Raw genomic sequence first — 144,179 nt, forward strand, 5'->3', positions numbered from 1 at the left:
CTGAAGGAAACACTGTGCAGTTATACTGGATGCAGCCACATTTCATGCTCTGAGCAATACATCATTAAGTGAATAACTAATATTTGTTGTGACACACCTGAACAATAATGAAACATTACCTGAATTACTCTCATCATACCATGTACAGTTTGAAGTAGCCTGTAGACATGTCTAAATACTAATATAGGAATAAATGTCTTTTTCCAGTCGAGTGTGTGCTTTATAATATACTCCAAAAGTGGTAAAAGTGGTTCCTCTAATTATTTTGAGCAGTTTGTATAGATAGATATATCTATCTGCAGGTGCTGGTCATATAATTAGATTATCATGAAAAAGTTGATTTATTCCAGTAGTTCCATTCAGAAAGTGAAATTTGTATATTATATTCATTCATTACACACAGACTGATATATTTCAAATGTTTATTTTTTTTAATTTTGATGATTATAACTGACAACTAATGAAAACCCCAAATTCAGTATCTCAGAAAATTACAATATTGTGAAAAGGTTGAATATTGAAGACACCTGGTGTCACACTCTAATCAGCTAATTGACTCAAAACACCTGCAAAGGCCTTTAACTGGTCTCTCAGTCTAGTTGTGTCAGCTACACAATCATGGGGACGACTGCTGACTTGACATCTTGCCTGGGCTAAAGACAAAAAGGACTGGACTGCTGCTGAGTGGTCCAAAGTTATGTTCTCTGATGAAAGTAAATTTTGCATTTCCTTTGGAAATCAAGGTCCCAGAGTCTGGAGGAAGAGAGGAGAGGCACAGAATCCACGTTGTTTGAGGTCCAGTGTAAAGTTTCCACAGTCAGTGATGGTTTGGGGTGCCATGTCATCTGCTGGTGTTGGTCCACTGTGTTTTCTGAGGTCCAAGGTCAACGCAGCCATCTACCAAGAAGTTGAAGAGCACTTCATGCTTCCTGCTGCTGACCAACTTTATGGAGATGCAGATTTCATTTTCCAACAGGATTTGGCACCTGCACACAGTGCCAAAGCTGCCAGTACCTGGTTTAAGGACCATGGAATCCCTGTTCTTAATTGGCCAGCGAACTCGCCAGACCTTTACCCTATAGAAAATGGGGTATTGTGAAGAGGAAGATGCAACACGCCAGACCCAACAATGCAGAAGAGCTGAAGGCCAGAGCAACCTGGGCTCTCATACCACCTGAGCAGTGCTACAGACTGATCGACTCCATGCCACACCACATTGCTGCAGTAATTCAGGCAAAAGGAGCCCCAACTACGTATTGAGTGCTGTACATGCTCATACTTTTCATGTTCATACTTTTCAGTTGGCCAACTTTTCTAAAAATCCTTTTTTTTCTATCGGTCTTAAGTAATATTCTAATTTTCTGAGACACTGAATTTGGGATTTTCATTAGTTGTCACTTATAACCATCAACATTAAAAGAAATAAACATTTGAAATATATCAGTCTGTGTGTAATGAATGAATATAATATACAAGTTTCACTTTTTGGATGGAATTACTGAAATAAATCAACTTTTTCATGATATTTTAATTATATGCCCAGCACCTGTATGTGTCTATATATACATATTATTTATTAAATATATCAGTGAGATCCTCTGGACCACTGGGATGGGCTCCAGCATCTTATGTCCTTGAACTGGAACAAGTGGTTTTAGAAAATAGATGGATGGACAGCTTCCCCTGTTCTCCATTCTTCAGTTTACATACAGAATTTTTTGCAGAATCACCTTCTGTAGAAATACAGTTTTTCTCAAAGTCAAAGTGAACTTTATTGTCAATCTAGCCATGTAACAGTACATTACACAGAAGACTGAAATTGCGTTTCCCCAGACTCCAAATGTGCAGTAACAGAGGCTAAATTAGACATACAACTAAATATAGACTGGACATGAGACATCACTAGGACATAAAATGCAAATAATATCAGTAACAGAACAACAATCAGCACAACATATAGACAACGGTGAGCATACATTTCCAGGGCTGTCATAGTGTTTCAGAATGTAGTCAGTTGAGGTATGTTACTGGAGTGCAATAATACTGAGTACAACAATATAGGTGCAATGTGGCAAAAGTGCAGAGTAGCAGCATGGAGGTGAATAAGTTTGTAAAGTTTTTGTTTTTTGTGCAAGGAATGTGCATAAAAGTAGTTTGGTCTGTAGTGTGTGTGTGTATGTGTGTGTGTTGGGGGGGCGGGACGGTTATGCTCTTGCTTTTGGGAGTGAGTTTAGCAGTCTGATGGCCTGTGGGAAAAAGCTGTTGCCGAGTCTGGTGGTCCTGCAGCGCATACTGCTGTAGCGCTTGCCAGATGGTAGGAGGGTAAACAGTTTGTTTGAGGGGTGGGTAGGGTCTTTGATGATGTTGATGGCTCTTCTGTGGCAGTGGGATGGGTACAGGTCCTGTATGGATGGTTGGGCTGACCTTGTGATCTTCTCCGCTGTTCTCATCACTCTCTGTAGCGCTTTCTGGTCAACAACATGGCAGCTGCCATACCAGACTGAGAGACTGCTGGTGAGGATGCTCTCATGGTGCCCCTGTAGAAGGTGGTGAGTGCTGAAGGGGGGAGACTGGCTCTCCTCATCCTGTGTAGGAAGTGGAGGTGTTGCTGAGCTTTCTTGACAAGGGAGGTGGTGTTGGTTGTCCATGTCAGGTCATCAGTGATGTGCACCCCCAGGAACTTGGTGCGTTTCATTGATTCCACAGCACTGCCATTGATGGTGGGAGGTGTGTGAGGCTTGTGATTCTTCCTGAAGTCCACCGTTATTTCCTTTGTTTTGATGACATTGAGGTGCAGGTTGTTGATGTCACACCAGTTGATGAGATGGTGTACCTCCTCTCTGTAGGCTGAGTCATCATCATTGCTGATGAGGCCCACTACCCCACTTTTCAATCGCTTTGGTGCATTTCTCACAAAAGTATTAAACTTTGCACAACATTTATTGCAACCTCCACAACATTTAATCATTTGAGCAGAACCTAGTGGCAGTTTCATGTTCATTTCATTAAAGTGCACATGCTTTTGGACATGTAGCAATTGAGTACATACAGCTCTCTGCAGTTTGATCACTTTAACTTGTTTTTGTCATGTCCGTCAAAATAAACTGTACTTGTAAAGGCTGAATAGTCATTCTCTTTACAACTAATGGTCCTCGTCTCATTGCTTGAATTATTCCATTGAAAAATGTTGAACACGTTGTCAAAATGTGTCAAGCACTTTATATTATATGTATAATATTTTATTTTGTTCCTCTGAAAATGTCTCCTCAATTGATTAACTTCTCTCAGGTGAACCTTAGCTTATGAGAGGGGTGTGTGAAGCATTAGTTGCAACCAATGATGAGACACTTTTTCACAGTCACTCCCAGTTGAATCCCATGAACCCCCACTTTACAATTATGTATAAACCAAGAGGCGTGATAGGCACAAAGTGTGTACTGTATCTACAATACGGCAACACATGGAAGGTCAGCCTCGTGGAAGAGGGGTGAGGACGTGTGGAGGAAGGGGACAGAACCAGGGAAGAAGAGGAAGAAGAGGTCAACCACATAGGCAGATTCCTGATGAAATCAGGGCAACACTTGTGGATCATGTTGTCAATCACGGCCTCACAATGGCTGAGGCTGGTCGAAGGGTGCAACCAAATGTTGAGAGAACCACCATCAATTCAATCATACAAACATTTCGTCGGGAGAACAGGTGAGAATATTGTAACAGAGTAATTCAGCACTAACCAATTTGCTCTGCACTACTGTCATCATGAGGCTTGCATTGGGACATAACCATGTAACATTTTACATGCAGACTTACAACTTTATTGTAGCATAGATTTGGTGTGGTATAGTGTGTAGTAGTGTCATAGTCCAAAACAGTATTGACATACGATAGTACTGTAAAGATTTGGCATACAGTATTTACTAGACTTTTATTATGCACCACATAGGATGACAAGACAACCTCGCAGAGGTGGAAGGGGTCCCCTTTTAACTCTGTAACAAGAAGAAGACATTTGTGCAATGGTGGTTGCAAACAGTGTCATAAGACTGAGAGAAATACAAAGTGCTGTGGTAGAAAATGACAACATTTTTGGAAATATTTTGGAAATCCATTGCAACCATAGACTGAGTCCTCAGAAGGAATGAAATGTACATGAAACAACTGTACAATGTGCAATTTGAATGGAACAGTGACAGAGTGAAGGAGCTCCGTCACCAGTTTGTACAGGTACAGTAAAACACATATGTATTCTATACTCTATGTTCAATGCTGAAAACCTTTTATGTACTTTACATATTGCCATGCACTGCACTTGCATGGCATGTTTACTGTTGTTACAGTGTATAGTGTACAATATTTTGTCCAAAATTCACTGTTATACTGAATGTGTTTTTTTTTTTTCTCCTTCTCTTTTCTGTGATGAAGTGTGTCCTGGAGCTGGAGGCCAGGGAACCCCTCCACACATTCATATATCTTGATGAGGCAGGATTCAATCTGGCTAAAGGCAGAAGGTGTGGAAGGAATCACATTGGAGAGAGAGTCACCAATGATGTCCCAGGCCAACGATGAGAGAATATTACAATGTGTGCAGCGATCTCAGGAAACGGCGTCCACACCCATATTGCTTGTCTTGGTCCTTACAACACCCAACATCTGCTGACATTTTTAGACATACTTTACAGGGACATACTCCCTGAGAATGAGACAGATCAAACTGGTGACAGTCTGACAAACTATGTGGTAGTTTGGGAATATGGGAGCTTTCACCACTCTGCTCTGGTCATACAGTGGTTTGCAGCACATGACAGGGTGCTCGTGGAATATCGCCCTCCCTACTCTCCATTCCTAAATCCAATAGAGGAGTTGTTCTCTTCCTGGAGGTGGAAGGTATATGACCAGAGTCCACATATCGCAATCACCCTGCTAGCAGCCAAGGATGCAGCATGTGATGACATCACAGCAGAGGCCTGCAGACGGTGGATTTGACACTCAAGAAGATACTTTCCTCGCTGCACTGACAGAGCTGATATTCACTGTGATGTAGATGAAATATGTTGCCAGAAAGACAGGAACGTCTGGATGTGCAGGATTAATTTTCAGCACTGTGTCTGTATTTTCAGTTTCAAAAGTACTGCAGTACTGTTTACTGACCCAAAGGGAATTTATGTTTGTTGTAAATGTTTTATTATTTTATTTTTTCTTTTGCACAATGCTGTGAACACATTACAGTAGAATTGCAAAGGGCATATACTGTAAATTAAAAATGTGAAAAATGCATATCAGGGTGTTGTATAATTTTACTTTAGTTTTCAAAATGCTATAAATGGTATACGTATGGTATATATATGGTATTCGTATAAAGCAGCCTTGAACATTTTCAAGTAATAACACCAAAATGTGACTTTTTATTTTGCATTAGGAAACACTTCCAGAGTGAACTGTCACAATGAAAACATGTTTAAGCCATTTGACTTGATTGTTCAAAGATGCTTGCGTCTAGACGTGACATTTTGATGTCACTGACCCTTTCATTGAAATAAATACTTTTGAGCCCATTTTGAGCAAGCGACTTGCTTTTGAGGGATGGACTACCCAAGTGACTTACTTTTGTGGCATGGACAACCTATTTTGAACAAGTGACTCACTTTTGCAGGTTATCTACTATGTTTTGCAACTTGCACTAATTGTTTTGAGAAATGCCTTAGCAGTGGTGCAAATGTAAATTGTGTGGTGAGAAATGCACCAAAGCGACTGAGAAAACTAAATAAATTTTATACATGTATAAATACACACACACACACACACACATACATACATACACTCAACAAAAATATAAACACAACACTTTTGGTTTTGCTCCCATTTTGTATGAGATGAACTCAAAGATCTAAAACTTTTTCCACATACACAATATCACCATTTCCCTCAAATATTGTTCACAAACCAGTCTAAATCTGTGATAGTGAGCACTTCTCCTTTGCTGAGATAATCCATCCCACCTCACAGGTGTGCCATACCAAGATGCTGATTAGACACCATGATTAGTGCACAGGTGTGCCTTAGACTGCCCACAATAAAAGGCCACTCTGAAAGGTGCAGTTTTATCACACAGCACAATGCCACAGATGTTGCAAGATTTGAGGGAGCGTGCAATTGGCATGCTGACAGCAGGAATGTCAACCAGAGCTGCTGCTCGTGTATTAAATGTTCATTTTTCTACCATAAGCCGTCTCCAAAGGCATTTCAGAGAATTTGGCAGTACATCCAACCAGCCTCACAACCGCAGACCACGTGTAACCACACCAGCCCAGGACCTCCACATCCAGCATGTTCACCTCCAACATCGTCTGAGACCAGCCACTCGGACAGCTGCTGAAACAATCGGTTTGCATAACCAAAGAATTTCTGCACAAACTGTCAGAAACTGTCTCAGGGAAGCTCATCTGCATGCTCGTCGTCCTCATCGGGGTGGGCAGGCGTCTGTTATGGACGAAGAACACAGGTGCATTTTATTGATGGCATTTTGAATGCACAGAGATACCGTGACGAGATCCTGAGGTCCATTGTTGTGCCATACATCCAAGAACATCACCTCATGTTGCAACAGGATAATGCACGGCCCCATGTTACAAGGATCTGTACACAATTCTTGGAAGCTGAAAATGTCCCAGTTCTTGCATGGCCAGCATACTCACCAGACATGTCACCCATTGAGCATGTTTGGGATGCTCTGGACTGGCGTATACGACAGCGTGTACCAGTTCCTGCCAATATCCAGCAACTTCACACAGCCATTGAAGAGGAGTGGACCAACATTCCACAGGCCACAATTGACAACCTGATCAACTCTATGCGAAGGAGATGTGTTGCACTGCATGAGGCAAATGGTGGTCACACCAGATACTGACTGGTATCCCCCCCCAATAAAACAAAACTGCACCTTTCAGAGTGGCCTTTTATTGTGGGCAGTCTAAGGCACACCTGTGCACTAATCATGGTGTCTAATCAGCATCTTGATATGGCACACCTGTGAGGTGGGATGGATTATCTCAGCAAAGGAGAAGTGCTCACTATCACAGATTTAGACTGGTTTGTGAACAATATTTGAGGGAAATGGTGATATTGTGTATGTGGAAAAAGTTTTAGATCTGTGAGTTCATCTCATACAAAATGGGAGCAAAACCAAAAGTGTTGCGTTTATATTTTTGTTGAGTGTATATGCCATAATAGATAGATAGATAGATAGATAGATAGATAGATAGATAGATAGATAGATAGATAGATAGATAGATAGATAGATAGATAGATAGATAGATAGATAGATAGATAGATAGATAGATAGATAGATAGATAGATAGATAGATAGATAGATAGATAGATAGATAGATAGATAGATAGATAGATAGATAGATAGATAGATAGATAGATAGATAGATAGATAGATAGATAGATAGATAGATAGATAGATAGATAGATAGATAGATAGATAGATAGATAGATAGATAGATAGATAGATAGATGTCCCTTCAGGTGCTGCCTTTTTTGCACTTGGGGTCGCCACAACAAAACAAGGTGGATCTGCATGTTGAATTGGTGCAAGTTTTACGCCAGATGCCTTCCCGATGCAACTCCACATTACATGGAGAAATGAGGCAGGGGTGGGATTTGAACCAAGAACCTTCCACACTGACAGAGTCCAAAAACTAGAGTTTACTTGGTGTGACTCTGACACACACAGATGGAATCTGACTGACACATTTATAATGTAGCCACATTTTTGCTGGTTTAAAAGTGGGTGAAAAGACGTTCAGACCAGATATCACCAAGGTTTTCAACTAAAAATCAAAGTTGAAATAACAGTTAGTGCTCACTGGGAGCAGTCACATGATGATGTCACCATCACTGAAAAAAGGAGAATTTTCTAAGCATCTTTTGTCCATTTTTAAAATGTTGTCATTTTGCATCTTAATATTGTGTCGAATCTACATTATATATGTAAAGAGAAAACATGAACTTGTTCTGGTCTTGTTGGGCACAAGTCAATCAATCATGTGTCACTGTCAGTACAAACTGATACAGATTACAGGTGAGAGCTTGTTTGGGGTTTAAGAAATGAAAAAAGTAAATATTTTCTGCATTCACTGGAGTTGACTTCATTTAGAAGTGTTGTGTGTTTTTTTCTCTGACACTGGACTTTATTCATGTTTTATAGATGTTTACAGATTGTTTTACCTGTGTGGGCTGTTTGTGCCCACACAGCTGCTGACCACACTGGGTTTCCTGGCAACAGGGGCATTCCAGCGGGAGCTCACTGACCGGTCAGGAGTGTGCCAGTCAACCTTGAGTCGAGCCATGCCAACTGTGTGGAACGCAATCATCCGATTGTCATCACAGTACATCACATTTCCATACGACGATGTTGAACAGGCCAACATCAAAATGCAATTTGCAGCAAGAGCCGGTTTCCCGAATGTAATCAGAGCTATTGACTGCACACATGTTGCCATAAAGGCACCATCACATGATGAATTTGTTTTTGTTAATAGGAATCAATTCCATTCTATCAATGTGCAAATCATATGTGATGTGAAAATGCACCTGACTAACATGGTGCTCGGTGGCCTGGCTCAACACATGATTCATTCATACTGACCAATAGCGTGGTCAGGGAGAGGCTACAGGCTGGCATTGTGCACGACGGGTGGCTGCTTGGTGAGTCTCCAGTGGAAACCAGTGCAGCCACATTTGCCCATGCGCGCAGCCTAACATGGTGTGTGTTATCATATCTTGTGTCTATGTTGTTTGTTTGTGACGTGATGGTGATGCTTCAGCTGTGGGGATCCTTCACACACCCACAACTCGCTGTGTTCAGTATATGCCAATGAACGTGTGCGTAAAGTTGTGAGTGTCACCGGCCTCCAGGCGCAGCGCACCTCTGCATTCATTAACAGTGTGGTCAGTGTTGTATTCTGCCTTTATCTGACCCCAGGGGACCGTGGCTGATGACCCCGTTAAAGAACCCCACCACTGAGCAAGAGAGGTGATACAATGATCTCCACTCCCACACCCGCAGAGTTGTGGAGAGGGCAGTCGGTCTGCTGAAGGGCTGCTGGTGCTGCCTGGACAGGTCAGGGGGGTGCTGCAATACTGACCACAGACAATGTGCCATATTGTGATGGCCTGTGGCATGTTCCATAACGTTGCACTGTGCCACAGCATACCACTGCCTGAGCAGTACATCCTCCACCAGAGGAACCAGATGCCAGATCCCTCTACTTCAATGCGCCCCATCATGTGATCCAAACGCTCAGTGATGCCACCTATAGCTCTGATGATGTCCTCATGTGACTCCAACGCAGCTCAGGTGAGGACACGCCCAGTCGGCCGGACATCAGCAGCTGCTGTGGAGATGCTGGGGCCAGCAGAGCTGGAGGAGACACCGGGGTCACTAAAAATGCAGACAGGTCAACCACATGAAAGAAAAAATACTTTATTTTACCAGAGATGATGTTGTCCAGGGATGAAGTCTAAAACAGTCAGATGATGGGAGGCAGTTTTTTCTGTGGCAGGAGTGACTGGAGGGAACACAGCGAGAGCGAGGAGATATACGTATCCCAGCAATCCCTAAACAGTGGTGAACATCTTAAATAGAGACACAGATGAGGAGATGAGCAACAGGTGCTGTGATTGGAATGTGGAACAAACAGCTGTGAGGGAGCGCTGGTGAGAAGGACACACCTACCACAACATCACTTTGAGCAGATGGAATCAGTTAATCAGTGAAATCACCTGGTGGAGTGGGTGGTTGCAAAGAAACCTGCACCTTCTTACCCTGTTCTGGAATCAGTTTGAGACCTCTGCCATAACTAATTACCAAACTAAAAAGGAACTACAAAGTAACAAAGTACAAAACCAAGGAACAAAGGCTAAAAACTAAAGTGGAACTCAAGAATGGCTAAAGTGCGCAAAACAGGAAGATACCACAGCTAACAGACAAAACACGGACAGACCACAACAAGATTCAACAAGCAGGATGCCAGACAGGGACAACGGGTGGAACACAACAGCAAGCGTGGCCAGGCTAGCAGCAGCTCGCCCACTTCCAGAAGTGGGTGATCTTCTCTGATCATCTCCACTATTGTGGTGTGCTCCCCGGCAGCTCATGCGTGTGGCCCAGCCCCCTCCCACAGTTCTATCATGAATCATGTTAGGAGTCACAGCGAGTACATTCAGAGGGTCCCATAACACCAGCGATGGCTCTAGGATCAGACTGGGAGGAGCCTTGTTGCCTCGCCAACTTGGAAAAATTCAAAATTCAGGTGCAACGCCTAACCCTAACACCCTGTGAGGGAAGAGCGCCACCCAGCGAATGTCATGCAAAATCAAGCAATTTCACCAACCCAGTCTCACGCTTTTTTTATTGTCCTCCTGTCAGGAAATGATTCAAATTTTTGTGATGGCGTTTTTTGAAAATCACTATTACTATCCCTACTCCTTCCCTTAACCCTAACCTTAACCCCCCCCCCCCCCCCATGCACTTTTAATTACGTGCAGCCATCACAGAATGAATTAGAATGAATTTGTGCTGCAATGAGGAAAATTTTGCACTTTTCGTGACAATATGACGAACCAATAGATTAATGTATATTTCGTGCTGCTGAATCAGGACAATCTGTGAGACTGGGTTGATTTCTCTCACAACTGCTGTTCAAAGGCTGTCGCAGCCCAGTGAGATATGAGCCTTACATTAACCTTTTCATGTTATGTGAGCTCAGTTAAAATACACAAAATAAATAAATAATACACTTCATGCATTCATTGCTCGTATTTGCTTAAATATTCTACAGTAAAATGAAAAAAATGTCAGTTTTGAAAGCACCTTCTAAATAGTTTGCCATCAAACCCTTGTGGCACCAAACTCTCAGCATCCTGAGTTTCTCATTTCTGTTAAAAGTAACAGACTCACACAGGGGAAGGAAAAAACCCATGAAAGGTTGAAATCCTTGACTCATCTTGTAAAAATCTTAAAGTGAATGTGGTTTATTTTCAGGATGTATGTACCTCTGAGTAAGAGAGTGAGATCTGTAGTTATCTGAAATATTAATATATAACAAAAAGCAGCAGGGGTCCTGAAGGAGGAGCTGTGTGTTGTCACAAAAATCTATTTAAAAAAGTAATTTAACAGTCAGTAAAGTGACTTTGAAAGTGTAACATGCTGTGTAAAAGGATGGACGGTGACTTATTATTTGCCAGAAGAGGGCGCCATTTGACAGCGTGCATCAAAAGTAAATTATGGGCTGAAAACTACCACTGATTAAGCAGGTATAGAAAATGAATGAATGAAATAAAGATACATCAAGATAGTATTATAGGAAATTTGATCTCCATCCATCATAGCAACAACTGAAAACACAACACCATTTTAGAGCCAATTGTGCTGAACGACTGAATGAACCTTTTATGTTTTCAACGTTTTTTTATGAATCAAACAGCAACACATCCAGGTACAGGTACTATCAAAATAAATATAAAAATAGTTAAGCTATAGAATTCACAATTTATGATAATTTATTTAATTAATTTAAAGCCTGATTTATGCTTCTGCAACTCTGTAACTCCGTGTCATGATGTTGACGTTCGTGACAGTTTTAAAGTTGTCAATCACTGGATTATGATTTATTCTGGATTAATTTGACCCTCAACAAGCTTTTCTTTCTGCAGTCATCACCTTCAATTCAAAGGTAAGGTGTATGATTAACTCTTTTTCCAACTCCGTGTTGTAAATTTGAGGAGTTTTATGTAATCAGCGTGCGCACTGCAAAAGCTATTAAAATATGAGAGGAAAGAGTGAAAGCAGAAAAGTGTCAAATCACAGAGTTTTGCGGTGTCTGAGTTAGGAGGTGCACAACAGGATCCGGGTCCGAGTTTGACCATGATTTGACAAAAAATAAATGGTTGGGCTTTTAATCACGGAAATTACTCTGGTCCCACATATGAGGGGTTTTTTAATAAAAATACATTGCGTTCAGACGGAACATTTTATCCGATGTGAGTGAAAAATCCGTTATACCAAATCCCTTATATACAGTGTTTATTACACGGAAAACAATACAAAAACACTGGGACATTTTTTTTTGTCCGGTGACTGCGACTATCCGGTCTGATTTTGCCATATTTATATTGCTATTTATTATTTTTAATGTTTTACATTTTGACTATCTTGTAAATAAAAGGATTAATAAATGAAATAGTTTTGACTGTGTTGAATGTTTGGTCTCCAAAGTAAAGGTCAAACAAGGTTGACGTCCATTGGATTCTATGACGTGTGACATATGTTACCCTGTAACATGATAACTAGCATGACAGATGGTGTAAACTATTCCTTATTAGAACCCTATTAACCCAAACATTAATTTGCTTCATTTTTTTACTGAAATTTGAGCAACTTTAACTTTTAACCCATGAAGCTATAACTGACTGTTGTCAGCATTTGTGTTGTTTTGACCCCAGAACATTCAGTCATAGATCATCCAAACTATACCTTTTTGGAATCATTATGATCAGTCAAATAATGTAGTATAGTTTTTAACGTGATTGGAGCATTTTTACATTTTGACCTCTGTGAAATTATTAATTGACCCCTAGCTGGCTACAGCTAGCAGGATGGTTATCATACATTTTTGTGTAGGCCATGGTACACTGAGGCTGGAAGCGTCATTTCATCACCTTAAATGGTACAGAAAACCTGCTTGATCCATGGACTATTCGAATCCATGATGTTACCTTGTTGGGGTTGATTTTCCTCCTGTACATCAGGTCTAAAGGTGTGACTCCAGCTCTGTTGGGAAGATACTGAGACTGTGGGCAGGAATTCTGGAGTGGCACAAAGAAGCGCTCATACACTGGAAACACAAAAAAAGAGAGAAACTGTTGGAAAGCTGGAAAAAGCACCTCAGCAGATTTACTCTCCAAAAAAGGCTAATATGAGTAAATACTGGAAATTATGCCAAAAAAGACTGTCAGAATGCATAAACAATTTTTTTTTTTTTTTTTTTTTTTTAAAGAGGTCAAAATGGCAGAAAATCCAACCTGGCAACACAAATTTAATGTTCTTTATTCTGCAATGGTACCAGTTGACCAGTTGAGTTATGAAAATCTATATTCAAATAAAAGTACATTTATTTTATGTTATGGTCAGTAATAGTTGTTATGGTCATTAATTCAGACTTTCAAAACGGAGCATTTTAACATTGAATAGATGTTTTAAAACGTTTATGGTGAAAAGCAGTCTGAATGCCAACGTTTATTTAGTATTTAAACTTGTTTTCACCTTATGAGTTAAGATTAAAAATTATGATTTGGAAAAAGGCCACAGTCCCAATTAAAAACGGTCCCAATCCTAACATTTATTACAAATAAACGGTGAAAAAACTTCAGTACAGGATCCGCTCTGGTGACCTTAAACAACCGGGAGCCCCGTGTGGTTCCTGTCAGTGGTTCTCGTTCCTTCTTACCTGCTCCTCCGTGTCTCCGCACCTTCTTGGCCACGTGGTGAAGGGGCGTGTCTCCTCCAGCTCACAGGCCAGATGCAGCAGGGTTCTGCGCCGCTTTCCCCGCTGGAAGTTCACCTCCAGGCCCGGGTTCTTCCTCAAGTGCCACTTAAGTTTGATCAGGTCGCCCTCCTCCACCAGCGTCCACAGCTTCTCCTGACTGTCACTCAACATGATGCTGCCAGAGACTAATCCGAAATCAGGACCAAATGTTTCTGTACTTGGAAATGTTGCAGCGAACCTCCGAGGATCAGAAAGTGTGAAGACTGAGGTCAAAGACTGTTTGCTCAAACGTCATAACGTTCTCGTAACGTTCAGAATTCTATTAAGGGAGGGGAGGTGGAATTCAAGCATTAAAAATACGTCATAAAGTCAGATGCTAAATGTTCCATTTCAACGTTTTTTTTTTTCACCATAGCTGTTTTTAAACATCTATTCAAGGGTAAAATGTTCCATTTTGGAGATCATGACTTTTTTTTCAACCTGCAACACACCAAACTAACTTTGTGTAAGAAGGTGAAGTCAAACACTGTTCTGGCCGTTGAGAGACAATTACAACACCATCAAATATAACCTACTCAGTCGTCGTATTAGTTTCTAATGGACAATAAATAAATAAATAAATAAACACCTTATAGGCTGTAATGAATCTAATTAGCCAACAATTTAAATACAACATGAACAATGTTTTTGAAATCCCACTTTGAGATAAATAGTTTTCCTGGATATTAAATCTTTCCATAAAATTACCAAGAAATTCTATTCTTAATATGAAAAGAATCAGCTATTACATTTTATATATATATATATATATATATATATATATATATATATATATATATATATATATATATATATATATATATATATATATATATATATATATATATATATATATATATATATATATATATACGAGGGCTGTCAATAAAGTTACGGTCCTTTTTATTTTTTTCAAAAACTATATGGATTTCATTCATATGTTTTTACGTCAGACATGCTTGAACCCTCGTGCGCATGCGTGAGTTTTTCCACGCCTGTCGGTGACGTCATTCGCCTGTGAGCACTCCTTGTGGGAGGAGTCGTCCAGCCCCTTGTCGGAATTCCTTTGTCTGAGAAGTTGCTGAGAGACTGGCGCGTTGTTTGATCAAAATTTTTTCTAAACCTGTGAGACACATCGAAGTGGACACGGTTCGAAAAATTAAGCTGGTTTTCAGTGAAAATTTTAACGGCTGATGAGAGATTTTGAGGTGATTCTGTCGCTTTAAGGACTTTTCACGGTGCGAGACGTCGCGCAGCGCTCTCAGGCAGCGTCATCAGCCTGTTCAAGCTGAAAACCTCCACATTTCAAGCTCTATTGATCCAGGACGTCGTGAGAGAACAGAGAAGTTTCAGAAGAAGTCGGTTTCAGCATTTTATCCGGATATTCCACTGTTAAAGGAGATTTTTTTAATGAAAGACGTGCGGACGGGTCCGCGCGTCGGGACGCAGCCGCCGCGACGCTCCGCCACAGGAAAAACACCTCTGTTGAAAGCCTTAAGGACAAGTTGGAACATGTCCTGCCTGTTAAACAATTTCTCATATACTCACTCCACTGAAAGCCATCAAAAGCCGCCTGGATTTTACAAATGGTTATCAACACGGAGGTGTTTTTCCTGTGCCGCCGCACCGCGTCGGCTGCGTCCCGACGCGCGGATCCGTCCGCACGTCTTTCATTAAAAAAATCTCCTTTAACAGTGGAATATCCGGATAAAATGCTGAAACCGACTTCTTCTGAAACTTCTCTGTTCTCTCACGACGTCCTGGATCAATAGAGCCTGAAATGTGGAGGTTTTCAGCTTGAACAGGCTGATGACGCCGCCTGAGAGCGCAGCGCGACGTCTCGCACCGTGAAAAGTCCTTAAAGCGACAGAATCACCTCAAAATCTCTCATCAGCTGTTAAAATTTTCACTGAAAACCAGCTGAATTTTTCGAACCATGTCCACTTCGATGTGTCTCACAGGTTTAGAAAAAATTTTGATCAAACAACGCGCCAGTCTCTCAGCAACTTCTCAGACAAAGGAATTCCGACGAGGGTCTGGACGACTCCTCCCACAAGGAGTGCTCACAGGCGAATGACGTCACCGACAGGCGTGGAAAAACTCACGCATGCGCACGAGGGTTCAAGCATGTCTGACGTAAAAACATATGAATGAAATCCATATAGTTTTTGAAAAAAATAAAAAGGACTGTTACTTTATTGACAGCCCTCGTATATATATATATATATATATATATATATATATAAAATTAAACAGTGCTACTTGCTTTTGTCAAAGCCACACACCTGTTTCACCTGTGTGATACAAAAGTCGAAGCTTATAATCAAATTGTTGACAAAGATGGCCAAAATTATTGTTAATTGACATACAGTTTATATATTTGCATTTCAAACGTGTGTACATACACACAAATTGTCACATTATAATTTGTAAAAAAAAATAATAATAATAATGCAAATGTCGTAGTGTAATTTAATTTTTAGCGCAAGTTTTGATTGTCATGGCAACCAGGGAAACATTACTCAATAGACTTTTGAATATATATATATATATATATATATATATATATATATATATATATATATATATATATACAAACACACACACACACTGCTCAAAATAATTAGGAGAACACGATGTTCCTCTAATTAAATTGAGCAGTTTCTATACATAGATAGACAGATAGATATAGATAGATGGCCTCCAGTATCTCATGACCTTGAACTGGAACAAGTGGTTTTAGAAAATGGGTGGATGGAAAACATCATCTGTTCTCCATTCTTCAGTTCATCAGTGGTCTTTAATTTTCTCTTTGAAACATCCTCTGTCCCCATTATTATTACATACTTTTTTCATACATTTTTTTTACATACAGCATTTTTTGCAGAATCACCTTCAGTAGAAATAAATAAATTTTATGTGTATAAATACACACACACACACACACACATATATATATTTATTTCATAATTCCCTTCAGGTGCTCCCTTGTTTGCACTCAGGGTCGCCACAACAAAACAAGGTGGATCTGCATGTTGAATTGGCACCAATTTTATGCCGGATGCCTTTCAAGACGCAACTCCACATTACATGGAGAAATGTGGCAGTGGTGGGATTCGAACCTGGAACCTTCCACACTGACACAGAGTCCAAAAACCAGAGTTTGCTTGGTGTGACTCTGACACACACAGATGGAATCTGACTGACACATTTATAATGTAGCCACATTTTTGCTGGTTTAAAAGTGGGTGAAAAGACGTTCAGACCAGATATCACCAAGGTTTTCAACTAAAAATCAAAGTTGAAATAACAGTTAGTGCTCACTGGGAGCAGTCACATGATGATGTCACCATCACTGAAAAAAGGAGAATTTTCTAAGCATCTTTTGTCCGTTTTTAAAATGTTGTCATTTTGCATCTTAATATTGTGTCGAATCTACATTATATATGTAAAGAGAAAACATGAACTTGTTCTGGTCTTGTTGGGCACAAGTCAATCAATCATGTGTCACTGTCAGTACAAACTGATACAGATTACAGGTGAGAGCTTGTTTGGGGTTTAAGAAATGAAAAAAGTAAATATTTTCTGCATTCAGTGGTGTTGACTTCATTTATAATTGTTGTGTGTTTTTTCTCTGACACTGGACTTTATTCGGGCTTTATTTTCAGATTAACTGATCCCAGTCTGCAACCCCCCTCCCAAAAGAAACAGTGATCCTTGCTTTTACTGTGTTTCATTGCAGACAGAATGAACTCAGGATATTTCATGATTTTTTTTATGGCCAACTTCCTTTCATTTACTAAACAGCCATTCCTGCATTTAAGGCCTGCACCTCCACCCCCATAAATAAATAAATTGGGACACTAAAGCATTAACCTCTTTGTAATGTAGCCATTCTTTCTCACACTTTAAAAAAATACATTTTGGTCTTTGGTCTTTGTCTCGAAGCGACAAAGCTTTTCAGGCATTTTTCACATTCTTCCTGCAAACACATCTTAAGGTGTGCAATATTATGGGCTTGTGGTTGTATTTTTTTCACTTCAAAATTCTCCATGCATTCCCTGTTGGGGACCTGTCAAAACTGCAGGCAGGCCTGTCCAGTATCCGTATCTTCTTCTTCAACAGCCATGCCTTTGTAATGTGTGCAGAATGTGGTTTTGCATGGTCTTGTTTAATAATACTTGAATGTCCCTTTAAAAATGTTGTCTTGAAGGCAGCATGTGTTGCTCTAAAATTGCAATGTACTTTTCTGCATTAATGCTGCCATCACAGAAATGTAAATAACCTTTACCAAGGGCTCTGATACAACACCGTACCATCACAGACCCTGGCTTTTGGACATTGCTGATAACAGTCTGGGTGGTCTTTTTTTTTTGTCTTCAGTCCATTTCTTCCAAAAAAGATCTGGAATTCTGATTCCTGTGACCACAATACACATTTCCACTGTGTGATGGTCCAACCCAGATGCCTTCGAGACCAAAGAAGTCACTTCTCAAGAAGGTTAACATAAATCTTCTTCTTCTTCTTTTTTTTTTTTTTTTTTGCAAAGTTTTAATTGGCATTTGTGAATGTAAGTCAGTGTAAACAATTTTGTAGTTTTCTGCATGTAATGGCTCAGTCACACGGCATACAACAATTCCTGAACAAAGGAAAAAAGTAAAAAGTCACAAATTGTTGAGAAAAAGTGGATGAACAAGCTTTCTACTTTTCCCATCACCGAATAGCCTGCGAATCAAGAGCCCAAAAGGAACAAAAGACAAACAAAATGAAACCGAAGCTAACGTTGAGCTTGACGCTTTAAATGCACCTGGAGCCACTGCTGGAGCTGTGTGTGTCTGCATCCTGCTCTGCATTCCAGGACTCGGTGCTGGGACAGAGCTCTGTAGCACCTGAGTCCTGGAGAAGCTGGAAGGAGAAGTTTGCAATCTGACCCACTGTGGAGATCTGTGCGCACATCAGTGGATCCACCTGCTGTGGTTGCTAGTCCAGAACGAAAGAGGGATCATCTCCTTCATCATCAGAAACCTCACTGTCTGGTTCAGACTCTGATGATGCACTGCATGCTCTGTCTTGCTCCAATTTAAAAAAAAACTGAAGCACTTGCTAAACATTCATAAAAAAAACACCACCACACCTAACCACACACGCTAAATACTCCACCATAATAATACACACTCTAAACATGCCAAATATATATATTTTTTTGCATTGTAGAATTGTGCTCTGTTCTGAAGATGGTAAAGCAAACCGCACTCACATTTCCGGATGTACAGCGGGACACACTGCTTCCTTGTCAGAGCTGGGAACATCAGATCGCAAAGTTCAGAGTCCTTATGTGTCCCCCCCCCCCCAAAAAAAGTAGAAAATATTGCCATTTAAACTCACAAGCAAGCGGCTATGTGGATCAAACAGGTAGTCACATGTACACGTGCGCACAAAAGGCCTATCTTGTACATAATTCAGCGACAGAAACTTTGTTCAGAAAAGAATGTAGCCATTTGTGATCACACTGGGTTTTCTGTTATCATATGTCACACCTCTGTGGACCAAAGCTGTTCACATGTGAATGTCCGCTGTAGCTGGAACTTTTTCCACACTTGATGCTCAAAGTCACGCTTCTGTTAACTACCACCTGGTTTGCACAAACTGAGGTGCAGTTTGCTCTGAGAAATCACCGCAGACAACACAAAATATTATTACGTCATGTCGGCCCTCAACAGCTCCAAGGCAACGATGCTGACTGTGCTCCTGAAAAGCCTCCCTGCTGCGAACAAATACACAGCCATCAAGGTCACCTCCTCAAAACTTTTGAAAGGGCCAGCAGGCTCTTCTCTCTGCACGGGCTGGAGGACAGCAAGTCTGTCAGAGTTCATGGGCAGAATGCTGCAGCTCCTGAGAGGACACCGGCCAGACTTTTTGTGCAGCAACTCTCTCCTCAGCGCTGGCCAACACCACAATCACGGACTGCCGTGCACTGGTGGAGGAGCCCGACAAATTCTTCATGGCATGACAGCAGCCGCACTCACCCCATCACACACAGCGGCAAACACCAGCACCGCCCACGGAGGAAGCAGCATCTCTCCTCCACATTAGCGCTCACAAACCGGCTTTTGTACTGTATGAAAACATTCAACTAAACGCTAACGTTACAAAAACTAAGCAAATGCTAAGAAACCATCAAGAATGACAGCAAAATGAAATACGGAAGAATTGAGGTTTTCGATGGCATTAAAAATCCTGACGAAGCGCCATCTGCAGGAACGAAGCTGCGCGAAGGTAAAACGATGCCAATGAAAGTCAACGAAAGTCCAGATTTCTTGTTTCGTTTGGGCTTCATTGCCCTTCATTAAGTGCCGTGTGACCGGGCCTTAAGGCATCGTGATTAGGGGTCAGGGGTTACACAATATAAACAGATCAACATGGCCATCAGTTTTGACCATATATACAGTACAGTCTATGGTTTTGACATATATTGATTGCGCTGTTCTTTGATCTTGCTTCAGTTATTGTTGATTTTTATAAATTATGGCAGACAATATTTTGCAGAAAATACTGGCTTTGGTGAAATTTCAGTGTTACTATATTGAAAAACTTTTTAAAAGCAAGGGGTCTGAAATGCTGCAGAATGAGGAAGGAAGAATCGGTGTCCTGAGAATATGCTGCTTATTAGTGATGTGTGGTCACATTCTTTTTTTATCATCTGCATCCACCCCAACGCAGTCTTACACCCAGTTATCAACCCGAACTGTCATTAGACCCAATCACATAATATGCAGTGATTAACAGCCCAAACAGGCAAAAAATAAATAAACAAATAAAGGCCTATGTTGCGAGGGAATCCATACCATTCAGGTAGAATATGTCTTCTTACTTAAACCACATTTAAAAAGGATATATATAATTTTCATTTTTATATAGCGCCAAATCACAACAGCGTTGCCTCAAGGCGCTTCACAAAAGTAAGGTCTAACCTTACCAACCCCCAGAGCTGCAGTGGTAAAGAAAAACTCCCTCTGAGGAAGAAACCTCAAGCAGACCAGACTCAAAGAGGTGACCCTCTGATTGGGCCATGCTATAGACATAAATTACAGAATAATTCACAAAACAAATATACAGGAAAAGCTGTTGCTGCACAGGACAGGAGGGTCTCCAGCACAAATACCACACACATCTCTGGATGAAGCTGCACCTTAAACAGAGAGGGAAAAAAAAACAGAATCAAGCACCAGAAAGAGAAGAAATACAGTATAATTTGTCAGCATTAAACAACAAGAAAAACAGGAAATACTAAGGTGATCGCCGGCCACTAGCCCTGAGCTTCACTAAAAGACACAGAATTTAGGTAAAGTTGAGGCCGCGGCCCGCTCAGTTTCCAGTGAGAAGTGTAGAACTATACTATGCCAGTATGCTAGCCATACGAAAGGATAGACACTTATGTTGGCTGGAAGTAGCAGAGGGTAAACCAGGTATTTTATCTTGAACAAGGATGAAAGATGGACAATGTAAACAAGCGCTTGTGGGTGGTGGAGTGGACAAGCAACAAGCAACTTGTTTGCAACTTTGCGTCGTTGTCGAGGTGAGTTCAACCAAAATATGTATTTAGGTATTTAACTAAGATAATCATGAGTCTTTAATGTGAGTTTTATAAAAACAAAAAACAAAAAAAGTGTGTTGCTGTTAAGGTTGCGTGTCGGGAACCGGTTCTTTTCGGGTATCGTTAAGAAATGATTCGATCCATCGACATCAATACCCTTTTTGCTTAACAATTCCCTTATTGGTCCTTCAGAGTAGCTGTTGTTTTGGGGATGTTTGTCAGAAAAATGATCATTTCTCTACACTGATTACAGACCCTGGAGCGGATCAGTATAATCAACCGTTTCTTTGAACCTTGAACCAATGAAGCAGTGCTTCGATCTGCTGCTTTGTTGGTTCTTTGTTTCATTTCGCTTTATCTTAATTTTTCCCTGCTAAAACCCTAAAGAGCATATGTCTGTGAGTAATATTGACCTTTTTTATGTTAAACCGACCTGTTATGGTTTTCTGAAACAGTTGATTGATGTATTTTCTAACTTAAAAACGGGGCCGATGCTAACGCGTGAGCATGTCTATGGCATTTTCAATGTTAAATTTAGCATTAAGCTGAGCCATTATCAAGCCTCCCTCCCCAGCATGCAAAGGATTCTGGGATACTCTAAAATGTTTTTTTGTTTAAAACATTATTAAACACACTTCATGTTACTTGCCTGTGATGAAATGGTCGCTACAGACTTTATAATGACGTTTTTGGGGATCAGGATTGAAGCCCTCTCGGTTGATCCTGGCCAGCCATTCATTCCACCTCTCGGTCGACAAGTTTCAGCTCCTTGGTTCTTAATTACCTTTGGAATGTCAAAAAACTGTCACTTATTATCTCCAGGACAATTATCAACAGCACAATTCGTACAGCCCCACACAACGCATGTGTGCACCATTGCTCACGGTGAAAAAAAAAACGGCAAAAAATAAAACGTCTGTTGTTGACGAACTACTGAATCAGTGTCTGGTAATGTTCGAAAGCCACACATCATGGCGCAAGCGCAAAGGATCATGGGAAATACACCAGAGCGGAAAGTCATCTATAGGGCAAATCGTACATTTAGATCACTTCAGGGGTCCGTGTGTCAATAGTTGCATCTTTTTCTTTAAAATAAATTTTTGATTCACATTAATTGTTCCACCCCCCACTTCGGAAAGTTCTGGATACCCCCCTGTGGACTTGACTTCCTTCATCCTATTTCATGGTGCGGAAAATGATTCATGGAGCGGCCAACACGTATACTCCATTAATTATGTTAGAAGTTGGTGTTTTCTCTGTTCATAAATCATGTCGTCACTCATATGATTCGAATATGAGGCTGAAAACAGGAGGTGAACGCCCGTCTGAGGAGGAGCAGGAGGAGCTGGAGGAGGAGGAGCAGGAGCCAGAGGAGTGTTTGAGGCAGCGGCACACAGAGCGGGCAGGCTGCTGGTAAGTTTTCACTTCTAATTTTGTTCAGAATAAATCACTTTACGGCTCTTTAGTTTCTGTAATGTTCTTCTTCTACTTCTTCCTTCTCTGCTGCCGTGACGTCACTTTAAAAAAAATTGTTTGCTTTTTTGACGTGGTAGTTATTGTAGTTTTCTCTAAACACTTGTTCATTGTTAAAAGTGTGGCATACACTTTATTCAGATTAAGTATCTCTGTAAATGTATTCAGTGCTGGCAGACTGTGAAAGAGGAGTTTTGAATTAAAGGTTAAAAGATAAAAAGCCGTAGAGCAGCACTCATCAGAGCGCTTATCATCCTGCCACCGCTGAAAAAAAGGAATTAATGGACACACATACTGAAGTATTTAAATTTTTAACACCAAATGGATTACGTTTATCTGAATTAAGGTAAAAAGTGATATTTATGCCACTTTGGGAACTAAATTTGGTCACCTAATTCATTGATGTGTTGCTCATAGAAGCAGTTTGGCACTTTTGGACCTCAGTTTTGATCTGGACCACATTTCAATTTGAGGACACGCGTCAGCAATATATTCTAAAAAGTTCATTGACATATGCATTCTCTCTCTCTCTCTCTCTCTCTCTCTCTCTCTCTCTCTCTCTCTCTCTCTCTCTCTCTCTCTCTGATGGAAACAAGTGATAAAATATGGGTGATCTGAATCTGAATTCAGGATGTTTGTTTTTTCCCTCTACATTTTATAGTAAGTAGGCAGTCATATTTGTTAGCAATATGCAGTTTACCCACATGATCTTGTAAAACGGGTGAGGTCATTGGATGTTTTCACTTTTCTGTGAGGTTATAATCATACAGAAACATCTAATATCAAACCTGCAGGGATAAATTATTTGCAATTATATAACGGCTGAGTGGATCTTTGTCATTTGATTGGTGCTGTGTATGTCACATGACATTGATTATTCGTCTCATTTGTGTTGCATTGCATTTAGAGTGCGATTTGGTTCCATTTAGAGTGCAAATTTGGTTCCATACATTTGGTACCATTGCACTATGTATGCCCACACACACACACACACACACACACATTGAATGTTACATAGTCAAAACAAATTGAGCTGGTACATCAAATTTCCCTAGATTTTAACAAGTTTATCCTTATTATATGCCCTTTTAATTATAATTCAAACTTGTTCAGAAGTATTACTGCCAATGTAGGCAGTAATAACTCCTGGATTTTGGTCATTACCAAATGTTTCTGAATGCTCCCTGTTAATATGAGCCAATAAATAAAGATATAATGTGTAGCATTTAGGGGTGTTTATTAGCAAAACTGGAATATAGCATTCATGACCATCTGTTCATTAGAATCTAATTAGTTGTAACACCAAACTGATGTATTTTAAGTCTTTTATATTATATTTTAAAAGCACATATGAGTAATCCTCCTCATGGAGGTCGACATATTCCACTGGAATCCGTGGTTTCTCATCTGTATATTATCAGACTGTTGATAGCGCAGCCTAGCAAGTTTGATTACCCTCATTTTTGTGAAATGGAAAGATCATAGATTGTAGTGATGCTGGTGAAGTGGTTAGTGTACTTGGTTTCAGGGTGGAAGGTTCCTGGTTCAAACCCCACCCCTGGCCCATTGTCCACGTAATGTGGAGTTGCGTCAGGAAGGGCATCCGATGTAAAACTTGTGATCTGTGGCAACCCCGAGTGCAAAACAAGGGCGCAGCAAAGGGAGGATCATACAGATTCCTTATCACAAGAGAAAGCAAAGGAGCATGAATTCCAGTCACCAAAAAAGCAAGGGCAACAAAATCATGACCGTTGTCGCCAATCTGAATGACCCCCCCCCCCCCCCCCCCCAAAAAATCCCCCCGCCTTCACTGCGCAGTGCGTCATTTCGGAGCGTCAGCAGCAACTCACCGATCATCACTTTGTTTCTGCTTAAAACTGACTGCAGAAGGATTTAAGAGGTTTTACTTCATCATTTTCGTCATCTGATGGTTAATAATCACGTTATTCCCTTTGATCGCTTTGGGTGTAGAGAGTCAGACTCAGAGAGTCAGTCTCAGACATGCTGCTGTCGCAGTCTGATCGCTCCCCCGTCTTTTATTATGAAATAATGGTGAATTCTTGTGTAAATGTTTGTTGTACAAAAGCTTCAGATACCTGTTGCTGAGATAGATGATGACTGGAGTGAAGTTTTAAGTAGAAACAAGGTGATAATCGGTGAATCACTGCTGACGCTCTTAAATGACGTATTCGCAGTGAAGGCGAGTGGGGGGGGGCGAATTTTAGGGAGGGACCGTTTGGTCAGTGACACCAGCAATGGCATAATGCACAATGCCATCTGCAACCTCACCTTTAGATGACACTATATTATACACACTGTAGTTTTAAAGCAAAAACAGTGAGACGAGAAATGCAATGGATAGGAATTAATTTAATTGATTTTTTTTTTGTCAGTGTTGCTAATGATTGTTGCATTAAAGTGTCCCTCTGAAGAACATATACAGCATTATCTACTGTCAACACACTTTGTGTTCCACTGTTCACACTCACAATAATACGTTTGTTATTGGACGCTTTCCTCAAGTGTTATTTTATGAAGTGGGTGACGACAGCACGGCGACCTTGGCCGGGCGAAGTCGTCATGCTTTTGGCTCATCTTAGGCTCCACAATAGTATACTGTCATTAGCACACAGAGGGAGCTGTTTTCATTGCGCAGCAATATCAGGCTCTTGTCATTGTGTCTTTATCTTTGCTGACGGGCTGAATGCAGCTGTGTGAGGAGATCCTGGGACATCACTCTCACTGTGTAGCTCCAGTGTTGTGTACACAGCTCAGCTTGACTAACCTGATGCATCGGTTTGCAGCTCACCTTTCCATGTGGGATCAGTCAGGCTTTACATTTTCCCTGTCATGATTTGCGTTTGCCTGCTTGTCTTTTTCACAGCTTTGTAACACACGAGGTCAACTTTTTACGCTGCAGAGCTTCAATGAAGTCCCACAGACTTGGTGGAACCCCAGACAGCAGTCTACAGAGGGGTTACCTGTCGCAGTGTAGCCCCGGGGGACGCCATGAGGATTTGTTTGGAGTGAGGGTGCAAGTCCAGGGGATTAAAGGTCAGCCGTATGTGATTTTGAACAGTTCTGGCCAGGAGAGCCACAGGGATGTGTCTGTCATCACACACCAGGCGGGATACAACCCAGGTGTGGCGATGAGGCCTGTGGCTGACGGATCACTTGATAGACCAACTGGGAAGTACAAACAGTCTCCGTCTAATTCAGCAGGTTCCAACCAGTTTCACTATCAAACACACCCAGAGATTCTAAGTCCTTATGACCCTCAGACTAATAACCTCACCCAACTCAGTTCTTCAAAACTGGCTTCAGCTGCCTATTTGGGACAACTACATTCTGGCCTTTATCATGACACCAACCAGGCTCCTAATGGGACCAAACCCAGGATCCCTCTGCCCGCTGAGTCTCCAGGAGGAGACCAGGAGGAGGCAGCACCTGCCTCAGCAGGTCAAACCCACGCAAGGTCCCCAAACTCAGTGGACACAGACCCGTTCTTATCTGTGGGGAAGCTAATAAGCCAGTTCAATAGCTCCCAGCAGAGAGGGAGGGGAGGGCCGAGAAAAAGGCTGGATCCAGATGAGCGCCGAAGGTCACGCAGTGTGGACAGTGCTCAAATCTCCGACTCCACTTCCTCCTCGTCTTCCAGCAGAGCTTCATCTCTGAAAGGCATCAGGAGCACCACCCCAAGCAGCACACCTGCACCTGGGTCAGCCAGGGCTCGACTCTTCGGCAGAGGAGTTACTTTTGCAAATGACAGTGAGGAGAACAAGCCCAACGTGCTGCTCAAAGAGACAGTGTTGAAACTACTGCACAGAGGGCAGAAATCCATGACTTCCTGCAGCGACCAAGTGCACGAATCAGATGACAGAGATACACAGGTAATGAGCTTAGTACAGGGCAAACCATTTATTTAAAAGACTGCATTTATGTTAAATATATCCCTTAACCAGGTCACTCCTGATCTTCTGAAAGGGCAGCAAGAACTGTCAGTAGATCCACCTGAGGAAGCAGCAAAACAAATGCTGTTCATGTACCTGAAGGATGGGTATGTACTCTTTGCATTTACACACTTCAGTTTCATTTCTAGTAACTGGAGAATCCTTGTTTTATGTAAATACAAACAAACTTAGATTTTACAACAATATTCCTTAAACTCTGATGCCTTAGTCACCTTGTGACGATTAGCTTGTGGGCATGATCACACGGTGTAGTCAGATAAGGATGCTGTTACAGCTGTGTACACTCAAACACACAGGAGACAGGAATGCAGAGCATGAACATGTGTCCACTGCACTGATAAAAAAAAACAACAACTGCACAAGGAAAAATCTGAGTATTACTCATGCTCTATTTGGGAAAAAAAATAGTACCACAGCCTGTCTGTAGACAATGTTCAGAGCACTGTTACTGTAAAATGGATTGAACCCAACCTGGAATTTCATTTCCAGACCATTGCATCCAGATACCTCCAACCCCCCTTGTATGGGGGCATCGAAGCCTATCCCAGCAGTCATAGAGCGAGAGGCAGGGTACACCCTGGACACGCCTTGTCTGTAGGATTGTGCATGTTATAGGTTGTGATGATACTTATTGCTGATTTTGCTGTATTACTATATTCATGGGCAAAACTAGACCAAGATAAGACCCAAGTCTATCACTTGGAGGAATGTATTTCCAAGATGTCTGTCTGTTCATGAGTGTTTTAAGTGCAACTCCTCCTAAACTGACTTACGGATTTCATTGAAGCTTCAAACTCTGGGAGCAGACCATATGAAGATGTACATGAAGGAAAACATTTCTGGTCTGACACTGGGCTTTTATTGTTTTTAATACATCAGATCAGGGAGTATGTGTTGGTGTTGTGCATCGCTGCATCCAACACACTATGGAACCATCTTGGTTCTGGAAGGCACCAGCACAGGCAGACAGCCAGTGTATCCCCACCTCTCAAAAGTATCCATATGTGCCGCAGTCAGGTGAAACAGGGGCGTGTCCTTGGCCTTTTCCAGCCGCTGGGGTCCTTCACACTAAGGGATGTATGTTCTGGATCATGCCCAGAGAAATATAGCGCATCTCCCTAACTAACTGTTTGTTTGACTCAAAGTCATTTCACCGGTGTCCAAGGGCTCTCCAAGGAGACCTGGTTCCAAAGACATCCAGGCATCATCTTAGACCACTGGTTAGCGTTTAAGTCTCACAACCATACAGTAAGACAGGAAGCACCAGGACCCTAAAGACTACAGTTAATACATCATATTTGTCAGTTACATTTACAGAGTTTGATCAGTTTGTTAATTCTGGTGTTTCATTGCAAAGGATTTAATACATATGTCTGTTATAATGCAAATAACTGGCGTGGCAGCCCAGAGGGATCATTTAGTGAGTTTATATATATATATATATATATATATATATATATATATATATATATATATATATATATATATATATATATATATATATATATGAGGTCTGTTAGAAAGGTATCTGACCTTTTTATTTTTTTCAAAAACCATATGGATTTGAATCACGTGTGATTGCATCAGCTAAGCTTGAACCTTCGTGCGCATGCGTGAGTTTTTTCACGTCTGTCGGTTGCGTCATTTGCCTGTGAGCAGGCTTTGAGTGAGGTGTGGTCCACCCTCTCGGCGGATTTTTATTGTGAATAAAATGTCTTTGGAGCTTTGCTGCATCAATTTTTTTCCAGAAACTGTGAGAGACCTCCAGGTGGACACCGTTTGGAAAATTAATATGGCTTTCAGGGACAATTTTATGGGGATTACACAGATTAAGGAGTGATCCAGACGGTTTAAAGACCGCCCACAACTGCTGAGAGCGCGGCGCGCTCCCAGCCCCCATCAGTACTTTTTCGGTACATTCCACCGTTACAGGAGTTTTTTTCATGGAAAGAAAAGCGGAGGGACGCGCCACGGAGCCGTTCATTACGCGGGACAAAACCACCTCGTTGTTGGTCTCACAGGACGGCTTAAAGGTGGATTTCAGATGGATTCCGGTTGCTTTTCAGTCGTGTGATTATCCGACTGTGATTGTGCATGAGCTGGACCTGCCCCAACATGTCCTGGAAGGCTTCATCACGGAGTTGCTTTGCGCCATGCAGCTCCACCGCGACGCGCGGAATTCTTCCACACGTCTGTCTCAATGTGCCGAAAAAATGCTGATGTCCACTCTTTTCACAATTCCTGTGCTAGTCAGACGACATACCGGATCAAGACAGCGTCCAGTTTAGAAATGAACGGCACATTCCACTGTTACAGGAGTTTTTGTCATGGAAAGAGGAGCAGAGGGACGCGCCACGGAACCGTTCATTACGCGGGACAAAACCACCTCGGTGTTGGTCTCACAGGACGGCTTAAAGGTGGATTTCAGACGGCTGTCGGTTGCTTTTCAGTCGTGTGATTATTCGATTGTGATTGTGCATGAGCTGGACATGCCCCAACATGTCCTGGAAGGCTTCATTATGGCGTTGCTTTGCGCCATGCAGCTCCACCATGATGTGCGGTGGAGCCGCTCCTCTTTCCATGACAAAAACTCCTGTAACAGTGGAATGTGCCGTTCATTTCTAAACTGGACGCTGTCTTGATCCGGTATGTCATCTGACTAGCACAGGAATTGTGAAAAGAGTGGACATCAGCATTTTTTTGGCACATTGAGACAGACGTGCGGAGGAATTCCGCGCGTCGCGGTGGAGCTGCATGGCGCAAAGCAACGCCGTGATGAAGCCTTCCAGGACATGTTGGGGCAGGTCCAGCTCATGCACAGTCCCAATCGGATAATCACATGACTGAAAAGCAACCGAAATCCATCTGAAATCCACCTTTAAGCTGTCCTGTGAGACCAACACCGAGGTGGTTTTGTCCCGCGTAATGAACGGCTCCGTGGCGCGTCCCTCCGCTTTTCTTTCCATGAAAAAAACTCCTGTAACGGTGGAATGTACCGAAAAAGTGCTGATGTCCACATCTTCAGCCTTTTTGTGAAAGTCAGACGAGGTCCCGGATCAACAAAGCCTTCATGTTGGAAATGATCTGGTTGTTCCAGCGGGGTGTCAGCCTGTTGATGGGGGCTGGGAGCGCGCCGCGCTCTCAGCAGTTGTGGGCAGTCTTTAAACCATCTGGATCACTCCTTAATCTGTGTAATCCCCATAAAATCGTCCCTGAAAGCCATATTAATTTTACGAATGGTGTCCACCTGGAGGCCTCTCACGGTTTCTGGAAAAAAATTGATGCAGCAAAGCTCCAACTCATTCAGACATTTTATTCGCAATAAAAATCCGCCGAGAGGGTGGACAACACCTCACTCAAAGCCTGCTCACAGGCGAATGACGCAACCGACAGGCGTGAAAAACTCACGCATGCGCACAAAGGTTCGAGCTTGGCTGATGCAATCACACGTGATTCAAATCCATATGGTTTTTGAAAAAAATAAAAAGGTCGGATACTTTTCTAACAGACCTCGTATATATATATATATATATATACACACAGTGAGGAAAATAAGTATTTGAACACCCTGCGATTTTGCAAGTTCTCCCACTTAGAAATCATGGAGGAGTCTGAAATTTTCATCTTAGGTGCATGTCCACTGTGAGAGACATAATTTAAAAAAAAAAAATCCGGAAATCACAATGTATGATTTTTTTAATAATGTATTTGTATGTTACTGCTGCAAATAAGTATTTGAACACCTGTGAAAATAATCAATGTTAATATTTGGTACAGTAGCCTTTGTTTGCAATTACAGAGGTCAAACGTTTCCTGTAGTTTTTCACCAGGTGTGCACACACTGCAGCAGGGATTTTGGTCCACTCCTCCATACAGATCTTCTCCAAATCTTTCAGGTTTGGAGTTTCAGCTCCCTCCAAAGATTTTCTATTGAGTTCAGGTCTGGAGACTGGCCAGGCCACTCCAGGACCTTGAAATGCTTCTTACGGAGCCCCTCCTTAGTTGCCCTGGCTGTGTGTTTGGGGTCTTTGTCATGCTGGAAGACCCAGCCATGACCCATCTTCAATGCTCTTACTGAGGGAAGGAGGTTGTTTGCCAAAATCTTGCAATACATGACCCCATCCATCCTCCATTCAATACGGTGCAGTCGTCCTGTCCCCTTTGCAGAAGAGCACCCCCAGAGTATGTTTCCACCCCCATGCTTCACGGTTGGGATGGTTTTCTTGGGGTTGTTCTCATCCTCTAAACACGGTAAGTGGAGTTGATTCCAAAAAGCTCTATTCTGGTCTCATCTGACCACATGACCTTCTCCTGTGCCTCCTCTGGATCATCCAGATGGTCACTGGTGAACTTCAAATGGGCCTGGACATGTGCTGGCTTGAGCAGGGGGACCTTGCTGCCCTGCGGGATTTTAAACCATGACAGCATCATGTGTTACTAATGTAATCTTTGTAACTGTGGTCCCAGCTCTCTTCAGGTCATTGACCAGGTCCTCCTGTGTAGTTCTGAGCTTTCTCAGAATCATCCTTACCCCACAAAGTGAGATCTTACATGGAATCCCAGACCGAGGGAGATTGACAGTCATCTTGTGTTTCTTCCACTTTCTAATAAATAATCATAACAGTTGTTGTCTTCTACCAAGCTGCTTACCTGTTGTCCTGTAGTCCATCCCAGCTTTGTGCAGGTCTACAGTTTTGTCGCTGGTGTCCTTAGACAGCTCTTTGGTCTTGGCTATGGTGGACAGGTTGGAGTGTGATTGATTGAGTGTGTGAACAGGTGTCTTTTATACAGGTAACAAGTTCAAACAGGTGCAATTAATAAAGGTAAAGAGTGCAGAATAAGAGGGCTTCTTAAAGAAAAATTAACAGGTCTGTGTGTTTATTTCATTCATTTAAAAGAAAAACAGAAAAGCAAAATTAACAAAACATTACAAACCAAGGAGCAGTTTGGAAGAACAAGTCTTATATATTCTGCCCCTTTTTACAATACAATCTTGCAAAGCATCATCAATCGACATCATTGCATTTCTATGACTTTGTCACATGCCACCGACGTCTTTCCTAATTTTAACCATTATTTAAAAGACTACATCCCTAATAGATTACATTTTAAACTTCAAACATTCTAAACATTATTAACAGATTACATTTTTGGCTTTGTCACAGCCCACTGACTTATTTCATAGTTTCATACTTACGAAATACATCGTTTAATACGTTTTTTAAAATAATTTAAGCGACCTTGATTCTTTGATTTCTTTGTTGAGGTTGTTCCATAATTTTACACCATTCACTGCAGTACTCTGTTCCTTTATCTTGGTTCTGAATCTTGGCTTTTTAAAGACTTCTATGCCCTTCAAATTATAACTACTTACTCTTTTTTCAAACATATTTTGAATGTTTATTGGTAAAGTATTGTTATTCGCTTGGTACATTATTTGTAGTAATTTCAAATCAACTAAATCATGAAATTTAAGTATCCTATACTTAATGAACAATGGATTAGATGGATCTCTAAATTGAGTGTTGCCAATCACTTTTAAAGCTCTTTTCTGCAAAATAAATAAAGGTTGTGTATAAGTTGTACATGTTGATCCCCAGATTTCTACACAATAAGTCAAATATGGAACAATCAATGAATTGTACAATGTTAATAATCCATAAATATTTAATGAATATTTAACTTTATGCAAAACAGCAATGGCTTTCGCTCTCTTTCCTTTTATGTAATTTATGTGTGACTTCCATGTAAAATCTTCATTAATCATAACTCCTAAAAATTTCGTCTCTTTTATCCTTTGAATGTCCATTCCTGTTGGGAAAGTGTAGGAACACGGACCCACAACAGGGGGCGCAAATGAACGGACAATGGAATAGGTCAAATAACAACACTTTACTGTTGCGAACGTGCACAACAAAAACAACAAATTACAACAATGGACAAAGTTCAATTCACAAAGGTGTCGTGTGGGCAGGCTCGAAGATAGGAGACGCCTCTCCAAAGTAGAACCGGAACCACACGGTTTCCTCCGCCACAGGACCCCGGGAATACTGGAGCCGCCAAGTTCCGAACTCCCAGGTGGCCACTGCCTCCGCGTGTCGGACCTGGTACTGCTGGCGAGGAACAAGAACACAATTAAACGTGGGCGCGTTTGCACCCAGCAACCTGCACGGCAGGGAAGCTACCTCCACCTCTCGTTGGAGAAAAAAAGTCTGCAATCACTCACAAAAATCACAAAGGTTACTGTCAAGCAGTCAGCTGAGATTATTACCTTCCAGGTAGAACGATATCTCGGCGATGAGGTGGAGATGCCGTCCTGCTGATATACCCCAGTGATAATTGCCGGCAGCTGTCTCAGGTGATGGGTGACAGCTGTTACCGAGGCAGCTCCTGTGGGGCGGCGGCGCCCTCTGGTGCCTGGAGCCCGCACTCCAGGCAGGGCGCCCTCTGGTGGTGGTGGGCCAGCAGTACCTCCTCTTCAGCGGCCCACACAACAGGACCCCCCCCCTCAACGGGCGCCTCCTGGCGCCCGACCGGGCTTGTCCGGGTGGCGACGGTAGAAGTCGGCCAGGAGGGCCGGGTCCAGGATGAAGCTCTTCTTCACCCAGGAGCGTTCTTCGGGACCATACCCCTCCCAGTCCACCAGATATTGAAAGCCCCGGCCCATCCGACGGACGTCCAACAACCGGCGCACTGTCCAAGCCGGCTCGCCATCGATGATCCGGGCAGGAGGTGGTGCCGGACCGGGTGTACAGAGGGGCGAGGTGTGATGGGGCTTGAGCTTCGACACATGAAACACAGGATGGATCTGCAGTGAGGCTGGAAGCTGAAGCCTCACTGCGGCGGGATTGATGACCTTGAGGATTTTAAACGGTCCTATGTACCTGTCCTGTAGTTTAGGGGAGGCCACTTGTAGTGGGATGTCCTTTGTGGACAACCACACTTCCTGCCCGGGGCGATACGTAGGGGCCGGTGTCCGCCGCCGGTCTGCATGGGTCTTCGCCCTCATCCGGGCCTTCAACAAAGCAGAACGGGCGGCGCGCCACACCCGACGGCACTTCCGCAGGTGGGCCTGGACCGAGGGCACACCGACCTCCCCCTCAACCACCGGGAACAACGGGGGCTGATACCCCAAACACACCTCAAAGGGGGAGAGGCCGGTGGCTGATGACACTTGACTGTTGTGGGCGTACTCGATCCAGGCCAGATGAGTACTCCAGGCCGCCGGGTGCGCGGCTGTCACACAACGCAGTGTTTGCTCCATTTCTTGATTGGCCCGCTCTGCTTGCCCGTTGGTCTGGGGGTGATACCCGGACGAGAGACTGACCGTGGCCCCCAGTTCCCGGCAAAAGCTCCTCCAGACATGCGAGGAGAACTGGGGACCGCGATCGGAGACGATGTCTGATGGTATCCCATACAGGCGGACGACGTGGTGGACCAGGAGGTCCGCTGTCTCCTGGGCCGTAGGGAGCTTCGGGAGGGCCACGAAGTGGGCCGCCTTGGAGAATCGGTCCACTATCGTGAGGATCACAGTGTTTCCCTGGGACGGCGGGAGGCCCGTGACAAAATCCAGGCCGATGTGGGACCAGGGGCGATGAGGCACGGGCAGCGGCTGTAGCAGTCCCGGAGCCTTGCGATGGTCGGCCTTGCCCCTGGCACAGGTGGTACAGGCCTGGATATAGTCCCGGACGTCGGCCTCCAGGGACGCCCACCAGAAGCGCTGCCGGACAACTGCCACGGTTCTTCGCACCCCTGGGTGACAGGAGAGCTTAGAGCCGTGACAGAAGTCCAGGACTGCAGCCCTAGCCTCTGGTGGGACGTAAAGTCTGTTCTGTGGTCCAGTCCCGGGGTCCGGGCTTCGTGCCAGGGCCTCCCGGACGGTTCTCTCTATGTCCCAGGTGAGGGTGGCCACGATAGTGGACTCCGGGATGATGGGTTCCGGTGGATCCGACAACTCCGCTTTGACCTCGTCTTCGTGTACCCGGGACAAGGCATCCGACTTCTGGTTCTTGGTCCCGGGCCGGTAGGTGATGCGGAAGTCAAAACGGCCGAAGAACAGTGACCAGCGGGCTTGCCTGGGATTCAGCCGCTTGGCGGTCCTGATATATTCCAGGTTCCGGTGGTCAGTGAAAACCGTGAATGGCACGGACGTTCCCTCCAACAGGTGTCTCCACTCTTCAAGAGCCTCTTTCACCGCAAGGAGTTCTCGGTTGCCGACGTCATAGTTCCGTTCAGCCGGGGTCAACCTGCGGGAAAAATAGGCACACGGATGAAGGACCTTATCGGTCTTCCCACTCTGGGACAGCACAGCTCCTATCCCTGAGTCAGAGGCATCCACTTCAACCACTAACTGGCGACTAGGATCGGGCTGCACCAGAACGGGTGCAGACGAGAAGCGCCGTTTCAACTCCTTGAACGCGGCATCGCAACGATCCGACCAGGTGAAGGGGACTTTTGGTGAGGTCAGGGCTGTCAGGGGGCTAGCAACCTGGCTGTAGCCCTTAATGAACCTCCTGTAGAAATTCGCAAAGCCGAGGAACTGTTGCAGCTTCCTACGGCTTGTGGGTTGGGGCCAGTCTCTCACCGCTGCAAACTTGGCCGGATCAGGAGCGACGGAGTTGGGGGAGATGATGAACCCCAGGAAGGACAAAGAGGTGCGGTGAAACTCACACTTCTCGCCCTTAACAAACAGCCGGTTCTCCAATAACCGCTGCAGGACCTGACGTACATGTCGGACATGGGTCTCAGGATCCGGAGAAAAGATGAGTATGTCGTCTAAATATACGAAGACGAATCGGTGCAGGAAGTCCCGCAAGACATCATTAACCAATGCTTGGAACGTCGCGGGAGCATTTGTAAGACCGAACGGCATGACCAGGTACTCAAAATGACCTAACGGGGTGTTAAATGCCGTCTTCCACTCGTCTCCCTTCCGGATCCGAACCAGGTGATACGCATTCCTAAGATCAAGCTTGGTGAATATCTTGGCTCCATGCAGGGCGTGAACACCGAATCCAACAAGGGTAAGGGGTATCGGTTACGAACCGTGATTTCGTTCAGCCCCCTGTAATCAATGCATGGACGTAATCCGCCATCCTTTTTCCCCACAAAAAAGAAACCCGCACCCATCGGGGAGGTGGAATTCCGGATCAACCCGGCAGCCAAAGAGTCCCGGATGTAGGTCTCCATTGATTCGCGTTCAGGTCGTGAGAGGTTGTACAGCCTGCTGGACGGGAACTCAACGCCTGGAACCAAATCAATGGCACAATCATACGGGCGGTGCGGGGGAAGGGTGAGTGCTAGATCCTTGCTGAACACCTCCGCAAGGTCATGGTACTGCACCGGCACCGTCCCTAGATTGGGCGGGGCTCTGACCTCCTCCCTGGCCTGGGAACCGGGAGGAACCGAGGAACCTAAACATACCCGATGGCAGGTCTCGCTCCACTGGACCACTACCCCGGACGGCCAATCGATCCGGGGATTGTGTTTCAACATCCAGGGAAAACCTAAAATCACACGGGAGGTGGCCGGAGTTACAAAAAACTCGATCTCCTCCCGGTGATTCCCCGCACCACCAGAGTTACTGGTGGTGTCTTGTGGGTGATTGGAGGGAGTAGGGAGCCATCTAGTGCCCGTACCTGCACAGGCGAGGTAAGCGCCACCAGAGGGAACCCTATCTCCCTGGCCCATTTGCTATCAAGCAAATTCCCTTCTGAGCCCGTGTCCACCAGTGCTGGGGCCTTCAGGGTTAAATCCTCATAAAGGATTGTAACTGGGAGTCGTGTGGCGATGTGGGTGTGTCCCACGTGAACGTCTCGGCCCCCCCCTAGCCCAGTGTCTAGGGGCGGGCGTTGGTGTTTAACCGCTCGGGGCAGTCTCTTACCTGATGCTCAATCGAGCCACAAACAAAACACGCTCCGCGGGCCAGCCTCCTTTGTGTGACCGGTGCCCTAAATGTTGCCCTACTCGTGTCCATAGCTTCGTCAGCAGGGGGAGCTGTGATCGCACGGAGCGCAGGGGCCGTGGAGCGTGGGGAGGGCGGAACGTGGTTGGAACCGGAAGGGAGAGGGACGACGTGTGCCTGGTCACGCCCTTCGTCTCGTTCCCAACGGCGCTCATTTAACCGATTGTCTAATCGTATGACAAGATCGATAAGCCCATCCAAATCCCGCGGTTCGTCCTTAGCCACCAGGTGCTCCTTGAGGACCAATGACAGTCCGTTTACGAAGGCGGCGCGGAGGGCAGTGCTATTCCAGCCGGACCTCGCAGCCGCGATGCGGAAGTCGACTGCATAGGCAGCTGCGCTCCGGCGCCCCTGTCTCATTGACAGCAGCACGGCTGAAGCGGTCTCTCCTCTATTAGGGTGATCGAACACTGTTCTGAGCTCCCTCACAAACCCATCATATGTCAGAAGGAGCCGTGAACTTTGCTCCCAGAGCGCTGTAGCCCAAGCGCGTGCCTCACCACGAAGCAGATTTATCACATAAGCTACTTTGCTAGCGTCGGTCGCGTACATGACGGGACGCTGTGCGAAGACGAGCGAACACTGCATAAGGAAATCCGCGCACGTCTCCACACAGCCTCCGTACGGCTCTGGGGGGCTTATGTATGCTTCAGGGGACGGTGGGGGGGGGTCGTTGGACAACCAGTGGAACGTTGCTGTCACGCACAGGGTCTACGGGAGGGAGAGCCGCAGCGGCGCCCGGAGGGCGCGCTTCCACCTGCGCGGCGAGAGCCTCCACCCTGCGGTTCAGGAGGGCGTTCTGCTCGGCCATCAAGTCTAACCGAGTCGTGAAAGCGGTGAGGATCCGCTGCAACTCACCGATTACCCCTCCTGCGGACGCCTGTGCGCCTTGTTCTTCCATTGGCCGTTCAACAGCCGGTTGACGCCCCTCGGGATCCATGACATTGGCCGAGATATCCTGTTGGGAAAGTGTAGGAACACGGACCCACAACAGGGGGCGCAAATGAACGGACAATGGAATAGGTCAAATAACAACACTTTACTGTTGCGAACGTGCACAACAAAAACAACAAATTACAACAATGGACAAAGTTCAATTCACAAAGGTGTCGTGTGGGCAGGCTCGAAGATAGGAGACGCCTCTCCAAAGTAGAACCGGAACCACACGGTTTCCTCCGCCACAGGATGCCGTCCTGCTGATATACCCCAGTGATAATTGTCGTCAGCTGTCTCAGGTGATGGGTGACAGCTGTTACCGAGGCAGCTCCTGTGGGGCGGCGGCGCCCTCTGGTGCCTGGAGCCCGCACTCCAGGCAGGGCGCCCTCTGGTGGTGGTGGGCCAGCAGTACCTCCTCTTCAGCGGCCCACACAACAATTCCATCTATTTTTAATGACACATCATTTTTTTTAACTCTGTCATTAAACAATATGAAATTTGTTTTATTAAGATTAAGTGAGAATCTGTTTATATCAAACCAATATTTCACTTTTTCCAACTCTGTATTTATCACTTGTGCTACTTCCTGTATATCTGATCCAGAGTAAAATAATGTTGTGTCATCAGCAAATAAAATGCTACCAAGTACATTAGATATATTCACAAAATCATTGATATACAAAATAAACAGTTTGGGTCCAAGTACCGACCCTTGTGGTACTCCACACATAATATTACAAAATTCTGATTTGGTATTATTTATCTGAACAAACTGTTTTCTATTTTCTAAGTAGCTTTTTACCCACTGATGTGCAATGCCTCTTATTCCATATTGTTGTAACTTGTGAACCATCATTCATCCTAGCAGAATAACTATGGACTCAACAACTCTCATTGACAATATTTTAACTAACGTTATATCCGGTAATCTTAGTGGGGGACTACTGGTCAGTGATATCAGTGATCACTTGCCAGTTTTCTCAGTCTTTGCATTGGATGGTTGTTGTATGTATCGAAGCAATATCAAATTCATGAGTAGAAAAGTAACACCTGAAACAATTGATAATTTAAGGGAGGATTTATCAAGTCAGAATTGGTCAGATGTTTTTGTTGATGATGTTGACAGGTCATATGATGCTTTCATTTCCATTTTTTCCAGTTTGTATAATAAACACTGTCCATTTGTTGACAAAATATATAGAAATCAATATAGCAACAAACCATGGATAACTAAGGGACTTCAGAGGGCATGTAAAAAGAAAAACGTACTATATAAACAATTCATAAAACTACGAACTAAGGAAGCTGAAAGTAAGTATAAAACATATAAGAATAAGTTAATCAATATCAAGAGACTCAGTAAAAAAACATATTATAATGAGTTACTTGTCAAAAATAGAAATAACATCAAAAACACATGGAACATATTAAATGAAATAGTAAAAAAGAATAGAGTAACTAGAGATTATCCTTCATTTTTTCAGAGTAACAACTACATCACGATTGATAACGACGAGTCTATTGCTGAACACTTTAATGACTACTTCGTTAATGTGGGTAAAAATCTTGCCAGTAAGATTGACTCATCAACTAATAACTTCTGGGTAAATAATTCAACGTTTAACAAATCTGTTTCAGTGTTCATTGGTGGTACTCATGAAAGGGAAATACTTGATCTGGTTCATGGTTCAAAAAGTAAGAAATCGACTGATTTTAATCATTTGGATATGGCTTTATTAAAAAAAGTTATTGATTGTATAGTAAAACCGTTCAATTATATTTGCAATATGTCACTATGTACTGGTAAATTTCCTTCTCAAATGAAAATAGCCAAAGTAATTCCTCTGTTTAAAACTGGTGACAAACACACATTTTCTAATTATAGACCTATATCACTCCTGCCACAATTTTCCAAAATTTTGGAAAAAATATTTGCTAAAAGATTAAATGATTATTTACTGAAGCATAACATCATTTGTGAAGAACAATATGGATTCAGAAGGTCTCGAACTACATCACATGCTTTGATGGACTTTTTGGAAAGTATTGCAACTGCAATTGATAATAAACAATACACAATAGGTGTTTTTTTTTATTTACAGAAAGCGGTTGACACAATTAACCATGGAATACTATTAAGTAAACTGCTGAAATATGGAATCAGAGGTCTGGCATATGAATGGATAGCTAGTTATTTACAAGGCAGATTTCAGTATGTTGAATTCAATAATACAAATTCTGAACTCAGGGATGTCACATGTGGGTTGCCGCAGGGCTCAGTGCTGGGTCCTTTGTTGTTTATAATCTATATAAATGATATAAGTTGGGTGTCGAGTTCACTGAGATGTGTCCTTTTTGCGGATGATACAACTGTGTTCTGTAGCGGTGAAAATCTTGAACAGCTTCTGGACATAGTGGAGAAAGAACTGGAAAAATTTAAGGTTTGGTTTGACGCTAATAAGTTGTCACTCAACCTTGGGAAAACTAAATGTATTATATTTGGAAATAAACAGGCACCCAAATGTAAACATTTAACTATAAACAATAAGGAAATTGAGTTAGTAACAGAGAATAAATTTTTAGGTGTTATAATTGATAATAAACTTAGCTGGAAACCACATATAAATTATGTGAAATCAAAATTGTCAAAAACTATAGCCATTTTGTATAAAGCCAAAGACCTACTGCCGCAAGAAGGGTTACTTACTTTATATCATTCTCTGATGGTACCATATATGACATATTGTGTTGAGTCATGGGGAAACAACTGCAAATCAAATACCAATCCAATATTCCTTTTGCAAAAACGAGCCATACGAATCATCTGCAATAAACAATATCGTGAACCAACTCATTCTCTATTTGTGTCTTTAAATTTATTAAAATTCATTGATTTGGTCGATTACATTACAATTCAAACTTTATTTCGAGCGAAAAACCAAGCCTTACCGAGACATGTCCAGAGTCTGTTCCGATTGAGGGAATCCAGATATAGTTTAAGAGGTTGTGCAATTTTTATGAAACCACCAGTAAGAACAAATGTAAAGGGTTTTTGTGTGTCTGTGGTTGGGGTGAGGAAATGGAACAAATGTTCAATAGAGGTTAGAATGAGTAGTACCTTAGTGAGATTTAAGAAACTACTCAAAAAGAACATTATGTCTAAGTATCATAAAGAAGCAAATATAATTTGATTTATATGGAATGTTCAATTTATAAGTGGGACTTATTGTATATTTGAATGTGTGGGTATGTATATGCATATGTAGATATATAAATATGGGTAGGTGTATATGTATATGTATATAAGTGACTGTGTATATGTATGTATATATTTATGTTTGTAAAGTATATACGTATGTATATAGGTATATGTGGCACAGCCCAAGCAGAGGGTCACCCCCAAGAGCCTGGTCTGCTTGAGGTTTCTTCCTTATAGGGAGTTTTTCCTCACCACAGTTGCCTAGTGCTTGCTCTGGGGGTTGGTAAGGTTAGTCCTTACTGGCGTAAAGTGCCTTGATTTGACTTTCTTATGATCTGGTACTATATAAATATAATTATAAGTGAATAGTGTATTGATGTGTATGTCTGTGTGTCGACATGTAGTAGTGAATTTATATTTATGTAAATATGACTGATTAGAATTGTTGGACTTGTACTAGCAGGGGTGGGCGCTAATAAGCTTTGCTTCAGCCCACACCCTTTCGGACTCACTAGTTTTGTCTGTGTTTGTTTGTGGAATTGTTCCTTTTTTTCTATTTGAATATTTTGTGTGCCGAATTAAAAAACTTTGTCACTTGAAAAAAAAAAAAAAAAGCAATCTTGAATGATCGCTAACATCAAAAGCTTTTTTCAAGTCAATAAAACCACTTACCATATAATCCTTATTATCTATTGCTGTTGATATTTTCTCTGTTAATTCCATAATTGCCATAGCTGTTGAATGTTTTGTTCTGAATCCATACTGAGCATTATTTAAAATATGATGTTTCTCAATGAATTTATCCAACCTTGTCACAAAAACCTTTTCCATAATTTTAGAAAACTGTGGAAGCAATGACTGTTGTGTGTTGGGGGGGTGTGGCTGGACATTTTGGTGTTCTTTCTTTTCTTTGCTCTCCAGGTGGTATGCAAACTGATTTATTGTCTGTGGAGAAGGTGCTGGCAGAAGAGTCCTTCACCCTCATCAACGTTATGTGCAGCACCTGTGGATGGTGCTCACGTGCAACCTTAAAGACTTTCAGCTGAAGCAGATAATGAGATGGCGTTCTGCATTTAAGCCATGTGTGATTCAAGCAGAATTGCCGGGAACTCGACCTTGTGATGTTCGTTTGTGAGACGCTGAGGACCGCGCCTGGGTTTGACACATCGTGCCTGTGAAGGAAGAAGGGTGAGGGACACATGCTGTCAGCACACATCAGAGGTGATTAATTGTTTGACTAATTGTTGATAGTAACTTGGTATTTTGTTACGCAGTATATTTGAATTGTGATGAGAATTGTGCAGCTCGCTTCTCACTGCCGTGGCGTGCGGACTGGTGATCCTCCACCTGTTGTGAGAAGCTGCTCATTTACATAAAGCTTAAATACAGACCTGAATGTGTTGCTGATAGTGTGTGCCTTTTGAAGGATATTGGTTGTAGCTGCTGACTTACCTCACCTTTTCTATCCTTCGCAGAGAGTCGGTTTGTCGTGTCCACCTGGGGGGTGTTTGGCGGTAAATGTGGGTCCAGAAGCGCCGGGCCTCGATCCTTTTAGGCGCTGGAGAGCGTGCCAGCCTTCACTCCACCAGACTGACGCTGTTTTAGTTTGTACACGTTGTTATGCACCAAAGGGTGGAAGAAATAAATTGTTTTGTTATTGGAACCGCTTTCTGGTTATTTTAGCGCTGGGTTCCGTCAGACGCAGGTCCGCTCCTCAACCCGCGTCGACACATAACAAATGACACTGGCCTGTAATTTGAAACGTTATGTTTGTCTCCATTTTTATATAACGGGACTACCTTGGCAATTTTCATTTTGTCTGGGAAAATTCCTGTTGACAGAGACAGATTACAAATGTAAGTGAATGGTTCAATAACAGTTTCTATTATACGTTTTACAGTCATCATGTCTAAATCTTCATAGTCCGTTGATCTTTTGCTTATACAGTTTTTTACAATATTCCTTATTTCATCTTTTTCTACATTGTCAAGGAAAATACTATTGACCGTATTTACAGTTGTATTTAATTCATCTTCTACTATTGGTTTATTTCCCACCAGATTTGATCCCACCTTTGAGAAATAATCATTAAACTCATTTACAACTTCTTTTATATCATTTATCGCTTTATTTTCCTTGACAAGGTAATTCGGAAAAGTTGATTTCACTCCGTCACTTTCCATCACACTTTTTATAATTCCCCATGTTGCCCTCATATTATCTTTACTCTTATTCAGTTGTTCACTATAATAATCTTTTTTTGTTTCCTAATTATTGTCAATAGTTTATTTTTATATTTTTTGTATCTGTGTTCTGTTTCCTTTGTTTGCATTTTTAAAAAGCACTTACACAAGCGTTTTTTATTCCCTTGGTCAGCCATGGTTTATTTACTCTTTTCTTACTAGTTTTTATTAATTTACAATTTTTATTATATGATTTCATCAGTATTTTCATGAATGAAGTATATGCTACTTTAACGTCACCGACATAAACCTCTTTGTTGGGAAAGTGTAGTGACACGGACCCACAACAGGGGGCGTAAATGAACGGACAATGAAAGAGTCGAATATGAACACTTTACTGTTGTGAAAGAGCACAACCAAAACACAGAGGATTACAGAATTTATGCAAACAGTCAATCCACAAAGGTGACGTGTGGGCAGGCTCGAGGATAGAAGATGTCTGTCCCGAGAAGAACCGGAACCACACGATTTCCTCCGCCACCGAACCTGGAGAATACTGGAGCCTCCAAGTCCCGAGTCCCCAGGTGGCCACCGTCTCCGAATGTCGGATCTGGTACTGCTGGCAAGGAGCAAAAACAGTAAGATGTGGGTGCGTGCACACCCAGTAACAGCAATGGTGGGAATACCACCTCTAATCCAGAAAACTGGCACGTGCAGTAGTAATGAGTACTTATCAACAGTTTGGCGTGGGGAGCAAAGACGTCAGCTCTCCACGTATCACAAACTCAGCCTCCAGCTGCGAGCACTCACAGAACTGACTGCAAACAATACAGAAGCAAACACTGTCTGAAAAGACAAAAACAACGGCTGAGAAAGTTACCTTCACAGGTAGATGATATCTCGGCAACGAGGTGGAGATGACGTCCGGTTTTTATGGAGTGGAATGATGAAGTGAAGATGGGTGACAGCTGTCATGAGATAATGAGTGACAGTTGTCACCTCCGGCTGTGTCCGTGGCGGCAGCGCCCTCTCGCGCCTGAAGCTCGCACTTCAGGCAGGGCACCCTCTGGTGGTGGGCCAGCAGTACCTCCTCTTCTGGCGGCCCACACAACTCTCTTCCCAATTTTGATTTTTAAGATCATAATTTAATGCCTCTAAGGCTTTTAATGACTTATCTCTTTTAAAGTTTGTAACAGTTTTTTTTGTACCTATTTTTATATTTAAATATTGAAAAAACTGGTAAATGATCACTGAGATCTGTCATCAATATCCCATTCTTAATAATTTCATCTGTTCTATTTGTGAATATATTGTCAATTGCAGTTGCACTTTGTGATGTAATTCTGATTGGTTTTGTTATCAAGGGGAATAAACCCAAGATTATGTCTCTCACAGTGGACATGCACCTAAGATGAAAATTTCAGACCCCCCATGATTTCGAAGTGGGAGAACTTGCAAAATCGCAGGGTGTTCAAATACTTATTTTCCTCACTGTATTTATCATGGGCTTATTGAGCTGGAAATGGGCAACATTTCATTCATTTTTCTTGTTTTTCAGGACAACTGACGATGAGCCCACCACCAACAGGAAAGTCAATGTGCTGTTTAAAAGCATCAACAGTTTGAAGTGGAAAACTACTGAGAATGTGGAAGATGAGGAAAAAGTGGGCTTTCGGTTAATCAACCTCATCAATCTGTCTGATTTCATGTTTTTGTCGTCCGCTTAAAACATGTTGTCACACGTCTTTATTTTCAAATGTGCAGGGTTATGTGGCTCAGGTGAAGCTGCTGGAGGAGAAGCAGGCAGCGCTGGAGAAAGAAGTGTCTGAGTTAAAGAAGCAGCTGGACGTTGAGACGAAGGTGTGCAGCAGTCAGTCACATCCTGCTGACTGAAACTGCTCAAATTCTTACTCCTTTTACTTAGTGTGTTTCTTTCTATGGTGTTGTGCAGAATGAAAAGACTCTGGCGAAGGCATGTGAAAAGGCCAGGACGGAGAAGAAAAAACTTCAGGAAGAGCTGGCCAAAAGTCAAGAAGAGCTTTTCAAGCTTAGAGACACACTGGCTCAAATGGAAGCAAAACTTCAGTCAACTAAACAAGAGTAAGAATCTGAGTCCAAGGCTGTAACATAACAAAATGTGGAAAAGTGAAGTGCTGTGAATACTTTCTGGATGCACTGTATATGTGACATAATGATGACGTCATCATATGACATTATTATGGTTTATAGTGACTAGTTAGCCTTGTGTGTAGGATCGTGATATGTCTGTTTATGAATGAAAATTTACTAACTTTACTCACCTCTTTTGACTGTTGTGATCGACTCAATAATATTTTCCCATCGCTGCTCCCACGTTTGAAAAATTCCCCAACGCATGAATGCTTAAAAACAAAACAATAAAAGGAAAGGCTCTATTTACCTAATCTAGTTATGTTAACCAGTTCCACAAAGGTTGATTGTGTAAATGGGGAAGGCAAACTTTAAGAAATTGTTACAATTAATTGCATATTATGTTTTCCATTTCCCTTTTTTTTGTGGGAAACGTTGACAGAACGAGATTAAGTAAATTAATCATTTTATTTTTAGTGTATGGAGGAACAACTAGGAGGGAGACTACAAATTCTCTGAATGCTTTTGCAGTGCAGCTTTGTTAAATTTTTTTGGATTATTATTAAATATAACATAAAATATAATAAATAAACTCAACCTTTGCATTTTATTTTTGGCATCTGTAATCATGGTCCAAATTTTACAGTTATCATGGACATGATATCAAAGGCATTATACCCACAAAATGCCTTTGATAATGCCTTAATTTATTTATTTATTTTTAAATTGTTTTTTTTTTGGGGGGGGGGGTGTGAAATATTGCACATTGGGGAAGATATTTTAAGGTGAATGGTGTATGTGGTCTGATGAGTACCCATTTTTAAATTATGCTTCTAAGTTAATTTATATTGTGCAAGTGGGATATATGTGACGTTATCATTGTAAAACTGTGTTCTTTCAAGTAGAACATTCTGTAACATTTCACTTGGCTTTAACATTCCAGATGTTTGCTTCTCCCCCCCCCCCCCCAATCAGCACATTTCTGAAATTTACAAGCCAGTTTAATCAGATAACTTTCGTTCTTGCATTTTTCCCTGATGTGTCAGGCTGACTCTGATGATTGCAGAGAGAGACCGGTCCAAGATGGAGATGAAAGATCTTCAGCAGCAGCTGTCTGAGATGCACGATGAGCTGGATCGAGCCAAGAAGACAGAAGTGATAAATACGGAGAAAGAAATCCTTCTGAAAGTGAGTAGAACCCACAGGTGGAACCACATGGATAAAACAGATCTTACTAATCAGTTAGTGATACACAGTTTTGTTTTATCCTTATCCTGTCAGGATATGGTGCAGTTGCGTGCAGACTTTCAGGAGATGCTACAGGTGAAGGAGGAGCAGGAGGAGGTACTGCGCCACACAGAGCAGGAGCTCACTGCCCTGAAGGGGGCGCTCAAAGAGGAGGTAGAGACCCATGACAAATTCGTAGCGACTCTAAAAGAAGAGTATGAACAGGAGGTGCAAACACTCGTCAAAGATGCAAAGCAAGCAAAAGAGGTAACACATAAGATTTGTCTTTATTTAGGATAAATATCACAGGTCATTTTTTTCCTCCTGATCACTTATTATTTCCTTCTAGAGCAACACTCTGCTGAGTCAGGAGAAGGTGGAGGCAGAGGAGCAGAGAGGTACCGTGAAGTTGCAGATGAAGGAGTTGAGCCAGGAGAGAGATCAACTGAAAGGAAAGGTGCAGGAGCTGAAGAGCAAAGTGGATCATCTTAGCAACAAAATCCAGGAGTGCAAAGCCACAGAAAAACTGCTGGAACACAAAGCAAAGCAGGTGGAGGTGAGGCTGCAGGGACTGCCGGTATATTTAAGAAACAGGAACAGATACACCAACACAACTGGAGCAGAAACTAAATGTAAAGTATATCAACAAAATATAAATTAATTCTGTCTGCTTCTGGATGTATAACTCACAAATTGTTCATTAGATTTGGGTGAAAATTCTACACAAAATACTGCACAAAGTAGTTCTACACTGTCATGGTGAGTACAAGGGTGTGACCCCAGCACAGAGAACAGACCAGAAGCTAAAAGTTTAAAGTTCTTTATTTAATAATTAAAGACAGCCCCAGGTCATACACAGATATACAATTAAATACTGGGGTGTCTGTTAGGATCAGGCTGATGCGAAGCAGCAGTCTGTAACAGGAGAGCAATAACTATGAACATGACAAGAGGCACTAGAAATGGGAAAAAAAGACTGGAGTGGAGCCTAGAGTCCCTTAATTGAGATCATCAACTCAGAACATGGTGCCATTTTGGGTCCAACTGTGCTGAACTACTGATTGAACCTTTTATGTTTTCAACTTTTTTTTATCATTTAACCACATACAGCAACACATCCAGGTACAGGTACTATCAGAATAAATATAACAATAGTTAAGATATCAAATTTACATAAATTTACAATTTATGATGATTTATTTAATGAATTTAACCCGATTTATGCTTCTGCAGCTCTGTAACTCCGTGTCATGCAATGACATGCATGACAGTTTTAAAGTTCTCCGTTGCCGGATTATGCTTTTTTATGGACTAATTAGACCCTCAACAAGCTTTTCTTTCTACAATCATCACCTCCATTTCAAAAGTAAGCTGTACAGTTTCATCTTTTTCCCACTTCGTATTGCAAACTTGCAGACTTTCTGCCAAACATATGTGATCTTGAAATGTAATCAGCATGCGCACTGCAAAAAGTATTAAAATATGATGGCAGATGAAGGAGTGAAAGTAGAAAAATGTCAAATCACAGCCTTTTGTGTCTGATTTAACAGGCTGCGGGTCAGAGTCTGAGCACCGTGTGAAAAAAATAAACGGTCGGGCTTTTAATCACAGAAATGACTCCAGTCCCATCTTTCCTCAAATCGGCGAGTCTCAGAGAACTGAACTTTAATTTTGTACCTCTGTTGCTTTGCACATCCAGACTGCTCTGGGTTTTTAATGGAAATACATTGTGATCTGACATTTTATCCGATGTGAGTGAAAATCCATTGTACAAAATCCAGTATATACGGTGTCTGCTGTGGCGACCCCGAGTGCAAACAAGTGAGCAGCTGAAGGGACTTACTTATTACATGGAAAACAATACAAAAACGTTGGGACTTTCTTGTCCGGTGACTGTGAATATCCGGTTTATATGATGACGGTTTAAGGCGAGTTTTACTGTACATGGGACTGAACAATAAATTTACCACTTAAAACTTTGAGGATGAAATTGCTTCCATCCCACACAGCTGACTTTATTTTCCCAAATTTTTCTTCTGTTCGGATCTGAAGGAAATCTGTACATCTTGAAGCCCTTGTTGTGTCTATTTGTGCATCCAAATGCACAACAACCTGGCATTTTCAACAAATAAATAAATAAAACAGCCAGATTTACATGCAGATAGATTAACGGCGAACACGATTTTGGCCCCAAGATGGCACCACGAGTCACGTGACCATTTTTTTCGACTCGTCATGTCATGTTGCTCAATTAAGGGACTCTATTGGAGCCTATCCCAGCAGGGCCACACATACAAAGACAAACAGTCATACTAACACCAAAATATGAACATGACATATACGAGGTCTATTAGAAAAGTATCCAACCTTATTATTTTTTTCAAAAACCATATGGATTTGAATCACGTGTGATTACATCAGACATGCTTGAACCCTCGTGGGCATGCGAGAGTTTTTTCACGCCTGTCGGTTACGTCATTCGCCTGTGGGCAGTCTTTGGGTGAGGAGTGGCCTACCCTCTCGTCGATTTTTTCATTGTTTAGGAATGGCTCAGAGACTGCTGCTTTGTTTGACCAAAATTTTTTCAAAACTGTAAGGCACAACCATTCGATAAATTCAGCTGGTTTTCAGTAAAAATTTTAACGGCTGATGAGAGATTTTGGTCTGGTAGTGTCGCCGTAAGGACGGCCCATGGCACCTGACGGTGATCTGCGCTTCGAGGCGGCAGCGTCTCGCTGTTTCAAGTTGAAAACTTCCACATTTCAGGCTCTGTTGACCCAGTAAGTCGTCAGAGAACAGAGAACTTTCAGAAGAAGTCGGCATGAGGAGTTTATTCGGACATTCCATTGTTAACGGACATTTTGTAATGAAAGAACGTGCGGGCAGAGTCGCATGTCGGGCCGGACCCGACCGCGGGGGGTCGCGACAGGAAAAACACCTCCGTTGGAAACCTTAACGGGCAAGTTGGAACATGCCCAAGCTGTTAAACAATTTCTCAGTTACTCACTTGTTGAAAGCCATCAAAAGCCGCCCGTCTTTCATTAAAAAATGTCCTTAAACAGTGGAATGTCCGCATAAAGTCCTCATGCCAGCCTCTTCTGAATCTTCTCTGTTCTCTCACGATGTCCTGGGTGAATTAAGCCTTAAATTAGGATGTTTTCAGGTCGAAACAGGCCGACGACGGCGCCTGGAAGAGCTGCACGACGTCCTGCTCCATGGGAAGTCCTTACACCGACAGAAACACCCCATAATCTCTCATCAGCCGTTAAACTTTTCACCGAAAACAAGCTTAATTTCTCGAATAGTGTCCACTTGGATATTCCCCACAGGTCCAGAAAAAATTTTGATAAAGCAACGCGCGCCGTCTCGAGCAGCGTGTGAAACAAAGGAATTCAGCCGAGAGGGCGGGACCACATCTCACTCAAGGCCTGCCCACAGGGAAATGACGTCACCGACACGCGTGAAAAAACTCACGCATGCGCACGAGGGTTCAAGCATGATTGGTGTAATCATTCAAATCCATATAGTTAAAAAAAAAATAAAAGGGTTGGTTTATTATCTAATAGACCGCGTACATTTATCTCATGAGCATGAATTAACGCTGTACGGCCTTTCAAATTTCAGAAAACTGACCAAATGTAGTTTCTACTGAAATCGAAGCATTATAATGTCAGCTTATTTTTTAAACTTGTTGAAAAATTACATATTTACTTGGGACAAATTCCATAGCAAATATTTTATCAGGTATTGCAAAGACTTTGCATCTGTCCGTCCGTCTGTCTGTGCTCAGCATAAGTCCAGTCCTATTACTGCCAGGGTCTTCAAATTGACAGGGAACATTCTTGGGACACAGACCTTGGACAAGTTCAAAGATGGCTGACCTTGATGTATTTTAAGAGGTCAAAAGGTCACGTTCTGTTTCCTATTTTATGCTAATATGGCCGAGGGTATTTTCGCATTGCGTTATATTTTTCCTTTTGTCTATTTTTCCTGGTGTCTACAGGAAGACATTCGTGTGCACATGCATGCGGATTTGAAATTGCTGGAATGACCTTTGACCTTGTTTATGCACATGCACGCCAACATCCCAAAGATGTCCTGTTAATCACTTCAAAGTTATCTGTTTTGAAAAACATTTTTAGATATCAAAGTGTTTATTTCTCACTAAATTTGACAAAATACTGTATATCAGAAACATGTTATATTTATACAGAAATAAGCTGTTTTGGAGTGTTTTCCATGATCTTGGTTTATTTTGTTCTGATGAGCAGCAAGCTGACATCACCATGCCACTCAACTCTGATTGGCTGTCGCTGTGTGCTTCCCAGCATCCTTCATGCAATTCAGTGAGAAGACCCCCACTATGGTTGCTGTCATTGACTGTATGGGTCGTAGTTCAAGGCCGTCTGTTCGATTTAATTTTTTTCCTTCAGGGGAAATAATTATTAACTAGCGCATTGCCCGTGGGGATCCACGGGATCTAGATTGGGTAGTGTTTATAAAATAGATAGCTGATATTTTTCAACGGTGGTAATAAATTAAGCAAAGTTTCTATAATGAGTTGGAATGATGTGTGAGTCCAGAATGTTTTTAGAACCTTAGACCTTAGACCTCAACAGTTTTTTTGAAGAACTCAATCCTTTTATTTCTTTTAATTACGTAATTTTGTAATCTTAATTTACTGTCTTAATGAATTTATAAATTGTTAAGGTTCTTGTTATCATATACACACCTATTATTATTATGATCATTACTATCAGTACTATTATTAGGGGTGGTGGCCGCGTTGTTATGGCACTTGGTTTCAGTGCAGTCCCGGTTCAAAAAACACCCCTGCCGGTTTCTCCAAGCAATGTGGAGTTGTGTCAAGAAGGGCATCCGGTGTAAACCTTTGCCAGTTCAACATGCAAATCCATATTGGATCTCCTGTGGCAACCCCGAGTGAAAAACAAGGGAGCAGCCAAAGGGACTTACTTTTTTTACTGTCAGTATTATTATTATAATTACTATTTTATTTTTACTTGTATTTTGTCATTTGATTTTTAAATAGACCACAATGGAAATACGTACTTTCACTTTCTTGTATCATTCATGCATTTTTACTGTATTTACTATTATATTATGTACTTACATTGAACTTACTAAATAAAATCAAGCACACACACTTTTAATACATAGATGAAGTACTGCCCCCTGCTGGATTGGCGTGTATGTCCAGAATGTAAATATCAGTGTCCATTGTTCAGTGTTGTTAGCTAATATATGTAGCTTCTCTAAAAATATTACGTCAACGTTCGGTTTTGTCACCATTCATCCTTGACCCAAAATACATAACAAACAGCAAATGTTAGCTCTCCCCTGTTTGTGCGTAATTGCAGTTGCACGCACGCACGCCCGCACATATGCATGTATGTTTGTTTTTTTTCTGCATTCTGCTGTACACAGGTGCTTTTAATTTGACAAACAGAGACAGCGATATAGGACATTAAAAGCACTCCACATTTCACTCATGGTACCAACATGACACTGATTACACTCATGGTGACAGCAACATTACACTCAACTAAACTGACTAAACCAATTGAACTACAAAAACACAGTAAATCAACAACGCTAGCAACGCTGTTATACTAACATAAACTACAATAACAGCATTTAAAACCCCAAACTCCCATGGTGCACTGCAGCACAAGGTCTGTTGTTTATTGGTTAGCTAAAATGGCCAATTTCTCCAAAAATATTTCTCCTATAATCTTTCCGTTTTTGCAGCATTCATCCTTGACCCAAAATACATAAGCGTACCAAACGACAAATGTCACCTCTCCCCGGTTTTTGCGTGATCAAAGCCATACACACACACACACGCATGCACACAGAGGCCACTTGGCTATTATAATATAGATTTTTTTCCAGACAGTGTGAATTTTAATTATATTGACAATGTCATGTTATCATGCCCCCATTTAAATGCAAATAAATAAAATTATAGTTGTGCTAAAGAAAATTCTTTGTATGACTTAAATTGTAACAACCCAAAGCCCGAACACCTTAGGGCCCTGTCCCACTGGGGAGAGGATCAATTTCGCATGAATTGAGTATACAAATTACGGGCGTTCGTTGTCGTCTGCAACAAAAATGGCCAAAAATGACAAATGCCCCAGTATGAATTACAGATATATTTATAATATATAGCGAATATATGATGAACAATCATGGTTATATAACGCATGTAGTGAGGAAACTGATCCGACACATTGAGACTATCACGGCAGTATTACGTGTGTATTATGAATGCATCGCGCATGTGTTGCGCATGCACGGCATCTGCATTGCGGTCATAAAATAAGCTCACTCGCTCCTTTTGGCATCACTTTTCACACCAACAATACAGGCTCTGGAGCAAATGCTGGACTTGTACAAGTTGATCACAGAGTGTTGTCATGTGAGGGTTAACTGTTCATGAGTTTGGGGAGCGGGAGGGGGGAAGCCGCTCGGGGTGTGAGACTGTGTTCTTTTTTTTTTTGAGAGTGTCACAGAAAACAGACTTCAGCGTGAGTTGTGGCTAAACAGCAACTCTTCCTTTTGTTGGTGTTAAATAAAAGTCCTGGATTGCAGCAGCTACGTCTTTGTGGATCTACACAGCCGGACTGGCACTGACTGGCAGGTATGTCGCTTTCTGCCACATATAGTACTTTGGGTTTATGTGACGTGTTTGTTATGCATTCACAGATTGTCCGCAAAGCAGGTGTAATAAAAACGCTTTATTCGTGGCCAATTTGTATGCATTCGCTACAACATATTTTAGTTTGTGATGTGAACATGATAAGCACACAATATATCTGTTTTACACACTGTCCCAGTCCGCTGTCAAGCCGCAAATCCCCGTCAGTTGTGGGTATCAGCGGTTAACGGCAGATATACAGCGCATAGAGTGAGTATGTATTGTGTATGAATTGAGTATATATGGAGTATGTAAGGCGGATGTCATCCGCATCCAGATTTTTGAACAGCTCAGAAATCGTGGTTGCGGACATGCGTGCCTCTGCGGATGATCACGGGTGTGTTCGGATGACGGCCGACTCATACAGGCATGTTACACGGATATTGCAGATGTTTGGTGAATATGGGCCAATTTTGTGCGAAATCCATATGCAAATCCTCCTAAACGCCAGTGGGACAGGGCCCTTAAATCAAAAAGTGGGAGCAAGTGTCACAAAATGTGTGAGAACAAATTGTTTTTGTACCCATATATCAATCAATCAATCAATCAATCAATTTTTTTATATAGCGCCAAATCACAACAAACAGTTGCCCCAAGGCGCTTTATATTGTAAGGCAAGGCCATACAATAATTATGTAAAACCCCAACGGTCAAAACGACCCCCTGTGAGCAAGCACTTGGCTACAGTGGGAAGGAAAAACTCCCTTTTAACAGGAAGAAACCTCCAGCAGAACCAGGCTCAGGGAGGGGCAGTCTTCTGCTGAGACTGGTTGGGGCTGAGGGAGAGAACCAGGAAAAAGACATGCTGTGGAGGGGAGCAGACATCGATCACTAATGATTAAATGCAGAGTGGTGCATACAGAGCAAAAAGAGAAAGAAACAGTGCATCATGGGAACCCCCCAGCAGTCTACGTCTATAGCAGCATAACTAAGGGATGGTTCAGGGTCACCTGATCCAGCCCTAACTATAAGCTTTAGCAAAAAGGAAAGTTTTAAGCCTAATCTTAAAAGTAGAGAGGGTGTCTGTCTCCCTGATCTGAATTGGGAGCTGGTTCCACAGGAGAGGAGCCTGAAAGCTGAAGGCTCTGCCTCCCATTCTACTCTTACAAACCCTAGGAACTACAAGTAAGCCTGCAGTCTGAGAGCAAAGCACTCTATTGGGGTGATATGGTACTACGAGGTCCCTAAGATAAGATGGGACCTGATTATTCAAAACCTTATAAGTAAGAAGAAGAATTTTAAATTCTATTCTAGAATTAACAGGAAGCCAATGAAGAGAGGCCAATATGGGTGAGATATGCTCTCTCCTTCTAGTCCCCGTCAGTACTCTAGCTGCAGAATTTTGAATTAACTGAAGGCTTTTTAGGGAACTTTTAGGACAAGCTGATAATAATGAATTACAATAGTCCAGCCTAGAGGAAATAAATGCATGAATTAGTTTTTCAGCATCACTCTGAGACAAGACCTTTCTGATTTTAAAGATATTGCGTAAATGCAAAAAAGCAGTCCTACATATTTGTTTAATATGCGCTTTGAATGACATATCCTGATCAAAAATGACTCCAAGATTTCTCACAGTATTACTAGAGGTCAGGGTAATGCCATCCAGAGTAAGGATCTGGTTAGACACCATGTTTCTAAGATTTGTGGGGCCAAGTACAATAACTTCAGTTTTATCTGAGTTTAAAAGCAGGAAATTAGAGGTCATCCATGTCTTTATGTCTGTAAGACAATCCTGCAGTTTAGCTAATTGGTGTGTGTCCTCTGGCTTCATGGATAGATAAAGCTGGGTATCATCTGCGTAACAATGAAAATTTAAGCAATACCGTCTAATAATACTGCCTAAGGGAAGCATGTATAAAGTGAATAAAATTGGTCCTAGCACAGAACCTTGTGGAACTCCATAATTAACTTTAGTCTGTGAAGAAGATTCCCCATTTACATGAACAAATTGTAATCTATTAGACAAATATGATTCAAACCACCGCAGCGCAGTGCCTTTAATACCTATGGCATGCTCTAATCTCTGTAATAAAATTTTATGGTCAACAGTATCAAAAGCAGCACTGAGGTCTAACAGAACAAGCACAGAGATGAGTCCACTGTCCGAGGCCATAAGAAGATCATTTGTAACCTTCACTAATGCTGTTTATGTACTATGATGAATTCTAAAACCTGACTGAAACTCTTCAAATAGACCATTCCTCTGCAGATGATCAGTTAGCTGTTTTACAACTACCCTTTCAAGAATATTTGAGAGAAAAGGAAGGTTGGAGATTGGCCTATAATTAGCTAAGATAGCTGGGTCAAGTGATGGCTTTTTAAGTAATGGTTTGATTACTGCCACCTTAAAAGCCTGTGGTACATAGCCAACTAACAAAGATAGATTGATCATATTTAAGATCGAAGCATTAAATAATGGTAGGGCTTCCTTGAGCAGCCTGGTAGGAATGGGGTCTAATAAACATGTTGATGGTTTGGATGAAGTAACTAATGAAAATAACTCAGACAGAACAATCGGAGAGAAAGAGTCTAACCAAATACCGGCATCACTGAAAGCAGCCAAAGATAACGATACGTCTTTGGGATGGTTATGAGTAATTTTTTCTCTAATAGTTAAAATTTTGTTAGCAAAGAAAGTCACGAATTAGTGATGAGTAGAAAGATGTCCTAGCTTTACGGAGGGCTTTTTTATAGAGCAACAGACTCTTTTTCCAGGCTAAGTGAAGATCTTCTAAATTAGTGAGACGCCATTTCCTCTCCAACTTACGGGTTATCTGCTTTAAGCTACGAGTTTGTGAGTTATACCACGGAGTCAGACACTTCTGATTTAAAGCTCTCTTTTTCAGAGGAGCTACAGCATCCAAAGTTGTCTTCAATGAGGATGTAAAACTATTGACGAGATACTCTATCTCCCTTATAGAGTTTAGGTAGCTACTCTGCACTGTGTTGGTATATGGCATTAGAGAACATAAAGAAGGAATCATATCCTTAAACCTAGTTACAGCGCTTTCTGAAAGACTTCTAGTGTAATGAAACTTATTCCCCACTGCTGGGTAGTCCATCAGAGTAAATGTAAATGTTATTAAGAAATGATCAGACAGAAGGGAGTTTTCAGGGAATACTGTTAAGTCTTCTATTTCCATACCATAAGTCAGAACAAGATCTAAGATATGATTAAAGTGGTGGGTGGACTCATTTACTTTTTGAGCAAAGCCAATAGAGTCTAATAATAGATTAAATGCAGTGTTGAGGCTGTCATTCTCAGCATCTGTGTGGATGTTAAAATCGCCCACTATAATTATCTTATCTGAGCTAAGCACTAAGTCAGACAAAAGGTCTGAAAATTCACAGAGAAACTCACAGTAACGACCAGGTGGACGAGAGAGAAAATTGGCCAGATTTCTAGAAATGAGAGCTGCTCCATCCAAAGTGGGATGGATGCCGTCTCTGTAGAAAACTACAGAGTCCGACATTGTTTTTGCAAAGTTACACACCGATTTAATGTTAATTTTAGTGACCTCCGATTGGCATAACCGGGTGTCATTACTGCCGACGTGAATTACAATCTTACCAAATTTACGCTTAGCCTTAGCCAGCAGTTTCAAATTTCCTTCAATGTCGCCTGCTCTGGCCCCCGGAAGACAATTGACTATGGTTGCTGGTGTCGCTAACTTCACATTTCGCAAAACAGAGTCGCCAATAACCAGAGTTTGATCCTCGGCGGGTGTGTCGTCGAGTGGGGAAAAACGGTTAGAGATGTGAACGGGTTGGCGGTGTACACGGGGCTTCTGTTTAGGGCTACGCTTCCTCCTCACAGTCACCCAGTCGGCCTGCTTTCCCGGCTGCTCGGGATCTGCCAGGGGGGAACTAACGGTGGCTAAGCTACCTTGGTCCGCACCGACTACAGGGGCCTGGCTAGCTGTAGAATTTTCCATGGTGCGGAGCCGAGTCTCCAATTCGCCCAGCCTGGCCTCCAAAGCTACGAATAAGCTACACTTATTACAAGTACCGTTACTGCTAAAGGAGGCCGAGGAATAACTAAACATTTCACACCCAGAGCAGAAAAGTGCGGGAGAGACAGGAGAAGCCGCCATGCTAAATCGGCTAAGAGCTAGTAGCTATGCTAAGCTAGCGGATTCCTAAAAACACGCAAAGTGAATAATGTGTAAATAATTTAGAGGTGATTCAGCAGAAGGAGTGCTTTAGTTAAGGCACGTAAAGATTACACTGGGAAACAAATCGTAATCTAGATAACTAGATCAATCTAACTGCGCAGATTAAACAGCTAACAGATACAGAAAAACACCGCTGTGCTCCGGAACAGGAAGTGATACAATACCGCAGTGAGAGCCAATCAAAACGTGCGAACAAATTAATCAAAATGTGGGACTGAATTAATCAATCTGTGGGAACAAATTGTCAGTGAATATGTTGTTTCTAAAATCTAATCTGGCACTTGTGGGCAGAAATGCATGTTTAATATGTGCCATATTTATCGAGTGAGTTTCAAATAAGAGTTAAAACATCTGTCTGAAGAAGTGAATTTATCATAAAGAACATGTTTGGAATCTTTTATCACTACTATTGTTTAAATCAGTGTAACGTGATTTATTGTGTCATTTTCCTGTATATTCACATTATGTCTCATTGTCTTTCTTGTTCTGCAGAGAGAAAAGCAACAGGTTGAGGAGGTGCTAAAGGATGTAAGGAAGAATGAGGAGGAGATGTGTCAGTCTAACCAGTTGCTCCTCACTCGCTTAGAAGATGTTCAGGTATACAGAGAAGGTTCCAGCACAACATCAGATTCAAGTAGATTTGGAAACTCAGACTCCTCTGTGTGTTTTCTTCTGACAGTGTAAGTTAAGCAAGCTCACCCATGAGCATAGGGAGCTGAAAGAGAAGCTGAAGGAGGAGAGGAAGCAGACTGAGGAGCTGTGGAAGACAAAGAACGACCTGGAGGAGGAGAAGAGGCTGCAGGACAGGATGGTGGAACAGCTGCAGAGGAAGGTGAGCACAGATATGTTTGTCTTTGACCATTTCCTTCACACAGATCATTCTGTGTGACACAAATAAACACGTTATCCAACACGTAAAGCTCTTCGTGTGCTCAGATGAACAGCATCATGGAGGAGTGCGAGTCATGCACTGACACTCTGCAGAACCAGGTCGATGAGGCCCGAGAGAAGAGTCAGAGAGAGCTTGCCGAGCTGCGGAGACAGCTGCAGGAAAAGGGAGCAGAGGTGGAGAAATCCCGACACGCTGCCAAGAAACTGCAGGAAGAGGTGTGTTCATCTGTTAGTCACCAAAGAGGAGGTGAAAAGTCAGCAGGAGTGTGTCACATTTTCAACTTAACTTTGTTAACAAAGATAAAACGGTACCAGATAAATCACAATCACATTTTAATGACTTTTGAACCACATAAGGAAGAGCTGCTCACAGTGTGATTTTAATCCGCATTTAGCTCCTCCCCCTCAAGGACGATCTACTCCGATGTCAAAAGGAGCAGCAGGAGGCTCAGCTGAGGAGCCGGCAGCTGGAACAAATGATGGAGGAGCTGGAGGAAAGGAACACTATCACGGTGGACGACCGCGAGCGACAGGTCAAACTCATGGAGGTAACTCAGAAGAAAACGCTCTCAAATAATAGTTACCTCCGCCAAGAAGGTTATGTTTTCGGTCGTGTCCGTTTGTTTGTTGGTTGGATTGTTAGCAGGATTACTCAAAAAATCCTCAACGGATTTCAATTAAATTTTTACCAGTCGTGTATCTTGGGCTAACTTAGAAGTCATTAAATTTTGGTAATGATCCGGAACATGATCTGGATCCAGCAATTTTTTTAAGGATTCTTTATCATTGCAGGATAGGGCCAGTTTCAACATTTTTGCATCTAACTTCATGAAGACGGGTCACAAAGGCTGAACAAAAATTAAGTTACGACACAACAATAATTTAGCATTTGTTTTTCCTCATTGAATAAACTTATTAGAAAATAAAAAAAAAAACGTGTAGTTCATGCAGTTTCTCTTTATAAATACATTTGCTGAAGATCTAAGGGTTTAACCACTGAATCTGAAACATGACAGTAGATGCGTGAAATGATGTGGAATAAGTCTCTTTGCCAAAGGGTATTCCATGTGACGTCAGTGAACCTATGGCCTTGGCGGAGGTTTGTGCTCTCCAAGTGCTTCTAGTTATGGTGTATAACTATATCATAAAATACAATACTCTAAGTTACTATACTAGCATTGATTTCTGAATTTGTGGTAACAGTCTCTCTTTCATTAAACCACCTTCTTTGAATAGCAGCTTGCACTCATCTGTGTGCCCTTAGGTGTAGTGGTCTTAAATGAAGAGTGCTCAGGAGCAATAGTCCAAGCAAACCTGGTGTAAAGTACAGATAGTCTTCAGATAGGCCTTCTGGGATGTGTGGGAAATGAGGTAGTTGAGGAGGATGAAGAGGATGAGATGTGATGGATGACTGTTTGCATGCTTTGATGCTCTGCACACATAAACCTTCCCTCACCAGAAAACCTCTTACTCCTGAGTTTGCCATCTAAATAGCAGTGCGGCCGTTGCTGTTACACTTGTATCTTAACCCTTTCTAAGTCTGTATATCCCATCAATGGGAAATTTCACTTTTTATTTGTGAGATACTGACAAGTCAAAATGAGGCAGGTGGTAGGGGGTTAAAGGCAGCTGCAGGTAGAGCTGCAACATTTAACCCATTAATCAAACATTAGTCAACAACTATTTTGACAATTGGTTAATCATTTTGAGTCATTTTTAAATGATAATTTAATATCCAAATTCTCTGATTTTAGTATTTTAAATGTGAATAAAATCTGGTTTATTTCCTCCTATCAGGCAATAAACTGACTATCTCTGGCTTGTGGACAAAACAAAGCAGAGAAAAAACGAGCACTCACAGGAACCAGGAGTGGAGGTGCACGGCTCAAAAACTAAGTCAATGTAAAAATATAGCCAGCAACACTCAAGTGTCCTTCTTAATAAAGGTTTTAATGACTCACGGCAAGGCGACAGGATCAGGAGCACAGACGCGTTTCGACTAGGTCTTCATCAGTGTGTAAGGCCGTTCAGGAAATGACGTCTTTTATGGTAACCAGGCCCAGCGCCAGAAAAAAAATATTAAGGGGGCGATGAGTTTATCACAGGGGGCGGGGTCGGGCCCCCCCCCCAAAAAAAGTGCGCACCGGAGGGTACGTGCCTCTGAACGTGCGTAATGAATTGGGTGCGCTCCTGGAAAGCTCATGTATTTAGGCTACACCGTTGTAAGAGACTGACTGAGTAAGAGTAAAGAGTGATGACAGTATTTTTTTAATTATTATTTGAATGTATAGACCCTCAGTCAAGTGATCTCCTGCATAACATAAAACCAAACCAACAACTGATCTGAGAAACGACACGAGACAGTAGATTAACCCCACATACAGCCCTCCATCACAAGCGCAAACACAACGCAATTGGGCATGTGCGCCACTCCATGGCACAGAGCCCAACTGCGCATGCAGTCACAAAGTTCTTCTGAAAAACTGGAGCGATCTGAATTTGGTTGGATGAATATGGGTGTGTGTGGAGACAATTCACCTCGTTCACAACGTGACAGAACTTAACGATGCGCTGTTACGCACAATAGCGCGCAACAACATGGAACACTATTCTTGACCGTGCGTAATGGTTCCTGATAATTCTCCAGCAACACGTGCCATTAATCGTAACGTGTGGTAACAGGTAGCAGCACTTCCTGAGGACACCTGACACCTCTGCCCCGAATCATCACATTCGTGATCAGCGGCCAAGAATGTGTACTTCGTGGCATTCATGACTTGTCATCGTTATGTGTAAACGCAGCATTAACACCCTCCCCAAGTGAGTCGTGCTGCATGATCTGCCTTTTGCTTGGTGGACTTGACGAATCCCAGGAACTCCAGCTCTGACACTGCTTGAATAAATCAAGCATGCTTTAGTTCGTCCACCTTGCCATAATCGCTGTACTCAGGATCCTTGCCCTCTGCCGCACTGACAAGCGCAACCCTCAACCTATCAAATAATACAATAATAATCCATTTTTACCGTTTTTAAAGTGTTGGTTTCGCTACATAGATGATATCTTTTTCATTTTTTCTGGAACTGTGGCTCAACTTGAGGATTTTAAGGTTTATATTGATTCTAGGATGCCTACTATCAAGTTTACGCTATAATTTAGCTCTGATTCTTTCTTTTCTTGATGTGAATGTGTGTAAGGGTGACTATTTTAGTACCAGTCTGTATAAGAAAAAGACTGACTCTAATAGTTATTTGCATTTCACCAGTTATCATCCATCTGGTCTTAAAAAGAGTCTGCCTTTCAGTCAATTTTTGAGAGTAAGGAGAATTTGTAGTACTGAGGAGAGTTTTGATGTACAGGCAGAGGAACTCTATAATATATTTCTAGTAAAAGGATATGACAAAAAGACAGTGGTGGACTGCTGGCACAGGGTCAAACAAATTGACAGACGGTCGCTTTTAACTCCTAAACCTCGTCCATCCAATACTTCACGGTTGGTCTGTGCCACTACTTTCTCGGATATCACACTAGATCTTAAAAACAGTGTTAAGAAATATTGGTACATTTTGTCAAGTGATCCACAAGTTGGCCATTTGTTTCAAGAGTTGCCTATATGTGCCCATAAGAGAGCCCCTAACCTGAGAGACAAGCTTGTTAAGACAGACACATATATGCACCCGGAACATTTTTTGTCTTCACTGCCTAATGGGAATTATCCTTGCCGGGGTTGTGTTCAGTGTAACGCTATGATTAAGGGAGACTGCTTTACACATCCACATTCGGGCCGTAAATATTTGGTGAAGAGCAGGATTTCCTGCAAAACTAAGTTTGTTGTTTACGTGCTAAAATGCCCTTGTGGCCTGTGTTATGTAGGCAAGACTAAGAGAGAAAGACTTGCATCTCGGGACGTAAAAGTAACATTAGGAACAGAGTTGAAAAGTCTTCGGTGGCGAGACATTTTTTGAGTGCTGGCCACGATGTATGTTCTCTCAGATTTCAAGGTATAGAAATGGTTGAACCCCCTAGACGGGGAGGTAACAGGGAAAAGCTTCTATTACAGCGGGAAGCGTTTTGGATACATACACTGCAAACGGAATTTCCGAGGGGAATGAATGAGGAATTACTATTGGGCTGCTTTCTTTAAATTTGTATGTGTCGTAGGTTTTCTATTTGTGCCTACTTTTTTGGGCCTTGTACTTATATTTTTTTTGAGGTGTGTTTTTTATCCTTTACTATGCCTTTTTCGTTTTGTAAAGGCTTAATGTGTAATTCTTTTTATATTTGTATTGTTTCTATTTATGAGCTTCATTGTTATTGATATATGTTTTTGTATTTTTTCATGAATGTCTTTTTATATACTGTTTTTTGTAAGTGTGTAGCCCTAAGGACAGTAGTTTCAGTTTGAGCCTTTGTTCACTGGTGCCCATATGTGGTATATACAAGCCACAGCTGGTGATGTAGACCTTTATATATTGGTAGGCCTCATTTTGGTACTCTTACGTGTTGATGATGTTTTTTTTTTTTGTAGTGTAAAAATGTTTTTTACAGTGTAAATTGTTTTGTAGTGTATTTTCTCTACAGTGGGCTTTTTCTTATTTTTCTTTTTATTATTTCCTTATTATTATTATTATTATTATTATTATTATTATCCGCTTTTTGTTTTGGTTTATTATTAGTAATGTATGCACTTGGATGTCTTGTGGAGTTCTACACCTGTTTTTGATTGGTGTTACCATAAAAGACGTCATTTCCTGAACGGCCTTACACACTGATGAAGACCTAGTCGAAACGCGTCTGTGCTCCTGATCCTGTCGCCTTGCCGTGAGTCATTAAAACCTTTACTAAGAAGGACACTTGAGTGTTGTGGACAAAACAAGACATTTGAATGTGTCATCTTGTCCTGTGGAAAACATTAAACAATGCTTTTCACCATTTTGTGACATTTTGTGGACAAGCAACAAATCGATTAATCGGTCAATTATTTTCTCAACTAATCAATCATGAAAATAATCATTTCTTGTAGCCCCAGTGACAGGTGACAGATTTATTTAATATTATGCCCAAAACATGCCAATAATAACAACAATAGTAATAATAATAATAATAATAATAATAATAATAATAATTGTTTATTTTAAAACTTCAGTGCCAGTAAAGTCCTTCACAGCACACACAATAAAAATAAAACAATACAGCTAGTTAATACAAATAAAAAAGAATAAAAGCACATAAAAATGGAAAAAAACAAACTATAAATATTTCACACCATCAACACCATAACCATGACCACTATTTTGATAATCAGTGACTTAGTGGTTGGAACTATTACCTTACAGCAAGAAGATCCTAGGATCTCTTCCTGCCTGGCCCTTTCTGTGTGCAGTTTGCATGTTCTCTGCTTGCATTTCCTGTGATTGCTCTGGTTTCCTCCCACAATTAAAAACATGCTTATTTAGGGTCTGTTCCTTTCTCTGCCCCTGATCAAGGCAGCGTCTCTACGTCTGGAGTTGATCTTCAGCTACCGGACTGTGGCTGCCCACTGTTCCGTTGGATTGTGTCAAACTGTATTTATGATGGGTTAAATGCAGAGGACAAATTTCATTGCAAGTACGGTGCACCCGGAAAGTATTCCCAGCACTTTGTTTTTTCCACATTTTGTTTGTTACAGCCTTATTCCAAAATGGAGTAAATACATTTTTCCCTCATGTCAACATGAAAAAAACGTTTTTTTGGGTTTTTTTTTTTTTGGGGGGGGGGGGGGGTGCAAATTTATTAATAATAATAATAATTTAAAAAAAGAAACCATATGTACATAAGTATTCACACCCTTTGCTCAATACCTTATTGATGCACCTTGGCAGCAATTACAGCTTCAAGTCTTCTTAAATATGATGCCACCTATCTTTGGACAGTTTTGCCCATTCCTCTTTGCAGCACCTGTCAAGCTCCATCAGGTTGGATGGGGCGCGTCGGTGCACAGCCATTTTCAGATCTTTCCAGAGATATTCAATCGGATTCAGGTCTGGGCTCTAGCTGGGCCACTCAAGGACATTCACAGAGTTACTACTCTGTGAAAGCCACTACTTTGATATTTTGGCTGTGTGCTTAGGGTCATTGTCCTGCTGAAAGATGAACCTTCACCCCAGTCTGAGGTCAAGAGCGCTCTGGAGCAGGTTTTCATTCAGGATGTCTCTGTACATTGCCTCATTCATCTTTCCCTCAATCCTGACTAGTCTCCCAGTTCCTGCTGCTGAAAAACATCCCCACAGCATGATGCTGCCACCACCATGCTTCACTGTAGGGATGGTGCCTGGTTTTCTCCAAACATGACGCCTGACTTTCACACCAAAGAGTTCAATCTTTGTCTCATCAGACCAGAGAATTTTGTTTCTCATGGTCTGAGAGTCCTTCAGGTGCCTTTTGGCAAACTCCAGGTGGGCTGCCATGTGCCTGTTACTAAGGAGTGGCTTCTGTCTGGCCACTCTACCATACAGGCTTGATTGGTGGATTGCTGCAGAGATGGTTGTCCTTCTGGAAGGGTCTCCTCTCTCCACAGAGGAATGCTGGAGCTCTGACAGAATGATCATTGGGTTCTTGGTCACCTCCCTGACTAAGGCCCTTATCCCCCGATCACTCCGTTTAGATGGGCTGCCAGCTCTAGAAAGAGTCCTGGTGGATCTGAACTTCTTCCATTTACGGATGATGGAGGCCACTGTGCTCATTGGGACCTTCAAAGCAGCAGAAATGTTTCTGTACATTTTTCCACCAATTTGTACCTTCAAACAATCCTGTCTCGGAGGTCTACAGGCAGTTCTTTAACCATGCTTGGTTTGTGCTCTGACATGCACTGTCAGCTGTGGGACCTTATATGTAGACAGGTGTGTGTCTTTCCAAATCATGTCCAATAAACTGAATTTATCACAGGTGGACTCCAATTAAGCTGTAGAAACATCTCAAGTTTGTAAGTTAAAATTTGCAATAATCTAAAAAAAAAAAAAAAAAAAACTTTTTCACATTGTCATTATGGGCTATTGTGTGTAAAATGTTGAGGGGGAAAAAATGAATTTCATCCATTTTGTAGTAAGACTGTAATATAAAATGTGGAAAATTGGACCGCGGTGAATACTTTCTGGACGTACGGTATGTACAATGACAATAAAGGCCCTTATTATTATTATTATTATTATTATCATGACCATTTAAATGACTAAATACAACTGCTTTGTGCCCTGCTTCCCTGCTGAGTTGGTCCTGATGAGTACTTGACTGGCAGACTGCTTAGGAACTCCAGGAGCTGTGTGTTTATACAACTAGAATTGTGTCAGAAAGGACGTATGGTGTCAAAGGTGTGCCAAATCCCAATGAGGATCTGGACTGGATCTGCTGTGGCAACTGGGGGCAAAGGGGAGTTGGCCACGCCCCAAATACACCTGTCCTCTGTGATTTAGACTACATGGTGTCGATTGTGATGAAAGGGCCTTTATATTACATTTTTATTGCTTCCTTTACTTTGGTACAGTACCTGAATAATGTACTCCTGTTTTGTAACTTACATTTGCATCAACCTTATCATTAAAAAAACTATTGCTTCTGTGTTCAAGTGTTTCCAAAATATCAACACAAACCAGTTTTAAGTTTAAGGGGTAAATGCACCCAAACAAAAACACAAAACTTTCCAGCCACAGCAGAACACCTAGTTCTCCAGCTAAAGCTTAAACCTGAAAGGCTAAAGAACAGTTACACAGTTCTGATGATGTTTGTGCTTAAATGAAAGAAAAAAACCTCAAAGTGGTCGCTACATGCAGAAGGAGCGGTTATTTTACTCGAGCACATGAGTGCATGTTTTTGACACAAGCCATTTGGAGGTTTGATTTGTTCAGGAGCCAGTATTTACAGCTTCCTGTGAGACTGATGTGAAATTCTCACACGTCGGTGCCGTTTGATTGGCTGATGGCAAAACATGTACAATGACTGCGCTGGCTGCTGACACTGTGTATCCAAGCTGATGTTTGCTGTAAATGTTATCAGGCCTGTCTGGGCAGCACACACTGAGTTCCTCTCATTCCCACAAACCTCTTCAAATTCTCATAAGTTTGTTCTTCAAATTTATGTCCTATCACTGACCTTGAAGGTTGTATTACATCAGGCCTCGTGTATGTCTTATTGTCACACTGTTGAGTGAATGACTGTAATGCTGGATTGTCACATTTGTCCATTTTTCCTCCACCGTCAGGGTCGTATCCATCAGCTGACAGAGGATCTGAGTGATGAACGCAGTAGCGCCGACCGCCTGATGGAACGATTAGACAAACACAAAGAACAGGCAAGTTTATTCCCTCCCTATTTGGGATTTGTTTGAATTAAAAAATTTCCCCAATACTTGGTACAGATAAAAATCCTAGTTTCACTGCTCAGACTGGCTCTTCATAGAGAGTATAAACATATTAGGTACCTTAGAATTTTGATCAATCTGTAATGTTTGATAGTTTTCTGGTGTAAAACTTGTGCCAAATCCCAGTATGACTGTACGAGGTCTCTTAGATAATAAACCGACCCTTTTATTTATTTTTTTAACTATATGGATTTGAATGACATGCGATTACACCAATCATGCTTGAACCCTCGTGCGCATGCGTGAGTTTTTTCACGCGTGTCGGTGACGTCATTTCCCTGTGGGCAGGCCTTGAGTGAGATGTGGTCCCGCCCTCTCGGCTGAATTCCTTTGTTTCACACGCTGCTCGAGACGGCGCGCGTTGCTTTATCAAAATTTTTTCTGGACCTGTGAGGAATATCCGAGTGGACACTATTCGAGAAATTAAGATGGTTTTTTGTGAAAAGTTTAACGGCTGATGAGAGATTATGGGGTGTTTCTGTCGGTGTAAGGACTTCCCACGGAGCGGGACGTCCTGCAGCGCTTCCAGGCGCTGTCGTCGGCCTGTTTCGAGCTTAAAACATCCTAATTTAAGGCTTAATTCACCCAGGACATCGTGAGAGAACAGAGAAGATTCAGAAGAGGCCGGCATGAGGAATTTATGCGGACATTCCACTGTTTAAGGACATTTTTTTAATGAAAGACGTACGCGCAAATTCGCCGAGTCGTTTCCGTGACGACTCGGCAAATCTGTGTACGCCGCGACAGGAAAAACACCTCCGTGTTGAAAACCATTTGTAGAATTCAGGCGGCTTTTAATGGCTTTCAACAAGTGAGTAACTGAGAAATTGTTTAACAGCTTGGGCATGTTCCAACTTGCCCGTTAAGATTTCCAACGGAGGTGTTTTTCCTGCCGCGACCCCCCGCGGTCGGGTCCAGCCCGACATGCGACTCTGCCCGCACGTTCTTTCATTACAAAATGACCGTTAACAATGGAATGTCCGAATAAACTCCTCATGCCGACTTCTTCTGAAAGTTCTCTGTTCTCTGACGACTTACTGCGTCAACAGAGCCTGAAATGTGGAAGTTTTCAACTTGAAACGGCGAGACGCTGCCGCCTCGAAGCGCAGATCGCCGTCAGGCGCCGTGGACCGTCCTTAAAGCGACACTACCAGACCAAAATCTCTCATCAGCCGTTAAAATTTTTACCGAAAACCAGCTGAATTTATTGAATGGTGTCCACTCAGTTGTGCCTTACAGTTTTGAAAAAATTTTTATCAAACAAAGCAACAGTCTCTGAGCCATTCCTAAACAATGAAAAAAATCGACGAGCGGGTGGACGACTCCTCACTCAAAGACTGCCCACAGGCGAATGACGTAACCGACAGGCGTGAAAAAACTCTTGCATGCCCACGAGGGTTCAAGCATGTCTGATGTAATCACACGTGATTCAAATCCATATGGTTTTTGAAAAAATAATAAGGTCGGATACTTTTCTAATAGACCTCGTATATTGGATTGGTTGTGGCGAACCCGAAACAACTAAAACTAAAACAAACAACGACAACATACGAATTTACCAATACTAGGTGGTAGTACCTGTGGGCATGAAGACAGTCAGGACTATGGTAATCTTACAGCTGACCACAATGAACTTGACCTTCAGCCAAATGACTGATCTTGGACTGACCTTGGTAGGCCGATTCAGGAATCCACTGAGGTGTGTGCCACATTTGGTCGTAATTTTGTTGAAAATTAAATTCTGTAACCTTTACCAAAATACATTATTTAAGACCTATTTTGGGGTTAGCCTTCACTGACATACCAAGTTTGGTATCTGGTATCTGCCTGCCCATTTATTGGTAGGCCAATAAATGGGCAGGCAGACGTAACCTTGACCCCAGTGATTGACATCTGCCAAATTTGACCTCAGCAGGCTAATTCAAGAATATACGTCCATATAACCGTCATCAAGTTTGGTGGGAATTGGCCAAAGGACCTGAGAAGAGAAGGAGAACAAACAGACAGATGTTGCTGAATTAGATATTTAGCAGTGTTTAACAGTTTCCAGGCACATTTAATGCATCTAAAACTCTTTGCTTAGTTCTTGATATGTCTTATTGTCTAATGGCATCATCCATGTCTTGTCGTTGGCTGATCTCAGAGGAGCAGACATAAATGTCTATCGTACAGTCAGTTAAAAGACAAAAACAACTTAATTACAGTGAGCGCTCCATCACTGGGCCTCTGGATGTTATTAGAGAAAAGAGCCTTTCGATTTATTGCGGCTGGTCAGATCAGACAGCATTTCCTCTGTTTTGTTTTTTTAAATTAAAAACTTCCTGAAAGGCATTTATTAAAGGAGTGGTAAAATAAACATTTTCAACAAGCTAATATAAATCATGGGGCATTTTTATTAAAAAACACCACACCCTTACTAAATTTTGGCAGGTGGTACATTTCTTTTTTCTTCCACAAATTAAGTGGATGTGTCAGCAGGTGTATCTCACAGAGAAGACGAGACTCCAGACATGGAATTCCTTTACACTTGCTTAGTACCCGTGGGCATGAAGCTAGTAACAGCTGTGCCAATCCCACACTCTCACGAGCGCCACTAGCTTAAAACTGGACGCTTTCATTTTGGCCGAATGTCTAGCCAGTTTCTGGGTATTGTGTTAGTACGCACCCCCGGCCGACGTGCTTGATGAATTCCTGCGTAAAAAGTAGTTCCCAGATAATTGTGATAATTCCTGTGAGATAATGAGTATATCTCATCTAAATTAATCCTAAAAGTTACCAGTAATAAAATTATAAAGATAACTGAAGCTTTAAGAGTGGCCGTTATAATATTTAAGAAACTTAAAGTTTATGAGCAACTTCGCCTGTTATCGCTCAAGCACATTGTAAACAGTGACACGATGGAGTTTGATGCGGAAGAGTTCAGAAAGATACGATTTGTATGTTTTGATTACCATTTACAGTTGGCGATGAAAGACTTGGGTGTTAACTTCGTGTTAAAGTCAGAACAAGACGCTGCACTGAAAGAGATCTATCTGGGAAGAGACACATTCGGTGTGCTGTCGCTCCAACGAGAACGGCACGCTGAGCAGGGTGCGCCAGTCCAACGTTTGAGTCCAGTGATCTTCACCTTCACACAAATGATTAACCTCTGTCTGACCTTGAAAGGGAAATCTGGAACTCACCTAAGTTTGTGCCACATTTGGTCCAAATTGGATTGAAAATCAAATAATTCATTTTTTATGGCAATTTCAGGTCCTTCAATGACATACCATGTTTGACAGTAAAAGGACCCGAGAGGAGTAGGCCAATAAACAGACAGGCAGACATGACCTTGACCCCAGTGATTGCCCTTTGGCAAATTTGTCCTTTCTGGAGAATTCAAGAACCCACCTCCATATATGTGCCAGCTTCAGTGCAAATCAAACTGAAAAATGTTCAATTTTGGCTTTTTACGCTAATGACGTAACAACCTCAATGACTCTTTGACAAATTTGACCTCGCCCGGGCATCTCCAGAGTTCACCAACATATGTCGGCCAAATTTAGTGCACTTGGGATTGAAAAATCACACTTTTGACCTCTGACCCCAGTGACTTGCCAAAACAAACCCTTTAAAGGCATTTCTGGAATTGACCATCATTCACATTTCATGATTGGTGAAAATTGAGCAAAGAACCTGGGAGGAGCAAGGGAGCAACAGACAGATGAAACAAAAATTTTACCTTGTCAATGCAAATCCCTTAAGGGAAATTCTGTGGTCACCCTGCATACGCACAGCATGTTTAGCTGAAATTGGCCAAAGCAACTCAGTGGAGGAGCACACACACACACACACACACGTTTCTGAAATTATAGGATGATGAGCCCTATTTGTAGTTGATAAACTTTTCAAGTCATGATGCTGTATTTACTGATGGCTCACTGTGACTTTATAAAACTGATGTCATTCTGTTTGTGTGACAGATGGATCAGCTGAGAAATGAGCTGCTGCAGGAGCGAGGCCTCAGGCAGGATCTGGAGTGTGACAAAATGAGCCTGGAGAGACAGGTACTGACCTCTGACCCCAGACACCACACATGCAGGTTCACCAACTGTGTGAAAGTTTGCTCTCTGCTGACATTGCGTCACTTTAGAAGGTCTCAGTGCTAACCTGGCATAGATATAATCTAATTTCTATTCAGCAGACCTGGATAAAGAGGAGCATCCAGGAAATCATTTTAAAACATACCTTTGTGAGCGCTTTGTTGGATATGTGTGCACCAGTGAGTATCCCAGGTTCAGACGGTCTTTTCTGGTCTTTTCAGAATAAAGACCTGTGGGGCAGAGTGACTCATTTGGAAGGGTCACAGAGGACAAATCAGGATTCCCTTGTCTCCAAACTCAACACCCGCATCCAGGAACTTGAAGAACGGTTGCAAGGGGAACAGAGGTAAACTCCTCAGAATACTCCTTTATTGTTACCTCCGCCGAGGAGGTTATGTTTTCCGTCAAGTCCGTTTGTTTGTTGGTTGGTTTGTTAGCAGGATTACTCAAAAAATCCTCAATGGATTTCAATGAAATTTTTACCAGGGGTGTATCTTGACCTAACTTAGAAGTCATTAAATTTTGGTAATGATCTGGAACATGATCCAGAGCCAGTAATTTTTTTAAGGATTCTTTATCATTGCAGGATAGGGCCAATTTCAACATTTTTGCATCTACCTTCATGAAGACGGGTCACAAAGGCTGAACAAAAATTAAGTTACAACACAACAATAATTTAGCATTTGTTTCTCCTCACTGAATAAACTTGTTATTAGAAAATAAAAACAACTTGTGTAGTTCATGCAGTTTCTCTTTATAAATACATTTGCTGAAAATCTAAGGGTTTAATCCTCTGGGGCCGACGCCGTCGTATACGACGGCAGAGACCAAGCTTTACTAAATTATAAATAACTTTTTAATGATATGAGATAGAAACTTACTTTTTTTGGCTGAAAGGTTAACTCCGCAGACTTTCGAGCCAGCGTCTACCATCTTTGTACTCCTCATAGAAGCTGTGTGATGACGTGAGCAATGTGAGTGTCCAATCGGAATTGGTTCACCGTCACATGGTTTTCCATAATCCAATCGTAGGGCAGATTCACCTCACATGACACACCAAAGATTGTTTTTAGGAGTGATGTGTTACTAGTTTATTATAGTTTGTTGTGTGTTTTGAATAAATGTGTGGAAAATTATTTTCTGCTTTACTTTTTCCTTTCTTATTTCTGATTGTAAACCTATATTACACTTATAAAACACAACTATAGCATACATATTTTGAAAGTACAGGTTGTCCTGAAAAAAAGAGACATAAAACTTGATTGTGGCATGCAGGGAGAGCTGTTAACAGCAATAATAAAACATTTATGCCAGGCGAGTGAACTGTCCAAAAAATGAGGGTTAACCACTGAATCTAAAACATGATGGTAGATGCGTGAAACGACGTGGAATAAGTCTCTTTGCCAAAGGCTATTCCATGTGACGTCAGTGACCCTATGGCCTTGGCGGAGGTTTGCACTCTCCGAGTGCTTCTGGTTATTATTGAAACTCATTAGACCTAAAGCTATAATCTCTTTGATTTTTTTTTTTTATGCTTTAAGTCAGGAAAACAATTGTCTTCATTGCCACTGTCATTTTCTTCCATAGTGATTCACACCATTATATCACCACATGGGTAAAAATAGCGATGGGTCTTCCATGATACAAGGCAGCTCTGTTTCTTAGCATGCTGTTTGAAGGTCAAAGGGCACTATTAGTTATATACATTAATGTTAGCTTCAGAAAGCTAAAGAAAATGCATTTGACTTTTAATTGTAGCTGAAAGTGAGAAGAAATGACATACAATGGATACGGAATGACAACAATCAACACAGCTAATAAACAATAAATCACAAGAGATTGCATTGGGAAGAACAGCATATTTTCTCTGTCAGTTACCAGTACAATGTTTTTATTTGGTTTGCCAGAATAAGTCAGTGGAGAGATGAACAATTTATCACGGCATTCCTAAAGGGGGACTCCGGCAATTTTCATACTGGGCTCTATTTTTAGATGCTTTGAGGTTCATCTTTTCACTCAAGACAAAAAATTATTTTAATCAGTGCAATATTAATTTAGAACACAAACACTGTCATGGATTAACTGGCTGGGTAATGTTGTTATATGGAGCAAGCTAAAAACACCCACACTAAATCAGTTCTTGCTGCTGCTGAAAAGGCAAATATGTTATTATAAGTGTCTGGTAGCTAAGAGAGGATCCCTGAATGCATGTTTACCTCACAAAATGTAAAGAAACATTTTAAAGACTAGGATAGAAAGATGAGAGAGGTCTGTAATTTTCATCACAGGTACACTTCAACTATGAGAGACAAAATGAGAAAAAAAAAAATCCAGAAAATCACATTGTAGGATTTTTAAAGAATTTATTTGTAAATTATGGTGGAAAATAAGTATTTGGTCACCCACAAACAAGCAAGATTTCTGGCTCTTACAGACCTGTAACTTCTTCTTTAAAAAGCTTTTCTGTCCTCCACCTGTTACCTGTATTAATGGCACCCGTTGGAACTCGTTATCTGTATAAAAGACACCTGTCCACAGCCTCAAACAATCAGACTACAAACTCAACCACGGCCAAGACCAAGAGCTGTCGAAGGACACCAGGAAGAAAACTGTAGATGTGCACCAGGCTGGGAAGAGTGAATCTACCATAGTCAAGTGAATCTACAACAGACTGGTGTAATAAATCAACTGTGGGAGCAATTGTAAGAAAATGGAAGACATACAAGACCATTGATAATCTCCCTTGATCTGGGGCTCCACACAAGATGTCATCCCATGGGGTCAAAATGATCATGAAAACAGTGAACAAAAATCCCAGAACTACACGAAGGGACCTGATGAATGACCTGCAGAGAGCTGGGACCAAAGTAACAAAGGCTACACACTACGCAGAGAGGGACTCAAATCCTGCAGTGCCAGGCGTGTCCAGGCCCATCTGAAGTTTGCCAGAGAGCATATGGATGATCCAGAAGACGATTGGGAGAATATCATATGGTCAGATGAAACCAAAATAGAACTTTTTAGTAAAAACTCAACTAGTCATATTTTTAGGAAGACAAATGCTGAGTTGCATTCCAAGAACACCATACCTACTGTGAAGCATGGGGGTGGAAACATCATGCTTTGGGGCTGTTTTTCTGCAAAGGGGACAGGACGACTGATCCATGTTAAGGGAAGAATGAACGGGGCCATGTATCATGAGATTTTAAGCCAAAACCTCCTTCCATCAGTGAGAGCATTGAAGATGCAATGTGGATGGTCTTCCAGCATGACAATGATCCCAAACACACCGCTCAGGCAACGAAGGAGTGGCTCCGTAAAAAGCATTTCAAGGTCTTGGAGTGGCCGAGGCAGTCTCCAGACCTCAACCCCATAGAAAAGTTGTTGAGGGAGTTGAAAGTCCATGTTGCCCAGCGACAGCCCCAAAACATCACTGCTCTAGAGGAGATCTGCATGGAGGAATGTGCCAAAATACCAGCTACAGTGTGTACAAACCTGGTGAAGACTTACAGGAAAAATTTGACCTCTGTCATTGCCAACAAAGATTATGTTACAAAGTATTGAGTTGAACTTTTGTTATTGACTTATTTTCCACCATAATTTACAAATAAATTCTTTAAAAATCCTATAATGTGATTTCCTGGATTTCTTTTTTTTTTTCCCTCATTTTGTCTCTCATAGTTGAAGTGTACCTATGATGAAAATTACAGACCTCTCATCTTTCTAAGTAGAAGAACTTGCACAGTCAGGGACTGACTAAATACTTTTTTGCCCCACTGTACATGTCTGCCTGCTTGCAGACAGACAGCTATGAGAAGTGCAGCTCTATCCTTTGCAGGCACAGGAGACCCTACCCCTTTTCAGACATGTTGTAATTGGTGTACTGGGATTCATATATATGTGTGTGTGTGTGGATATAAACATTAGGAAATATTTATTTAATTTACTATTGATTATCTTTATTTTATTTGTAAATATTCACAAAAAAGGAAACATGAAAATAGAAATGGGAAAAAATATATTAGTATGTGTATATGTAAATATGTATGTATGTATGTTTGTATGTGTATATGTATGGATATATTTAAATCTCTTTGGTGTTAAAGATATGTAGATGTGGGTGTATTTATAATGTTTTGTTCATGTGGTTTCTGACAATAAATTAACCTGAAATGAGAGCTGACTAACAGAGAGAAAAGAGAGAGAGAGAAAAAAAAGATAATTTCTCTTCACACCATACAGACTTGCTGGCATATGACCCACTCATTCACAGGCATACAATTTTGATTTATGGTTAAAATTTTAAACAAACTAATTCTGGACAAGTTATTTAAATTAACGTCACGTCTGTAGTTTTATAAAGTGAAAATATCAGCTATATGTTTTAGTTTTAAAGTAATGCACAAATTTTGAAGGTTTTAGCATTTACACGCATGCCACGGTGCATTATGGGTAAATTAGATTCCTGGCATGAGTGGTTGGCTGCATACACAACTTACTGAAATGTGTAGTGGGTTTTACAAATAAATTTGTATTTGTAAATGTCATTTTTTTTAATTTGTAAAGAAAAAAGTCAATTTGAAAACTGAAAATTCTGTTTGTTAAGTAGATTCAGCACTTTTAGCCAATGTGTGGCAGGCGGCAAATGCAGTTCATACTGCCATGAACACTGCCATCTACTGGCCAGTAGATAGCAGTGTTCTTCCATGAGTTGTAGACTATAAACTTTCCTCTGATGAATGCTTTAAGAGCATCCCAAACCATGGATAATTTCTCTGTTGTTCCTTTATTTAATTCCTAAAGTATTCTTATATCTTACCCACGTTTTATGGCAAATTGATCATCCTGTAACCAACTTATGTTCATTCTCCATCGTCTACCATTTTAATCAGTGGCCACTGCCACTGGCTACTGCCATCTTTTTTTTTTTCCTTTTCCCCTTTAGGGTAAGTTTCATGTAGAATCATGACAAAACTAGCCTCACAGCTCTGCAATAGTATTTGATTAAAATCCACAAAGATATATACATAATGCCAGATGTATCCTATGAAAAAAACTTGTAGGCCATTGTCCCGACGAGATGATCCCCCGTCGAGAGGAGATCCACTGCGCAAGCGCATGCATGTGTAGTTCTCTCTACCCCGGACTTTAACACCTGCTCCGTTGAGTTTATCTACCTTGCTTTACCGCGCAACTGCACATGCGCATCTCCCCGTCATCTAACGACAATAGTCTACTTTAAAGACAGCGTGTGTACATGCAAGTCTTTACTTTTTTAAATTGAAAAGACACATTACTGTATTTTTATGTAAAGACAAAATTAAGTGAATTTTCTACTTTTCTTCAGTGGGGGAGCTTAACTCGACGGGTGAGGTGCGCATGCACAGTTGCGCTCTCCACCTCATAGCACACGAGAAAAGCTGCAGCTGTACATAATTTCTCTGTTATACCAGAAGTGATAAGAGATGGTTTCATCAGCGACATTCCGAGAGCAAATGCGTCATCCGCTACAAAATAATTATTTTATGTAACGCAGCACCCAAAGTGGGTTGAATTGGCACGACAAATTGCGCGGCAGTGCAAGTGTCAAGGTGGGTTAAGGAGAAAGAAAGTAGTTAGAAACAAAGAAGAAGCATATATTAGCTATTCAGGCTCCTACAGAACTTGACAAATATAAAAATCAAGCAGCACCTCGTAGCAGAATGTTATCAGTCTTCTTTGATGGATTATTAAGGCAGACAGTAACAAGAGAGTAATACTAACAAAACAAGACCAAAAAAAAAAACAAAGTATTGGAGCTGGTGGTTGCATATAAAAATATAACCCAGTGCTAAAATACCCTTGGCCGAATGAGCATAAAAATGTTTTTTTTTTTTTCAGATTTCAGAGGTTTCTCCCACAATAACTGTTTACCACAGATATGCCAAATTTACATATTTCCTAGCCAGTATAGCGGGCATTAAGGAGCCAAGAAATGGAAAGGCTTCTTTGAGTGTAATGGTATGCTTCAGTGTCTCAAACATGAATGCTCGCAATAGTCATTGTAATATATTCCATAGTTTGAGCATACATAAACTTCACTGTTTTGTGTCAATGTCTGTTGTTTGACTATAGTCCAAGTCTGGGTGTCCATGACAGCTGCCACAGAAAATTTCAGGCCTCTAAGTCCATTATTTGCTGAGATATTCTACCTTGAACATGGCTCCAGAAATGACAGCCATACTTTTTGCCTAAAAAAACGGCAGACCCCATGCACACTAAATTGGCCATATCTCAGAAACTACTTGGCTTACAGGCCTCAAACTTCAGATTTGTTGTTCTGAAATAGTCTGGGAATATTTGATTAAAATTTGAAGAAAATCTGAGACAAAGTCCATAAGGCCCCTCAAATATTCGTTGAATTGACATGGAATGACCCGCCGGTGATTTGATGGAACATTTGACTTAGTTTTAAATGTAATGGGGGTTTGATGACCGTGAGATATGCAGTCGTGCTTGTCCAGCCCTGTTCCAGCTCAGATCATTTTCGTTCCTGTTGTAAGAATGAGAGTATTCTGTGTTCAAGCAGTTTGATAGGTGTCGAGTTCTATGAATCCTCTGCTCTGATGTGATCTCTTGGTTTGTTTTCTCTCAAGAGACAACAACAATCTGCAACAAGCAAACCGAAAGCTGGAGCGCAAGGTGAAGGAGATGAAGATGCAGGCGGACGAGGAGCACGGGAGCCTGCAGAGCCAGAGAGATCAGGTAGACCATGTCTTTACCCGAAAGGAAACACAAGATGAGGACAGCAGTCCTGAGTCAGTGATTTACTTTGGCGACCTGTGCAGCTGACTCAGAAACTAAAGACGGCAAAGAGGCAGATGGACGAGGCAGAGGAGGAGATCGAGCATCTGGAACACGGTAAAAAGAAGCTACAGAGAGACCTGGATGAGCAGATCGAAGTCAACGAGCAGCTTCACAGCCAAATCACTGCACTGAGAAATGACGCCAGGTGAGCGCTCACAATCTGTCGACACACTTCTGTGTTTGCTGCACGCCGGTGTTCATCCACAAGAGGCAAAAACATGTTTTACGTTTGTATTAACAGGCGTAAGAAGAAATCCACCCCCCTCATGATGACTGTGGAGGACGATGTGAACGATGACCTCGGATCTGACTGATCTGCCATGAAATCAAACACCATCCAACAAATATTTATAGACTTTTTAAATAGACGTTGGACTCACCTTTATCTTATGTTAATAATTCTTCACAGTTGTTTTTGTAATGCTGATGTGTTTAACTTCAGTACAGCAGTTATGTCATTTTTACTCAATAACTCAAGTTATTTTTACAAAATATGATCAGAAGATTTGATTTGGTGTGGAGTAGTTAGATCCACATAAAAGGGCCAATGTAAATCATTTAAAGCTACATTTTTAACACGGGCAGATAGCACATCATTAATGAACTGATTTTTACAAAACTGTAAAAAAGTTCTATACATATTCAATAAAGCCTTTGCAGTGTGAGTCAGATTTGCAAAAAAAAAGCAGAAATATATCGTAAGAGTACGTATTATACAGATTTTCAGCGAGTTAATATAGATCAACAGTTTTCTTAAACGCACATCAATTTCAATTTCAATTTATTAATTTATATAGCGCCAAATCATGACAAAGTCGCCCCAAGGCGCTTCACATAATTCACAACAACACAAATTAATCTAAAATCAAAATTAAAAGCAACAAAAGCACAGTTAAAAGATAAAACACAGTAGAATAAAAACAAATTACAAAGCAAACACAAACAGACTAAAAAATTAATGATAAGACAGTCTAAAAAAGTGGCTCTTCAGTCTTGATTTAAAAATCTCCACCGTGTCAGACTGCCGAATAACAGCAGGTAGATCATTCCAAAGAGCCGGACCACGGTAGGAGAAGGCTCTATACCCCACAGACTTTTTGTTCATCCTCGGAACACACAGAAGCCCTGCGCCTTGCGAACGCAAAGGCCTCGCAGGTACGTAGGGCTTAACCAAGTCCACCAAGTAGGAAGGCGCCAGTCCATGAACAATCTTATAAAACAACAATAAAACTTTAAAATCCAATCTGGCGGAAACCGGTAGCCAATGAAGGGATGCCAGAATCGGAGTAATGTGGTCAAACCTTCTACTTTGTGTCAAAATTCTGGCAGCAGCATTCTGCACCAACTGAAGTCCTCGAATGCTAGACTGCGGCAGGCCAGAGAATAAAGCATTACAATAATCCAATCTAGAAGAGACAAATGCGTGAATCAGAGTCTCAGCATCAGCCATAGACAGGATGGGGCGAATCTTTGCTATATTTCTCAGATGAAAGAAAGCAGTCCCCAAGGTTCCTCACTTTGTCAGTATGATGTATAACACATGAACCTAGGCTAAGCGCCAGCTGATCAAATTGGTGCCGATGTCTTGCTGGGCCAAGAACCATCATTTCAGGCTTATCAGAGTTCAAAAGCAGAAAGTTGCTAGACATCCAACGTCTCACTGCTGCAAGACAGTCCTGTAAAGATTTTACGTGGACAGGATTTCCAGCAGCTATCGGCATATACAACTGAGTATCATCAGCATAACAATGAAAAGCAACCCCGAAACGCTGCAAAATGTTCCCAAGGGGTGCCATATACAGGGAAAAAAGCAGGGGACCCAGAACGTATCCCTGCGGAACCCCGAACTTCATGCCCTTAAAGTCAGAGGTAGTGTCATTGCACAAAACACAATGGGAATGACCAGACAGATAAGACGTCAGCCACACAAGAGCAGTTCCAGTAATCCCGAAACAGTTTTCTAGTCTATCAAGTAGAATATGATGATCAACTGTGTCAAACGCAGCACTGAGATCCAACAACACCAATGCTGTAGTAGTATCCGAGTCCATTGCTCGCAGAAAATCGTTAACTACTTTAATAAGTGCTGTTTCTGTGGAGTGATGTCTTCTAAAAGCAGACTGCAGTGGCTCAAAAAGGTCATTCTCAGTAAGATAGTCCACAAGCTGCCGTGAAACCACCTTTTCCAGAATTTTAGAGCAGAATGATAGGTTTGATATCGGCCTATAATTTTTCAATTCACCAGGATCAAGATTAGATTTCTTGAATAGTGGTTTAACCACTGCAGATTTAAAACAATTTGGAACAGATCCAGAGTTTAAAGAAAGGTTAACAATTTCCAGCACAGTCGGCCCAAGAATGGGCCAAAGATCCTTAAACAATTTTGTTGGTATAGGATCAAATAAACAAGTTGTGCTTCTAGTAGACATCACAAGTTTCGTCAGCACACCTTGTGAGATACTGTTAAATTCTGTGAATCTAGGTAGCACCTCAGTAGTAGTCCCCAGCTCAGTAGCTGAATACAATGATTGGGCCAAAGTATGCTGAGATGTGCTCAACCTAATATCTTCTATTTTCTTTTCGAAATAGTCCAGAAAGTCCTGTGCTGAAAAAGGAGAACGGCCAACAGGTGGCTGTCCATGAATAAGAAATGCCACCGTATCAAACAAGAACTTTGAGTTATGCTTATTTTTGTTGATCAATTCAGAGTAATAGGCCTGCTTCGTAGTCAATAAAGCATGCTTATAATCTAAAATAGCTTCACGCCACGCAAGGTGAAACACCTCTAGTTTGGAACTACGCCATTTCCGTTCCAACCCTCTAGCCTTCTTCCTAAGGTCACGCAAATAACTGTTGCCGCTGTAACCGCACATATTAAAGTTCATGCACGAAATGAACATTAAGGCGATGCATTAAAAAATGGATTATCACAGAGTGTAGCCCCGATAAAATACCTCATGTGGAGCCACTGGATGCCCTGATTACAGCTCGTAAGAGGCTGAGTTATAATGCCATGTGGAAAGCAAGAAACTAAAATATAACAGTCATCAGTTCTGCAAAATAAAGCATAAATCAGTGTCTCTGTGTCAGCTATAGACAGAGTTGGTCTAATGATTGCAGTGTTATGTAAAAGACAAAAGCTTATCAAAAATTACATAAACATTTTTAACAAACTGGTGTAGTACGAAATGGTCAATTAAATGTCTGTGTCTAGCAGGGTCAGTACCCATCACAGATTTGTCAGACTTCAAATGTAGAAAAGTAGATGTCTTCCAATTTTCAGTGCAGCCACACAGACGTCCAGCTGTGCAGTATGAGACACATTACCTGGAAAAACAAGCATATACATCTGTGCATCATCAGCGTAACACTGAACGTTGATCCCAGGTCTACATATAATCTGAGGGTCCCGAGGATAAACACAAATCTAAAGAATGGCAGATTGGCAAAGGATCAAGAAAGCAAATGGCGCATTTTGTGCCATAACAATTTTTGACAAATTCTGTAAGGAAACAAAATCAAATCAATAACAACATTTCTCAAGTATAGATCTGTCAAGTATTTTTTTTACAGTGCAGCAAGAATTGACTCTTCCCTTATTCTGTCATCAAGATGGTGAGGGTTATATGGTGCTAACAATTAAAAAGCACATACTAAAATTCATTCCAGATATTTATTCATATTCACACGCCTTGTGAAAGTCCAAAAACTTAAATAAATTGATATTTTAGGTCATTTTTTTTTCTTTGTACTTTGTGGCTGTACTGGTCCTGTGACTGCGCCCAGCTTTGGATGTGCATTTATTGTGTGAGCAAAGGATCAATGCTGCGTGCTGAGTGGCTGGGGTTGGTAGTGGTGGAGATAAGATGTGGGTGCTCTGAAGTTCACGCTGTGAGACATCTGGCATTTTAACAGCATCTGGCACAGTGATACATGAAAGATTAAACAGAAGTATGAGGAAACGCTGTGCTCTCAAACATGGAATATTCAAAGAATTCCTGGCAGAATTCCTCGGAACTTTTGTATATGTTGTAAGTAGAACATTCTCACTGCAGTATATTTATAATTCCTTTCACAGATGAAGTTTGTCAAATCTGATGTTGTGTTGATAATAATTTCAGCAGAGGCTTGAATGCTCAAAGGCACAATTTCAGTGATTTCAGTCTGGTCTTTCTCTCTGTCAGCTGTTTGGCTGTGGGTCAGTCGCCCAGACTGTCCTCAGCAGAAACGCTCTGGGTGAACCTCTCACCGTCCACATCGGCTTCTCTGTGGGACTGATGATGGCAACATACGTGGCTGGTGGTGTGTCAGGTAAAGTTCAAACATTTGTTGCACTGTCCCTGAGTTCTGAATGTAAATGTGCACTGTTCTGTTTAATAATAGACACCACTGACTGAGATCAGTTCTTCTGGACATCTGAATCCAGTCAAATTAAGTGAAACCAAAGTGTCAGTGGTGAGTTAATACTGACTTGTTGGCTGCACATTGCATTTGGACATGGACAAAGTGTGAGTCGAACCTTCAGAGGGGTTTGTGAGACTGTTGGAATCACTTTGTGTGTGTTTGTGTGTGTTTATTTTGCACATATGATGTGAATTGCAAGTAATAACAACTCAGTATGTCATTAATATGAAGGTCAAGGTCAATCAGGTTTATTGAATAGTCTGAAAAATTTATTTTTTTGCAATAACTTGGAACCTAAGAGCGCTAGAAGGATGATTTCAAAGTGCATATGAATCAACAAACAGAAAACCTTCTGCTGATCTACATCTGTGACATCATGATGAGTAACCACATTAGATTGTGTCAATAATTGTTTAAAACACACACACATTTTCTGTAGTAACTTTGAAACAAAGAACTTGAACAGTGACCTCAAGTCTATATGAATCAGCAAATATATTTCAATATATATATTTCAGTATATTTGTATGTGACTCATGATGACGTCACAATATGCAGTCGTGACAGGATACGTTCACAAAATCCCCAATTTACTCAGTAAACTGGAAGAGCTAGAAGGATGAGAAAATATAATGTCATATTCCAATGTGACATCACAATGATGTCATTATTTGACATCACTGTGGTTTGTAGTGTCCAGTAATCCTTATCTGTATGATTGTGATATCATTGTCCGTTTATAAATGAGTATTTAATAAGTTTATTCACTTGTTTTGATTGTGATTTGTTGATATCAACTCAGTAATATTTTTACGTCACTCTATGTTTGCAGTATTGGAGATGTGAAACTATGAATTCTCTGAATTTTTGATGATTTTGCTATTTATAACAGCATATTAGATGTGAAAAACAATAATGCATACGAACCTGTCCTGCAGAGTCTCACCTTTAATTTGAAGTTAATTACATCCTGGTAATTTCAAGGGCGCTGGAATTACAGCACTTTATATATGTTCCTCCCATTTTTATTGGCCCAAATATAATTGGACAATTAATAATTGAGTTGTCTCAGTGTCAGACGTGCGTTCGTCCATCATCATTTCACTAATACATTTGCACAAAAAAGAGAAAGTGTTCAAACTAGTTCACAGAAACGAGTCTTGTTTCTGAACATGCTTTGTAGATTTGCCCGTCTCAGCTCTCTTATCATAATCAGAGTCTGTTCAGCCGAGTGTTACATAGCTGCAGTGATCGTGACAGCTCTGGTCAGTGAATGTGAATTAACCGTTGATTACTGACTGTGTACGAGTTCAGTCACGCTGAGGTCATGCACTGCTCGAAGCACTAAATGCCCTACAAACCCCAATGATCATCGGCTCATCATGACAGAGACACAATCAGTCACTGATCAGGTGGCTTTCCTCATCTGAAAGCATCATCTCATCAGATACTGGGCCTCCACAGACAGACAGACAGAGAATTCAATAGTACTATTTGACAGAGGCGGGCCCAGTATTTTGTAGCTAGGGTACCCAATGGGAACCCGAGTATTGTGTGAGAGCACTAACCTCTGTTGATGTGGTGCATGTAACTAAAACACACACAGCAGTTTCATTCAAAAAGGAGATGATGGCTTTGTTTATGTCTGCTGGGTCTCTAGCAGAATTTCTCAAAAGAAAATTTAACTCGGACCTTATTAGCTGAGGCAGCCACTCAGAAGCTGTGTGAAAGATGGAATAGGTCTGTTTTGTCATATTATGAGCAGGGTGGGCAGTGGTACACAAGGATCACATTTAAAAAGCTGCTGATCTCATATTTAATTGTATTCCTCTGTTCCTAACACACCACTGCAGGAAAACTGTGGTCTGCCTTCCCGTTTTCCTGATGTCAAATATTCTTCTGAATATTCCACAGAGAAGACAGAGAAGAGATCTCTGGGAAGACAGAGATGTTTAGAATTTGCACCAGAGCAGGATTGGTATTAATATGCAAAGTTTAGCAGATTAATACCAATCCTGCACCATAAAACCCTACTGTAGTGGTGTATAAGAACATGTAAGGCTGCAAATGGCTGTTATACTGAAATGGGTAATAACCTGAATGCATTCTGCTTCTGCATTTCCACCAAAAAGCAAAAAAGTAAAGCAAAAAACTATTACTGATTCTGTGGACCCTAATCTGACACCAGTGAGAGTATATTGATCATTGTTTGTCAAGATGATGCTGTGCCTTGAAAAAGAACAACAGCAAACATTAACAATTAAAAACATATGGTTAAATTCAAAAATGGATGTTTCACTCAGGCCACTTTTACACCTGCTCAAGTTGTACTTTCGGACTTTTCAGTTTGGTCAAATTGAACTGAATATTTTGTGAAACATTTAGCTGTGTGTGCAATGATTCATTTTAACCCTAAGTAGTAAAGTTTTTTTCTATTAAAAATTTTAGCAGTTTCTTTCCTACTGTCATTATGGTTAAATTTGGGTGAAAAAAGGAGCATTATGGTCATTTAAACATGTATTAATTAACAATCACTACCAAATATTAAATATCGAACACAAGAAAAAAAATCTAAAACAAGAAGCAACACTCAAGAAGGAGGAAAATGGGATGTTCAAGACATTGTTCAGAAGAACAGCGTAGTTTGATTAAAAAGTTGATTGGAGAGGGGAAAACTTATACACAGGTGCAAAAAATTATAGGCTGTTCATCTACAATGATCTCCAATGCTTTAAAATGGACAAAAAACCAGAGATGCATGGAAGAAAACGGAAAACAACCATCAAAATGGATAGAAGAATAACCAGAATGGCAAAGGCTCACCCATTGATCAGCTTCAGGATGATCAAAGACAGTCTGGAGTTACCTGTAAGTGCTCTGACAGTTAGAAGACGCCTGTGTGAAGCTAATTTATTTGCAAGAATCCCCCACAAAGTCCCTCTGTTAAATAAAAGACATGTGCAGAAGAGGTTACAATTTGCCAAAGATCACATCAACTGGCCTAAAGAGAAATGGAGGAATATTTTGTGGACTGATGAGAGTAAAATTGTTCTTTTTGGGTCCAAGGGCCACAGACAGTTTGTGAGATGACCCCCAAACTCTGAATTCAAGCCACAGTTCACAGTGAAGACAGTGAAGCATGGTGGTGCAAGCATCATGATATGGCCATGTTTCTCCTACTATGGTGTTGGGCCTATATATCGCATACCAGGTATCATGGATCAGTTTGGATATGTCAAGATACTTGAAGAGGTCAGGTTGCCTTATGCTGAAGAGGACATGCCCTTGAAATGGGTGTTTCAACAAGACAATGACCCCAAGCACACTAGTAATCAAGCAAAATCTTGGTTCCAAAACAAACAAAATTAATGCCTCGCAGATGTGAAGAAATCATGAAAAACTGTGGTTATACAACTAAATACTGGTTTAGTGATTCACAGGATTGCTAAAAAAGCAGTTTGAACATAATAGTTTTGAGTTTGTAGCGTCAACAGCAGATGCTACTATTATTGTGAACACCCCCTTTTCTACTTTTTTTTACTAATAGCCCAATTTCATAGCCTTAAGAGTGTGCATATCATGAATGCTTGGTCTTGTTGGATTTGTGAGAATCTACTGAATCTACTGGTACCTTGTTTCCCATGTAACAATAAGAAATATACTCAAAACCTGGATTAATCTTTTTGGTCACATAGCACTACTATTATTCTGAACACTACTGTATCTTGGTCGCTTTGCATAAAAGTCATGTTCATGTCATGTTAAACATAAAACTACTGTGGTTCAACTTACATGTAGTTTTTCTGCCACTCGCTGAACCTTGGTATGTGGGGTGCTTGGCAGTATGCTTCACCCACTGCTGCCCATCTTCATGTCGATGTCAGTTAGTGATTTAAGATGGCAACAGCACAGGAAAAACAATGTGCCCACAACATGCACAAATCATGCATGCATAAATCATACAAATCATGCCCACAACATGCACAAATCTGGTAAGAAATATGCTACAGGATGGGAAAGTAAAACTGGAATTAAAGAATGAAACATATCCTCCTCAGAGGAAGCAGGGATAGAAGGCTTGAGCGTCTCTGGTACTGTGTCCCTGGTGCAATTCTCTGAGGTAGTCAAAGCACTATGCAGTGACAAGTCATCAGGAGTGGACGAGATTTGCTTTTAGATGCTGACGTTTCTGGATGTTGCTGGGTTGTCATGGCTGGCAGGCCTGTGCAGTGTTGCATGGAAGTCTGCGACTACCTCTGGGTAACTGAGGTGGTGGTTTACATACTCCCAAGCTCCTTTTATAGAGGAATGACACTTCTCAGCCTCCTTGGGAAAGCTTTGCCAGGGTGCTAGAGAGAAAACTTAAACTGATAGTCAAATCTCAGATTCAGGAGGAGCAATGTAGGTTCCATCCTGTGCATGGAACAGTGGATCAGCTCTTTACTCTCACACAGGTAATGGAGGGAACTTGGGAGTATGCCCTACCAGTCTACAGTACATGTGTTTTGTGGATTTTGAAAAGGCCCATAACTGGGTACCTTGAGGTGTCTTGTGGAAGGTGCTGCGAGAGTATGGGTCTACTGCAATGCGCAATCCGGCTGCTATATGATCAAAGTATAAGAGCTATGTCCATATTTTCGGTATTTCATCAGATCTATTTCTGGTGGGTGTTAGATTCTGCCAGGGCTACCACTTATCACCAGTCCTGTTTGTAATTTTCAGGGACAGGATTTCAAGGTGCAGTCAGGGGCTGGAGAATGTCCAGTTTGGTGATATCAGGATTGCATCTCTGCTTTTTGCAGATGATGTGGTTTTGTTGGCTTCATCAAACAGTGACCTCCGCTGTGCACTGGGAAGGTTGGAGGTTCAGTGTGAGATGACTGGGATGAGGATCCTCACCTCTGTAACTGAGGCCATGGTCCTCTGTCAGAAAAGGGTGGGTTGTGCCCTCTGGATCAGGGGAGAGTTATTGCCTCAAGTGGAGGAGTTAAGTACACAGTAAAATCACTTAAGTACACTGGCAGTGTTAAATTAACACTGCCAGTGTCACAAGTAGATTGGTGCTATTCCTGAAGTCCTGCAGATGCTGTATTGTATCTTCATGGTGAAGTCAGAAGATGAGGCCCACAATTCACCAGTCTACTTGAACTCCAGTCCTCACCTATGGCCACAGATTTGGGTAGTGATTGAAAGAACAAGATCGCAGACACAAGTGGCAAAAATGAGATTCCTCAGTCTGTGGTGTATCTGGATTTATACTCAGGGACAGGGTGAGAAGGTTGAATATCAATGAGGGACTCAGAGTAGAGCCACTGCTTCTTCACATCGAATGAGCCAGTTAAGGTGGTTCAGGCATCTATTGATGATGCCACCTGATCGTCTCCTCAGGTAGGTCTTCCAGGCATTTCCAACTAAGATGAGGCCCTGGGGAAGATCCAGGACACACAGGAAGGATGGTTTGGGATTACCTATGGATTCTGCAGGAGGAGTTGGAGGCCCTGGCTGAAAATGGGGAAGTGTGAGATGAGCTACTTAGTCTGCTGCCAACAACCTGGATCTGGACAAGCAGCAGAAACTGAATAAATGAATGAATTAAAAGAATAGATAGAATGTGTGGCTGGGGATGGTGCCAAAGGTTTTTGTCAGTGTTGCAAATTAATGATGGCAAACTCAAACCAGTCATCAGTAATTTCAAAAACCTGTTTTGTAACATTGTTCCAGAGTCTGCATCAAAAGGAAGACTTGCTACCACTTGCAGGATAGTTCAAGAATGTGCATCCAGTACACATGGGCCGGTATGAGATTTGGACGGTATGATAACTGTGGGCAAAAATGCCACGGTTTCACTGTATTATGTATAGCTTTAACATTACGGTGATTTGCATATGAAGCGCGTGTGATTCAGGCGCACTAATTGACGCGATGTCCACCGCTACGAGCACTATACCACTGATAACTTTAGAGAAAATACCAAAATGATAGTCTCTCTTTTAGACATGTAGCATCTGCCCCGTGGGAAACATGACTTACTTTCTTAGGGAGCAACGTGGCTGGAATAAAGTCCGGAACTCCGGATGTTCAATACTTGGCCCAGCTTCACCAACAAAGTGCTTGGAATAGATGTGTTTGTCCTTCTTGACGTGTTTGTGGGAGAAATTTGGTCGACCACAAGCACGACTCGAGTCCACCGTTTGTACTTCTCAGTGGTTTCAAAGATGGGATAAAGTATACGCCTTCCATGTAATCCTTTGTGGGTATCTTGAATCGCTTCGAGTCCAGTTTGAAGGGCTATTCCACGGAAAATAAAATGAAAAAGCTAGCAACTTTTTCTATTAAATTGGTAGCCAAAGTAATCCCATACAGCCGACTTGGTCCTTTTAGAGGGAGGGAAAAGTTCAGTGCAGGCTTCGCCTCCTTCAGCCATGATGCAGAGCTAGCTAACATTAGCTGCCTGTTTGTAAACGGAGACAGAGGTGCGCACCAGGGGGAAGGGCGGCAGGGCCACCTCCGCTCTGCCTGTCAAGAATTCTCATAACCTGCTCATACCGTAGGGACGGTATAAATGGTATACTACCAAACACAACCTTTCCACCATTTTTAATCCATATTGGCTCTAAACTGTTTAATATACACAGATATGAGTTGATCTTTGCAAGGTCAGTCAAGGACAAAGATCATGTGTTCACTGGAAAAGTGCTATTTGACTTCATATTTGTGCTTAATAGTAACATAAGTTTAACCAATTTCTTGAAAAGTCATCCTAAATGAATTTGACCTTTCAAATTCAACCAAGGTCAAAGGTCAAATGACCAATAGAAATGTGACATATGACTTGTTTAATAGTAACTGTTAGGGTACCTTTAATCTATCCCTTGTAATACTCAATTCTAAATGTCCCTGTACAGTACTGTATTGTTTCTGTGAAGGCTCTCAGTTGTCCGGGTGGTTTCCATAGTAGAGAAGCTTGAATCTTCGACTGGACTGGGTTGCTTGACGTGAGGACGTTTCGCTTCAAATTGCAGAAGCTTCCTCAGCTAAAATGCTTGCTCTGGTAGTCTGATTCTGTCTTGACTCTTGTAGAGAAGAACAAACAGAAGCCACAAAAACTGGAGTTTTAAATCTAACCAGCACCTCCTACCAAGAGGCAGACTGCTATTGGCTAGTGACTAAACAATAGCTTTAATTAGCACCTATTGTGCTCTCGTTAGCACCCTCCTAATGACAGGGTAGCTGTTGCTCCTAACGATGCGACTGACGCCTCACCTTACGGCTCTCCTGACGAGTCTCCTGATGACGTGAATGACTCATTACCATGAAAAAAGGACTGAAACTGCTTTGACCTGAGTACCCCATTGTAAACAGGGGACAAAGAGTGTCTCAGACCCCCTCCCCGGTTAAGGCTGGGTTTCAACTGTTTCACATACAATGCCTCCTTCACTCCTCTTTCAAACCATTTCTTCTCTCTGGCTAAGATTTTAACTTCCTTGTCCTCAAATGTGTGGTTAGTGTCTTTAAGGTGGAGATGAACTGCAGACTGAGGTCCACTGGCGCCATCTCTGCGGTGCTTTTGTGTAACGGCCGCTTAGTCTCACCTATGTAGTGTTCGTTACAGTTTTCCTGACATCTGATAGAATACACTACATTGCTCTGTTTGTAACTAGGGATCCTGTCCTTAGGGTGAACTAATTTCTGTCTCAAGGTGATAACAGGTTTAAAGTAAACTGGGATTTTATGCTGTCTGAAGATCCTCTGTAGTTTTTCCCCTACTCCTGCTAAATAAGGGAGAGACACTCCTCTTCTTCTTATCTCTGTCTCCTGTCTGTCTGGTCTCTTTGTTCTGTGGGACTTCTGCACTTTATCCAGGGACCATCGTGGGTACCCACATATTGTGAGGGCTTTCCGGACAACTTGTTGTTCTTTAGCCGGAAAGCCCTCACAATATGTGGGTACCCACATATTGATCTACAAGTGCAAGTTAAAACTCTGCCATGCAAAGATAAAGCCATACATCAACAACATCCAGAAATGCTGCCGCCTTCTCAGGGCCCGAGCTCATTTGAAATGGACAGACGCAAAGTGAAAAAGTGTGCTGTGGTCTGATGAGTCCACATTTCAAATTGTTTTTGGAAATCATGGACGTCGTGTCCTCTGGACAAAAGAGGAAAAAGACCATCCAGGTTGTTACCAGTGCAAAGTTCAAAAGCCAGCATCTGTGATCGTATGGGGGTGTGTTAGTGACCATGGCATGGGCAACTTATACATCTGTGATGGCACCAACAATTTTGAAAGGTACATCCAGGTTTTTGAGCAACACATGCTGCCATCCAAGCAACGTCTTTTTCAGGAACGTCCCTACTTATTTCAGCAAGACAATGCCAAGTCACATTCTGCACGTGTTACAACAGCGTGGCTTCGTAGTAAAAGAGTGCAGGTACTAGACTGGCCTACCTGCAGTCCAAACCTGTCACCCATTGAAAATGTGTGGTGCATTACGAAGCGCAAAATACACCAACAGAGACCCTGGACTGTTCAACAACTGAAGTCATACATCAAGCAAGAATGGGAAAGAATTCCACCTACAAAGCTTCAACAATTAGTGTCCTCAGTTCCCAAACACTTACTGAGTGTTGTTAGAAGCAAAGGTGATGTAACACAGTGGTAAACATACCACTGTCCCAGCTTTTTTGAAATGTGTTGCAGACATCCATTTCAAAATGAGCAAATATTTGCACAAAAACAATAAAGTTTATCAGTTTGAACATTAAATATCTTTTCTTTGTGGTGTATTCAATTGAATATAGGTTGAAGAGGATTTGCAAATCATTGTATTCTGTTTTTATTTACATTTTACACAACGTTCCAACTTCATTGGAATTGGGGTTGTAGATAAAATCAGTGAGTTCACAACTGAAAATGGAAAGCAGCAGTTAAAACAAACGCCCTGGTCAAAAACCATATTATTAGAGAGATTATAAGTACATGATTTGGCAGGCATCATGCCATATATCTAATCAAATTCTAGGGGTGGCACTGGCCATAAGCCTCTGTTCTGGAGCAGTCTGTGTGATTTCACATGTTAAATCACTGATCAGATGTGACATCAGATTAAGTGGAAAAAAGGATGATGAATTACTTGCAAATGTGCAGTATGTCATTATTCTGCTTCTTCAACTTTGAACATACAAAACAAAACCCTGTAGAGCCTCAGGGCCTGCAACCTTCTGCCACTTCATGTAAATGCGGCATCTTCTCTAATGATGGAGAGCCAGCCCCGCCCACTACACTCCTGTTTGAGTCTCTGCTTTGTCTTCCTTCCCAGGGGGCCATGTGAACCCTGCTGTGTCCCTGGCCATGGTTATTCTGGGCAAACTGAAGATTTGGAAGTTTCCCTTCTATGTCATTGCTCAGTTTCTTGGAGGTTTTGCTGGAGCTGCTGCAGTCTTTGGATTATACTACGGTGACAATGTTTGAATTTTATTTCTTTACACTGAGGTGTGAATTAGTGACAGAATCTATTACAGGTGGATATGTCTAAAAACTCTGATTTCTTCCATACCAAAACCACCTGCATAATCACCACATACTGCTGTATTTACAGTCAAAGTATTTTATTTGTCAGAATTGTCATCCTCACAGATGCTTTCATGGACTTCACCAGTGGGATTCTGTCAGTGACGGGCATCAGTGCCACAGGTCACATTTTTGCTTCCTACCCTGCAAGACATCTGTCAGTCCTCGGCGGCTTTATCGATCAGGTGAGCTGTGGTCGTTCTGACATAATGACCGACTGTTCGCCTAGTTTGCACAGTCACACCAAATACTGTGAAATGTAGGAAATGTGGCTAATGCAAAATTGATTGCCCTCTTTAGTCTGAGAACAGCCCCTCTTTTGCTGAGTTCTGGGTCTAAGGACCCATTTCCTGGAATTGACTAAAAAGGTCAAATCTATACTTAACACCATTTTCCGTGTGTTGATTTGATGCAGTGCTCCAAAAGCAGCGTTACGCTTTCAAATAAGACCGATTAGTGTGAATATGGACAAGTTTATTTATGGAGCCGAGTAAACACCACATATTGTATGTCTCCATAATTTTGATGCAGACCGAAATATGGCCAGAAGTGATTTGTGTCAGTATTCTGTAGAGTTACACTGTAAAATATAGCCTTTTGTGCATTTGTGGTAAAGGGACTATTGCATGCATAAATGTGCAGTGATATATTTCCAGTGTGGGTGTGGCCCATGGTAATGAAGGCCAACGTGATATCTTTTAATGGGGGCTCAATATCCCTGGCAGCGCTCATGATTACAACTCCTTTCATTTGTTTTTGTCTATCAACCATGATATTTCAAAAACCATGGTAGAAGCTGAGATGGAACTATATGGTACCATTTGTAAGCTTGATTCTCTTGCACAAAAATACATATTTGACCTTGTCTCCAGAGTTCACCTTTATCTTTAGCATGAGCAGAATTTGCTTCATTTAAAAAAGAAGTGCAACAAGGGTTTTTTTGTAATCTGAGTTGCAGTGGAAACTGTCTTTGTGAACTCTGGTGAGCATCATGGATGTGTTCTGGCTCCTGCTACTTTGAATGCTTGCATGGAATAGATGTTAGGAAGGGCTGTGGAGCCCAATCACTTGGATGTTTTGATGGTGAGGAAAGTTTCACTAAAGCAATTTGCAGAAGCTGTGGTCTTTGTGGAGTCACCAGATGTTCTGGTTGGAAGTTGCAAGAATCTGAGTGTAGCGAGTGTCTCGGCAATGATTTATGATTGTACTGGATCGACGTGACTTGGTGGACTCTTACTTTGTGGTGAAAGTATCAAACTTGTTTTGAGATTCTCTTACTTTGGTAGCAATATTTAAGCCACTTAGGAACTCAGCCTTTTAAGGCTGAGGGATGTCTGAAAGAACTTATGGAGTCAAGGGGTGACTGGACAGAGGTGAATCTTGATGTATACATTTTTGCAGGACCAAGTCTTTAGATTCATGCTGCTTCCAGTCCCATTATATGGTTGTGACCTGAATGCTAACCAGCGACTTAAGTTAACAACTAAATGTCTTTGGTACTAGTTCTTTCCAGAGACTCCTTTGGTGCCACTGGAATGATTTGGTTACCCAGGAAGACATGCATTAAGCCTATTACATACATCTTGAGTGAGTGCTAACACACGGTCATGGGATCTACTCATGTTTTCCTGGGTATGGCCCAGCACACAGGCACCATATTGATGAGGATCCTAATAACTGGACCAAGATAAGGGGTTGCTCAGTTACTGTAACATCTGGTTACTTCAGATTGGTAGTTACTTTTGGGAGACAGCTATGAATCCCAGATTTGTCTTGAAGCAAGCTGATCAGACCCTGAAACAGTTCTGTTACATGGTTGATGCTTGTTAATATTATCTGACTTAAAAAGAGGTTTTCCTTCATTAACCTCCCAAAAAGCTGGTGACCATCTGGTGAGTTATAAATTAAAAGTTGCCATCTGGGGTGGCTTTCCTTTGGCCAAGTCAAATTCTTGTATTTGTTTTGGTTCTACATTTAACTCAGCCACATGGGGTGTGCAGCCAGTGCATTCTGAGTGCCGGTCCCAAGCCCGGATAAATGAGGAGGGTTGCGTCAGGAAGGGCATCCGGCGTAAAACAAGCCAACCCAACTTTGCAGACTAAGAATCGAATTTCCATACCGGATTGGTCGTGGCCCGGGTTAACAACATCCGCCACCAGTGTTGTTGCCCAACAGGGTGCCGGTGGAAATTGGGCTACTGCTGAGCGAAGACAACAAAGAAGAGGAGGAGAACGTTTCCACAAACAGCAGGAGAAGAAGAAAACTAGAAGGGTGGAAATGAGAGTAGGGACTTTGAATGTTGGTAGTATGACTGGTAAAGGGAGAGAGCTGGCTGATATGATGGAGAGGAGAAAGGTAGACATATTGTGTGTGCAAGAGACCAAGTGGAAGGGAAGTAAGAGCAGGAGCATTGGCGGTGAGTACAAGTTGTTGTACCATGGTGAGGACAGGAAGAGAAATGGTGTTGGGGTCATTTTAAAGGAAGAGTATGTTAAAAGTGTGTTGGAGGTTAAGCGAGTGTCTGACAGGGTGATGAGTGTGAAGTTGGAAATTGAAGGGGTGATGATGAATATCATCAGTGCATATGCCCCACAGGTAGGTTGTGAGATGAAGGAGAAAGAAGATTTCTGGAGTGTGTTAGATGAGGTGGTGGAGAGTGTGCCCAAGCATGAAAGAGTGGTGATAGGAGTGGACTTCAGTGGCGATGTTGGTGAAGGGAACAGAGGTGATGAGGAAGTAATGGGTAGATATGGTATCAAGGATAGGAATGGGAAAGGACAGATGGTAGTTGATTTTGCAAAAAGGATGGAAATGGCTGTGGTGAATACCTACTTTAAGAAAAGGGAGGAGCACAGGGTAACATATAAGAGTGGAGGAAGGTGCACACAGGTGGACTACATTCTTTATAGGAGATGCAAGCTAAAAGAAATCATAGACTGTAAGGTGGTGGCAGGAGAGAGTGTCGTTAGACAGCATAGGATGGTTGTTTGTAGAATGACTTTAGAGGTAAAGAAGAAGAAGAAGACAGTGAGAGCTCAAGAAAGGATCAGATGGTGGAAGCTGAAGGAGGAAGACTGTTGTGTGAAATTTAGCGAGCAGGTGAGAGAAGCACTGGTTGGAGGGGAAGCAATTTTGGACAACTGGAAAAGTACTGCAGATGTGGTGAGGGAGACAGCTAGGACAGTACTGGGTATGACATCTGGACAGTGGAAGGAAGATAAGGAGACTTGGTGGTGGAATGAAGAGGTCCAGGAAAGCATAAGGAGAAAGAAGTTGGCGAAAAAGTTTTGGGATAGTCGTAGAGATGAAGAAAGTAGACGGGAGTACAAGGAGATGCGGTGTAAGGCGAAAAGAGAAGTGGCAAAATCGAAGGAAAAGGCATATTGCGAGCTGTACAAGAAGTTGAATAGTAAGGAAGGAGAAAAGGACTTGTACCGATTGGCCAGACAAAGGGACAGAGCTGGAAAGGATGTGCAGCAGGTTAGGGTGGTAAACAATGCACATGGTAATGTGCTGACAAGTGAGGAGTATGTGCTGAGAAGGTGGAGGGAATATTTTGAAGAGCTGATGAATAAAGAAAATGAGCGAGAGAAAAGGCTGGATGATGTGGTGAGAGTAAATCAGGAAGTACAAGAGATTAGTAAGGAAGAAGTGAGGGCTGCTATGAAGAGGATGAAGAGTGGAAAGGCGGTTGGTCCAGATGACATTCCAGTGGAGGCATGGAAATGTCTAGGAGAGATGGCAGTAGAGTTTCTAACCAGATTGTTTAATAAAATCTTGGAAAGTGAGAGAATGCCTGAGGAGTGGAGATGAAGTGTGCTGGTTCCTATTTCCAAGAACAAGGGTGATGTGCAGAGCTGCAGAAACTACAGAGGCATAAAGTTGATCAGCCACAGCATGAAGTTATGGGAAAGAGTAGTAGAAGCTAGGCTTAGAAAACAGGTGAAGATCTGTGAGCAGCAATATGGTTTCATGTCGAGAAAGAGCACTACAGATGCAATGTTTGCTCTGAGAATACTGTTGGAGAAGTACAGAGAAGGCCAGAAAGAGTTACATTGTGTGTTTGTGGACTTGAGGATTAGCAGCAATCTTCCATTCCAGCTTATTAATTAATCAAAAACCCAGACAGAGCTTTAATTCATTTGAAAGCTTGACTCTTAGTCTTGTCCATCCAAATTGTAAGTCCCAAAAAACAGTTTTATTTGTTATTATCTATCGTCCACCTGGTCGTTACTGTGAGTTTCTCTGTGAATTTTCAGACCTTTTGTCTGACTTAGTGTTTAGCTCAGATAAGATAATTATAGTGGGCGATTTTAACATCCACACAGATGCTGAGAATGACAGCCTCAACACTGCATTTAATCTATTATTAGACTCTATTGGCTTTGCTCAAAAAGTAAATGAGTCCACCCACCACTTTAATCATATCTTAGATCTTGTTCTGATTTATGGTATGGAAATAGAAGACTTAACAGTATTCCCTGAAAACTCCCTTCTGTCTGATCATTTCTTAATAACATTTACATTTACTCTGATGGACTACCCAGCAGTGGGGAATACGTTTCATTACACTAGAAGTCTTTCAGAAAGCGCTGTAACTAGGTTTAAGGATATGATTCCTTCTTTATGTTCTCTAATGCCATATACCAACACAGTGCAGAGTAGCTACCTAAACTCTGTAAGTGAGATAGAGTATCTCGTCAATAGTTTTACATCCTCATTGAAGACAACTTTGGATGCTGTAGCTCCTCTAAAAAAGAGAGCTTTAAATCAGAAGTGCCTGACTCCGTGGTATAACTCACAAACTCGTAGCTTAAAGCAGATAACCCGTAAGTTGGAGAGGAAATGGCGTCTCGCTAATTTAGAAGATCTTCACTTAGCCTGGAAAAAGAGTCTGTTGCTCTATAAAAAAGCCCTCCGTAAAGCTAGGACATCTTTCTACTCATCACTAATTGAAGAAAATAAGAACAACCCCAGGTTTCTTTTCAGCACTGTAGCCAGGCTGACAAAGAGTCAGAGCTCTATTGAGCTGAGTATTCCATTAACTTTAACTAGTAATGACTTCATGACTTTCTTTGCTAACAGAATTTTAACTATTAGAGAAAAAATTACTCATAACCATCCCAAAGACGTATCGTTATCTTTGGCTGCTTTCAGTGATGCCGGTATTTGGTTAGACTCTTTCTCTCCGATTGTTCTGTCTGAGTTATTTTCATTAGTTACTTCATCCAAACCATCAACATGTTTATTAGACCCCATTCCTACCAGGCTGCTCAAGGAAGCCCTACCATTATTTAATGCTTCGATCTTAAATATGATCAATCTATCTTTGTTAGTTGGCTATGTACCACAGGCTTTTAAGGTGGCAGTAATTAAACCATTACTTAAAAAGCCATCACTTGACCCAGCTATCTTAGCTAATTATAGGCCAATCTCCAACCTTCCTTTTCTCTCAAAAATTCTTGAAAGGGTAGTTGTAAAACAGCTAACTGATCATCTGCAGAGGAATGGTCTATTTGAAGAGTTTCAGTCAGGTTTTAGAATTCATCATAGTACAGAAACAGCATTAGTGAAGGTTACAAATGATCTTCTTATGGCCTCGGACAGTGGACTCATCTCTGTGCTTGTTCTGTTAGACCTCAGTGCTGCTTTTGATACTGTTGACCATAAAATTTATTACAGAGATTAGAGCATGCCATAGGTATTAAAGGCACTGCGCTGCGGTGGTTTGAATCATATTTGTCTAATAGATTACAATTTGTTCATGTAAATGGGGAATCTTCGTCACAGACTAAAGTTAATTATGGAGTTCCACAAGGTTCTGTGCTAGGACCAATTTTATTCACTTTATACATGCTTCCCTTAGGCAGTATTATTAGACGGGATTGCTTAAATTTTCATTGTTACGCAGATGATACCCAGCTTTATCTATCCATGAAGCCAGAGGACACACACCAATTAGCTAAACTGCAGGATTGTCTTACAGACATAAAGACATGGATGACCTCTAATTTCCTGCTTTTAAACTCAGATAAAACTGAAGTTATTGTACTTGGCCCCACAAATCTTAGAAACATGGTGTCTAACCAGATCCTTACTCTGGATGGCATTACCCTGACCTCTAGTAATACTGTGAGAAATCTTGGAGTCATTTTTGATCAGGATATGTCATTCAAAGCGCATATTAAACAAATATGTAGGACTGCTTTTTTGCATTTACGCAATATCTCTAAAATCAGAAAGGTCTTGTCTCAGAGTGATGCTGAAAAACTAATTCATGCATTTATTTCCTCTAGGCTGGACTATTGTAATTCATTATTATCAGCTTGTCCTAAAAGTTCCCTAAAAAGCCTTCAGTTAATTCAAAATTCTGCAGCTAGAGTACTGACGGGGACTAGAAGGAGAGAGCATATCTCACCCATATTGGCCTCTCTTCATTGGCTTCCTGTTAATTCTAGAATAGAATTTAAAATTCTTCTTCTTACTTATAAGGTTTTGAATAATCAGGTCCCATCTTATCTTAGGGACCTCGTAGTACCATATCACCCCAATAGAGCGCTTCGCTCTCAGACTGCAGGCTTACTTGTAGTTCCTAGGGTTTGTAAGAGTAGAATGGGAGGCAGAGCCTTCAGCTTTCAGGCTCCTCTCCTGTGGAACCAGCTCCCAATTCAGATCAGGGAGACAGACACCCTCTCTACTCTTAAGATTAGGCTTAAAACTTTCCTTTTTGCTAAAGCTTATAGTTAGGGCTGGATCAGGTGACCCTGAACCATCCCTTAGTTATGCTGCTATAGATGTAGACTGCTGGGGGGTTCCCATGATGCACTGTTTCTTTCTCTTTTTGCTCTGTATGCACCACTCTGCATTTAATCATTAGTGATCGATCTCTGCTCCCCTCCACAGCATGTCTTTTACCTGGTTCTCTCCCTCAGCTCCAACCAGTCCCAGCAGAAGACTGCCCCTCCCTGAGCCTGGTTCTGCTGGAGGTTTCTTCCTGTTAAAAGGGAGTTTTTTCCTTCCCACTGTAGCCAAGTGCTTGCTCACAGGGGGTCGTTTTGACCGTTGGGGTTTTACATAATTATTGTATGGCCTTGCCTTACAATATAAAGCGCCTTGGGGCAACTGTTTGTTGTGATTTGGCGCTATATAAAAAAATTGATTGATTGATTGACTTAGAAAAAGCTTATGACAGGGTGCCAAGAGAAGAGCTGTGGTATTGTATGAGGAAGTCTGGAGTGGCAGAGAAGTATGTTAGGGTAGTGCAGGACATGTACAAGAATAGTGTGACAGTGGTGAGATGTGCAGTCGGAATGACAGACTCATTCAAGGTGGAGGTGTGATTATACCAAGGATCAGCTCTGAGTCCTTTCTTGTTTGCAGTGGTTATGGACAGGTTGACGGATGAGATCAGACAGGAGTCTCCATGGACTATGATGTTTGCAGATGACATTGTGATCTGTAGTGAGAGTAGAGAGCAAGTTAAGTCTAGTCTGGAGAGGTGGAGATATGCTTTGGAGAGAAGGGGAATGAAAGTCAGTAGAAGCAAGACTGAGTACATGTGTGTGAATGGGAGGGAGCCCAGTGGAATAGTGCAGTTACAAGGAGTAGAAGTGGTGAAAGTAGATGAGTTTAAATATTTGGGGTCAAGTGTTCAAAGTAATGGAGAGTGTGGTAAAGAGGTGAAGAAGAGAGTGCAGGCAGGGTGGAGTGGGTGGAGAAAGGTGGCAGGAGTGATTTGCGACCGAAGAATATCAGCAAGAGTGAAGGGGAAGTTTACAAGACAATAGTGAGACCAGCTATGTTGTACGGCTTAGAGACGGTGGCACTAACAAAAAGACAGGATGCAGAGCTGGAGGTGGCAGAGCTGAAGATGTTGAGATTCTCTTTGGGAGTAACAAGAATGGACAAGATTAGGAATGAACATATCAGAGGGACAGCTCAGGTGGGACGGTTTGGAGACAAAGTCAGAGAGGAGCGATTGAGATGGTTTGGACATGTGCAGAGGAGGGACCCAGGGTATATAGGGAGAAGGATGCTGAGGATGGAGCCATCAGGCAGGAGGAGAAGATTGAGACCAAAGAGGAGGTTTATGGATGTGCTGAGGGAGGACATGCAGGTGGTTGGTGTGACAGAGGAAGATACAGAGGACAGGGTGAGATGGAAACGATTGATCTGCTGTGGCGACCCCTAACGGGAACAGCCGAAAGACAAAGAAGAAGAAGAAGAATTTTTGGTTCCACATTTAGTTGAAGGTTGATGTGGAGATTTTGGCTCTGTTACATATTATATTAACATTACATTTATTGGGGATATTATGGTGAATAAATACAAGGTAAATGGGATTTTAAACATAACAAAGGTTTAGATCCTGCAGTAGCACAGCTTTTGTCAAACTTGGTTTCCTCCTACAGGTAGTAGGAACTGGCATGATGGTGTTGTGCATCCTGGCTGTCAATGATGGTGGAAACATTGGCGCTCCTAAAGGTATGGAGCCACTGGCCATTGGCCTCATCATCATGGCCACCGGTGTATCCATGGGACTGAACTGTGGATACCCACTAAATCCTGCACGGGACCTTGGACCCCGTCTGTTCACTGCTGTGGCAGGATGGGGGATGGAAGTCTTCAGGTAACTGTGAATGTAAATATCATTTTGTGGGACCAATGAATGAGACCTGAACAGCTGATATGATGTCATATAACATATCATATAATTGATGCAGTTGATGATTGTGATTGATACACTGATGGCAAGCAGTTCTTGTATTTGACCCCTGTTTTTGTGTTCTGGTGCTCGTAGCACTGCAGACTACTGGTGGTGGATCCCTGTGGCAGGCCCTATGGTCGGTGGTGTGGTTGCCGCTGTCATCTACTTCCTTTTTATTGAGTTGCACCATCACCACCACAATGAGTCAGAGAAGCCCCATGAGGAAGAGGAGGAGGAGGAAGAAGATGAGGAGGAAGATGAGAACAGCCTGAAGGACAAATATGAAATGATCACCATGAACTAAAAGAAAAACCATCACATCCAGGATTGACTTGTACATGGTCATATTCAGCCATTTTAAGTTGAAGAATGACAAGTATAACCTCAACCTGTAAGGTACAGAAGACCTTTTTTTTTTTTGTCACACTGTGAATATGCTCTCTTTTGTCAGTTTGTATAGATCAGGATCATTTTTACCCAATGGCCATCAAATATGGCCATGGGGTATTGCAAAGACTTTGCGTCCATCTGTCTGTCCGTCTGTCTGTGCTCAGCATAAGTCCAGTCATAGTACTGCCAGAGTCTTCAAATTCACAGGGAACATTCTTGGGACACAGACCTTGGACAAGTTCAAAGATGGCTAACCTTGACCTATTTTAAGAGTTTAAAAAGTCACATTGTTTTATTCTGTTCCATTTTTGTACACACACAAACGACTGTGCACCACAGACGGCTGTGCACACGTTCACATACAGTCTCTGGCTGGAGAAGCTGCGCGCACACACAAATGGCTGTGTGCCACAGATGGCTGTGCACATGTTCGCATGCCATCTGTGGCTGTCGAGGATCTTTAGTTATTGATCCGTTCAGATATTGTCAATTTTTGTGCAAGGTATTGGTCTTGGGAGGTTGGATGAAGTGGGCGACAGTCAAACGGAACACTGACGGCTATGGGAACTACGCAAACGATGAGGAACTGTCAAGACAGAAAGCAAAATGGATTATGGGCGAATTGAGGTTGTCGTTGGGATCTGTTGACATTTTTCAACAGTTTGAAAATTCAGACAAAGCTGGACGACAGTTAAATAATGTCTCTGAAAGTCAACGTAAGTCCAGATTTCTTGTTTTGTTTTGGCTTCGGTGTCCTTCGTTAGTGCCATGTGACACTTGGCTTTACATCGATATTCGCACCACTGCAGCACTCCTTTTCATTCCTTGTGGGTTAACAACAACGACAACAAAATTACTGGGGGAGGTGATGGTCTAGTACACTTGGGCAAGGATTTTAATCCCCTATTGCTCCCGGTGTGTAGTGAGCACCTTGTATGGCAGCATCTCCACATCGGGGTGAATGTGAGGCATTATTTGTAAAGAGCTTTGAGCGTCTGATGCAGATGGAAAAGCCCTATATACAGTAGTGTTCAGAATAATAGTAGTGCTATGTGACTAAAAAGATTAATCCAGGTTTTGAGTATATTTCTTATTGTTACATGGGAAACAAGGTACCAGTAGATTCAATAGATTCTCACAAATCCAACAAGACCAAGCATTCATGATATGCACACTTAAGGCTATGAAATTGGGCTATTAGTAAAAAAAAAAAAAAAAGTAGAAAAGGGGGTGTTCACAATAATAGTAGTGTGGCATTCAGTCAGTGAGTTCGTCAATTGTCCCCTATGTAAGGATGAAGCCAGCACCTGTTGAACATGCTTTTCTCTTTGAAAGCCGAGGAAATGGGATGTTCAAGACATTGTTCAGAAAGAACAGCGTCGTTTTTATTAAAAAGTTGATTGGAGAGGGGAAAACTTATATGCAGGTGCAAAAAAAGTATAGGGCTTTTCCTTACCAATGATCTCCAAGCTTCTAAAATGGCCAAAAAAAAAAAAAAAAAAACACCAGACGAGTGGAAGAAACGAAAAACACCAATCAAAATGGATAGAAGAATAACCAGAATGGCAGTGGATTGATGAGAGTAAAATTGTCTCTTTTTTGGGTCCAAGGGCCGCAGACAGTTTGTGTGAGACGACCCCCAACCTCTGAATTCAACGCCACAGTTCACAGTTCACACAGTGAAGCATGGTGGTGCAAGCATCATGATATGGGCATGTTTCTCCTACTATGGTGTTGGGCCTATATATCGCATACCAGGTGTCATGGATCAGTTTGGATATGTCAAAATACTTGAAGGTCATGTTGCCTTATGCTGAAGAGGACATGCCCTTGAAATGGGTGTTTCAACAAGACAATGACCCCAAGCACACTAGTAATCGAGCAAAATCTTGGTTCCAAAACAAACAAAATTAATGCCTCGCAGATGTGAAGAAATCATGAAAAACTGTGGTTATACAACTAAATACTAGTTTAGTGATTCACAGGATTGCTAAAAAAGCAGTTTGAACATAATAGTTTTGAGTTTGTAGCGTCAACAGCAGATGCTACTATTATTGTGAACACCCCTTTTTTACTTTTTTTTTTTACTAATAGCCCAATTTCATAGCCTTAAGAGTGTGCATATCATGAATGCTTGGTCTTGTTGGATTTGTGAGCATCTACTGATTCTACTGGTCCCTTGTTTCCCATGTAACAATAAGAAATGTACTCAAATCTGGATTAATCTCTTTTTAGTCACATAGCACTACTATTATTCTGAACACTACTATAATGCAGTCCATTTACTTACCGATTACAGTGTGGAATTCGCCCCAGCGGCTGTTTCACTTCCTGGAAATCTGACAGGTGAGCTGGTGTTCTAATGATGCAAAAAACGCGAGTGAGAGGCTCACTAACTGGGAAGTCGTCGGCCAGCGCAACTTGAAACATGTCCATTGGATCTTCTACTGGACAAAGAAGAAGAAACCATGGAGGATTACCAGGGTGTTGTCTGGTGGGAGGCATTGACTGGTGCATTGCCTGATGCATGTTACTGCACAGCAGAGCCCAGGTCAAACTTGAGCTGACTTATGCTGGTGCAAGAAAGCTGGTTGGTGGGGGAGGAAACGATGTGGTTGTGGGGGCTTTCAGAGCTGTCGGTTGTATATGACAGGCACTTTTTTTTAGGCTCAAGATCTTTACTGCTTCTTTGTTGGGACAAATTGGCCACATTAATGGCCTGGATGCTTATTTGGCGTCTCGTCACTGGCTTCCTGTCTCTGTGAGGTCGGATTTCAAGGTTCTGTTATTAACCTATAAAATTGTTCACGGACTAGTACCTTCCTACTTATCTGACCTAATCAAACCCTATGTATTGGCCCAGGCTCTGTGTTCTCAGGGTGCAGGACTACTTTGTGTCCCTAGGATGAATAAAAAGTCTTGTTCCACATGGTTGTGTGAATTTGTGCTCATGTTATTTGAATTTTAGTGACAGCTGTTAAGCAATCAGAAAATAACTCTTTATTTCTCCAATGCAATAAAGTTTTGTGTATTAACACTCTTCACTGTGTACCTCACTCACCATCTCCCTCAATTTCTCTTTCTGTCTCTGCTGAAGTTATACAAAGTCCTTTCTGTTTGTATTGTTTGCAGGTATAGAATGTAACCACTAATTGATTGCAACACTGATTTGGTATATTTTGTGCAGAAACTCTCTCTGACTGACTGATGAGCACAGCTGCAACTAATCCATCATCAAACCAGAATCCGCTAGCTATCCAGCAGGTGGCAGAGATAAACTGTTTATGGGATATTGCATAAGTAAAACAAAGTTGCTTTTTCCAGCTGGTGCATCAAAATTCACCATATACTAAAGGGTTTGTCCTCATGCTATCTTCTTTTAATTTGGAGAGTTATGAGATAATAGCATCGATTGATTTTGAGTTGTCATAGTGATCTGAAGGGAACTCATTCATAGTATTTGCAGAGGGTCCATGTCTGGGATTTTCCAAAGCCGAGAAAAGCTTCAGCCACTCAGCCCATAAACATATGGTAAAGGTCTGTGGCAGCTGTAGAAATAAAGGAAAAGCTGAACAATATGTGTAACGGTTAGTTTTTTATTTTATTTTGTGTTTCATCAAAACAAGAAATTTTCCATTTTACAATGTGACAATATAATGTTGTAAATTTGGTGTAAATATTGTAAATACTACACAAAACATGTTTTGCCTACTGTAGATGTAATTGCTATGAAGCAGAAGTTTTAGATGAATGTTAGTCCACTTTTTCATTTCATTATTTGCAATATGATGTTATTGCTGTATATTTATTTGAACTTTGTTTTTCTCGTTGTTGGCTTATATTTATCACAGTGGTGTTTAAGCTACATTAAACTTTTTCAAATAACTTTCTGAGATATTTCACTTTCAATACTGTACAACAAGTTTATGTTTTTACAACCTTTGTTCTGGATTATTTTAATAATAGTGAAGTGCTCACTAATTAAGATATTAAAAAGTTATGAACAGTTTCAGAGAAATAAGCCTTTTGTGAGCATAGATGGCCTTTGATCATGAAAAATGGGAAAGAAAACTAAAGTATTTGCCATCAAATGTGTGTCAACACGACAGATCCATAGGCTACAGCAGACCAAGCCTCTTATCAGGCAAGTTACGGCTCTTGTAATGATTTATCCACATTAGCACATATGTGTCACCCTATTTCTGTCATAATAGAGAAGCTTGAATCCTCGACTGGACTGGGTTGCTTGACGCGAGGATGTTTCGCTTCAAATCGCAGAAGCTTCCTAAGCTAAAATTTTTGCTCTGTCTTGACTCTTGTAGAGAAGAATAACAGAAGCCACAAAAGCTGTAGTTTTAAACCTAACCAGACCCCTCCTACCGAGAGGCAGACTGCTATAGGCTAGTGACTAAACAATTGTTCTAATTAGCACCTATTGTGCTCTAGTAGCACCCTGCTAATAACAGGGCAGCTGTCCCTCCTAACGATGGGACTGACAACTCTCCTGAAGACGTGAATGACTCATTACCATGAACAAAAGACTGAAGCTATTTCTGTCATATAATAAACACTGTGAACGTAAAGTTCTTGTCCTAAAGTATTCCTGAGATATGGCAGTTACATAAAACAAAAAACAATTCACTTTCACTTTATTTATTCAATGTCTCCAAAGGAGCAATGAGCTGTACAGCAATGGGTATGCAGAAAAGCACACCAAACATTCAGTACACAAGGGGGACACAGTACAGACCTGATCAATGGAAAAGGAACAGAGTTACCTAACACGATTTGCCATCAACCCTATGTACCTGCTTCTCTCCTCCGGTCAGCATTCAAAACAGAGATAGCCACAGGTACAAAGGAATGCTTATATCTGTTACTCCTCACGTTAGGAAACCTAAGCCTCGCTCCAGATGTCAAATAACAAAATTCACCATGGAGAGGGTGGGCCAGGTCAGACAAAATTCTCTGAGTCTTCCTCCTCACCTGTCTGGAAAACAAGTCAGCCAGTGAGGTCTGCTGGGCCCCCAAAAGTTTGCTGCACAATTCAATGTTGTGAAGTGGCTTCCTTGCTTTAATGCTGAGATTTCCGTACCAGCACATCATCGAAAAATTTAAAACCAATTCAATACAAGATTTATAAAATAGGGTCATTATTGTCATGTCCACTTGAAAATATGACAACTTACGAAGACAAAACAGATGCTGCTGCCCCTTCTTGTACAGCAGGTCTGCATTGTCATTAAAGTTCAACTTGCTATCGATCAGCGTTCCCAAGTATTTATAGTTGTCCACCTGCTCCACCTGTTGACCTTTGATTGTAGTGGTTTTGGGTGAGGACATCCTTTTCCGAAAGTCAACTTGCATATTAATGAGGACTCATTAATATGCAACTATCAACTGTGTTGCTCCCAAAAGGAAAACCTATGTTGGAAGTTTCATGTGTCCATCATGTCTTGTTTTAAGACTTGTTTACAAAAACAAAGACGTAAAGTCAGAGTTTTGACTATTTGTATATCCCCCCCCCCAGTACTTGCTTTGAAGAAGTACTGACCCACCAAAACAAGGAACCTTCCTCTGATCATTAAAATGCATTTCCCTTTAAAAAAAAGAACGGTGCTACACTTAACATTATGGATCTGTATGTCAGTGTTGCTGCTGTTGATGTCACTGTCTTCCTCTGAGATCAGCCTGATCTGTGAGCAAGCTTTCAAGAAACAACAGAGAACTAATTTGGTTGAGGAGTAATTAACTTTCACCAGACTATTAACAGCAGCTGTAGTCTGGCAGATAACGGCGTAAGACAGAACAACAGGTTATTCACCCCCCTACGCAGAAAAATAACTTCAATAATTGCAAAATGTAATAAAAATAAACTAAGTAGAATAAAATATTAAGTAAAAGGTGGTGTATCAAATGTGAACTTTCTTCCATTAATTGTCAGTCTGAATGCAATTTCATCTCTGCGATACTTTGATCAGTTTTGCATAAAAACACCTAATGATGCAATCAGTTCTGACATTTTTTTCTCCCCAAACATTTGTTGTAGGAAACACTTGCGACCAAGTTTGCCAAATAATTAGAGTGCACATTACAGATAGTAAACAGGGGTCAAATTTATTTTGAACGAGTCTTTTAATTAATGCATTTCAAGTACTCAAAAAATTACATCTCTTTGCACAATACAATGTTTTTTTTTTTTCTTTTTTGTAAAAATGTTCAAAGTGAACAAAAATTTCCAATACTGTATAAAACACAGTGAACATTAAAATCAGACAGTAGTATTACTTTTTAATCTTGTGTTCTTTCGGCCTACATCACCTACAACATCTCAACTCAATTTGAACAATTCAGTGCACATTTATCTAAAAGTTTTACCAAGACTATGAAATTAAAGAGAAATTAAGTTTACAGGTGTTTAATTCTTCTGCTCATCTACCCAAACCATGCCACAGATTAACGAAGACAAAAATGAGGAATACAAGAATAACTCTGTCGCACTGTTCTTACCATCGATGAAGATGAAGAAAAAAAAACAAAAAAAAACAAACAAGCAAACTTCATTTCAATTAGCACATAGAAAAATAAAATGAACATTTGTGTGAAAATCTTCGAACAATTAACTGGAATTTGATTGAGAATAAAAACCCAGACATACCAAAATAAAATTTTCAATTTCAAATGAAAATTTTTTCAAAGTACTGTACAGGTTCACGTGTAAGTCATCGAAGCAAACAGGCAGATCCAGCCGAGAAGATCAAATTTAAAAGGAGTTCCACTTTGTACAGAGGTAAAGCAAAAGCTGACTCACTGAAAATAATCTGTGAAATAACTTAACGGACGTCCCCTCCAGAGCACACAGGCAATTATGACAGCCCCCGGGAATCGTGTCGTCAAATTTTACTTGTGATTATTGCTGCATGATGACAAGAAAAGGTGAAGGCAAAGAATAAATCAAAAAGCTTCCTGTAACCAAGGAAGAAACATGTCTGTCTGAGCTTTTCCCCAGCTGCAAGAAGGCTTCGTGAATGAAACGTCGGCATGACATAAATTACCGGATTCTGAAGAAAACATCATAAACACGAGATTAGTGTCATTTCATAAATGTCCCTCATGTTAGTGCAGTGAGAGAAACAAGAGAACATCATTTAATGTTGAATTTGTTTTTAGTGGCTGCAGAAAATTCACAGGTGGGTTATGTATGAAAACAAAACAAAACAAAAAACACGTGAACAAAAACCATTTTATGGCACACTGCTGTAAACTCACTGAGGCATGCACTCATGAGCTCTTTAGGGGATTCAGTCCATGGGGAGATCTGAGGAGACGAGCATAGGTGAAATTCAGAAATTCATTTCTGTCCAGTGGAAAAACTGGTAAACACACAACACTATGTGCCTGTGTGATAACACTGTTGTCCTTCCAGTTGTTTGTGCCTAACGGCTGTCAAAGCAAATGGTGTTGAGTGACATACAAAAATTACAGACCTCGGTCAATTATTAGTCACATAAATGTGTCAGCATGCCCACATTAAAAAGTTCTTAAGAGTTGCTATCTGAAGAATAATGATTTAAACTTACACGGTTTGTACATCCACACTGTAGTAGTTTTTTTTTTTATTTATTTTCACGCCCATGTAAACTAACTCGATAACATGATACAGCCTGGCTTCTAAAATAAACCACAGCAGCCGTCACATAGCACTCGTCTTCATTTCTGAACGGGTGGAAATCTCAGCTTCAGTTAGCATAATCAATTCTTCATTTTCAAAAACTGGTAAAGACAATAAATAAGTACCAAATCAAATACACGGATGCCATGACCTTATAGTCCACAGGCCAAGTAGGTTTTTGGTGCCACATAAGGAGACTAAACCACACTTACAATCCAGATAGAGTATATCATGGCCTATATAAAAATGTATAACCATCACGGAGCAGCTATAGGCCTGTTGGCGCTGGTGACTAACTCCATATTCCACAGTGTGATGCAGATGAGAGCGTGTGACTCCCCTGGACGGAACACAGGTTACTTCCCCAGCCAACCACATTGTTTATCTGACCTTAAAGATTCCAAAAAGGTAGTTTAGACTGACGCTGTCCAGGAGTAAGAAATAATAAGAATGGTGACCATGGTGAAAGTCAAATTTCAGTGTACAAGGGTCAAGAGTTAAATTTATTCCAATTCTGTACAGTGTTATTCAAATCATTAGCTGAGCTAATACGTTTTGTTTTTTTAAAGAAATAGGTTAAACTTAGTTCAGACAATACGTGGTAACATATGTCATAGGATCCGTCGCTGTACCTGTTGCCTGTTACTTTGACGACCAAGCATTCAAAACAGTCAATACTATTCCATTTTAAATCTTATTAGCTCAACCAATAATTTACATCACTTTTTTTTAACCAAAACTTGAGCAACTTAAATTTGTGGCCCCTGTAAAAAAATGGGTAAAGACCAGCCTTTGTCACCAATTTTCATGTCCTTATCCTACATCTTAACTACCTTCAGTAACAGATGGTCCAAAAACTATACCTTTTTGTAATCTTGATGATCAGACAAATAATGTTGTACAGTTTTAACCATGATTGGAGCGTTTTTAAATTTTGACACTAGTGTAATCATTCACTGACCCCCTACCTGGCTATAGCTACCACCCTGGGATGGTGATACATTTTAATGTAGGGCATAACATACTGAGGCTAGATTGGAAAAGTTTAGTCATCAGAGGTGGCACTATTTAGGACAAAATTGGCTGCAGGCACGCCACACTTTATCTGGTTTGTTACACAACAAGATCAAAACGATGTTAGTAAGACAATTACAAAATGTACCTTCAACGAGAAGGGCTGATAAGCTGAGATATGGTTTGACTTTGTTTAAACTAAAATGACAGCAACCAAAATGTAAGAGATCCACCTGACTGGAAAGCTGCAAATACAACTTGATGGCATCAAATCCTCAAAGTCCAAGAAACGTGTTACAACTATCATTTCTTTGTGTGAGTGTGTGTTTGTGTTAAAGAGTCCTGAGAGCACAAACCCAAAAATCAGAAAAGAAAAATTAAAGAATTACACATTTACAGTTGAAGAAATAGTTTGTTTTCACTTATGATACACTAAATATGTACAGTCACATGCAGAAGACTGTCTGCACCACAGACGAGAGAGAGCCTGTCTCTTTTGACGTGTAGATCACAAAAGTATCGCAAATCCCCCATCGACGGTTTCTCAGTCCTGGCTAGAATGGTGAAAAAAAAAAAAAAAGACATGGAACAATTCACCAGCAGCCAAGGGAGTGTCACTCAAGAAGATGCAACAAGACGGGGGGGGGGGATACTAAAGCTACACAAGATTCCTTCACTTCTTGGCACTCCTTTGAAGAGAAAAACAAAAAGAAAAAAGATGTTAGATCACACTGTACTGGAAATGGCTGATGGTCAGATCCACTCCACAAAGCCAAACAAGCTGCTCGTTAGTGTCTTTGTCTTTTCCATGCGTGTACGTGACTGTCTGTGTGGATGGAGGCTGTGATGAATAATAACCGTGTCAGGTTTTTCTTTGGATGGAGTGACGCTGTTGTTCCCACTGTAGGCACGAGGAGGAGCCAAGGCATTGGGGATAAGGGAGCGGGGGTAGGAGTGGGGGGTCGGTCTCAGCGTCTCATCTGGCCCATCTGATAGTTCTCTCTGTGCTGGCGGTGGTGCCGCTGGGGCTGAGCCTGCCGCTGAGGTTGCCTCTGGGGTTGCCGCTGTCCACCGTGGCCGCCGTGGCCACCGTGACCGCCGTGCTGGTGGGCGTGTGGATGCTGGGACTGTTGCTGCACCTGGGAACTAGCATGCTGCTGTGCCCGACGTCTCTTCAAAGTACCTGCCGGGACAAACATGGTTGGAAACTGCATTACGTGCATACTGTGTGAGCGTGCCAGAAACAAGCCAAGACCCTGACGGTGTTGAGCTTGAAACAATGTCGGACTCTGTAGTTTTCTCTGGGCCCCTCCCCAATCGGACCGGGAGTGACATGTTTAGCCGCATGTTCTCCTTGAATTGCTGGCTGTCTGAGTGGTGTCCAAAAAATGAGGTGGACTTCATAGATAATTGGCAAAGCTTCTGGGGAAAACCTGGTCTTGTTAGGAGAGACGGCATCCATCCCACTTTGGATGGAGCAGCTCTCATTTCTAGAAATCTGGCCAATTTTCTTAAATCCTCCAAACCGTGACTATCCAGGGTTGGGACCAGGAAGCAGAGTTGTAGTCTTACACACCTCTCTGCAGCTTCTCTCCCCCTGCCATCCCCTCATTACCCCATCCCCGTAGAGACGGTGCCTGCTCCCAGACCACCAGTAACCAGTAAAAATCTATTTAAGCATAAAAATTCAAAAAGAAAAAATAATATAGCACCTTCAACTGCACCACAGACTAAAACAGTTAAATGTGGTCTATTAAACATTAGGTCTCTCTCTTCTAAGTCCCTGTTGGTAAATGATATAATAATTGATCAACATATTGATTTATTCTGCCTTACAGAAACCTGGTTACAGCAGGATGAATATGTTAGTTTAAATGAGTCAACACCCCCGAGTCACACTAACTGTCAGAATGCTCGTAGCACGGGCCGAGGCGGAGGATTAGCAGCAATCTTCCATTCCAGCTTATTAATTAATCAAAAACCCAGACAGAGCTTTAATTCATTTGAAAGCTTGACTCTTAGTCTTGTCCATCCAAATTGGAAGTCCCAAAAACCAGTTTTATTTGTTATTATCTATCGTCCACCTGGTCGTTACTGTGAGTTTCTCTGTGAATTTTCAGACCTTTTGTCTGACTTAGTGCTTAGCTCAGATAAGATAATTATAGTGGGCGATTTTAACATCCACACAGATGCTGAGAATGACAGCCTCAACACTGCATTTAATCTATTATTAGACTCTATTGGCTTTGCTCAAAATGTAAATGAGTCCACCCACCACTTTAATCATATCTTAGATCTTGTTCTGACTTATGGTATGGAAATAGAAGACTTAACAGTATTCCCTGAAAACTCCCTTCTGTCTGATCATTTCTTAATAACATTTACATTTACTCTGATGGACTACCCAGCAGTGGGGAATAAGTTTCATTACACTAGAAGTCTTTCAGAAAGCGCTGTAACTAGGTTTAAGGATATGATTCCTTCTTTATGTTCTCTAATGCCATATACCAACACAGTGCAGAGTAGCTACCTAAACTCTGTAAGTGAGATAGAGTATCTCGTCAATAGTTTTACATCCTCATTGAAGACAACTTTGGATGCTGTAGCTCCTCTGAAAAAGAGAGCTTTAAATCAGAAGTGCCTGACTCCATGGTATAACTCACAAACTCGTAGCTTAAAGCAGATAACCCGTAAGTTGGAGAGGAAATGGCGTCTCACTAATTTAGAAGATCTTCACTTAGCCTGGAAAAAGAGTCTGTTGCTCTATAAAAAAAGCCCTCTGTAAAGCTAGGACATCTTTCTACTCATCACTAATTGAAGAAAATAAGAACCCCAGGTTTCTTTTCAGCACTGTAGCCAGGCTGACAAAGAGTCAGAGCTCTATTGAGCTGAGTATTCCATTAACTTTAACTAGTAATGACTTCATGACTTTCTTTGCTAACAAAATTTTAACTATTAGAGAAAAAATTACTCATAACCATCCCAAAGACGTATCGTTATCTTTGGCTGCTTTCAGTGATGCCGGTATTTGGTTAGACTCTTTCTCTCAGATTGTTCTGTCTGAGTTATTTTCATTAGTTACTTCATCCAAACCATCAACATGTCTATTAGACCCCATTCCTACCAGGCTGCTCAAGGAAGCCCTACCATTATTTAATGCTTCGATCTTAAATATGATCAATCTATCTTTGTTAGTTGGCTATGTACCACAGGCTTTTAAGGTGGCAGTAATTAAACCATTACTTAAAAAGCCATCACTTGACCCAGCTATCTTAGCTAATTATAGGCCAATCTCCAACCTTCCTTTTCTCTCAAAAATTCTTGAAAGGGTAGTTGTAAAACAGCTAACTGATCATCTGCAGAGGAATGGTCTATTTGAAGAGTTTCAGTCAGGTTTTAGAATTCATCATAGTACAGAAACAGCATTAGTGAAGGTTACAAATGATCTTCTTATGGCCTCGGACAGTGGACTCATCTCTGTGCTTGTTCTGTTAGACCTCAGTGCTGCTTTTGATACTGTTGACCATAAAATTTTATTACAGAGATTAGAGCATGCCATAGGTATTAAAGGCACTGCGCTGCGGTGGTTTGAATCATATTTGTCTAATAGATTACAATTTGTTCATGTAAATGGGGAATCTTCTTCACAGACTAAAGTTAATTATGGAGTTCCACAAGGTTCTGTGCTAGGACCAATTTTATTCACTTTATACATGCTTCCCTTAGGCAGTATTATTAGACGGTATTGCTTAAATTTTCATTGTTACGCAGATGATACCCAGCTTTATCTATCCATGAAGCCAGAGGAGACACACCAATTAGCTAAACTGCAGGATTGTCTTACAGACATAAAGACATGGATGACCTCTAATTTCCTGCTTTTAAACTCAGATAAAACTGAAGTTATTGTACTTGGCCCCACAAATCTTAGAAACATGGTGTCTAACCAGATCCTTACTCTGGATGGCATTACCCTGACCTCTAGTAATACTGTGAGAAATCTTGGAGTCATTTTTGATCAGGATATGTCATTCAAAGCGCATATTAAACAAATATGTAGGACTGCTTTTTTGCATTTATGCAATATCTCTAAAATTAGAAAGGTCTTGTCTCAGAGTGATGCTGAAAAACTAATTCATGCATTTATTTCCTCTAGGCTGGACTATTGTAATTCATTATTATCAGGTTGTCCTAAAAGTTCCCTAAAAAGCCTTCAGTTAATTCAAAATGCTGCAGCTAGAGTACTAACGGGGACTAGAAGGAGAGAGCATATCTCACCCATATTGGCCTCTCTTCATTGGCTTCCTGTTAATTCTAGAATAGAATTTAAAATTCTTCTTCTTACTTATAAGGTTTTGAATAATCAGGTCCCATCTTATCTTAGGGACCTCGTAGTACCATATCACCCCAATAGAGCGCTTCGCTCTCAGACTGCAGGCTTACTTGTAGTTCCTAGGTTTGTAAGTAGAATGGGAGGCAAAAGCCTTCAGCTTTCAGGCTCCTCTCCTGTGGAACCAGCTCCCAATTCAGATCAGGGAGACAGACACCCTCTCTACTTTAAGATTAGGCTTAAATCTTCCTTTTTGCTAAAGCTTATAGTTAGGGCTGGATCGGGTGACCCTGAACCATCCCTTAGTATGCTGCTATAGACTAGACTGCTGGGGGGTTCCCATGATGGGCACTGTTTCTTTCTCTTTTTGCTCTGTATGCACCACTCTGCATTTATCATTAGTGATCGATCTCTGCTCCTTCCACAGCATGTCTTTTTCCTGGTTCTTCTCCCTCAGCCCCAACCAATCCCAGCAGAAGACTGCCCCTTCCCTGAGCCTGGTTCTGCTGGAGGTTTTCTTCCTGTTAAAAGGGAGTTTTTCCTTCCCACTGTAGCCAAGTGCTTGCTCACAGGGGGTCGTTTTGACCGTTGGGGTTTTACATAATTATTGTATGGCCTTGCCTTACAATTAAGCGCCTTGGGGCAACTGTTTGTTGTGATTTGGCGCTATATAAAAAAAATTGATTGATTGATTGATTGAGCTAACCAACTGCACAGAGGCGGTAATCCAAAACGGACTTCAGTTTGGTCACCAGACTACCATTTAAGTTGTGCAAATGAGCCAGACTGAGTTTGTGTGGGCAGCTCCAGTTTACAACTTGATGAGGGACCCTCAAAGTGGTTTCATGAAACTAACTCTGGTCATAAACATTAGATACTCTTGCACACTGCAAGAGTACCAAACACTAAACAAAACAAACAAAAAAGATTAATTTTCAATTAATTATGTACACAGTGCTAAATATGGTCATACACATTTTGCATATCCACTGCATATTTATTTACACAACACACTGTCTGCTTTCTGTTTGACAAGATAGGATTTATCTATAAGATGTCCCAAAAAAAAAACATCTAAAACACTCGGTTTGACCCTTAAATGCTACAAACTTAATCACTTATGTTTCTTTTTTACTTGCAGAGACCCTGAAGTTTATGTTGATGCCAAGCATCGATGCATTGAAGGAAAACATCTGCTGAGAAATCCGAAACATTCCTCAGGACACTTTCCCCAAAGTGATGCGGAATATGGCTGGATGTCTGCAGGCCTACATTGAACATGTCTAAGAGACTGACAAAATGCAGGGCCAATATTGACACTGGTATGAAAAACTTCAACCTTTCAGCTTTCTATCCAGCCATAAGCTTATTTCCTAGACATATGCTTTGACCATTTTCTTTGCTGATAAAATGTTGCATATTTTTTTTGGGACACCCGATAAATGTCACAACAAAAGAATTTTCTGTCAAAGCACTGACGGCTGCACGGAAAAAAAAAAAAAGTAAAGACTGTTATCCGGCAAAGGTTAGCAGACCCAGGACCAAACTATCACAAGCAATTTTTTTATTTTTTTCCTAAACCAGGAAAGAGGTGTTGTGCCCTGCCATTTTTAGGCCTTTTTTTTCCCAGGGCAGACAACAGAGAAAAAGGAACAAGACTGATAATTTATTGTTGTTGGGTTTTTTTCCCCCTCAACTCATTATGTTGACCTTAACAGTGATCGTTGCTTAACTACAACACTGCAGTTAAATTTTAAACTATAGGATTGACTCCAACAGCATTTGTCAAGCAAAACTGAAAACGTTGCATTCCAGTAAAAGGTTTTTTCTGGATATATTGCATTTTTCTATTTTAAATTTATTTATAACTAAAGTGTTATCAGCTGTTATTTCTCATTTTTGTTCTTGAATTATTTACTGACAATAGTTTTCTTGTTTCTTGTATTTCTCCTGACCAGTGATTCATGCATAACTGCTAGAATGGCCTAAGCAGTGGTTTCCCCTCTGAGTCTGGTCTGCTTGAGGTTTCCTCCTAAAAAAAAATGCCACAGTCACTCAGAGGGTTGGTAAGGTTAGACCTTAGCTGTGTGACTGTTAAAGAATTATGTCACAGAAGCTTGACTTCCCTTTGGCACAATGTCCAAATTTTTACTTTTGCTAACTAAATATCAACTGCACCCCAAATCTTCATGGCCAGTGGATGCATGCACCTACAATTAACACAAGGACTGTGACTGTTGTTGCCCATCAAATTTCACTTAAATCTGTTCATTACTGTTGGAGTTTACTATGCCAGTAGACAAACACTGCTGAAAATATTACCTTCTTGGTGGAAGTAATTAAAAAAAGAAGAAGAAGAAGAAGAAAAAACTCCCAACTTATTTCCATGTAAAATTCCATATTCATATGAAAAACGATAATACCTCAAAAGCAATTTCGACGATTCCGAAGTAATGATGAAATTATAATTCAAAACATGAGACAGGCCTTTGTTATTTTGATTTAATTTGGTTAAGAACTGGTGTAAAGCCGAGCTAACAGCAGGATCGGTGGTCAGTCTCTTTACTGACAGAAAATTTAAAACCAGGTTTGCTTAAACCACCAGACTCACCTGGAAGTGGTTTAGGAGGGGGGAGTTTGGGGTTACTGCTCGGTGTGTGCACACTGCAGATCTTAATGAAACCAGCCATGAGCATGATGAGGGCAATGCCCATTAAAAGCACTGCCCACCAATGAGCCTAAAAAGGAGGAAAACAGAAAAAAAAAAAATATCACAAAAAATACACAAACAACACATAACACAAACTGATCTGCAGGCTAAAATCAAGAAGTAGTTAATTACCACAATCCACTCTGCGATGTTCTCATAGAGCTCTGGGTTGAAGATGGCCTTCTTTAGCCTGGCAAGTGGCCCATCTGCATCCACCAGACGGCACTTCATGAACACGTCACAGTAGCCTTTGAAGTCATTGCAGGGCGAGCCAGCTGGCAGTGTCGTCACTTTCTTATTGAAGAAACGAGCCAGGCGCTCTGACCCAGTACTGCTACAAGTGTTGGGATTCACTGCAGACAAATAATAAGTAATGGTCAGTATACAGAAAACACCACAAGACATTTTATTTTCAAAATCCACTTCAAATAAAAAACAAAAACCTGACACATGAAATGACTCACTCTTTTCCATGCAGCAGACATGGCACAGCTCAGTTTCATCTTTGCCATCTTGGCTGGCACAGGTGCAGGCCTCAAGCCCGTATTTCTCACAGATTGAGCCAGAGCAGCCCTGCGAAGGAGGAGCACAAAGTCAGACACTGATGTCATGAATATTAAGGTTGTACAACAACCGGTTTCCCCCAGGTGTGGAATTCCTACCGTTACTCACCCCGTTGAGGCAGACTTGGGTCTCTCCATGTGCAGGCGGTAAAGTTAGCTTTGGGCTCAGATGCGGGTACACACATGGGGCTGATTCCGTTGCACATTTCCTTGGTGAGCGCACTGCGTCGATTCCTCTCTGCACTTTTTCATTCCGGCCTTGATAAAGCATTTGTCAGTACAGGCAAGGGCCCTGGCTGGGACTAGAGAAGAGACCACTGCTAAGCCATAGAATGAGTGTAAACTCACGGGCAGGGTACACTAAATCCAGGTGGCAGGAAAACGTGCACACAAACTAAAGTTTAATCAGCCTGTACCCTGCAGACTTTGTGGGGCTTTATTTGCATTTCTTATTATCAGGGCTCGTGGCATGATAGCAGCACTCGTCCTTTGCACTGATCACTGTAGCCACAGTCGCACTCCTCTCCTGGCTCCACCAGGCCGTTTACCGCAGATGGCTGTCCAGACTCTGGAAAATGAATGCATTCCAAGGATAAACATGATTTCCATTTCTGACATGGTTTGCACGTTACATCTTGCACTGAAAAGGATAAGGAGAATCAAACAGTAACTATGATCATGGTATCATGACAACACTATGTTTTGTAACCAACACAGCAAACTGATGAAACTTCAGGAAAACCAAAATGAGTATGTTCAAATAGAAACAGATGTCTAGTGAACAATGGACACACTAAATGATACTTCTCCATCAGTCTGTTCTGAACAGCAGAAATGTCAAGATTATTATACATATGAAAGAACCAAATATGACTGAAATGATTTGTCTGTGAACCTGACCAACATAAATCCTCAAGAAAAATTTTCCACTTTAAGGAACTGTTTCATAATCCACGTAACCCCTTTCCATCAGAGAAGACATGGAGGAGAATCACTGATGCGCCATGTGTGATTTCAAAATGAATCAGATGTCCATAAAATTTTCAGTCTGTTCATGCAACAGAATTATCAGGCTGATAATTATCTGCATACTTGGTAGCACTGATCAATACATATGTTTTGTATGGTTCTTGTTTGAAATACTGACACCACTGAATTTTAAGTACATGTAAATGTTAATGAAATGAATGCAAATGAACCAAGTTTGTATTATCAGAATATGTACTAAAATCTCAGAATTTAAGGACCAATAAAAAATTTTTTTCATATTGCAAAGTAAAGAATACAGGCAAAAGGTAGACAGTTACTAGCACATGTTGATGAATTCATTACTTCTAAGTGCCAATTTTCACAGCCAGTTTTCTTGAGGCAAATCAGGGGATGACATCATTTACACAAGTCATCCAAGGCAAATGTGTCTGGAATCTGCTGTTTTCAATCACTGAGCAACTATGCAAGAAGGAGACTAGTGAGAGAAGCCATCAAAGTATGGCAATTCTGAAGGTGTTACCAGATTATAGGAGAAACTGGGAAAAGTCAAAACATATGTGTTGCATCGCCATGGCAATCCCTCAATGGTGAGAGAGATGGACTCTTCGTCAATTTGCAGGGGGTGGACCCAGACACGACTGAACAGGCCACATCTTGATGTGCACTGTTTCTGACAGATGCTGCATGTGGTTGCTGCAGGAAGCATGTGCTGGTCGACATCTTGCTCTCGCTCCTTCCATTTTCTCCTCTTATGATCTGTGTTGTTCCACTCCTGTGTGAATCATTGCTCGCCAGCTGGCTCAGTGCCTTGTGTATTCTTCCCAGGTCTTCCAGTCGATGGAGCAACACTTGAGGTTGTGCTTCAGGGGGTCCTTGAAGCGTTTATTCTGCCCTCCTCCAGACAACTTACCTGAGGGTAGACGAGCCACTGAGAGGTCGGCTGTTATCCATCCTAACAATGTGAACCCAGCCACTGAAGTTGGTTCTTGACGATGACACATTTGATGCTCTGGAGCTTGGCTTCATCCAGGATACTGATATTGGTACTGTAGTCTTCCCTCCTGATGTGGAGGATGCTCCTCCACATCAGGTAGCGTTGGTGGAATCGCTTCTTTAGGTGGCAGTAGTAGGTGGTCCAGATCTCAGATCCTTACAGAAGGATTGGATGACGACTGCTTTGTAGATGAAGATTTTCATCTGGTATAGGAGGTCTCTATTGTTGAAAACATCGGAGCCAGGCTGGCCGAATGCAGCGCACACTGAAGAAACGTGTTGGATCTCGATGTTGGTGTTTGATGACAGATGGTTGCCCAGCAGTGAAACATTTAAACAGTTATGATTGTAATGAATGTTATCGAGCATTTTATACGATGTTAACGGGAAAAATTAATATTTAAAAATATTAAAGTATGCATATCAGCCAATTATTTAAGGACTTTGATCAGAGGCTCGAGAAAAAAAGAAAAGTGATTAAGGCATTTCTAAAGCTGGTACATTATTATCTCAAGCACCTTATCAAGGACACACTGCATAAATGTTACCTAAATTAATGAGTTTTGGCAATGTGCAATCAGTAATACTGCTGCTGCTCAAATTTATCTGCTGTGGAAACAACTGGCAATATAATTGGATCAACCAAAAGAAACGACTGTCTGTTAATGTTGATATTAAAGGCAAAGATCCAAGCCCGGTCACAATCACACACCTACCGACAAAACAGTTGCCTCTCTTTTTCTCCAGCACCTGGCTGATGTTGCGCACACTACAGATGGAGAACTTATTGTTGTTGAGCTTGTCTCCTGATGTTGCTCTTGCATACATGATATAATTTCCTTTCTCTTTCTTATCTTGGCTCTTAGATTCTCCTGGGGTGCACTCAGACCCAGAGTCATGCTGAAAGCGAAGAAGAAAAAAAAGAAAAAAAAAAAGAATCAAGTATTAAGCTGAAGGAACAATGTGTCCAAACCTTATAAAAACACTTCTCACACTCCATGGCACAGCTACATGACTCACCGGGGAGCCAAAGTTATGTCCCACTTCATGTGCAAATGTGATATGGGACACTTTTGGAGGTACATGGGAAGCATAGTTCTGCACTGTGATGATGCCAGTGTTCAAAGACTTCATTTTTCCATCAGAATATAACTTGGTTTTTTCACAGATTCCTCCAGAGCTCCCTGTTAATGAAAAGTACAAATCAAAACAAAATGGTGACAGATGTGATTCCCATTTAAGACAAGAAAATAATGTCAGGTAAAGTGCCTTTATTTTCAAGACTCCGTGCATGTCAAAGGAGTTTTCATACCTGAGGGAGCTCCCACCCAGGCCAATCCCAACACCCCATCATCGAAGTCCCTGTCAGTGAAAACGTAAGCCAAGCAGTAGTCGTCATGGTTCTGTTCAGAGTTCAGCTCCAGGAACTTCTCCACGCCAATGTTGGCAAAGCGGAAAGGGTTGGATTTCTCCCTCTCATCACTGGTGGTGTTGATCTGTGCAGTAATGTGATGAAGAGATGAAAGAACAGAAAATAAAAAAATCTGTCATTTATAGTCAAGAGTTAAGCTTAGCGTGGGACTCACTCGGATTCTCTTCACCATGAAGCTGATGTTACGAATGCCCATGAAGTCTGTGCCTTGATAGATGGCATCAATAGCTTTGACATGACTGGAGATCTAAAAAAAAAAACAAAACAAAAAAAACAAAGACAACAACTGAAGAAAACCGTGTCTCAACACACTTATGAACAAAAACACTGAATACCTGCACACCATATTATCCAGACTATAAGTCGCGCTGGCGTATTAGCTGAATCTGTCAAAAAAATGTGCAATGGGGATGGAAAAACGTATGCAAGTTGCATCGGTCTATAAATGAGTTTTTGAAATGTGGTGCTGCTGGTTCAAGAAACAAGAAGCAAAATGAATTTAATCAGAATATTATCAATTAATTTGATTAAAATGCAAATACCATGTTAGTGAGCAGAAGCTAAAAGGCTAATTATACTATTGTATGAGTCACAAACTAAAGAGTAAACTGCTTCTTGTCATCACTGAACAGACATGCATCAATGTGGAGCTAAGTGTGTGCATGTTTACCTCAATAAACAAACTTAAACTTTTGAAAATGAGAAAACATTTGGAAAATGATTGTACAGTTATCCTTACCTTAGCCCAGCCACCCTGCTCAACTGCAATTCTGGCTGTCCCGCAAAGTGCAAACAAGTGGAGTGCCAAGTAGCATGAAGGTTATTCCTGAGCTCTATTCAAAACCATATGAAGATTATGCACGCTTTATTTAAGAGCATGGTCTTTCAGTTTGAAAGCATGATTTATTAATTTGGCTTCCAGCTAAAGCTAGCATATCCTCCTCATTCAAATCTTCTTGTTTTAAGACACAAAATAAAAATAAATAAACAAATAAAATATAACACAATGCTAAAATACCCTTGGCCATATGAGCATTGTGTTCTGTGTATGTTTCAAAAACTGAGTTTGCAGCTAGCAACCAGACTGTGATGTCACAGTGCAGCTCTATTCTGACTGGCTGTCACCCCCGCCACTCAAAAACTAAATTGAATGCTAACCTCTGCTAAATGTCTTTTAAATGACTTCAGAGGTGTTATTAGGTTCTAAATACAGCTTTTTCAGTTTTAGAAGTGTTTATTTCTCACTAGCTTTGACAACGACATGACAAAGAGGTTATATTTACACACAAATGAAATGTAGTTTCCACCTAGCTAGCAGCATGTGACGTCACTACGCTAACTTCCGTGAGATCGTGCCATAAAATTAGGTACAAAATTTGACTTTTTAACCTCTTCAAAAAAAGTCAAGGTTAGCCATCTTCAAACTTGTCCAATGTCTGTGTCCCAAGAATGTTCCCTGTGAATTTGAAGACTGTGGCAGTAATAAAACTGGACTTAGGCTGCACACAGACAGATGGATGGATGGAAAGACAGACGGACAGGCGCCAGGTCTTCGCAATACCCGATGGCCATATGTTGGCCTCGGGTAATAAATGACTTCTAGTTCAGAAAATACAGTATTCCTTTAGTGGAATTATCTACAGCTTGGACACTATTCATTTGCCATTTGTATGCATGTTACATTATTCAATTCAATTAATTTTATTTATATAGCGCCAAATCACAACAAAGCTGCCTCAAGGTGCTTCCCACGAGTAAGGTCTAGCCTTCCCAACTCCACCTGAGCAAGCACACAGGCGACAGTGGACTATTGACTATGAGAAAAATGTGACAATGGATTTTGTATGTATTAAGTGTGTGAACACATAAATGATAAAGAAACAAAGTAACCAATAGTATGCAAGCTCCATTACAAAGGTTATAGTGTTGAACACCAGAGGAGCAGTGACATTCAGTTTTTTCCTTTGTAGTTTTAACATAAAAAAGGACTAAAACTTCAATAGGTGATGATGATGTAACCACTGATGTACCCAACCATTTTCAGTGACTCTGATTTAAATAACTGTTATACCCGTCACACATAGCTGGAATCACGCAGAATGGCGTCGGACTTATGAATCGGCATACATCCGAGAAGTGTCGGATTTCAGTTCCAAAATGTTCTGACAGCCATCTGCGGAAGTCCACACAATTGGTCAAAATCAGCTGGTGGCCCCGAGTGTGACGCACATGTTCAAAATTCTCTGGGTGCAGTCGAGATGGGACACCTAGCAGATGGCAGTCTGAACGCCATCTGACCACAATTTACATATTCTGAACAGATTGCACCCCCCCCAGGGCACAAAGGAACCATTGATCGTTAAGTATGTGGCACGCAGCCATCCATGTACAGGCGATGTGAACACAGTGCGAACAAACCCGAAAGCACCGTGTCCACTGCAGGTCAATGTGTGGCACAGCGCACAGAACTGCAGATCTGGACAGGCTGTTATATCCATAATAGACCTTACAGTACAGATAATATTCTTCCCCATGGTCGACATAAATAATGTGAAAAATTGTGCCCATCAGATCTGCGACACCACGGCGGCTCGTGGGCAGTTGCGCATGCTGTCACACTTCATGTCAGAGGCTCAGAGCTGAACAGAACTCACCGCTGTAATAAACAAATTATTGCTTGATCCCATTTAATTCTGTCGGACATATGATGTGGAACTGTTTCGCCATGACAACATATCGAAACATGAATCTCACCTCCAGACGCATTTGGCAGCGCAGTGTACCAGGAGCCAGGACCACACAGCCTGTGGTGGAACGCTGGAAACGACGCCAAACATAATTCCTATGTGATAATTCAACCAGAAATCAAGATGTAGAGTTGTGGGGGGGGGTGGGGGGAGTTGCTGCCACGAATATAGTGGGAAAGCTCACTGCAAGCTTTTCTAAGGCCAGGTTCACACGACAGGATAATTAGGCCAATATCAGACCCGATCTTAACGTTCTGACAATCTTAAGGATGCCCCGACAATCGTGATGACGCTAAAGATAATCTTATCAGATATTCCTCCTGTGTGTGGTGTGTTAAGAGCACTCTGACCTGCTCGGAAGGACGTCAGGAGCGCTCAGATCGCAAATCGGTGATATTCAACATGTTGGAATTTTTTGGCCCGATATCGCAGCGTGTTGTGTCCTCCGACTACAAACGTGCACACAGCCTGCTGAATGTGACGTGCAGCCAATCAGAAAGCGAGGTGATGGACGTACGGAGCGGAAAATCAAATCAAAACAGCTGTTCTGACTTACCAGAAAGTCCGGTGGTCGCACTGTCTCTACTCCTTTAAAGAACGCCTTTTCTTTTTGTATCGTTTTTGTTCCTCTCTTTTAAATAGTCTACAAAGTATCTCCGTTTGTTTACTCTGAAGTCACATTTAATCTCGAGAGATTTTGCGAGATTTCTTGTCTGAGCTGTAAATGTTCGCGTGTGGAATCTGTTCGTGTGTGGTGGTGGTGTTTTTACCGTGTGGCTAAACACCACACACCGTACAACCAAACCTGTTAGATCCATGATTTTTTTATCTTCACGTGTGTTGTCTCTCAGGTTTTGGAAACCTAAAGATAATTTTAAAATCCTGTCGTGTGAACCAGGCTTAAGCAAAGGTGTCCTTTGACTGTCAGCAAAGGCTCACTGCATGTGCGTGCACATGCACGTGGGCGCACACGCAGTGAAGTTTAGCTGGCAGTCAAACTGTCTACTGACAGCTGAGCACATGCATGCGCATGTGTGTGCACACGTAGTGGATTATGAACACACATATACACACACACTGAGTGGTAATTTCCTCATGCCAGCACTTTTATGCGCGCATGTGTCAATGAGCCTGGGGAAAAGAGGACGAGTGAAGGAGTAACTGAATAGGAGTGGGTGACCGTGCGGATGGACAATATGGTGTGGGTCCGGTCCATACGTTGGTTGTTCTTTGACGTCCAGTACAGGTCCTGTGCAAAGGGAGGAACACAGCACTCCGGTCTGTGTTTGCCATCCAGAAATTTGGAGATTGGGCGGTCTGCAGTGCCTTTTATGGGCATGTGACAGCAGTCTGTGTCGTCTACATACGTTATGGAAGCGATCTGATAGGTGTGGACGAGGCAGTCTGACTGCATTCTGACATAGCTGGCCACACCTCTTTTCCCCTCGACTGCGTTGGATTATGGCAGTATTTGCTGTGTCGGGCATGGCTCCGGCACATTCCTGCTGTGTGTGACGGGGGGCTTTAATACTCAGATTGAGCTTTAACAAAGAAAAGTCTAATACCATATTCTTAAGTGCCAACTACAGTTATTAATGTGTCACTCCAATATCATGCAAACCTCTGTAAATTAACTATGAAAATCTAATTATCACAGTTCCACCCTTGTGTGCATGTGTGCAGAGGGACTGCAGGGGTATGAAATCATACAAAAATTCTAAAGCTTGTGGATGAGAAGGCACACAACCCATTAACGTATTTCTGTATTTAGCTACTCTGGTGTGCATACAGAGAGAAATAGTAATTTCAGAATCACAATTTTATTTAATTCCCCATCAGGCACTCATGGCATACATAAAGGTTATGTGCTCAACCTTAAAGGCCAGATGTACAAGGCATTGTGATTTATAAAAATTAGATGTTAAAATGTCATGTGAATCATAAATTTTACAGCTAAATTCACCTCACATAGTCATGTACTATATTATACAAAATTAAAGCTGTTAAATGTGACAGTGAGTCATAATTATTCCAGAAGGACTGTTTAATTGTTAAATATATAAGATGGCTCAGCTCTTGCATCAAATTACACAATTAATATTTCATCAGCGCTGTTGTCTCACAGCACAGCTGCTGAAATATAAATATATGTTAGCGATGGGCATCACAGGATTGTCGAAATCATTTGGACATGGTGTCAAGTTGTAGCTGCTACTACTTGCATGAAAAATTGTTTATCTCCTACAATTTTCTAGTAAAAAAGTGGCAACATTATTTTTGCTGCTAAAATTTCATTAGGAGAGAGTTTATCTTAATAAAGAGCAGTGCAGTGATGTCACAGGAGCACAAAGGATTCTGGGACAATTGTAACAATAAATAGATATCTAATTATACACTGTTAAACTGAAAGATTTATGCTGCCGCTTGTGGTGAGCTTGTTGAAGTTATGTCTATTGGTGATTGTGACGTGAAAATTCAGAAGAAACAAGCTGCACTATGAGTGAAGGGTCATCAACAATAGTAAGGCTAAAAACTACTTTGTGACTCACCATCACCACCTTGTGTTGCCACTCACTGCGTTTAATGTTTTTTCCTCATCCCAGTACTATAAGCACCCAGATTTCTGGTTCATAAACATTTTTCTTGCTCTTCCTCTTGGTTGCCATGATAAGTACACTTTTGTAAAGTACACAATGTAAAAATGTCTGAGGGCCTGTGTGTGTGAGTGAGATTGAAACGAGACAACATTAAATGTGCAGTACCTGAGCAATGACAGCCTCTCTAGTCTTGTAGTACTTGTAGAAAAGATGGTCAGTCTGAATGAAAAGCTGGCAGGTGTTTTTGTCAGCCTGGGTCATCCTCTTCTTCCTCAGGAGCACAGGGTCATTAGAGTCTGCCTCAGCGTGGAGCACCTGGTATGAAGCAGCAAAGTAAATGGAGAAAAACAAATAGGTAAATAAAATATACATACAAATATAGCTTTCTCAACCAAAGTGTGGCTGATAAAAATGTCCAATATTTTAAGACTGCAACTTTTGGATGCAATATGTTCATAAACTGAAATTCTGCTAAGGAATAAATGAAGATTAAAAAAAGTAACTGGAATAAACAAAAAGCAACTAATCAGGAGACAAATATATTTTTTAAAATTCCTGTGAAACCAAAAACCTAGAGCTTTTCAGTTATACAGCTGACACCAGAATTCTACATACACCTTGGTTAAAAATACTCAAACTCAAGTTGCCCCAAAGCACATAATTTATTTTATTAAATAATATGCATGTTAATTCTCTTGCACTCTCCTTCGGCTGCTCCCATGCAACACACACACACACACACACGCTCCATAACAAATTCTAATTCATGTGCACAAAATTATACACATGGTTTTTGTGCATATATATACGAGGTCTATTAGAAAAGTATCCGACCTTATTATTTTTTCAAAAACCATATGGATTTGAATCACGTGTGATTGCGTCAGACAAGCTTGAACCCTCATGCGCATGCGTGAGTTTTTCCACGCCTGTCGGTTGCGTCATTCGCCTGTGAGCAGGCTTTGAGTGAGGAGTGGTCCACCCCTCGGCGGATTTTCATTGTCAGGAAATGGCGGTATGATTTGGGCTTTTTTTCCAATCAGAATTTTTTCAGAAACTGTTAGAGACTGGCACCTGGAAACCATTCGAAAAGTTTATCTGGTTTTCGGTGAAAATTTTACGGGCTTCACAGAGAATAAGGACTGTTACTACAGCTTTAAGGACGGCTTTAAGGACGCTCGGCGCGCCGCACTCCGTGCCACCACCGAGAGCCACAAACCACCGGATCATTGTCATGAAAAGCCGAGCGGAGGCTTCGCGCGTCACGACCGATTTGCTAATGGAGCGAGACAAAGGAACGCCTCCGTTTTGGTCTCACAGGACGGCTTTGAGATGGCGTTCAGACAGCTGTCGGTGGTTTTTCCATCGAGTGATTATCCGAGAAATTGTGGATGTGCCTGGACATGCCAGAACATGTCCCGTGAGGCTTCATCATGGCGTTGCTGTGCGCCATGTGGCACCGCCGTGACGCGCAAAGCCTCCGCTCCTCTTTCCATGACAAAAACTCCTGTAACAGTGGAATGTGCCATTCATTTCCAAACTGGACGCTGTGTTTTATCCGGGACGTCATCTGACTAGCAAAGGAATTGTGAAAAGACGTGGACATCAGCACTTTTTCGGCACATTGAGACAGACGTGCGGAGGAATTCTGCGTGTGGCGGCGGTGCCGCATGGCGCAAAGCAACGCCGTGATGAAGCCTCACGGGACATGCTCTGGCATGTCCAGGCACATCCACAATTTCTCGGATAATCACTCGATGGAAAAACCACCGACAGCTGTCTGAACGCCATCTCAAAGCTGTCCTGTGAGACCAAAACGGCGGTGTTCCTTTGTCTCGCTCCATCAGCAAATCGGTCGTGACGCGCGAAGCCTCAGCTCGGCTTTCCATGACAAAATCTCTTGTTAAAAGTGAAATCTGCCGGAAAATGGTTGATGTCCAGCTCTTGTGATAACCAGAGAAAATGCACACGATGGTCACGACTCCACAGAGCCATCCGTTTAGAAATGATCCGGTGGTTTGTGGCTCTCGATGGCGGCACGGCGCACAGCGCGCCGAGTGTCCTTAAAGCTGTAGTAACAGTCCTTATTCTCTGTGAAGCCTGTAAAATTTTCACCGAAAGCCAGATAAATTTTTCGAATGGTTTCCAGGTGCCAGTCTCTAACAGTTTCTGAAAAAATTCTGATGGAAAAAAAGCCCAAATCATTCTGCCATTTCCTGACAATGAAAATCCGCCGAGGGGGTGGACCACTCCTCACTCAAAGCCTGCTCACAGGCGAATGACGCAACCGACAAGCGTGGAAAAACTCATGAATGCACACGAGGGTTCAAGCTTGTCTGACGCAATCACACGTGATTCAAATCCATATGGTTTTTGAAAAAAATAATAAGGTCGGATACTTTTCTAATAGACCTCGTATATATATATATACACACACACACACACACTCAACAAAAATATAAACGCAACACTTTTGGTTTTGCTCCCATTTTGTATGAGATGAACTCAAAGATCTAAACCTTTTTCCACATACACAATATCACCATTTCCCTCAAATATTGTTCACAAACCAGTCTAAATCTGTGATAGTGAGCACTTCTCCTTTGCTGAGATAATCCATCCCACCTCACAGGTGTGCCATATCAAGATGCTGATTAGACACCATGATTAGTGCACAGGTGTGCCTTAGACTGCCCACAATAAAAGGCCACTCTGAAAGGTGCAGTTTTATCACACAGCACAATGCCACAGATGTCGCAAGATTTGAGGGAGCGTGCAATTGGCATGCTGACAGCAGGAATGTCAACCAGAGTTGTTGCTCGTGTATTGAATGTTCATTCCTCTACCATAAGCCGTCTCCAAAGGCGTTTCAGAGAATTTGGCAGTACATCCAACCTGCCTCACAACCGCAGACCATGTGTAACCACACCAGCCCAGGACCTCCACATCCAGCATGTTCACCTCCAAGATCGTCTGAGACCAGCCACTCGGACAGCTGCTGAAACAATCGGTTTGCATAACCAAAGAATTTCTGCACAAACTGTCAGAAACCGTCTCAGGGAAGCTCATCTGCATGCTCGTCGTCCTCATCGGGGTCTCGACCCAACTCCAGTTCGTCGTCGTAACCGACTTGAGTGGGTAAATGCTCACATTCGCTGGCGTTTGGCACGTTGGAGAGGTGTTCTCTTCACGGATGAATCCCGGTTCACACTGTCCAGGGCAGATGGCAGACAGCGTGTGTGGCGTCGTGTGGGTGAGCGGTTTTCTGATGTCAATGTTGTGGATCGAGTGGCCCATGGTGGCGGTGGGGTTATGGTATGGGCAGGCGTCTGTTATGGATGAAGAACACAGGTGCATTTATTGATGGCATTTTGAATGCACAGAGATACCGTGACGAGATCCTGAGGCCCATTGTTGTGCCATACATCCAAGAACATCACCTCATGTTGCAGCAGGATAATGCACGGCCCCATGTTGCAAGGATCTGTACACAATTCTCGGAAGCTGAAAATGTCCCAGTTCTTGCATGGCCGGCATACTCACCGGACATGTCACCCATTGAGCATGTTTGGGATGCTCTGGACCGGCATATACGACAGCATGTACCAGTTCCTGCCAATATCCAGCAACTTCGCACAGCCATTGAAGAGGAGTGGACCAACATTCCACAGGCCACAATTGACAACCTGATCAACTCTATGCGAAGGAGATGTGTTGCACTGCATGAGGCAAATGGTGGTCACACCAGATACTGACTGGTATCCCCCCCCCAATAAAACAAAACTGCACCTTTCAGAGTGGCCTTTTATTGTGGGCAGTCTAAGGCACACCTGTGCACTAATCATGGAGTCTAATCAGCATCTTGATATGGCACACCTGTGAGGTGGGATGGATTATCTCAGCAAAGGAGAAGTGCTCACTATCACAGATTTAGACTGGTTTGTGAACAATATTTGAGGGAAATGGTGATATTGTGTATGTGGAAAAAGTTTAAGATCTTTGAGTTCATCTCATACAAAATGGGAGCAAAACCAAAAGTGATGCATTTATATTTTTGTTGAGTGTACATACATATATACATACACATATACATATATACATACACATATACATATATATATACACATATATATATATATATATATATATATATATATATATACACACACACATACACACACACACACACACACACACACACTGTTCATACATGAGGCCCCAGAAGTGCAAGTGCTAACTGCTTGTACCACCATGCTGCCCTGTCTAAATTCAACAATCCCTCCTTTATTTCCATATGAAGTTATCATTATATAACGGCTGAGTGGATCCTTGTCATTTGATTGGTGCTTTGTATGTGACATGACATGGATTAATTCGTCCCATTTGTGTTGCATTGCATTTAGAGTGCAGTTTGGTTCTATTTAGAGTGCAAATTTGGTTCTATACGTTTGGCATTGCATTGCACTCTGCATACATACACACACACACACACACACACACACACGTGCTACAAGTGCTCATGCACGCAAGTCCACATGTGCTCATACATGCACGCGTGCCCACACGTGCTGGTGCATGCACATGCATGCGCGCACACACAAAACAAATCCACTGTGCTGTTTGGAGGCTGTTGGCAGGAAGTTGGAATGAAAAAAGCTGGACTAATTTCTGATGTGATTTTTTTCACTGCACTGAGGATGTTCACAGTCTTTTTTTGATAGTACACGCACACACAAGCACCGACCCGGGTGCGTGCGTGCGCGCGGGAGACAAGGACTATGATTTGATTGAACTAACTGACGCTGGTAATTCTTGTAACACACACACACACACACACACACACACACACACACACACACACACACACACACACACACACACACACACACACACACACACACACACACACACACACAGCGCTGTCTGGAGGCTGTTAGCAGGAGGCTTCGCCTCATTGAATGGACGTTCCAGCTTTCACCTCATGAAATATTCGTACAATTGGACTCAAACATTCATTATTTGTATACTAGTTACATTTATTTACTACATTAGATTTTCAACAGTTTACGCTGGTTAAAATGTCTCTTTAACCAGCAAGTAAGATTCCAGAAACTGATGTAATGGGAGGCCACAGTCTCGTTTGAACCCTCCATGATACTGCAGGATTTGACCACTTACGGGGACCTCCATTTAATATATACACAGCATAACTTCACATGGGAAAAATGGTGTTCTGTTTTGTTTTCCGCTGCAATCACCAAAGCAATCGCGAAAAGTATTTTTTTTTTTTTTAGTTCCCAGTGGACAAGAAAAGAAAAAGTGAGTGGGAGACGTTGTGTCAGTAAGTGTTAGCCTACAGAGCTAACCAGAGCAGCTCCGTTCTCTCGCCTGCCAAACCGCCTCGACACATTTGAGCTCCGGATCATAAACAAACTGCAATACATGTCAACTTTCCCACCACAGTCTCACTTTTTCTTTGCATTTTCGCTTTGTCTGCATGTAATTTGCCCAAAAACCCATTGAAAATGCCATGGTTGGTTCCCTGGAATTAGAGAAATTACATCATATGCAGCATATTTTACCACCTTTAGCATCCGCCCCAAAATGAGACTGCGGTCTCTTATTGCTAACAAAAGTTTCTGACTCACTAATTAGTGTAATGTGTGGTTAATATGGGAACCTCTGGCTGTATTCCTGTAAAACCGGCTCCTTCTTAGAATTAAACAAAGACTTCTGGAATCTGTGGAAATCTGGGGATCTCCACATGTCAGGTTTCTCCTTTGGCACAATCTCCAAAAGAGCCATACAAGTGTAGCTCTTGATTGGTGATTGAGGTGGAAAACATGTTGGGCAGGTGATGTCACCAACCCTGGTTAGTGACCCTGGTCTATGTCACTGGGGCTCAAATTAACAACCGTGAATTAAGCTTTTGTTCTGAAGGTTTCGTTTCATCTCTTCAGATGCAAAACTAAGTTTCATGACTCAGGCACAGATCCTTTCATGAGCCATTTAAAGTCACGGTCGTAAAAACAACAACAACAACAATAAAACTGGCCAGACAACTACTGGTGTAGAAATTAATTCAGCTATTGAAGGTTACTTTAATTAGTAAGTGTTACTTAAACCTGCACACGTTAAGCCATAGGTTTGTCTAAGCTGGAAAATGTCCACAAAAACGTGTGCAGAGTGTGTTCACCTTAGGCGACTCCTCTATTGCAGAGGCTTGGTACTTCTTCATCCTTTCAAACACTGAGCTGTCAGCACAGCCTCCCTCAGGGCCATATTTGTGTGGGTAGTCTGGGTGAGACAGACAACACTGGATTATGGGAAACAATGTGAGCTACTTAACCCGCTGAGTCACGCTAGCTGTGGAACTATTCATGGTCAGCTAATGGACATATATGCCACTTGAGCCAAGCTGTGCTGTGTGAGCTGTTATTGTTGTTCCAGCAGCCATTCAGCTCACATTTCTGCTTAATTTGCCCCTCAACCACATGCTATATGCATCAAGACAAACTGAAATTATAAGGGGCAGTGACGTGTGCTCAGTGCTCACTATCTGCAACAACGTGATAAAGGTTGCATAAACAGGTCAGTAGCCTGAGAGTAAGCTTGTGTCACTCTGTTAATGAGAACTGCAGGTTTTCTGCTCCCTGGAGGATGATCACTTCTGTGTGCCTCCATCAACTGAGCTGGTCCATCTCTGCACTTTCCCAATCCCCAATTTATAAGATGTAATGCATACATCCTATCACACATACTACATGAGAAGAAGAAAACTGCATTTCAGATTATTTGTGCCATGGGAGGTTGCTGTAAACTCACGTATGTCATCTTCATGGTAGATGACAGAGTGGAAAGGCACATCTTTGCCCTCCAGGTATCTCTCAGCAGGCTCCACATAGTAGGTGCCATGGTAGGTCTGTATGAAGCCCTCAAACTTACCATCCACTATGGAGCCATGGGTCAGAGTGCCTTTCTCACCTAGGAAGCGACATTACAGACTTTTGTTAAACACAAGCAGAAGATATTAATGTTAATGTATAATGTTCATTGCATGATTATTTTTTTTGGACAACAAAAATTCAGTCATAGCCGACTCTAGCTAACTGTGAAAGAATGAAAGTGCACATGAATTAAAATATGGCAAACTGTGTTCGGTTCAGTTTAAGCACTTCTTTTTCAATCGATGTAAGCTTTGTGGCCAAGAGTGTCAGCAGAACAAGACTTAAAAATGTTTACTTTTCAGGTCGAAAAATGGCCATATGCTAACTGCTGATCTAACTTAGCGTGTGGGCGCATTTTAGGCTTCTATCCAAAACAAAAGTAGACTTTATACAATGGTGGAATTTAACAATTTCCAGTGTATTTCCAGAAATCTCACTCATCCACAAATCTGAGCCAATTTCAGGAGCTTCAATCAACAAAATTTTGCTGTAGTCTGCAGAATCTTGGTTAGTAACTCTGGCATTGATTGCTTCATTGCAAAAGTGTCAGCAAGACAAACTTTTTTTTTTTCATGTCAACCTTAATCTGTCTAAAACAACAACAAAAAAAACTTCTTAAAGTAACTGTAATAAATTTCTAAACTTTCTAAAATCACCCAACATAATATCTGGCTTATCCTTTTAACCTAGCATACTACACCTTGACCAACACCCCCCCCCCCAATGCCCCGCCAAATGCTGAACTTCTACTGGCTTTCTACTTTGCTCATAGTAAAAGAAATAGCTAACATGTGCACTTCCAGGTCAAACCTTACTTCGCCTCATGGCATGTATAAACAAAATGATTTTACTTATTCATTATGCTTTAGGCAGCTTTTTGTAAGTATTCATTGCACTTCTTCATATCAAGATGACAATGAAAAATTGGTTATTCATGCAGCACAGATGTGTATTACTAATACACATCACCCGGAAGTGAGACTGTGAGACCCCGATCCTGCCACACACTGTTCATTGTTGTCTTTGGATCTACACTGATTTCATACAGTCCCTTTCTGGAGTCAGAAAGGAAATATGTGAAATCCATTGCAGCAATGTAGAACTTTAATCCCTGTACATGACTTGCGCTACTGGATATGTATATTTTATTATTGTTGTTTTTTTTGTTGTTTTTTTTGCTTTTGTTTAATAAACATACGAGTACATCTGACAGACACACTCCCTCACCATAGATTTCTCCGGTGTAGATATGGGAAGCATCATATGGTATCTCTTCTCCTGAAACATCAACCTTCAAATCTTCTGCAAACAATTTTGTATCCCTCCTCATTCGTAGATTAAAATGCCTGAATAAACAAGAAAATACCAGACACATACAGAATGAATGAATGAATAATTAAGTAAACAGAGACAGAGGTAGAATACAGAGCAGTGTTTGTTTCTAAAATCCCATAACAGTGTCTTCAGACAGTTTATTTAGGTGTGAATCTGTATCAGGCATCACCTTTTGGGGGAAAAATGTACTGTTTGGACTTGTAGGAAAAGGAAAATTCTCATTAAAACAAAGAAAAAAGTGTGATCGCACGTCCTACCGAGGCATTGCTCACTAAAGCAGTGACTCATTACAGAGAGAACATACCCAAGCTGTTGCAGAATGAAAACTCAAGTCTGATCTCGCAAAAAAAAGCCACAGAAAATGAAAGTGTCTTCAAACAATGTCGCTTTCATGTTGCTCAAGCATATGAAAATTTAGTAAGGTATATCTTATATATTATATTCCAATTCTAAGGCGGAACTATACCAGTATACAAAGTTATATCTAAATATCTAAAAAGGAAGAGTAAAATAGGAGAGTAGAAAAGAGTAGAGTAGAGCCACTTAGGTGCCTGGTCTTGAGAACCAGGGATGGTAGGTTAAAAAGCTTTTTTATCCCATGGGAACTCTCCCTACCCACCCAAGCAGCTCAAGAAAAAAGTATATATAATAATAAATAAAAAGACACAGGAAAGATAAGACATCATATATATAACTATATTTAAATATTAAGTAATAAGACATAAGAAGGATGACCAGGAAACAAAGATGTTGAACAGATCGTTTCAGCTTAGGTGGATTACAACTTAAACTGCTTTCATTGCGTAATTCACCACATTGCAGCAAAATTAATTGCACGAAAACAAGACTTCAGATGCAACAAAGCGAAAAACAAAATATAAATCTATATGCACACACACTCCACCAATTTCATATTTCCTTTTCCTATAAACTGGGACTAGAGACTGAACTGCTCTTTGCTTCAGCATTACGATATCAGCCACGTGCTTATATAGCCTCTGTGTTGTGTACGTCTTCACTTCATTCTCGTTGCTCTACTTGGGATGCAAACTCACAATCTCCAGCATGGGAGGTGGCCACTCTGACCAGAAGACTAAAACCCAGGATCTGGCTTCTGTGGCCAGAGATTCCTTTAGGTTGGGGAGTAAGGTTTACAGACTACCACATGCACAGTGACTCTGGCTGGCCTCCATCACACTTAAACATTTCTCTTAGTCACCAAGAACGTGGATATTGTGCTGCAAAATCAAATGAAGAGAAACTGTTTGCAGATATACTTTTCCAAAGGAATGAATATCCTAATTCCACGTGCTTTTAGAGCAGGGGAGGCCAAGTTCGGTCCTCGAGAGCCACCTTCCTGACACTCTTAGTTGTCTCCCTGCTCCAACACACCTGAATCCAATGAAAGGCTCCATTAAAAGTCTGCTAACGAGTCTTTCATTGGATTCAGATGTGTTGGAGCAGGGAGACAACTAAGAGTGTCAGGAAGGTGGCTCTCGAGGACCGAAGTTGGCCACCCCGTTCTAGAGCTTCGATCTGTGTTTAAATAAGCAGCATCCAGGATTAGGAACACCAGATTGTGATAGACTCAAAATGACACAATATCCAAGCCGGATGGTTTTAATTTTATGCAATTACATTTTTTGTAGATTGTATAAAACACTTATCAAACCACATAGCCTTTAATACAACTATATATATTAAATAAAAGCAAAGTTCCAAAGAAATAATTTCTATAATCTTAGTATCTGAGAAAATTCACTAACCTTCCATGAGCATGAAAATCTAAATGAAGGAACTTTTCTTCATGAGAGAGCGCCCTCTTGGCCCTCTGATGATTGCTGTGCACAAACTCTGCATCGTAGTTCAGGCCTTCATAGTGCTGGATATATTTGTTGAGGGGATTCCTATAGTGTCCTGCATGGGGAGAGCACAACAAAGGATCAAAGATGAACTTAAAAAGAAAAATTAAAATTTCAAGCACAAGGACATTTTATGAATTCTATATTTTCATGGAATCCAAGTAAATGCCAGCATGGATGCAGTGAGCATATATATATATATATATATATATATATATATATATATATATAAAATGATAGTTTTGGGGATTTATAAGTGTGTTATGCACTCACACAACTAGTTAATTCAAATTGCAGGAAAAATGGTTTGTTCATTACTCAGCCCTTGCATTTTCATGTTGTATTAAACTTTTAATATCAACCAAACATGCTCTCTCTCACACACACACACACCTTTCAAAAAAATTTGAATCATGAGAATTAATTACTTTTGTCAGTTATTTCAGAAAGTTTTAAATATTCTAGACTTAAATACAAATGTTTCAAGCATTTTTTTTAAAATTATTTTAATCACTAGCCTACAGCTCAGAAAAGGCTGGATGATGTTGAGAGTAAATCAGGAAGTGCAAAGCATTAGTAAGGATGAAGTAAGGACAACTATGAAGAGGATGAAGAATGGAAAGCCAGTTGATCCAGATGGCATTCCAATGGAGATGGAAATATTTAAGAGATGACAAAGTTTTTAACTGGATTGTTTAATAAAATATTGGAAAGTGAGAGGATGTCTGAGGAGTGGGGAAGAAGTGAGCTGATTCAGCTTTTTAAGAAAAAAGGGAGATGTGCAGAGCTGCAGTAACTACAGGAGCATTAATTTGATCAGCCATAGCATGAAGTTACAGGAAAGAACAGTGGACACAAGTCTTAGAAAAGATCTGTGAGCAGCAATATGGTTTCATGCAGAGAAATAGCACAACAGATAAAATGTCTCTGAGAGTACTGCTGGAGAAGTATAGAGAAGGCCGGAAGGAGCTGCATTGTGCGTTTATGGATTGTGAGAGAGCTTATGACAGGGTGCCAAGAGAAGAGTTGTGGTATTGTATGAGGAAGTCTGGAGTGACAGAAGTATGTGAGGGTGGTGCAGGATATGTACAAGGACAGTGTGACAGCACAGTAGGAATGACAGATGCATTTAAAGTGGAGGTGGGATTACATCAAGGATGGGCCAGGGGAAGAGAAATCCACTGGTCCGAGGTCACGGACCAGTAATTTTTGACCTATGTCTAGTAAATATTTTCCCCTGCTAGACCGATGTGTAGTTAAAAATCTTACTGGTCTTGTGATTAAAAGGGTTCCACAAGTCTGATGATTTTTGTTCAAACATGTGCCTTAAATAACTGAGCCATTCAGAAATTTCAACAGAATTTTGGATAGTGAGCCGTCCGGCCTTTATTTGGACGGTCAATTTTCAAAAAAGCTGGCAGAAAAAGCGGTGGACGGCTTGCCAAAAGCCGTCTAAAATGCAGAGTTATTCAAACAAGCTGTCTGTGTGTGCACGCGGAACTGCTCAGACAGCTGGCTCACACAGGCAGGGAAAGTGTGAGGGGGAAGGGGCTGAATGGAGCAGTGTCTCTATGCACAGGTTCTCACATAAAGCAGGTGAGAACTCTGAACTTTAATTAGCTTTTATTTTTTTTTAAGTATTTTAGATCATGAGTTAATGTAGTTGTTTTATGTTCAAGCACAAAACATGACAGAAGAAAAAACAGGATGAATTCCATCATCACACTAAAATGTACTCCAGTCAAAAATACAAGCTGCTATTTTATCTTATTTTTCGAAGTTATTAGGCTGCAGCTACATATTTTTATTTCAAAGTAAGTTACCTCTTATTTTATTCTTATTAAAAAAAACAACAGGGGGAGTCAAATCAGCCTGCTTTGTTCTGTTCAGTTCATATCAAAGTTTTCCTGAACATGCCCAGGTATTTTTTTCCCTTCTTTATAAGAGTTTGGTGTTTACATTCGTTCTACAAAGTTTTAAAGAACAATCAAATGTTAACACTTTTCTTTATAGCAGTTCTGTATTTTCAGAAATGCAACAGAAAACAACTACAAATCAGAAAAAGCTGGGACTGTATGTAAAATGAAGATAAAAATTGCACTATTCCCAGTTTCTCCACTCACACCCACAGAAGCCAAAGGTTCTTCCAGAGTTGTGTCTTGGTGGCTTCCGTCACTTGTCTCCTTCCAGCACGAACATTTAGTTTTTGAGAACTGCCTACCTGACACAGATTTACCATAAAGTACCACACTGTTTGTATTTCTGAATGACTGATGTGAGTTGGAAATGTGCATGTATTCATCCCCTGACATTTCTCAAGAAAACTGGCTTTTAAAAATGATTGATTGATTAATTCTTACATTGAGAATAAACTGCCCTTACCCAATCTTTTTTTTCCTTGGAAAATGCTGCAGGTCTTAAATGTAGGAATGGATATATATTAACAAATAAAATAAAGCTGACCACACAAAACATGAAATATGTTGGTTTCATACAGTCTGCAGTAAACAGAAGTCAAATAAATGTCAGGATCATTATGGGTCCACCACCACCACATTTTTTCATATCATCCAAATTTTTGTGATTTGGAGTTATTAAAAAAAACAAAAAGAACAATTAAAAAAATATATAGTCAAACTGTATATAGATAAAACATAAGCTGTGTTATCGTTATTCATTCATTTTAAAAGGTCAAAGATGTTTTGTGACTCAAGAAGAGTTTTATTTGTGGAAGACGGGACAAAAATGGCTCTTTTGACAGTAAAGGCTACAGAACCCTGACCCATTCATAAAATTTTCATCATACTAATATGAGAAGCTATAGGTATAATTGTTGCTCCCCAAAAATCAGAGATATTATAGAGCTCACACAGCAAGAACAGACAAGTGGATTAGGTAAAATTATTATTAAATTATTAAAATTGATAATGTTTTCATACAGAGTTTATGAACACACTTTTCTTAGTGTAATACTCTATCACAAAATCTGTTAGAAACACCATATTTCAAAAATTAAAGCTAAAGTAGCAAAGAATGTAGCTTTAATTAACAAATCAAAATATCTTAATAACAGAATGCAGCATATTGCATATTGTTCACTAATACTACCATATTTAAACTTATTGTGTGGAGGTGTGAGGGAATTCATATAAAAGCAATCCTGATCAACTATGTAAAGTTCAGAAAAGGGCAATCAGAATAATCCATTTAGTATGATACAGGGAGCACACAAATGCCCTGTTCCTCCAATCCAAATATTGAAATTTAGTGACCTGGTTCAATTCAAAATTGCTCAAATCCTAGTCAAAGTTACAGAAAAGTCACTTCCTCAAAATATTTAAGAAGTTCAAAATTGAGCAAAAACAGTGTAGGGCAGTTTGTGTATGGGGTACTACGAGGACAAACGAGGATGTTCGAGGCACGTTAGTGGCGAGTACAAGGCTGTTAAGTTATGAGGACAGGACAGGCTATTTTGGCTCTACACTCTCGCGCAATTCGTCGTGACAATCCCATGAAACCAAATCAATTTTGTAGGTAACGATACATTTTCAGCATCTCTTGGAAGAAAAAAAATCTCAAAAGAGGCGCAAATTTAAATGAGCCTGTATTCAACTGACAAGGATAATGTTGATATAACATAATATGACGTGGAAATAGGACCTGGAATGATTTTCCTTTTAATTGTGAACCAAATTATGCATTAACTCCGAACAATTAAACTACATGATATTCATGAAGACTGAAGAGACTGTTTAAGCATTTCAAAAACCACAGCTAAAGCTTGTAGAATATTTTGAAAAAGCTCAATAACATACTTTTAGTAAAAAAAAACAACAAAACAAAACACATATCCTTGTGTAAATTTCTATAAATCCATTCAAAGCCACAATGTCTTTTTCCAAAGAAAGAAAGTCTACATTAATAAAAAAAAAAAAGTCTCATAATCTTGTCTGAAATCCTGTTTGAACACCACAATGTTTGTTTTCCAGCGAGAGAAAAATTCTTACCGCACTTAATGTCCTGATGGCACAAGATGCAGGACGCTTTTTCCCGTTTCTTTTATCTTTGTGTTCATGAAGATGACTTGGTGGCCAGGTGGAAACCTACAGCCAGAAAGGCTTGCCACACTGCAAACTTACAGAGGCACCTTTACCCTGTTATGGGAGCAAATTCTGCAAGTTTCTGAAAATCGGAGGAAGTTGCCAATTTACCATATTTGGCCTCTTCGTGAAGTGATCCAACAAAAATGGTGCAAAAAGGGTCACGACCAAAACCAGCCACAAAACTCTCTTTACCACTGAAACTAGTGATGCTGAGTGACAATACGAGCCATATTTCATCACTTTTGACTTAGGGCGCATGGAGAAATCACTGTGCAAAAAAGTGGTAATTTTGCAGTTTGGCGGCAAAAAGCACCCCCTATACTTGTGTGCCTAAAGTCAGCCACCAATATTTTAATCAAAATCAAAGTAAGACCATAATCTATCACATACATAAAATACCTTGGCTGACTAAGGGCATAGGCCACACCACCCCTGTGAAAATGTGCACAATTACAAAAAAATAGCGATGCGCCCTGAGTCAGCCGCCAAAATTTTCACATTTTTGGAGAGTCCAGACCCAAAGACACAGACACACCCCAAAATTCTTCTTTTGAAAACTTGACAGCTGTAAAAGTATGTGATGCCCATGCGCTACTTTTAGCTTAAGAAAAGCACCTTTAATTAGACACGAGACAGAACATAAACAGAAGCAGACACTGAGCCTCACATAGCACATGGGTTAAAGCAATAAATTTTCATCTGACTGAAATTTTTTGCTGGCAAAAATCAATGCCAATTCCCTAAAATGTGGCGTAGTGGGGGCACACACTCTTTTTTCCTCAATAAATACAATAAACACATTATACAGCATACAAATCTATTCTAAATAGCCTCTAAGGAGAGACAGACAAAGCATAAAAAGAATGCAAAACGTGAACATAAAGATACATAAAAGGGTGGTGGGGGTGGGGTGTAGTCTTGATTTTGGGGGGTCTGGGGGTGCTCCCCCAGAACATTTTTAAAGACCCAAGTCAAATTTTGTGTATTCTGGTGAATTTTAACAGGTATGAAGCCCTCTGAAACAAATAAAACTCACTTCAATCTGTGAAGTAAAAACACAGTATTGATTATGGGGGGTCTGGGGGTTCTCCACCACAAATGTTTTAAAAGAGAAAGTTAAATTTTGTATATTCTGGTGAATTTTAATGGGTATGAAGCCCTCTGAAACAAAGAAAACTCACTTCAAACTATGGGGGTCTGGGGGATCTCCCACAGAATTTTTTTTTAAAGAGCAAGTCAAATTTAGTATATTCTGGTGAATTTTAATGAGTATGAAGCCCACTGAAATAAAGAAAAGTCACTTCAAAGTGTAAAGTAAAAACACACTTGATTAGGGATGTCCCGATCAGGTTTTTTTTGGCCCCAATCCGATTCCGAGTCATCTGATTTTGAGTATCTGCCGATACCGAGTCCCAAGCCGATTAGGGCTGCAGCTATCGATTATTGTAGTAATCGAGTATTCTATCAATTAATCGAGTAATCGGATAAAAAGTACTTTTGCGTTTTAAAACATTAACAGTCCAGGGCTCTCCCTAAATCATGGCACAGTGTCACTGTGTCACCACGGAGACTGTCAAATTTAGTGTATCCCTTTGTGTTTTTCTGGGTAATTTTTTTTTTTTTTTTTCCACATCTTTACAAGTTTTGGCTCTTTCCTGGTGTCAGGAGCTCAGTCAAAGTCTTGACATTTTGCTGAAATGGTGATGGGATGTGGCTTTCTGTTTTTTGTTTTCCCCAACTTGTAAAATTTAACAATTTTTATTCATTTATTTATTTATTAAGGTGGTGGACTGGGTCCCTGCATGAATTTCTTTTCAACACTCCCTCTGCGATTCAACCAGTGCATTTCATTTTCTGCTGGAGGTTGAACATGCAGCATCGCAGTCACTGGTTTATGTATTATTATTATTATTTTATTTGAGTTCCCGTGTTTGTGAAGCATTGTGTGTTGCCCCAAAAAAAGCGAAAATTAAAAAGCGAAACACTCATTGCGAGTCACACATAAGAAAGTGCGGACTTCTTCCAGACTGTGGCCGGGACGGAGCTGTGTGAGGGCAGTGCTGAGCTGCTCACACCGGGCAGAGAGAGACAGCAGCCGTCCGCCGCGCGTAGACCGGCTAGCGGACGAAACTGTTTAAAAAAAAAAAAAAAAAAACACTGCTTTGTTTTAAATGCACAGTAAGCCATTTCAGATGATCAGCGTGGCCCGTCTTTTTCCTAAAAGGCTTTATTTCACTGTTTGTCACGTTGGAAAGCTGTAGCTTTTGTGCTAATTTGATTAGCGCTTGCGCTACTTCTTCTTCTGTTTGTTTTTCTGGGGGCATTACAGCGTCACACACAGGCCTGGCATATGTACTACAACGTTAAACGAAGCTTCGAGGCACAGAATTGGCCTCGAACATTTTTTGTAATCGAATTACTCGACTAATCGTTTCAGCCCTAGAGCCGATACTTTAAAAAACTGAATGAACAATGAACAAATGCTAAATATATAATAATTTTATTTTAATCACCTTATTTTATTATTTATCACTTAAACAGTGCACGTCTCCTTGAGGAAGCTTGAACAATCAAGTAAAAAATCTACCAGACTTAAAAAATGTACAAATTTCCATATTTTATTTGTCTAAAAATAAATGTCAAAGGTTCCTTATGTTAAACAAGAAATTATCTAATCTGAAATAACAGGTGGTTTTAATTTATAGATGAAAGGTTTTTAAAGAACCATTTATTGATTTAGCTATTTTAATTACAAGTGTTCTAAACTTTTTTAAACAGTAATCAGAAATTTTGAGGTAACAAACAACAACAACAAAAAACATTTCCAAGGATTTTTCTTCAGACACGTGGTTTCTGCACTGATCTGTGGTTCAAATCCCCGCCTGGCTGGAAAATCACTAAGGGACCTTGGCCAAGGTCTTTAATCCCCTATTGCTCCCGGTGTGTAGTGAGCACCTTGTATGGCAGCACCCTGACATCGGGGTGAATGTAAGGCATAATTGTAAAGCGCTTTGAGCATTTGATGCAGATGGAAAAGCACTATATAAATGCAGTCCATTTACCATTTGTACAGATCAGTGGTTTCTGCCACTAGTTTTCCATGTTTTGGCCCGACGCATCATTCCTACTGGACAGCGTGAAGCTACGTCACAGCTCAGAGCGTGGAAAGTTCAAAAGTCAACTTGAAAAAAAAAAAAAAAAAAGAAACTTACATTTGCGTCCTGACAGTCCTCAGTGTGCCCCTCTGATGCTTTATCAGTGTTCAACAAGTTCAGAGCAGCACAGTGAACGTGAATGAAGACGGAAGCTCTTTAAGACGCGCTCCTAAATGTGATGAGTGTGCATGTCGCTCGTGCGCACACCAACTTTCGCTCCATTTTGCAGACAAACGATCACAGGACAATTTGTTTTTTTCTTTTTGTTAATCACATGACAGATTGTCGTCCTGAGGACTTGGTCAGCACCGGGTCCTGCTGCGCACGGAGGGATGACTGAGCAAAAGTTTCGGTGGGAAAGTGTCCATCATCCTCTTGTCATTCCATCGAGGCGTCAGGATGAGCGCGCAAACACACAAACAGCAGTTCTGAAAGAAAGAAACTTTGCGCACGTAACTCCCCCCACCTCTGTCCGGTTGAACTTGTTTTTTCTTTTGTTCAATAAAAAAAAAAAAAAAGATTGGGTTGAACTTTGACCGTGTCAGCCTGCTGACAAGCAGCAATGCGCGCTCCTGTGAGAAGCGTCACGTCAAAAGCCGAGCTAAAGTGACGTTTCTGACGCCTCTAAAAAGCAACGCGTCTCACGCCTCTGACGCTTCCGACGCATGAAAGGCATATTAATTTGCAATAATGAGCCTGAAATAGTGCTGATCAAAATAATGAGGATAAAATCTATATCGGATTCCTGATCGGGATGCAACGTCCGATTTTGATCAAGTCTGAAACCACGTGATCGGGTCCGATTTCTGATCACGTGATCGGATCAGGACATCCTTACTATTGATTATGGGGGTCTGGGGGTGCTCCCCCGGAAATTTTTTAAAAGAGCAATTCAAATTTTGTATATTCTGGTGAATTTTAATGGGCATGAAGCCCTCTGAAACAAAGAAAACTCACTTCAAACTATGGGGGTCTGGGGGATCTCCCACAGAATTTTTTTTAAAAGAGCAAGTCAAATTTTGTATATTCTGGTGAATTTTAATGGGCATGAAGCCCTCTGAAACAAAGAAAACTCACTTCAAACTATGGGGCGTCTGGGGGTGCTCCCACAATTTTTTTTTTTAAAAGAGCAAGTCAAATTTTGTATCCATCATCCATTTTCTTCCGCTTTATCCAGAGTCGGGTTATGGGGGCAGCAGCTCAAGCAAAGCCGCCCAGACCTCCCGATCCACACACACCTCCCCCAGCTCATCCGGGGGAACCCCAAGGCATTCCCAAGCCAGCCGAGAGACGTAGTCCGCCCAG

General features: G+C 41.3%; 2 protein-coding genes and 1 pseudogene across 6 annotated transcripts; 2 read left to right on the forward strand and 1 right to left on the reverse strand.

The window, feature by feature from the left end:
* Nucleotides 1–9,199: 9,199 nt before the first annotated feature.
* LOC117515584 (cingulin-like protein 1) lies at nucleotides 9,200–78,028 on the forward strand. 5 transcript variants are annotated; one of them, XM_034176207.1, is made up of 20 exons: nucleotides 9,200–9,204; nucleotides 19,444–19,446; nucleotides 25,579–26,546; nucleotides 26,619–26,713; nucleotides 44,468–44,573; nucleotides 44,674–44,769; nucleotides 44,861–45,009; nucleotides 46,065–46,206; nucleotides 46,300–46,512; nucleotides 46,595–46,801; nucleotides 57,637–57,741; nucleotides 57,824–57,976; nucleotides 58,081–58,251; nucleotides 58,431–58,583; nucleotides 66,267–66,356; nucleotides 70,388–70,471; nucleotides 70,729–70,853; nucleotides 77,143–77,251; nucleotides 77,335–77,498; nucleotides 77,595–77,667. In XM_034176207.1, exons 3-20 carry the CDS (start codon nucleotides 25,584–25,586, stop codon nucleotides 77,665–77,667), a joined length of 3,198 nt encoding a protein of 1,065 aa, XP_034032098.1. In that variant the 5' UTR covers nucleotides 9,200–9,204; nucleotides 19,444–19,446; nucleotides 25,579–25,583. The 5 variants fall into 5 exon arrangements, with proteins under 5 accessions (XP_034032098.1, XP_034032097.1, XP_034032096.1 ...); XM_034176206.1 differs by lacking the exons at nucleotides 9,200–9,204; nucleotides 19,444–19,446 and adding an exon at nucleotides 22,508–22,596 and having other exon boundaries at nucleotides 25,541–26,546; XM_034176205.1 differs by lacking the exons at nucleotides 9,200–9,204; nucleotides 19,444–19,446 and having other exon boundaries at nucleotides 25,584–26,546; nucleotides 77,595–78,028.
* Nucleotides 78,029–81,219: 3,191 nt separating this feature from the next.
* On the forward strand, nucleotides 81,220–100,585 carry LOC117515585 (aquaporin-9-like). The gene is made up of 6 exons (XM_034176210.1): nucleotides 81,220–81,384; nucleotides 81,538–81,664; nucleotides 91,077–91,214; nucleotides 91,394–91,512; nucleotides 99,739–99,956; nucleotides 100,128–100,585. The coding sequence occupies exons 1-6, from the start codon at nucleotides 81,307–81,309 to the stop codon at nucleotides 100,336–100,338; spliced, it is 891 nt and encodes a 296-aa protein (XP_034032101.1). The 5' UTR covers nucleotides 81,220–81,306; the 3' UTR covers nucleotides 100,339–100,585.
* Nucleotides 100,586–106,613: 6,028 nt separating this feature from the next.
* Nucleotides 106,614–144,179, reverse strand: part of LOC117515586 — a 70,970-nt pseudogene continuing 33,404 nt past the window's right edge.

Source organism: Thalassophryne amazonica, chromosome 8 (genome assembly GCF_902500255.1).
Source record: "Thalassophryne amazonica chromosome 8, fThaAma1.1, whole genome shotgun sequence".
Taxonomy (NCBI): Eukaryota; Metazoa; Chordata; class Actinopteri; order Batrachoidiformes; family Batrachoididae; genus Thalassophryne; species Thalassophryne amazonica.

What these genes read in the sequence shown, in the direction of transcription:
- LOC117515584 (XM_034176207.1), top strand. Translation starts at nt 25,584, where the DNA reads ATGAAGTCCCACAGACTTGGTGGAACCCCAGACAGCAGTCTACAGAGG. An exon ending in AGAAAGAAATCCTTCTGAAA is followed by an intron (nt 46,207 to 46,299) that starts GTGAGTAGAACC and finishes TTATCCTGTCAG; the next exon opens with GATATGGTGCAGTTGCGTGC. An exon ending in GCACTGAGAAATGACGCCAG is followed by an intron (nt 77,499 to 77,594) that starts GTGAGCGCTCAC and finishes TTGTATTAACAG; the next exon opens with GCGTAAGAAGAAATCCACCC.
- LOC117515585 (XM_034176210.1), top strand. Translation starts at nt 81,307, where the DNA reads ATGAGGAAACGCTGTGCTCTCAAACATGGAATATTCAAAGAATTCCTG. An exon ending in AGTCTTTGGATTATACTACG is followed by an intron (nt 91,215 to 91,393) that starts GTGACAATGTTT and finishes TCATCCTCACAG; the next exon opens with ATGCTTTCATGGACTTCACC. An exon ending in TCGGCGGCTTTATCGATCAG is followed by an intron (nt 91,513 to 99,738) that starts GTGAGCTGTGGT and finishes TTCCTCCTACAG; the next exon opens with GTAGTAGGAACTGGCATGAT.